The 130,648-nt window shown below is 36.7% G+C and overlaps 13 protein-coding genes, 2 long non-coding RNA genes and 1 pseudogene across 25 annotated transcripts; 7 read left to right on the top strand and 9 right to left on the bottom strand.

Annotated features, from left to right (window-relative positions):
* Positions 1–1,091: 1,091 nt before the first annotated feature.
* Positions 1,092–1,761, bottom strand: LOC110712234 (annotated as a pseudogene).
* Positions 1,762–2,768: 1,007 nt separating this feature from the next.
* On the top strand, positions 2,769–4,274 carry LOC110712168 (early nodulin-like protein 3). The gene is made up of 2 exons (XM_021890610.1): positions 2,769–3,084; positions 3,731–4,274. Exons 1-2 carry the CDS (start codon positions 2,901–2,903, stop codon positions 4,099–4,101), a joined length of 555 nt encoding a protein of 184 aa, XP_021746302.1. The 5' UTR covers positions 2,769–2,900; the 3' UTR covers positions 4,102–4,274.
* Positions 4,275–11,677: 7,403 nt separating this feature from the next.
* Positions 11,678–21,844, top strand: LOC110712166 (pentatricopeptide repeat-containing protein At5g16420, mitochondrial-like). 6 transcript variants are annotated; one of them, XR_002509514.1, is made up of 4 exons: positions 19,996–20,212; positions 20,401–20,656; positions 21,145–21,306; positions 21,398–21,844. XR_002509514.1 is itself a non-coding variant. In XM_021890609.1 (3 exons), the coding sequence occupies exon 1, from the start codon at positions 12,170–12,172 to the stop codon at positions 13,802–13,804; it is 1,635 nt and encodes a 544-aa protein (XP_021746301.1). In that variant the 5' UTR covers positions 11,678–12,169; the 3' UTR covers positions 13,805–16,541; positions 21,125–21,306; positions 21,398–21,838. The 6 variants fall into 6 exon arrangements, 2 of the variants coding, with proteins under 2 accessions (XP_021746301.1, XP_021746300.1); XR_002509515.1 differs by having other exon boundaries at positions 19,996–20,159; XM_021890609.1 differs by lacking the exons at positions 19,996–20,212; positions 20,401–20,656 and adding an exon at positions 11,678–16,541 and having other exon boundaries at positions 21,125–21,306; positions 21,398–21,838.
* A 674-nt stretch (positions 21,845–22,518) lies between these two features.
* LOC110712180 (nucleoid-associated protein At4g30620, chloroplastic-like) lies at positions 22,519–30,616 on the bottom strand. Its single transcript, XM_021890631.1, has 7 exons — positions 30,417–30,616; positions 27,347–27,495; positions 23,584–23,684; positions 23,444–23,483; positions 23,121–23,192; positions 22,980–23,036; positions 22,519–22,867 (listed from the first exon to the last, which is right to left on the bottom strand). Exons 1-7 carry the CDS (start codon positions 30,520–30,522, stop codon positions 22,793–22,795), a joined length of 600 nt encoding a protein of 199 aa, XP_021746323.1. The 5' UTR covers positions 30,523–30,616; the 3' UTR covers positions 22,519–22,792.
* Positions 30,617–31,291: 675 nt separating this feature from the next.
* Positions 31,292–33,979, bottom strand: LOC110712202 (wall-associated receptor kinase 5-like). The gene is made up of 3 exons (XM_021890661.1): positions 33,041–33,979; positions 32,787–32,966; positions 31,292–32,586 (listed from the first exon to the last, which is right to left on the bottom strand). Exons 1-3 carry the CDS (start codon positions 33,960–33,962, stop codon positions 31,412–31,414), a joined length of 2,277 nt encoding a protein of 758 aa, XP_021746353.1. The 5' UTR covers positions 33,963–33,979; the 3' UTR covers positions 31,292–31,411.
* Positions 33,980–36,143: 2,164 nt separating this feature from the next.
* LOC110712153 (nuclear nucleic acid-binding protein C1D-like) lies at positions 36,144–44,930 on the bottom strand. 2 transcript variants are annotated; one of them, XR_002509511.1, is made up of 7 exons: positions 44,441–44,930; positions 44,267–44,322; positions 43,770–43,824; positions 43,533–43,613; positions 43,193–43,429; positions 36,685–36,827; positions 36,144–36,503 (listed from the first exon to the last, which is right to left on the bottom strand). XR_002509511.1 is itself a non-coding variant. In XM_021890592.1 (6 exons), exons 1-5 carry the CDS (start codon positions 44,664–44,666, stop codon positions 43,200–43,202), a joined length of 648 nt encoding a protein of 215 aa, XP_021746284.1. In that variant the 5' UTR covers positions 44,667–44,929; the 3' UTR covers positions 36,144–36,503; positions 43,193–43,199. The 2 variants fall into 2 exon arrangements, 1 of the variants encoding a protein (XP_021746284.1); XM_021890592.1 differs by lacking the exon at positions 36,685–36,827 and having other exon boundaries at positions 44,441–44,929.
* Positions 44,931–46,363: 1,433 nt separating this feature from the next.
* LOC110712163 lies at positions 46,364–49,272 on the top strand. Its single transcript, XM_021890605.1, has 4 exons — positions 46,364–47,502; positions 48,241–48,311; positions 48,603–48,789; positions 48,911–49,272. Exons 1-4 carry the CDS (start codon positions 47,407–47,409, stop codon positions 49,043–49,045), a joined length of 489 nt encoding a protein of 162 aa, XP_021746297.1. The 5' UTR covers positions 46,364–47,406; the 3' UTR covers positions 49,046–49,272.
* Positions 49,273–50,354: 1,082 nt separating this feature from the next.
* LOC110712223 lies at positions 50,355–54,078 on the bottom strand. Of its 2 annotated transcripts, XM_021890683.1 has the most exons (4): positions 53,678–54,078; positions 53,197–53,385; positions 52,865–53,073; positions 50,355–51,762 (listed from the first exon to the last, which is right to left on the bottom strand). In XM_021890683.1, the coding sequence occupies exons 1-4, from the start codon at positions 53,682–53,684 to the stop codon at positions 51,265–51,267; spliced, it is 903 nt and encodes a 300-aa protein (XP_021746375.1). In that variant the 5' UTR covers positions 53,685–54,078; the 3' UTR covers positions 50,355–51,264. The 2 variants fall into 2 exon arrangements, with proteins under 2 accessions (XP_021746375.1, XP_021746374.1); XM_021890682.1 differs by having other exon boundaries at positions 52,865–53,385.
* Positions 50,616–51,191, bottom strand: LOC110712258 (UBP1-associated proteins 1C-like). Its single transcript, XM_021890719.1, has one exon. It carries the CDS (start codon positions 51,189–51,191, stop codon positions 50,616–50,618), a length of 576 nt encoding a protein of 191 aa, XP_021746411.1.
* Positions 54,079–55,958: 1,880 nt separating the features above from the next.
* Positions 55,959–66,494, bottom strand: LOC110712265 (probable protein phosphatase 2C 60). 2 transcript variants are annotated; one of them, XM_021890727.1, is made up of 11 exons: positions 66,341–66,494; positions 65,112–65,235; positions 61,939–62,002; positions 60,583–60,691; positions 59,940–60,093; positions 58,953–59,078; positions 58,674–58,797; positions 57,354–57,430; positions 57,108–57,160; positions 56,671–56,725; positions 55,959–56,459 (listed from the first exon to the last, which is right to left on the bottom strand). In XM_021890727.1, exons 2-11 carry the CDS (start codon positions 65,226–65,228, stop codon positions 56,226–56,228), a joined length of 1,113 nt encoding a protein of 370 aa, XP_021746419.1. In that variant the 5' UTR covers positions 65,229–65,235; positions 66,341–66,494; the 3' UTR covers positions 55,959–56,225. The 2 variants fall into 2 exon arrangements, with proteins under 2 accessions (XP_021746419.1, XP_021746418.1); XM_021890726.1 differs by lacking the exon at positions 66,341–66,494 and adding an exon at positions 66,145–66,287.
* A 2,473-nt stretch (positions 66,495–68,967) lies between these two features.
* On the bottom strand, positions 68,968–78,008 carry LOC110712266. The gene is made up of 3 exons (XR_002509526.1): positions 77,851–78,008; positions 77,638–77,756; positions 68,968–70,440 (listed from the first exon to the last, which is right to left on the bottom strand). It is a non-coding gene; the product is annotated as an uncharacterized LOC110712266 (long non-coding RNA).
* Positions 78,009–90,378: 12,370 nt separating this feature from the next.
* Positions 90,379–93,855, top strand: LOC110712174 (probable phospholipid hydroperoxide glutathione peroxidase). Of its 2 annotated transcripts, none has more exons than XM_021890621.1 (6): positions 90,379–90,870; positions 91,603–91,679; positions 91,828–91,889; positions 92,279–92,397; positions 92,485–92,652; positions 93,358–93,855. In XM_021890621.1, exons 1-6 carry the CDS (start codon positions 90,601–90,603, stop codon positions 93,361–93,363), a joined length of 702 nt encoding a protein of 233 aa, XP_021746313.1. In that variant the 5' UTR covers positions 90,379–90,600; the 3' UTR covers positions 93,364–93,855. The 2 variants fall into 2 exon arrangements, with proteins under 2 accessions (XP_021746313.1, XP_021746311.1); XM_021890619.1 differs by having other exon boundaries at positions 90,382–90,870; positions 93,410–93,855.
* Positions 93,856–94,630: 775 nt separating this feature from the next.
* LOC110712241 (probable folate-biopterin transporter 6) lies at positions 94,631–98,457 on the top strand. The gene is made up of 4 exons (XM_021890702.1): positions 94,631–95,607; positions 96,757–96,861; positions 97,213–97,383; positions 97,634–98,457. Exons 1-4 carry the CDS (start codon positions 94,810–94,812, stop codon positions 98,228–98,230), a joined length of 1,671 nt encoding a protein of 556 aa, XP_021746394.1. The 5' UTR covers positions 94,631–94,809; the 3' UTR covers positions 98,231–98,457.
* Positions 98,458–102,581: 4,124 nt separating this feature from the next.
* LOC110712208 (enhancer of rudimentary homolog) lies at positions 102,582–106,149 on the top strand. The gene is made up of 4 exons (XM_021890668.1): positions 102,582–102,735; positions 104,711–104,804; positions 105,300–105,420; positions 105,818–106,149. The coding sequence occupies exons 1-4, from the start codon at positions 102,733–102,735 to the stop codon at positions 105,906–105,908; spliced, it is 309 nt and encodes a 102-aa protein (XP_021746360.1). The 5' UTR covers positions 102,582–102,732; the 3' UTR covers positions 105,909–106,149.
* A 988-nt stretch (positions 106,150–107,137) lies between these two features.
* On the bottom strand, positions 107,138–112,984 carry LOC110712203 (probable folate-biopterin transporter 2). Its single transcript, XM_021890662.1, has 6 exons — positions 112,334–112,984; positions 111,644–112,207; positions 109,092–109,351; positions 108,885–108,980; positions 108,633–108,803; positions 107,138–108,079 (listed from the first exon to the last, which is right to left on the bottom strand). The coding sequence occupies exons 2-6, from the start codon at positions 112,017–112,019 to the stop codon at positions 107,483–107,485; spliced, it is 1,500 nt and encodes a 499-aa protein (XP_021746354.1). The 5' UTR covers positions 112,020–112,207; positions 112,334–112,984; the 3' UTR covers positions 107,138–107,482.
* Positions 112,985–119,462: 6,478 nt separating this feature from the next.
* Positions 119,463–122,772, top strand: LOC110712229. Of its 2 annotated transcripts, XR_002509523.1 has the most exons (4): positions 119,463–119,688; positions 120,663–120,743; positions 120,831–120,896; positions 121,039–122,772. It is a non-coding gene; the product is annotated as an uncharacterized LOC110712229 (long non-coding RNA). The 2 variants fall into 2 exon arrangements; XR_002509522.1 differs by having other exon boundaries at positions 119,463–120,743.
* Positions 122,773–130,648: the final 7,876 nt, after the last annotated feature.

Here is a 130,648-nt window from a genome sequence, read left to right on the forward strand (position 1 = left end):
ATCTCATAATTCAATTTTAAATTATTATATCTTTATTTTTAAAATGTTTATAATTTTTTTTTTTAAATAAGTGAAGTCAATGTCCCATTGCCTACTCCGCCCCTAAATAAAGATATTATTATATATGTGCTAAATTGCAATATGTCTAATACCCCTAGTAGCTTAGTGAGTGATCATTATAGTCACAAAATTGAAGACTTTTCTTATTTTCATGTCATTGTTGTGTTTAAAATGTTTATATCTCCCATTTACTGCCAACCTATCCCCCCTCAAGACTTTGCAGTAGTAGCATTTCAGTGGCCCATGGCCTTGTGCAAAAATCAGTCATTTAGTGGTTCAACTTTAAGTGTAAGTATAACTTATAATATCTAATGTAGTATGGCCAACATATGAATTTCTTACACACTTAAATAATTTTGTGCGATTATTTTTAAAGCTATTTATAATCAATTTAACAATAATAAACAAAAACATCTACGTAAATGAAAAAAGAGTGTGTGCAGCGACACCGTGGTCAATCCACTCAAGCTGATTCCCATAATTAACTGCTATGAAGAGATTTCAATGTTGCTCTGGAACCAGTGTGGTAGGGTGTGGACGATGGAGGGATAGACATAAAGTGAAGGCCCTACCTAGTATTATCATAGGTAAACTGGTTTAAGCCCAATGTGTATAATATATGTTTGACTCTTTATTAATGTATAGTATCACTTTTCTTCTTTCAAGAAAATGTATCACATGCGCGGATTATAGTTTTTTGGGTCACAAATTCCAAACTTAGCCATCATTCATCTACTACTTCATCAAAAAAATGAGTTTGTTTATTTTCTATCATCGTAAACTTGTAATTATATGATGTATTTTTGCCTATCTATATATACTCTTGATCTGATTATATTACATGATAAGACTCTCATGGCATGTTTGGTGACAAACAATAGAATAACAATAATGTTGAATTGCGTTATTTGATTAGGTTTACTAAATATGGTGAGTAAAACTTCCCCAAAGTTCAACCAAACAAGTCATAACACTAATATGAAATTAGATTTCATTGGCATTACAAATTTTCAACATTTAACCAAATCAAACAAAGAGAAGTTGATAATATTAATGTGTTTTAGACTTGAGAAATCCAAGTAACTAACACTCATACAAAAAACTTATTTTACCAAAATTATCAATACATGCATGCTAACATGAAAAAGAACTCCATCCACACATAACCAAATAAAAAAACTAACTCATCAATAACTCTATCTCTTAGATCGATTCTCGGTGTTTTCGGGCACAGCCGTGTTAGTAGCAACCTTAGCAACATCCAAGGCATCAACCTTAGCCTTTTTCTTAGAGTACAATACACTATACCCTATAATAGCCGTTATAGCAAAACCAGCTATACCCATAGTAGCGTAACTGAAAGGCAACCGACGTCGTTGGTGTAACACCTCCCCAGGACCTCGGCCGTGTCCGGGGGTCGTTGCGACCCCTCGACACCCGCGGCCTTGACTTGCTCGCTCGTCATCTTATGGGTGTCAGCGGTTTTCCTCCAAGATTGATCACCACCCTTGTCGGTTGGATCTATCTTTACATCACCTCTATCAACTTCTGGTCCTCCCCAAGACATGATAATAATTTAAACCGTTTTTTTTTTTCTAGTGTTTAATTTTTTGTTTCTCAAATAAAACATCAAAGTTGTTATATGGTGTATATTTAGTGAAATATAATTATATTATTTGTTGAATTGTTAAGGAAAGGTTAGTTTTACGTGGCTAGGAGCAAATGTAAAAATGGAGGTGATGAAACGTGGGTTGCATGCAGGAAATGTTGCCGCGTTGTTGTTGTAGCGTTTTTGTTGTGGACGTCTGTCTCTTTTTTCTATTTTTGATGTTTGGGAATTTTGAAACAATAGTAAATTATACATCCTAAAATTAAAAATAAAAATAGAAAAAGTAAATTATACGAGCAACATATAATAGTAAGGGAAATTATGTTTTTGGACTTACGAATGGCCCAAGACTAAAAGTTATGGGCCAATCCATGGCTGTGATCTCCCCGGTATTAAATCGGGTTTGCGGTTTGTGTTTGGATCAATTATTGATGGGTCGGGTCACATTTTATTTGGGTAATATAAAATCATTGTGTTCTTTTGAATTGAACCGGATTAGTTTGGATTACATTGAATTTATATTCAAACTGATTTTGATTCAAGGTATGTTTAGTTTAGGTGATTTCAAATTCGAGTTGAGTTTGCGTAGGTAGTTTCTTTGGATTAGTATTAAATTTAGCTCAAGCAAATGTCTAGTTTGGGCCTTTTTTTTTTTTTTAAACAAAGTGTGCCGATTTCTAACCTTATTGCTACGTGCATGTTAAGCTTGAATTGAGTAAGATTTAAGTACATATAAATTCAGATCGGATATGCATGATATCTTTATACTTTGCACCTAACTAAAATCTAATTAATTAGATTAATCGAGTCAATTGTAATTCTGGAATGTTAAATACAACCATTAATGAAAAATCTAAAACATTCATTCACCATTAACCCGTTTTACTTTGTATCACATGAAAAACTTTCGACCGTTCCACCTTTTTAAACCGTTACATCAACGGACAAAAAACAGAGCCCTTAACATTTCACCTGAATTTCAGTCAAACATGGACCCCACTTTAACTCTAACATCATCAAATCCCCTTTTTCTCAACGGCTAATTTTCCACCACTTTTCCCTATAAATACCTCCATTTCTTCTTCTTCCTCTCTTCATCACTCAAGCATCTCTTTCTCTTAGCTCTCTAATTTTCTCTCTTTCTTCTTTAATTCCAAAATTTTTCTGAAATCTTCTTCTAGAAATCTAAAAATTTCATTTTTTTGAATTTATTAAGCATAAAAAATCATCAATGGCTTCTAGAATCTTCTTCTCTGTTTCTTTGGTATTGACAATTGCACTCTTTTCCAGTTTTGCTGAAGCAAAAGACCATCTTGTTGGTGGTACTTCAGATGCATGGAAAGTTCCTTCTTCTCAATCTGATTCACTCAACAAATGGGCTGAAAAGCAGAGATTCCAAATTGGTGATAATCTTGGTAAGTTTTAACATTAATTTTTCTAATTTCCATTCTTTTATTTATTCTGTTATACATTAATTTCATCTGTTTTATTCTTAAAATTTGTAATAAATCGTAATTTTTTCCCATTTAAGTTACAATTCAATTAAAATTTTGTAACTTTTTCAGTTTTGATTCAGAATTCCACCTGGGTTTACTCATAATAAATTTTAATTGAATAAAAATTGTAACTTTTTCCTCATATTAGCTCGAATTCTCATCTGGGTCTGTTCAGATTTAATTAACTTCTGAAAAAAATCAAAACTTTTTTCACAATTTTAGACAATATCTTATCAGACTTTATTTGATTGTGAACCACATTTTAACTCAAAATCTTTTCAGATATTATTCGGGCGTGAGAAAAATCAAATTTCTTCTACATAATAGCTCAAAATCTCATCTGATTCACATTTTAGCTCAAAATCTTTCAGATATTATTTATGTGGTAAAAAAAATGTCAAAATCTTTTTCACATTTTAGCTCAAAATCTCACCAGGGTCATATCAGATATTACTTATTGATGAAAAAAAATCAAATCTTTTACAATAATTAATAGCTCAAAATAATCTCACCTGATTTATTTATTGTTCTAACCCTGAAATTTCATGATTTTGGTTGACAACAGTATGGAAGTATGACAACAAACAAGACTCAGTGTTACAAGTGACAAGAGAAGCATACTTAAGCTGCAACACCAGCAGTCCAGTAGCAGAATACAAGGATGGTCAAACCAAGGTTGAACTAAAGAAACCAGGACCATACTACTTCATCAGTGGAACTCAGGCTAACTGTGAGAAGGGTGAGAAGGTCATTGTGGTTGTTATGTCTGCCCGAAGCAGGCGGTCCGGTGCCGCTTCACCGGCTTTTGCCCCTTCTCCTTCTCCGAACTCGGAAGCCGAGACTCCTGCTGTTGCTCCCACTAGTGGTGCTTCTGGGGCTAAGGGTAGTGCTGTGATGGTTGTTGTTGGGGTTTTGGCTGGGTTTCTTATGATGTGATTTTCTAGTTTATTAAACAATGTTATTACATCTAGGTGAAGAATTTTATTAACATAAGGCAAAATCTTTGGATTTTCCTTTTCTTTTTAGTTTCTTTTTTGATTGATTATCATGTAGTGGTATGTGTTCTCTTGAAGTTATTATATCAATTAATTTATTCTTTATTTGTTTTATGATGGTCTCACTCTTTAGTTTGCCTCTTTTCTCTCTGTAACGCAAATGAAACTGAAAACATGTAAAAAATACTGACAATAAATGTTTTTAAAATTAAGTTATGTTTTTAAAATTAAGTTTTACTGCAAATCAAAGACCCAAATACAGATTACATCTGGCAAAAATCCCTTTTTTTGGGGTTAAACAAATCTGGAATGTTAATCAAAATTGATCTAGGTGACATTCCTTGAGGAAGTTCGGCTTTTAAACTCAACTCTGAACCAATGTCACGCTTTTAATGAGGCTTTTAATGAGGGTTAAACAACTCTGAACCAACTCAACTCAACTCTGAAACAATTGCCAGCAATCTGTTGTAACAAAAATGAGGCTTTTAATGAACTTTCAGCATGTTCTTTGTGTAAATGTATGACATTTAACACGTTTTTGGCCATTTCCATCCAATGTAGTGTCTTTTAACAGTAGTAGTGGGATTGATATGAACAAATTTCCGTGTCTGAGAGTACAGAAAATCAGGAGATACAATGGATCACGAAAACATGGGAAAACATATAATGCCATAAGCAGATTAAGGTAATGGTTGAAGAGTAGATCAAATGTGAAAGAGAACCAATTTAAGTGTTGCCAGCACTCAGTATAAGCAGGACAGACATGTTCTATCTGCAGAAGGCACAACCGTGCAAGTATAAATTGGAAATAAAACTAGAACATAGTATTTCTAGGTGGCAGTAGTAAGCAGGACAGAAATCTAATAGCAATATAAATGAGGGCCAATGAACCTTAATATGGGGCACAGACTCCGCAGAGTATGCACGACAACCCGACTTATAGAAGAAATAAGCCTTCAAGCTAGCTATTACTCCCTTTGTCCCTTATTTTTTGCCCCATTTGACTTTTCACGGTTTCCAATATGCATCTTTAAACGTATATATCTCTATTTCTATACGCGTAAAAATTATTAATATTTGATATTAATAAACTATACAATGATACTATTCTAACAAGATCATACATTAATATATTATCACGTATAGATTAACGAAAATTCATGGTCAAAGTATTAAAAATTTGACCCATATTTTTACAATGGGACAAAAAATGAGGGACGGAGGGAGTATGCACGACAACCTGACTTATAGAAGAAATAAGCCTTCAAGCTAGCTATTAATAATCACTTGAAAGCAAACTTATTAATAAGTAGCTCTAACTGAAGGACTTTGCATCTTGGCTCAAGCTATATAGAAGGTTTATTATTTTGTAAACAAAATTTTTCCTCAAAAAAACAAAAAAAAAAAAACAAATTTTTCGTTCGATTTTTATACACCAGTGAATGCAGAAGGTAGCAGAAATGCAGAATACGTTGTCGTTTCACCTATTTATACATCACAAGCATGATAACATAAAGGAATATGCATCAGCAATGATATGATGCTACTTCATCAAATCAATAAAGATGAATAATGAAATTAATGTAGCATGTAGCACCATGCACGAATTGAGTCCCGCCACCATACACAAAATATGTTAACTTAAAGGACTTTCATCTCAAATTCCAGCTGCTATTCCCTGATACTTTGATGCAGCTACTGTCTATGCACTCCATTGTAATCAACTAAAATGTCAATTTTTGTTATCAGCAACAGAAATGCTTATAAGAGAATATTGTTTAGGTGCTCAATGATAGCTGTATTGTTTGGCATCAAAGTAGTAGGACTCTTAAGGATCGAAGATTCATAAATGTCATACTAAGGCATTAATTTGGACGTTTTTTCAAAGTGAGCCAATTTTGGCAAATATTAACCAAAATGGTTGCGTGGCAAAAGTATTTACCAAACTAAGCTTCCAGGCTAAAACGCTGTCTCGGTCAGCGTTTTATGCCTGGGTTTTTTTTTTAAAAAAAATCAACCTAAAAACGCTGTCTGGGACAGCGTCTTTGTTGTTGACCTTTTTTTTTAAAATTTTTGTAATTGCCTTTTATTTATAAAAATGTTTTTAAAAAACAAAAACAGTTATACCAAAGACGCTGTCCCAGACAGCGCTTTATGTACAAACTTCCTTGTACCTAAAACGCTGTCTCAGACAGCGTCTTATTTTCAACCTAAAACGCTGTTTTGGGACAGCGTTTCTCTGCTGGTGTGCAAAACAGCAGCAGAATCAGCCTTTTGCCACTGATCTGCCACTTTCTTCTGCCCCCACCCACCACCCCCTGCCATGATTCTTGCCACCACAATCCACCAACAACCCCCACCATCGACCACCATCTGCCACCACTTTTGACCTCCAACAACACTTCAACCAGCTCCACCACCAACCCCAACCATTCAACAACCGTCGATAACCACCCACCACAACCAACAACACTAAAACCACCATGAACAACCACATTAACCACCACGGGCCATCCTTTCTTCCCCATTTTCGACTATGGATTCCAAATGTCTGTTGTTTAATGTACATTAGCCCTGAAGGATCTATTTTGACTGACATAAATCCGATTTGGATAAATAAGCAAACAAAACTTCAAAACACAAACAGATTCATTCAACCAGCATGTCTTATATTGATAATGTAATCGTTATATACAGCATTCCAGGAAAAAGGACAAAATAATGATACAATACGTTCACTACTCATCAATTTGGTGTAACCCTTCCCTAGCCTCACTGTCGTCCCTTCGTCTTGGACGACGCCGAGTGTAATGGTGAATGGTGGTGAATGGGTTCCGGCGCGGGGGGGGGGGGGAGAGTGAGCTGGCTGGACGATGCGTCCTCCTGGGTTCTGAAGGGTGCAGAACTGTGGAAGATGTACTCCTCTGCCTCTGTGTGCGACGTAGGATCACCTCCACTGCTACTCTGGCCGGGGTCGAACCGCGAATGGATGGAGTGACCATCATCACCGTCCCGCTGTTGGATGAGATGACCGTGACCATGTCTGCGTAAGGAAGTCGCGGACATATCTCGCATTCGCTGGACCTGGGCTCTGGTGGGTCCGTCTGTAAGGGCGAGGGACAGTGCATCATACATCGCCACCATATCCGCCGCCTGTAGTAATCATCGATCAGTTAAGTACATGATATTTAAAAAAGTTAAAAAATGAGGATGATAAGTATAGTAAAAGAAACTCACATATCCGCTAATGACGTCATGTGCCGGGTGGTAATGGGTGGACGGTGGTGTGTAGTTGGGGTTGATGAAACAGCGTGTGATAAGCCTGTACCACACCATGTATGGATCGTCATGATCCATAACGCCCTGCATGGGATAACCCTGAACGACATGACCCAACCGCTGCTCCCATAGCTGAAGATACTGCCAATGCTCCAGTGCCCAGTTTGTCTCCGTCTTTCCCCAGTGAGTCGATCAAGGGCGTCTCGGTAGTATGGGAGACCCGTCGCCGCATGTGCCTGTGTGAGTCTGGGGACCATCCACCTGGGGCAACAAATTTGGTAAGTATGTTTACAAAATGAAATCGTATATGGGAAAAAAAATGACAATTGTTACAAACCTGCAACCGTAAGCCTCATCAGCTGCAGGGCGAGGCGGAGCGATGTACGGCTCATACTGGTCATCCTGGTCCTGCTGCCCCGGACGATGTACAGCAGGCCTACCTGGTCTTCCTACGTGGATGTGCTCTCAAGCCCATAGCTTCAATAGCAAAACACAAAACTATGTTAAATATGACATTACTCATTGCATAATTCGCTTGTGATAATATACGTAGTATACCTGAAGCACAAACAGAGGTCCTCCAATCTCGAGCGCACCACTCCGTGAGGCTCTGCAAAGTTGGCGATACAACACCGCCAAAGAGGCACTACCCCAGCTGTATCCACGGATATGCTCCCAGTCGTGGTCTAACAGCTGTAGGTAAATAAGCTGCAAGTGGCTCCCACTCTTGTTGCCGAACAACACGCCGGATATGAGGAAGAACAAGTACGCTCGAGCGTATCTCTGTACTGTGGCATCATCGGCGTCCGCAGGCAAGCCCTGGAAAGTATCTCGTAACCAGACCGTCCTCAAGGCGGAGCCCCTAACATCGTTGGGACCCGGCTGCACCCCGAGAACCCGCACAACCAATCCAACGGGATCGACTAGAAATGATCCCGTCACCGCAGTCCCCTGTACTGGAAGGTGCGTCAGTATTGCCACGTCCCGCAATGTCACAGTCGCCTCCCCAACTGGTAGGTGGAAGGAGTGCGTCTCCTGCCTCCATTTCTCCACTAACGCCGTGACAAGGTGTCGGTCGATCTCCCTGAATCCCAAGCGATGTACACCGCCAAAGCCAACGTACGTCACGTACTCAAGGCAGCGATCATGGACAACCCAGGGGGTCCTGTAGTGCCTGCACTGTAGTGGCTTCGCTACGTCACCCTGAAAACACAGGAGCATTTATAAGTAACAAAAGATAGTACATCAAAGAATCCAAAAACGTTAAAGATGAATCATTACCGTCAGGTTCCATACGTCGACGCTCCGATAGGTGTCCAGTAGTGTCAGGACAGAAGGGTCAACAGGTCCGGGTGTCCTATCCCGTACGTCCATGATATCTGTTCATTGAAAACGTTACCCACCAAACACTAACACAATATATTGAATACTAATTTCGATTGAAAGGCATAAACAGGAAATCTCGAACATCCAACGTACAAAATAAAATTCATCGAATTGAACACAATAACACATAATGTAGAAAATTATAACTGTTTCATCAAAATAACACCACTACATACTACTATATCAAATAACACATATACACTTAGCTTTGTGTTTCCATACGACACATGTTCCCGGGTTCGACCTTTGGAGTGCTTGCATGAAGTGGGGAAGTCTGCCATATGAACTCTCCCAATCCCCAAATATCTCAGCTATAGCTTTCTCCTTGGCATACCACGCTCGTCGATACGGGACATCGAAATGAAATTGCTTCGAGATCAGTTCTTGTATGAATTCCACTTTCAACGAAGGATCTTTCCGCACAAAGGACTTCACATACTCGGCTATTACGGACGAATCCAAGTGTGGGTGATCATTAGATAGTACTTCACTGATACATGTCTCCCGATGCGGGCCTTTGTACGTGACTATGGTAAAACCACGTGAGTGCTCACTCGATTTGGTACCCCGTAGCATCCAACCACATTTCTTCTTGCATCGCAGATGTAGGACACCATCATTCGAGGTCACTGTGGTGTAGAATTGATTCCTCTGAATAGAATACATCTTCACCATTTCTTGAAGCAGGTTCTTGCTCTCAAAATACATTCCCTTCTCAAATTCTCCCCCGGGAACAAAAGAGGTGTGGCTACCCGATTCGGCCCAATACTGATCAACTTCATAGTTCTCGGGTACCTCACTGAACCAAGGTATGGGAGTTCTAACCAACGGCTGACCATCTTCCACCTGTGTAGGTTCATCATCCCCCTCTCCGTTCTCGTCCTCATCATCCATTTCCGCATACACATCATACACCGACAATTCATTATTCACAACATCATCAAAATGATTTGGCTCTTCTCGAAACGGTGAACCATCATCACCTTGCATAGGAGAGTAGCTATGCAATTGCATTGGCGAAGATGCCACGGTGTTCGATGACGACGGAGCAGGCTGGCCGAACACTGTCACGCGTCCCCCCGCATGTACTGGTGAAGCTATATGAGAACTAAAAGGCAAGTGAAATTGGTCGTCCTGCATCATTCGAGTGAAAGAACCCATCCCATATGCATTCGATGGAATGTGGTTTGCGGGCTCTTGGAAGGACGCGGTGTTGTAATCAGAGACATATGTAGCTTGCTGTTCTGCCCGAGTACTTTGTTGGGTACATATAGGCACTGTTTCTACATATATCTCATTGGGAAAACCCTTCATTCCTACCATGCTCCTCAGCTCCTCAAACCTTTCAAATGTCTGTTCGTAGAGACAGGTAACACTTGCACCCCATGACCAGTATCACACCTCATTTTAAGGTTCAGTTCAACAGTCATAGGGTTTGAACCAATACAACTGTGAACCTCATTCATCAGATCAGTCACAGTCATGTTCGGTTCAAGTGTCATAAGGTCCATATTCCCTCCACTGTACTCCACATTTGATCCATTACACAAAATTTCACCTCCCCATCGACATAACAACGCTACATTTTGTCCATCCATATTCTACATAACAACCAAAACACATTTTACGTAAAGCCGTTAAATCATCCCTAAATCACCACAATCAAACAAAATTTTTTTACATACTCTACAAATTAACTACTAAGAACCCCTAAATCACCATTATTACACAACAATGTAGGTAATTACAATTGTTCAAAACCTAATAATTATCAACCATTGTCAACAATTTTCAACAAAACCAACAACAACAATTCAACATTATCCAAACTATTATCAACACTAACAATATCAACACTACCATTATCAACACTAACAATTCAACAATTACCAACACTAATAATTCAACAATACCAACACTAACAATTCAACATTTTTAACACTAACAACTCAACCTCATCAACATTTTAACCCAATTCCAAAAAAATTAGAAATCACCAACATAAACCCTAGAATTTAAAACACAAAGAAAGTTGAATGAATACCTATTTCAGGGTGAGGGGAGTGTATAGTGGGCTACACGGAGGGCGACGGTGGAGGTGACGGCGGGCGACGGTGGAGGTGGCGGCGCCGGCGGCGGTCTACACGGAGGAGCACAAGTATGAGAGAGAGGGGGATTAAGTTAGAGTTTGGGAAAGAAGGGGTTTGAGAATGAAGGAGGAGGAAATGAAATGAAATACGCTGTTGGAGGGAAAAAAAAAAACGACAGAAACGCTGTCTCAGACAGCGTTTCATTAATAACCTTAAACGCTGTCTAAGACAGCGTTTATAGTTCCAGAGTTAAACGCTGTCTGGGACAACGTCTTTGGTATAACTGTTTTTGTTTTTTAAAAACATTTTTATAAATAAAAGGCAATTACAAAAATTTTAAAAAAAAGGTCAACAACAAAGACGCTGTCCCAGACAGCGTTTTTAGGTTGATTTTTTTTTAAAAAAAAACCCAGACATAAAACGCTGACCGAGACAGCGTTTTAGCCTGGAAGTTTAGTTTGGTAAATACTTTTGCCACGCAACCATTTTGGTTAATATTTGCCAAAATTGGCTCACTTTGGAAAAACGTCCCATTAATTTCATAACAAAAACTGAAAAACTTAAGAAATGTACATATTTTTGGTCTGAAATGTACAACCTTATTGGTCTAGCCAAACTTTTTTCCAATCCAAGTTACTTTAGGTTGGACTACCTACCACATACTTGATCGATATTAATCTCACGTATATTAAAAGAACATATAGTCAAAAACATAATACGAAGTAGTAACAATGTTATAAATCAAGGGCCATGATACCATGAGATTATATAGCTAAAAATCTAACATATAACACATCAAACCAAATTAAAACTCAAAATATGAATCAAGGGTCATAAGATTTAGCTAAGAATGACAAAAAGTATAAGTATAACACGATTGAAGAAATCAAAGGAAAAAAAAAATTAGTTAATGCTCGGTCTCTCTTTGTTTTTTTATTTTTTATTTTTTTTTATTTTTAAGTAGATAAGATGAATGGTTCTATTAGACCGGAACCTCTTACAAGTCAACCTGATCAAGTTTACTCTGTCTCCTTTCATATGTCTCTTTAAGATGTATGACTAACACAGCCGATGAGAGCGCTAATCCATAAGACCAAGCCGTTGATCTTGATTCGTGAGAGGGTAAATCGATGGACCTCGAGGTCAAGTATCACCTCAAACAATAACCCCCTACCACCTTCCTCAAAGAGAAATATAACCACCAAAACACCCCATTTCATTTCCTTTCCCTTAAACCCTTGACAAACCATAGTCATGAACTCTCTCCAGCAACACCTCTCCGCCCACAACGCCGCCTTCCTCCGTCGCACACTCTCCTCCATCTCCACCGCACCTTCCGCTCCCTCTCCCTCTCCTCCGCCATCAACCTACACCCTCCCAACCTCCTACAAAGTAACCCCACCAATCAAACCATGGCCTAAACACCTCTCTCACAAACGCCTCATCTCCATTCTCACTCGCCAACAAAACCTCGATCTTGCCCTTCAAATCTTCCACTTCGCCGGCAAATTCCACCCCAATTTTTCCCACAACTACGACACTTACTTAACCATCATCACCCGCCTCGCTCGTGCCCGCCAATTCCGTCATTGTGAATCCCTTTTGACCGAATTGCAAAACTCCCACCTTAAATGCGGCGAAATTGTGTTCGTTACTGTTATTCGGAACTACGGGTTCGCGGGTAGTCCTAAGGATGCTGTTCGGACTTTTCTGAGGATACCCGATTTCGGGGTTCATAGGTCAGTTCGTAGTTTGAATTGTTTGTTGAATGTATTGGTACAGAATAAGAAATTTGATTGGGTTTATCTGATGTTTAAGAGTTGTAGGTCTAAATTTGATGTTATTCCCAATATTTTTACTTGTAATATTCTTGTTAAGGCGCTTTGTAAGAAGGGTGATGTTGAAGGTGCTGTTAAGTTGTTGGATGATATGCCGGGTATGGGAATGATGCCGAATGTGGTTACTTATACTACCCTTTTGAGTGGTTATGTTGGAAAGAGGGATTTGGTGGGTGCTAAGAAGGTTTTTCAGATGATTTTGGATAGAGGGTGGGTGCCCGATGTTACGACTTATACGGTTTTGATGGATGGGTATTGTAGGGATGGGAGGTTGAGAGACGCGGTTAAGGTTATGGATGATATGGAGGAGAATGGGGTTGCGCCGAATGAGATCACTTATGGGGTTTTGATTGTGGCGTATTGTAAGGAGAAGAAATGTGGGGAGGCGTTAAATTTGCTTGGTGATATGTTGGAGAAGAGGTATGTGCCAAGTTCGGCGTTGTGTTGTAAGGTGATTGATGTTTTGTGTGTGGAAGGGAAGGTGGATGATGCGTGTGCGTTGTGGAGGAAGCTTTTGAAGAAGAATGTTACTCCTGATAATGTTATATCGAGTACGCTTATTCATTGGCTGTGTAAGGAGGGGAAGATTCAGGAGGCTAAGAAGTTGTTCAATGAGTTTGAAAGGAGTTCAGTTCCTAGTGTGTTGACTTATAATATGCTGATTTCAGGGTTGTGTGAGGCAGGGGAGTTGTGTGATGCTGGAAGGTTGTGGGATGATATGCTGGAAAAGGGGTGTACTCCGAATTCATTTACTTACAACATGTTGATTAAAGGGTTTTGTAAAATTGGAAATCCTAGAGAGGGGTTGAGAGTTTTGGATGAGATGTTTGAAAAAGGATGTTTGCCTAATGAATCAACTTATAGAATATTGATTGAGGAGCTTTCTGGTTCAAATTTGGACACTGAAATTATGAAGTTGTTGTCCAGTGTTTCTAAAAGGGGAGGGAAAATTGATGCTAGTTCATGGGAAGTCATTCTCACCAATGCTCTTGCTAATGTGGATACCGGGGAAGTTCTTGATAGAATTTTACCGCAGGATGCTTTGCCATGATTTTTCATGCCGGGTCTCTGTATAACAACATGTCCATTTGTAGCCACTGTATTTCAAAACTGAGTCTTTGAAGTTCGGTAAAGAGCTCTCCTTAACTAGCTCGTACCTTTTGAAGAAAGATCAATTCCAAATTCTACTAGCGGCTTGGTTATTGAGTATAACTATTTTTATGTAATATAGTATCAGGGTAATATATCTTGTTTGGATCTTTGCTGGGTTGCCCAATAATATGCAAACTTGCAAAGGCTTTCATGGGTGATAATTAATGTGGATCATGACATCTATTTTTGTTAACATTCTTTAATCTTAGCAAATTATGCGTTGGGATTTTACTCGAAGTGTTGATGGGCTTTCTAAAATGGGTGATTATTTCAGAAGTGGGCCTAGATATTGCATTTAGTCGTTACATAAGGGTCTTGGTTTGTTCTGGTGATATCTTTTTTGAGCATTGTGCCATTGGAATACATACATTACTGCAGATAGATTTGATTTTCCTAATTTTTTTCTTATGGAATAGGGAAAGTATTGGTTCAAGGTTTACATTGACTTCATTGGTTAGTAGTTAGTTGAGCTCTATATGGTTTCTCTACTCAGGATTACATATTACTTACTGCATACAATGAAAGTTGGTTTTTAGTCTGGCTAAGGATGTGGCAGTAGGAAGGTATACGTGAATTGGTGGGAGGAAGTCATCAAACTATTGTTCAACCATCATCATTGCTGTGGTTGTTTCAGCTTACTTAAAAGGGACCTATATCACAGTTTCATTCTTATCTCTGCAAGGACTTTCAGTATGTCTGTAGGATTTGACAAAGGGTGTCAAGCTGAAGTGTGTAAATTTGATTCCAAGAAATTGCAGAATAACTCAGGTGATTTGCCTGAGAATGGCCTTCAGGGAAGTGCAGACCAGGCTAGTGGGAAAGATGTGAGTGACTAGAAGACATTTCAGGAGTTTAAGGAAGTTGGTGAACTGGATAAAGAAGAGAAGATACAGAATGCCAGCTCTGATGATTATGAGAGGATTTCTTTTGCTTAGATAAATGTTGAGTCCAGAAAGGATGAAGTTGCCAAACATATAGAAGAAAATTTAATGTCAAGCACTGAAGAATATGAAGCAACTGATCCGACAAAAATATTGAAACTATTGAAATGCAAAACAGATTAAGTTGGAGAGATATCTAGGTAGGGAGGATTCTGATGGCACAAAGGAGAAATAGATGAAATAAGGGTGAAAGCAACAGTAGAAGCCTGGTGTAAACTAGTGTTTGTCCAGATGAAAGTAAAGAAGCTAGGAAAAGAACAACAGAAATACGGTTCCATGACCAACTCAACCAAGCAGAGTTACTGAATGAAATTTCCACACAAACCGAGGCTTGGTCGACTCAAGCAGGAGTGTCAGAGGAACTGAAAGTTTCCGAGTACTCGTTGATCAAGGAATAAAAGGGATACAGATGGAAACTCTGTAAGGTCACTGCTAGTCTGGAGTATATTCCTTGCCTGTCTTGTTCCTCTGTCCAAGGGGTATAAAAATGTAGTAAAATGGTCTAAAAGCATAGGGTATGCCAAGTGCTTGGTGGAAAATATGAAAAATGGAGGATAATTTATTGATCAATTTAGTTGTTGTACTGGTTCTTACAGATTGATATTGCTTTGTGCAGACATGGTTTGCCAATTTATCCCATACTAAGTTTGTTGAACTCGAAGGATATCAGAAATGGGTAAAGGTTTATGGCCATTACATTACATCTGGTGGGAACCAGTTTTAAGCTTGTTGCTATGTGTTACATTGCTTTACTGCATTACTTACCTTACCTAGTTACCTATTCATATTTCATGACGAGCTAGCATTATTGCTTAGAAGGTCTTTTTTTATTGCATTACTTACCTCTTCTAGTAATCTATTCCTATTTCATGCCGAGCTAGCATTATTGCTGAATATGAATCTTAGTGAAGCATCACTTGTTATTTCTTGAAATTATATGAAATCACGAATGATTCTTTTGTTTGAGGTTTTTTGACTTATACATTCTGCTATATACTTCATTCTATAAATAATGCACCATGTAGAGTTTTACACTTCCCAATGAACAATTTTGCCCCCAAGATCTTTTATTCTCATTACATAAAAATTATAAGAAGTTAATATTTTGAAAGTATAAATCGAGACAAATCCAACAAGTTGCCACAAGACTATATCTTTCTTTATGTATGAATTATTATAGATGGCCAAAGGAGAGTGAATAGTGTAGAAGTCCAAATGGTGAAGTATTAAAGGAATGGAAGGAAGTTTTGTGTTTTGTTCTCCTTGCAGGTTGAGTTTATGTTGCTTTATCCCTTGGTGAGTTTCTGTTACACCTCCTGATTACTTGGATAAAGTAGAACTTTTTTTTTGTTTTTTCCACTGCTTGTAGCCTATTGGTACTTTGTTACTGTGATTTTGTTACTCAAATATACAACTGGTCTGTCTTAGTAATTGTGTGTCTTCATTATCTGTAACTTAGTGGACCTGTTTCTAGCTTAATATCTGGAATCCAGACTGTTCTTGACATTGTTAAATAAGATATGCTTAATCTACAGACCGCTCCTGATTTTGCTACTTTTTTGAAAGAGAAGCATTCACGTCACTTGCTTCTAAGGATAAGCATGAAGCACAGGTTCGATTTGCTTTTTAAAGAGGTATACCTGCTGTATTTTGCTGAAAGAGAAACACTCAATAGGGTCCCTTGGAATGTTGAAGGTATTTTTTACATCTTGAATTCAACTTTTGCCTTGTGTTATTAAAATGCTTCTAAAGTTGAAATATATTTAAGGTGGTAAACTGTTTTTTGGAACTGTATTGTATCTGTGACCTGGATGCTATTTTGTATGGTCTGCCAGTCCATTTTTGCATTAAGATCCTGAGGATGTGAGCATTTGGAAAGATGCATTATTTCATGGTCCAACATATTTCACTAGTTATTCAGGAATCTGGTAGTAATCATTGAGTAATAGACTTATAGACCTATGCTTGCAGCTATGTGCAAGCTGACAAAGTCTTATTTCAGGAATTGGTAACCGCTGCTTAGCCATTGATAATGTTTATCAGCTTTCACTATATTTCCATTTTTCTGCTGTTTAGTACAAATGAAGGAGTAGGAACAGGGAATGTTTATAAATTTCTACATTGATTTATATGATTATACTGCAAAGAAAACTACATTCTGTGGATTAGGAGTGTTCAAGCAATAGCTTCAACATTATGATTGAAGGAGCCCTCCCCTATACTATGTTTAAGGCAACTTTAAGATTTTTTGCAATATATGGATGCATCTTGCTCTGTTTTAAATCTATTAATGTGAAGGGGAAGCATATAATTTGCAATTCAGGAAAAAAAAATTAAAATTGGAAGTACATTTAAATGACGTAGCCAAAATTTAAGATAGTTTCACCAGTATAAGATTCAGTAGAACTTTAGCTAATCTTGTTTTGTTCAATCTATACCCAATTTTCACAAGAAAGTATCAAGAAAAACAGCATAAACCAACCCAGAACAGATCCAGTCATTTGTTTACTCTAACCAAATGTGAGTGGCTGAGATACATTTTTTGGGGGAAATTAAAGTCCGTTATGATGATATTTTTTAACAGAAGTAGTAAAATGATTGTCACAAAAAGTACAAGTAAATGAAATCAGGGAAGGGAGTAATATGCTAGAGATCAGAAAGTTTAGGGAAGATATGGGAGTCTGTAATAGAGAAGAACAGAAGAAAGAAGATAGAAAAGAAAGAAGATAGAAATATTTGTATTAAGGAGTTGTATCAAATATCCTTCATTCGAGAGGAAGGTGCTCTCCAAAACAAGCCAAGGCTTTGTGTATAATTTTCTGCATATCCAACTTCATTCCATGCACTCCTACTTATACTGATCATCAGACCATTACATTCATTCCCCCTTACTACCAGAAAATATTCTCTAAAACAAAAAGACTAACAGAACCCTCATAACAGAACATTATTTATTTTAAGCAAAAAAGTAAAATAACAGCTCAGCTCCTTCTTTTCTGAATCTTCTAACCGTTTCCAGCTTGCTTCTTGCGTCTGGCATAAGTAACCACAATTGGAGGCCCATTCCTTGCAATACCTCCCACCCAAAGTTTCACCTTGTCCTCAAGGTGGAAGCTAGGAAACCTGCTGTCAACTTCCTCAAAAAGCTCCCAAGTGGCTTCAAATTCCTGCAAACCCTTCCAATGAATCAAGACTTCCATGGCAGCCTGGAAGTTCCTCACACCAAGCACTGCTTCTGGTTCCACCTCCAACACCAGATCAGCAGTGAGCTGAGCAGGGAGGCTGGTTGGGCGTTGCCCAGCACCCACAGCCTTCTTCAAGTGAGATGTGGAACACTGGATGGATCTTAGACCCTGGTGGCAGCTGTAGTTTATAAGCCACCTTGCCAATCCGCTGAACCACAGGGTAAGGTCCATAGAAACGAGGGGCCAACTTGGTGTTTGACCGTCTCACCAGAGACTTTTGCCTATAGGGCTGCAGCCTGAGATACACCAAGTCACCCACCTGAACTCGCCCTCACGCCTTCCCCTATTCTCATATTGCTGCATATACACCTGTGCTTGCACCAAATGAAACTTTAATTCATCCAGAACATCATCCCTTTCCTGCAACTGTTCATCCACTGAAGATACAGCAGTAGTGCCTGCTGAAAATCGCAACAAGTGAGTAGGATCCCGTCCATACACTGCCTTGAAAGGAGTGTAATTTGTGGCAGTATGAAAAGAGGTGTTGTACCAGTATTCAGCCCATGGCAGCCAACGAGCCCAAGTATGGGGTATCCCACTCACAAAGCATCTTAAATACGACTCCACTCCCTTATTGACGACCTCTGTCTGGCCATCAGTCTGGGGATGGTAGGCGGTACTTCTCATCAACTGAGTTCCCTGAAGTTTAAATAATTCAGTCCAAAAAATACTCAGAAAAACCTTATCACTATCAGACACAATCGACCCTGGTATCCCATGCAACTTCACCACCTCACTAACAAAACTATTGGCCACACTCTGAGCAGTGTAAGGATGTTTGAGGGGAATAAAATGCCCATACTTTGTGAGTCTGTCCACGACCACAAGAATGGTATCCCAACCCAAGGATTTCGGTAAGCCCTCAATGAAGTCCATTGAGATGTCCTCCCAAACTTGCTCCGGAATTAGCAAAGGCTAATCGCATTGTTTTTGGGCTTGTTAAACCCATGACCGAGCTCAGGGATTTCATCTGGTTGTTGTGGAGGTAAGCTGACGCCCTCTGGAAGCGTCTCCACCACAGAAAGTTCTCCAGTATCATCTCCAGCCTCATCATCTTCCAGGAGTAGCACACTCAGGCCGCGGCGTTGACAACGGTGGTTTAGGGACCACTTGTCATCGCAACGAAAGCACAACCCCTGTTCCCGTTTAAGTTGGATTTCTTTCTCCGTCAACCGCCTTATCTCGCCGGTATTTTGTGGTTGGGAATTGTGTTTCGGTTTTGAGAGGAAGGGTAGGGGGAAGCTTGAGGATTCGGGTTTGTGTTTAGGTTCGTGGTTGAGTTAGGAATGTTTGGGCTGGTACGAAGATTTGGGTAAGGGGGACGCCAAGAGGGAAGATTCCCCACGGATTTGGGCCTTGGGCTGACTCTGAACTTCTCTTCTATCCTCATGGACAGATCCATGGCCTGGTAGGGTAAACGAGTCAAGGATCCGGACCTCAATCCGAATATCCTCTTTTAAGCCATTAAGATACTGACCTTTTGCAATTTCTTCGGGAACTCCCTCAATCGGAGCAAGGAGTTCAATGAATCGCCTCTGATAATCAGCCACCGTATCGGTCTGCCGGTGAGCCAGCCATTGCTCGTGTAATGTGCCGGTGGCGGTGGTTCTGAAACGCCGAAGAAGGAGCTTCTTCAAGGCTTCCCACGAAGTTAATGGGTGACGCCTATGCTCCCATTGAAACCACAATAGGGCGTCTCCATCAAGCGCGACAATGGCCGCCTTGAGCTGGTCCTCTTCACCTAAACGGTAAAAATGGAAAAACCGTTCAGCTCTGAGAATCCAACCATCCGGGTTTGTGACATCAAACAAAGGAAGATCCAGCTTCCTCAACTTCCAGTTTGATTGTCCGCCGTGAAAGCCGCCATCTCCACCGTCCAAGCGAGGTTGTGAAGAGAAGGGGTTTTCCCACTGCAGTGGTGACCCATTTTCCAAGGAGGGGTGAAGCTCCGATCGAATTTTCTCCTGACCGGCGACAATCTGGGTGTTGATGTCGGTTTTGAGGGCTGCCAACGCGGTGGTGATCTCCTGAGCCACCTGCGACGGAAGCCCAGCTATCTCCTGCTCCAGTAAGTCCAATCGCTAGCCGTGATTCAGGCGAGCCATCTCCTTTTCCGGCGTGGTTCGTCACCGCTCTGATACCAATTTGCTATAAAATGATTGTCACAATAAGTACAAGTAAATGAAATCAGGGAAGGGAGTAATATATGTTATAAAATTTTCCTTCGATCTTTGTAGTCCCTTGGGTGTTGACAACTTAATATTATAGTTTCATACTATGAATCTCAATTCAGGAACTTTGCATTTCAGGCAAGTATATACAAAGTACAAACTGCCTACAGATCCATCAGATATGGGTATCAGCTTGCAGTTTAGTGGCCATCAAAGCTTGAAAACCCTCCTTACTGCTCAAAGGATTATTTCTGGAAGTAAATGAAATCATGTCAAAGCTGATCCTAAAGATTTCATCAATGACTGCAAGCACTGGAAACATGTGCCAAATCTAACTACCAGAAATAAGTGTAGCCAAATCTTATTTTGATGGACGTGAGAGCTATATTGGAGGGTGAGCTTTTATTCACTTTTTTATAAATAAGTATAGGATTGGCTGGTGCCATAACTCGTGGATTATAATGGCTAGTCTTTTATATGATGCTTAATAGCAGTCTCTCCTTTCTGCTGGCCAACCCAATGTAAAGGATTACAAATGGGGCTATGACTATTGATTAGAGATAGAACTTAGATAAAGCAGGTGGGACAAGAGAGAAGTCTGTCGTGGTCGTAATTTTAGAATAGAAGTAGGAACTACTAGACCATAGAGTATTGAATTAGCATAGGAAGTATACTTTAATTAATTAGTTTTTTTTTTTTTTATTTATAATTATTATTATGTGTGGGTGTTTGTCTCTCTATTTATGTCCTTTCCTCCCTTCTCCAGCATACAGTGTGCCACTGGGTTATGGGATTAACCTTCTGACCTGCAACATTTTAGTGATGATAAGTAGAAAGTTACAATCTTAATGATTCTCTTCAGAATTGCACTTTTCATTTCAGATTTGCTGCAGCCTTGAAGGAACTGAAATTGTGGGTGATGAATGTAGCCCTTATTACTTCAATAGATATACTGCCGATTATATCTGAACGACACCATGTCAACTTATCCAGGATCTTAGGATCGTTTTCATTCCTGATCATTTTCTGTGATCTCGATAAAAGGTTTGTGAAGTCATCTGTAGTAGTATTTATCACAGTTAATAGAAATGCTACCCCATCTGGTATGATTTGTAACTGTAAACTATTCTGTCAGGTGTTAGTTTGTGGCAGAATCTGACAGAATTAACTCTGGTAGTGAACGACGATGCTGAAACCATACTTGAGGTAGAGAGCATGGCCAAATCCAGAAGACCCGGTCACCCGGATCACCTCATCAAAAGATAGTGAAGGATTGCTTTGTGTTCAGAAGACAAGATGGCATTTCTCTGCTGTTGAAACTATCACAACAGCTATAGCTTAGCTTTGAGCCTTTGATGCACGGTTTGTCATGGCTCGAAAATATATGCTGTTCTAGAATAGGTCCATGTTCATATATTGATTTAGAAGCATTGATTCGAATAATGTATCGACATTAGCGTTATTCCAATGTATCTAAAGATTCTGCTCCCCTCTCGGCATAGAGGGGGTACAGTAACAGAAGTATTTTTCCAGAAACAGGTCTTTGCATTTTAATGAATTATGTTTGTTTTTATTAGAGCCATTATAATCCAAAAGCAAAACACAGTGAAACTTTTACTCCTTAGATGACGAACAATAGCACTGGTCATCAAAAGGTGTAGTATTTCTGTTAGCCAAAGATCCAATCCAATCATTCCCATAAAGTCTATTTCATAGACTCACAGTTGATGCACTTGACGGTTTCAACTAGAAACCTATCAATTCCTCACTTTGCCTACTTCTCTGCAACCCCTAATTCCTCCCTCATCTTCATTCAATATTGATTTTCTAGCTTTTACGAATACGTCTATTACCTTTCACACTACCGCTCAGATCCCTCTCATGCCAACATCATTGCCACTCCTCTCGAGCTGTTGCGCAGACTTGAATTTTGATAGCATGTAATCAATTTTGACCATAATAGTTCTAAATCTGAAACTTAAATGGCTATAATCAGCCATTAGTGATCTACATTTAATTCTATACAAAGGTATGCTGTGTTTTGGTTTATCTTTAAGTTAATATTGATTCCATGGTATGGGTTTGATTGAAAGTTGAAACCCACCACACCCCGAGGTATGAAAATCAATGCCTTGCGGGGTTTGAAAGATTAGGCCCTAAGGTTTGGGTTCGGTTGCTTCCAATTTCCAAATACATACCGATTCCAAAAAAATATTGAACCAAACACCCCCATAATTAGCTTCATTACACATTCCATACCAATCATAACTCAAAACTATGTGACTGCTTTGAGGATTAAGATATTCTGAAGACCAGTAGTAATTAGGACTAATAGCTGAAAATGGTCAAATAAAATCACATATGGGCCAGATTCAATTCTTTGAGCAACTTTCAAAATTGGAATAACTCATCGCTAATTGTCTAATGTATACAAGGAGGTTACATAACTAATGCAAAAGATTTGAATCCTCTGTTGGATCAACCAAAATTGACTTCAGCGATCAATCCTCGCGCATCCATGCTAGAAGCCTCACTTCAGACCGTCGCTCATGCCTGGTGGCATCCCTAAACTTTGGGCAAGATTGCTCATTTTGTCCTTCATTGCCTGACAAAAGAACATAACAACCTCAGAAATCTAGAATTAATAATTTCCCCATTATATTTCGTTTTTGCTGTTTCCTTCTTTGGTAATTGAAAGAGTAAACACGGTGACTCACCAGCACGCTTTTCTGGTGTGCATCTTTGTATGCCTCGGTAACTAAAAGCGAGAGTTTCTGCATGAATGATAAGACAGTTGTTCAGTAAGGGAATAAGTGGGCACAACTGAAAAAGAGCACCACATAATAATTAAAGCTCACTTCAGCTCCAAGTTCCATTGCAGCTTCAGTAATCTCAGTCCGAACAGGTTGTTGATTACCAGAAAGGGTTACCTAATAAAAAAATTAAAAAAAAAAAAAAATCAGATATGAAGATATAGCCAAAATGCCAAATGTACAGAATCCAGAGAAGAAATACAAACATTTGTGGTGAAAATTACACAGATTGATAACATTAAAGAATGTAGCACACCCAAAGGCCATAGCTAATTCATATAAAGAGGTATCAAGTTATATTTTTCTTTTAATATATTTATTTTCCTGTGGAGAGAGTGGGATGGTAAATATTATGGGAAACAGCATACCTTTATGAGTTCATCTTCACAGTAACCATCAAATTCTGCTCTGCAAGACCCAAAAAAATAACAAAAGAAACACTTATGCCATTAATCAATACATTAAAATTAATATTCTGCTCAAAAAATTGTAAGAAATTAGCACATACGCTGCTAACTCTTTTTGCACTTTAACTGCTTCAACTTGGACAACCATTTGAGCCTTTTTGACTGTCTCGTACAGGTTTTGCATGTTGCCAAGTATTCCAGCCTACATTAGATCAAAAAGGTAAGTTTAGTAGTAACTCAATAATAGATAGATTGAGGGCATGTACACGCTACATCTCTATCAAAATGTCCCTACTTAAAAAAGGTTAGTTACATACTGTCCACAAAAGCATTGTGTTGAATAATATAGAAAAGAAAAAAGGATATACGTATTGCATGAAATTCTTTTCAGCCTTTTTTTTAGATCCAAGTCCACTGTTGGGCCCAAAGCCTGGTGAAAAGCTGTTTATAGTAAGAGCAGATAATGGCTCTTCCAATTCCAGGTTATTCGTATCCTTTTCGAATCCTTAATTAGATCTAGGTCCTGATTAATTTAATAATGCAATCTTCTTAGTGTATTTTGGAAACTTTCTTATTGGAACTATACCTCAGTCCCAGGATAAAGATCAACCATTCTGTGATCTTATATCATTCTTTTTAAATCTCTTTGATGTTTGGGGATGATGTCTTAGATTATGTTTTCCATGCTTGATGTGCCCTGAAACCTGATGGAGTTCTTCCATGCGTTGGCTGTGTAGCTATTAAAAGAAGGGAATCCTTGTATAAGTTAGGCAATGTTAGTCAAGCATATGATATATACACTAAGGCCCAGGGTTACCTAATAGTCTAATACGTAGTACGCTACAATACGGGGAACGAGTACGAATTTGCAATGCGCTAGGTGGGAGTATGGTAATATGTTTGAGGTTTTTTTGGAGTCATAATATGATATGAACAATACACCCTAATAAATATTAAGGTTTTTTATTTTTAAAAAAGGGGGGATTTGGTATGAAAACCTGAAATTGGAGTTCGTAACATGACGGGTATTAGGTAACTGTGCAAAAGAAACAAACTAAAGCACGAAGGCAAAAGAAGGAACCCCCTCCTCCCAAGCCTCTATGGCGTTTGTTGGAATAATGGAGACAAATAAACAAACCCCGCCTTGTTGATCTATTCTTACTCTCTGCCACCCCTTCTCATTAGGGGTGGTTATTGGGCGGGCCAGTGCGGGTCGGTGTGGGTCATTAGTGGGGCGGGTTGGTTGCGGGTCATGATAAATATTTAGTGGGTCAGAATCGGTTCACGTCAGGGTCGAGGTAAAAGTGAAACGGGCCATCAACGGGCCTTTACCCACATACTTTCACACAGGCATTCATTTACAAATCTCAGGCCACCACCACAAATCCTCACGCCACCACACAAATCGCAGCAACACCACCACAAACCGAACCCACCCACCACCTACTTCCTCACCACCGAACCCCCCCACCACCGAACCCCCTCACCACCGAACCCACCCACTCACCACTCACCTTGAAACACAACAAAATAACACCTAAACCGCCTGAATTAGCACCTGAAAATTCGCCGGAAACCTGCACATCCACTGCCTGAAAAAGGCCCCAGAAATTCGCCGGAAAGGCCGCCTGCAACCTCCACCAAATCGTACCTCCAAATAGAACCTCCACCAAATCGCACCTCCCAATCTAACCTCCACCAATCGCACCTCCAAAACGAACCTCTATCGAATCGCACCTCCACCAAAGCTTGAACCGACCTCCATTTAGCAGAGATGTTGTCGTTGAGGAGAGAATATTTATCACGAAAATACAGATTTTATAGAAGAATGAAAACCAAATGCCATGCCTTCTCAGTGTAATTGTAGTTTCTGCAAATTGCGAGGTCTGAGCTTGAGTTTGAGCTAGAGTTTTGAGTTTTCATGGCGGATTGAGGAGGGATTTGGAATGAGGAAGTTGAAGTAAATAGGGTTTAGGAAGGAATTGAGTTGAAGATTAAGGATTTGCAGGATCCATGGAGTAGAGAGAAAAAGAAAGGGGAAAATTGGAGGTTCTGTTTTTTTTTTTTTTTTTTAAATTTGGGTTTTTTCTTTTTGGCCCTTTAATTTTTCTTTGATATTAATTGGCTGTCAATAAAAGCCCATTATTGACCCTATCCACTAAAATATTAAAGGGTCAAGACCCTTTAAATTTTGGCCCGACCTATCAATGGGCAGCCCTATCCATTAACCACCCCTACTTCTCATTAATTTCTATCTCTTTGCATTGAGATATCACAACACGAGGAATACGCTAATTTGGGAGTATTAAAACACGAAAGTATTGAGTATTGGAACGTAGTAAGTATCAATATGGAATTCGCTGAGCGAAGGGAGTATTAGGTAACCCCGCTAAGGCCAACCAAAATTTCTGCATTGAGGCAATCATTGGAATTTTAGTGGGTATGTTTGAGCAAACATCTGAAGTCTGATCTATAATCCTATGGCTAGAACAAAACAAAGAAAAGCCCTTCAGAAAAGCTACATCACATTCACAATTGGGAAGTGGAAGTTAAGTGGAAGCACTTGAAAATATATAATTCAAGGTAAAAGGTTGACTCCTATGGCACAGAGTTAAGTAGGGAGTCATCTGTTGTTGAGGGTCTGAGAAGTGAGGTGATCAAGGACATGGATGATATTGAATTTGCATATATACCCTCTAAATCTGGAAACAAAAGAGAAGACTTGCTAACTATCACTTAGTACCTGATGCTAATTGGTAATGGGAATATGGGATAGAGCCATAGAGGACAATATGCTAAACAATGGTCAGAAATGTATCTCACAAGAATAAAGCAAGAAAACCAACATACGACTTGTGTAGAGCTCCCTGATAAGGATAAGAATGAGAATCCAAGTACAGAGGAAAAGAAATACTTTATTAACTCTATCAACAAGAAAAAGTGAACCTCCACTTTGAGAATCCCAACCAGTAATATTGACTGGTTGAATGAAGGGAAGGAAGCTTTATACTCATACACCACAGTGACAGTTCCTACATCAAAGCTGCAAACAATTGGATTGCTAGAAGTCCCTCAAAAGCTAGTTTGAAAAGAACAACTCACCTTCAAGGCTCCAATGGATAATCTCATTCAAAAAATACTCCTCTATACAGTTGTTGGAGGGTTACTGTACTCATAGATGTACCAGACCTCAAGATGTAAAGTAAATAGCCATGATGATGCCGACCATATGTTCATGAGAAAGCAGTCTCTTGTGGCACTGGATATGGATAATGTATTTGGCCACCAACATCCAATACCCATTCATTTGCAAAATTCAAATTTACATCTCACAACAGAAGCAAGGTAAGCCTAATCGTACTGGCAAGCAAGCAGAAAGCTCAAGAACAATCCGTAACTTACAATCACGGAAAATAAGAGGTTTCAACACTCAGCTATCTAGCATTTCAAAATTATGTTGCTTCTGTGTAGGTGGCAAGCACGAGTTGGAAGCATCCCCAGCAAAGAAGATTGCTAGATTCAATCAAAGTCCTTGTCAATCAGGTGAGCAGTATGGGTGTATAATATTAGATTCAAGTCTTCTAACTTTGTACTCACTGGGTGACAAGCACCCAAAAAAAAAAAAAAAATCATGTCTACTATTTACACCCTAATTTGGCCAAAATAAAATCATGCCAAAGGCAGGGGGACTATAGATACAAGATGAGCTCACAAATTGTCCATGAAATCATTGAAACGCGTACAATACTAATACCTACAGGGAGGCTCTGATTTTTCCATGCAAATATATATGACAACTGCGACAAAGGATGAAGATATTCTGATACAAGAGCATATAGAAATATAAGGAAAAAGAAAGCTCACTTTTGATGAAGAGTCATCGCCCTTTTCGCTATCCTTTTTACCTCCAAATAAACCATATACACGTACTGATCTTGAGCTCTTCCCAGAGTTACTGTTCGTCCATACCAAACATGGACGGCCAATAGAATTAGCCTGACTATTTAACTTGCCTGTAAAAATAGTAAATGATTAGATTACATGACAATAAGATACTGCAAATTGCATACAACATCTAAATGATGCATGGTAACATTCAAACATAACCAAATAAGAGACTAGTCTAGGAGAATTACTTTGCGGAGTGACTTCTATTTCTGTCAAAGGGAGCTTGGGGAATAAGTAAAGAAGTAGTTAAGAGGAGAAAGGCGGGTAAAGGGAGTAAAGCTCCTATACAGAGGAGTTGATATAGAACTGGGAATCAGAAAATTGTCGAGTTTATTACAGGTTTTCAGTTGCTTAATTCAAGAGTATCCAACCACTCTTAAGGCCTATAATTGAAAACACCTTTGTTCATAGTTTAATAGCATCAACATTACAATCATCTATCTATTCCCAATCAAAAGTCTTTTTTATATTAACTTTTCTTCAATTTCATCTGTTTTCCAGCTTATGTTTGCGATTTTCCACCTTCTTTTCTAAGCTTCCATCATCAAATACCCAATCTATGACACACACTTTCCCCATACTTTACAAAACCCAACTCAGGACACAACTTTGCAACCAGAGAAATGCAAACTCAAAACCCCCGACTCATTTTTTTCAACAGGATATGACATCCTTACTGAATATAACTTCAATGATGGTACTAACACTGGCCAATAATGTCACAATAGTTCAACAATGCTTTCCTCAGGCAGGCTTGAGGGTGATGTCGTGCCTTTTTTCGTTAATTACTATATTTCATGTTTATGTTCCCAATATAACACTATTATCTCTCTATCGGAGGGTTATTTTTTAAATAAATATTGGTTTATATTGACCTATATATTGGATTTAATTTCTCTCCTTGTAAGAGTTGAGAGCTACAGATTGATTTGTCAAAGGAGATTTGTGCACTGTTGGAGGAGATATCAACCACTCGTGTGCAATCAATTTAATCGGTTCATTCTATTCGAAAACTACAATTAATCAATAAACCCCGTCTTAGATAGTTGTATTAAATAATGACATGAAAAGGGTGATCAGATCTCATCCACAAATGACCATGGTTTGCTGAAGTACAATTTTATTTGATCCAATTTAATATATACTGCATTTGTTAATTATTACCTTTATTGTAGGTGTCATATGACTTCCAAATAAGAAATTAATTTTAGTTTAAAACTATGACTAGGGAAGTACTAATCAGCTTGCATCTCCAGGAGTCTTTAGAACACCAAATATCAACATTATGTATACCAGTTTAGGGTGATTGGAAAACAAACTATTCCATTGGATCACCCACTTCCTCCCTGATTCTAGTGATCTAGCTAAGGTAAATTCATGTGGCCCACGCCTTAGGTAAAGGAGTGTAGCCAAGTCAAAGTGAACTAGGCATTGATCAATGTTCTCCATACATAGACATTTGAGGTCAAATATCAGAATGACCTATTCAAACCTCACTTCATTTGTTTGAGAGAAAATCTCTCTATTTAAAAAGTCTAGTCTAGTAGATAAATAGAAGCCAAAATATTGGCATGGTCTTCCTAAAGACATTGGCGCATGTTCATCCCATTTATAGATAACATCAATTCATTACCTTTGGAATACAAAATCTAGCATAAGAAAATACTACACCTAGCATAAACACCATTTGAATTGATAGCAATGGCTTAGAATTTTCAACAAAGTTTTTAGCTGCGCAAATCTGGTTGGAGAATACGGAAGCAATAAAAATCCAATATAGGGTTAAGAAGATTAACATTATGTTATTCTTAGCTATATATACTATTCAGACCAAGTATCGAACGATAGACTGTGACTTAGAAGAGAATATAAGCCAACTATCCCATGAAATTTTTTAAACCTTCCAAAATCAACGTACTTAGATTATAAGCTAGATAAAGTCCTACCACACACACTAACTAATAGGCCATACACATAAGTTAACAATATAGACCTACAATTATCTTTATAGATTAATTTGTTCAAAGCCTATACAAGCCCCTATCTTATGCACCTAATTACTAAAGAATACAAGACAAATAAGTACTCCAAGACTTATGTCATATAGACATATTGATAGAGCACTTGTGACTTGATGTTCAATTCAGATCAAAAATATTGGAAACTATTTCATTGGAATAGCCTAGTGTGAAGCTTACTCACATCTCCACCCGAGTTCTAAGTAAGATTAACATAGTCTAAGACATCTGGGGGACAGCGAGCTAAGGAAGTATTGGGAGACAACAATGCTTAAGCTCCCAAAAACGGACCAGTTAACTAGCAGCTGAGGCATAAGCTGCGGAACTGCCATGATACTTTAATATTCAACTAGGTACGTGTACATTCCTTGTACATAACAAGGCTTAGCCAATATTACAATATAGGAAAGTAAGGAAACCATTGTTTATGCATATCTTAGCCTCTTAGGGATAATTAACAGAATTAACACTACCCCAATCTAAAAAAAGGATGGGTATCCCTCATTAATTGGTATACAGCATAGCCGAATCAAGCAATTGCCTTGCAGCAAGCTAGCTAATCAAAATTGGCCATTACATTCTTAATTAGAATTATAGCAGCTAATCAAACAACTAAAATTTAGAAGGTCTATAATCAAAAATTATGATTTCCAGTAAATGATAAATCTTTCAAGCAATAATGATTCATGCAAATTAACGATTGGAAAAATGAAGCTAAAGCTAATACTATTAACATAATTGGCTTAAAAGAACCCTAAATTAAAACGATTAAAACCCGAAATCAAAATATCATGAAGCAATTGACATAGTAAGAGATGAATTACAAATTTCAATTCGATAAAAAACAATAAAACATAACTATTAGAGACTAAAATCAAAAATAATAAACAGGAGTATTAGAAGAGAGAGAGAGAGAGAGAGAGAGAGAGAGAGAGAGAGAGAGAGAGAGAGAGAGAAAGAGAGCTTACAGAAGGAGGTACAGGAAGAAGAAGCATAGTGGGATTTGAGGGTGTCGTTGAATCTGGAATAAATTGGAAGTTTTGATGTGCTGAGTGGTGTGCTCGTGGACGCCATGGAAGGAGAGAGAGAGAATGACTGTGAGTGGAAGAGAAGATAACAAGTTATCGATGAAATGAAAAAAATACAAGTTATCACTCGTGTGCTTATGCGTTCGTTGCCTTTCTCTTATATCCGCTTTTTTTTTTTTATGGCTTGCCGGATTCGGCCAAAAATGTCACGTTAACTGAGATATTTTGTTAATTTCATTATAGAATTACTATGGAGATAAACTGGAAATTCCATCTTTTATATTTTTTATAATGTCACATTCGCTTTTATTTTAACATATTAACCTTTATTTTAATGTAGTGGCCTTTTTTTTTTTTTATTAATAAAACAATTATAGTATGTCTAATGTTGGTGGTCTACGATAAATTTGTGTGAAGAATTTGTAACATTCTTATAGCTTCGTTGGGCTTATTTTCTGTGCGGATCAAAGATGTATGCTGATTTTGTTTTCCCTGCAAAACTTATGGTTCATGAAATAATTAGGTTGTTCGTGTATATAGATGGGTGGAATGGCCTGGACAAGTACGCCGCAATACAACCTTGAATGTTAGCTAGGTACGACTGTACGAGTGTGCAACAATTTTATTTTCTACTGATTGATTATCAACCTAACTCAAATTGTAGATTGCATATGCACGAGTGTAATGCATACGGAAAGGGAAACATAATAGAGTTCAAGACATAGAAGTTGGGTTTATCTGTTGATATAGGCAATATAACTATTACGAACTTACCAAAGAGATGAAGATAAATTATATAATAGCTTTAAGGGAACACAAATTCTGAATATTAATAAAGCTTTTACACTAGTTACAAGATTAGTCAGATTATAGGATTTACAGGAGCATAAAATTTGATGAAAATCATGGTATATAGCTCTTCCAAAAATAAAATGTTATCGACTGAATAATAGAGAAGGTTCTGCAGAGCTATAAGAGCTGCTAATTTCCATAGAAGAAGTGCTAAAACTAGTAAAATCATTATAGTATAAACCTTTGGATACTGTTGCAGGCCTTTCAACAGACAGATGAATTGACAGTACTGCTTCTATCTCTAGCAAAACTTCTTTCATGGTTGGTCTTTTCTTTCCATCCAAGTTTAAACATCGCTTTGCAAGATTAGCAATTGTAAGAAACTCTCCCTTCAAACTCTTTTGTAGAATTTGAGAATCTATAATATTAAGCAAACTACATTCTTCCATATGGGAAAGAAACCATGATGTCAAACTTCGATCCTCTTCTGATGTTGCTCGTATTGCTTTTTGTCCTGTTAAAAGCTCGACAAGAACCACCCCAAAACTGTAAACATCACTTTTTTCTGTAAATTGACTAGACTGGAAGTACCCTGGATCCAAATAACCAAATGTTCCCATAACTTCAGTAGTTACATGGGTTTGATCAATCGCTATTGATTTTGAGGTCCCGAAATCTGATAATTTAGCCCTATACTTGTCATCCAAAAGTATGTTGGAAGACTTGATGTCCCTATGAAATATAGGAATAGACGATGATGAATGCAAATATGCAAGTGCTCCAGCTGAATCAGAAGCAATCTGTAAGCGCATTTTCCAAGTGATTTGGAACTCTGCATTCGGATAATGAATATGATGGCAAAGAGTTCCGTTGGGGATAAACTCATAAACTAGTAATGGAACTTCCGTCTCCAAACAACATCCCAATAACTTCACAATATTCCTGTGACTAATTAGTGATAAGATAACAACTTCATTGATGAATACCTCACGATTGCTTTCTTTCACTAGTTTTGACTTTTTTACAGCAACTATTCTTCCTTCACCAAGCATCCCTTTATAGACAGTACCATGGCCTCCTCGTCCAAGTATTCTATTTTCGTTGAAGTGGTCAGTGGCTTTCTCCAACTCCTCAATTGTGAAAAATTTAGTTCTATCTACAACTCCGTCACCAGAAGACATTTGTTGGTGCAGCAACAATCCACCATTTCTCTCAAAGTGTTTAGCTCTTTGTTTGACAACCTTCTTTTTCTTGATTAAGGACTTCACCCACCATCCACTGAGAAACAGAAGTATCGATCCCAGCGTTACACTCAGTCCTGCAGCTCATGAATATACAGCTCAGATGACACATATATTAACATTAAATCAGGTTTCAGACAGTTTATTGATTATTATACTCATGTAATAATAGAAAGAGAGTAAATAAGGCCTTGTAAAACCAACAATAATTCAAGGTGATCGTCATATATACCGACCAATTTTTTACATAAGAAAATATTAAAGGAATTATGCTTACCTACTAACAACTTGTATCGATCATGATGATTAGTGTTGAGATGAGGAATGCAAGGATCATTCAGTGTGGCTTTTCCACTGTAACCCCGTGGGCATTTGCAATTATAACCTCCACGAGTGTTGATGCAGAGTGCCGGTTTGTTGCATGGATTATTGTTTCCATCCGCACATTCATCAATATCTAAATAATGTATACATAATGTAAGAAAATGAACTCGGGAAGAAGAAACAGAACAAGAGTGGAGTGAAAAGTACCTTGGCAGTCCTGAAGGTAAGGGTTACCCTGAAATCCTGGGTTGCATTTGCAGCGGTATCCATCCCGGTATTGCTTCTCATAGCATTTGCTATTTCCCCGGCACATGTAATTCCCATCTGCTCGCGCTGTTTCACAAGTTGTATTCCCAATCGACCAATCAAAGAAAACAGGAAACTTCAAATTCTGGTAATAAGTATCATCTTGGGTAAGAATCTGTCTGATAGGGTACGGCAGTGAATCATCTTCTGCATAATCCTTAGCCAGCACAAAAGCGACACTGCATGGGTTGAAATCTTGCACCAACTGCTGGTCACTCAGACTTCTGAATGTCAAATCAACATTGTTTAGTCCATTTGGAATGGAAACCAAGCAACAACCAATGCCAGAACATGATCTAGTATCAACATCTTCGGGTGCAGCACACACAGTCATGCACCCGGAACGAAACTCTCTCCTGTTGTCCATTGTACCATTCAGCATCACAAAAGTGTCACACCCAATAGCACCAATAATGTTCTTGGTCGTCGAGAGAGGAAACCTTTTCGTACGTATCCAGGCTCGGTATTCAGCAGAAGGGGCAGTGGTATTAGACTTATCATAACAGCGATATGAAATAGGGTAATGAACCAAGAGTTCACCCTTCAAGGTAATTTCCTTAATCTCTACCTTATTCCCCAAAGCAAGGATTGGAGGGTTGGCACTATTGTTACAACTAAGGTTGAAGTATCTACCATCATCAAAGGGAGTACCATAGTGACATTTATCCCCTACACCAAATGGGTAAGGGACCGTAATGTTGCCGCATTTTTCGGGACAGTTCGGAAGCGAGGTTGCTGATGATAATGAAGCTAGTATTGGCCATAGCAGAGCAACAATAACGTTTACAAAACATTGCCATCCCTTGTTCAACATTCTTCTCATTTTTGCACCAACTTAACAATTAAGTGTTCACATTTTATAATAAGCTTGTTGGTGGAGTACTTACAGCACAATTCACAGCTGCAGCCAAGAATTATACTTCAAAAATGAGGTGTCTAAAGTGCCAATTATTGCACTCCATTGATAATTAATTCTTAAGAATCAAGTGGTCAGTTTAAACGATTTCTTATTCTATTCTACTAATTTGAATCAAAATGACATATTCAGTAATTGATTATAATCACTAACTCACTATACACACCTCCATTAAGAAAGTTAATTATGGTCAATGCAAGTCCCAATTTCCGAGGTCAATGCCTTCAAATGGAAGAGAAAAAACAGTTGTTTATGCTTTAAATACAAAAAATAAACTACTTCTCGGTTTATTCAACATACAAATTGGATATATAATTATATATAAATATATTACGAGTAAAAATAACAATATACGAAGTAGTACCTTAAAGTCTAAAACTGTGGATTTAAAGGGTCAACAGTTTGAAACAGGCCATATTAAAAAGTCACGTGTTAACAGGACTAAACTACCAACTTAGACGGGCTAGGGTGATAGTCAAGATGCAGTAGATTGAAGTCGTAGTATGTAATATGGACTATGGACTACGGAGTATAAATTATTGATTTTCACTTATTAAAACAAAATTAAAATTAGATTTACCGATCAAAACTTAATTTTAATTCTAATATTCACAAATTAAACTAATATTGTATGTATGTACTATTTTTTTATTCCTAGGTAAAGAGCACGGTGCTTAAGTATCGTGTCAAAAACACTGTATTTTGATTATGTTACGATTGTTATCCTGTTGTTATTTGTTAACAACATATTTGCCACTTGATTGCTATTGTCAAAGAAAAAAAAAAATAAATAAATAAAAAATTGCTACTTGTTATTGTGTAATAAATCAAACAATACTATATTTAGTCAGATTATAACGCAAAACAAGATGTCATTAATTAAAAAATTAAGAAAAGACCCAAGTAAGATCAGACGAAGTGGTCGTCCATTGTAGCATGTCAATGCTGATTTCAGTTCAAACCAAGCCGCAATTTGATGAAGAATTATGAGCTGGCAGTCGATTTGAAGGTTGACTTCAGCTTAATCGATTGAATTCGATTCGAATTTTTGGAGAAAATATATGATTATATCTAAGAACACAATAATTGTGATCAAAGTTGTTTAAAGCTAATGAAAGATCGTTTGATACTAACTGAAGAATAAGAAGCTTTTGATGAGTTATGAGTAGTACTATTTCAATGGGAGCAGTTAAGAATTGAGAGGAGTAAAACAAGTCAAACGATGCTAATAAAAGCGATTAAGAAAAAAAAAATAAGTCACTATATTAAAATAAAGATTATTATGTTGAAATAAAAGCGATTGTGACATTATAAAAGTTATAAGAGGTAAATTTTTTGGGATGTAAACAGAAATAACATTAAAGGTCACACAAGTTTTAATAAAGATTACTATGTTAAAAAATAAAGATACTATGTTAAAATTACGGTCACTATGTTCCAAATAACGTAAGTGATACGTGTATATAAATCTCAGGTCCACAATAATATTATTGTGGACCAGGTCCACGCAAGAATTTGTCGGAGTATATATCTCTTATCATATCAGTACACCTATCAATTGGTGGTATAACAGTGATGTGGGTTATACGGATGCAATTAATATGGGTTGATGATTGGTGTATGAGGTGATTGTTGTGGATTTGAGCAAGAGTTATATGAGATAGATACATGAGAAAGAGATTATATGAATGTCCAATAGTAGACAAACAATCAAACTTAATTAATAAACTAATATTTATTAAAAAATATTATACCTCATAAAATCAAGTCAACAGGTTAAGTTCGGGTTTGGGTCGGCTTTCACTCGCAAAGTTACGGGTTAAATCGGGTTACGGGTCAAAAAACTTTGTTCAAAACCCACAAAGACAGGGTGGGTTCAATTCGAGTTGGGTTTGCAAGTCGGGTCGAAAATTGACAAGTCTAGATACTAGACCCGATCAAGTTGAGCTCGTCCTCACCCGGCCCGATTTTGGGCGGGTTCTGGACAGTTTTTTCCAGCTCGAAATCTGGTTGGGCCCTGCGCTGCCCAATTTTTTACAAACTTTGGACGGGCTTGGGAAATTCGAATGATTACAAATCAGGCTTTGATTTTTCAGATTATTTTGCTCTACCATAGATATTCATAGAGACTAAAATAAACTCATATCGGGATTCAATTCAAAGAGAAAAAGAACTAACTTACAATTAAGCTAACATTCTCCAACAACAGACTATAACAAGCACTAACAGACGTAACAGCCTCTAAAGGAGAAAAAGCTCTTCTAGCAATACCATCACTAGTTCACTACCAACAAATATAAACAAGAGTTTTGATTACTGTATTTATGAACTTCAAAAGCTAATAACAAATAGGAAGTGAGCCTCTTGCCCATTTGAAGAGACCAGGCTGATCTATCGAACAAACTACTCATCCTCCCAAATGAAGTCGAGATTTGAGAACCTAGAGACCTGCAAGGAGCACAACAGCAGGAGTCTGTAAATACATATATAATGACTAGATTTTGCAAATAAGATTCAAGAACATCTTAAGACCAAAGAAAAGATGTGACTAGGTGGAAGGAAAAGTAGAAAGATACAACCGCATAAAGGAAATTATTTACTTTACATTAAACAAAAATCAAACGATTACCCATGTTGAAACGAGTGTGCAGAAAGATAAGGATGTACACGGTTTGACCATAGCCAATGTTCACAGATTAACTCAAAGGAGTTTCATTATTTGTGAGATATAAAGGAGTCGGGTTTAGAACAAAAATAGCTGGTCAAGCCCCCCTACAAAACACCCTGTCAAAAACTCAAATAAACTCCATAAACACTTCAGAAAAGGAATTGATTGATGAAAAGACATTTATACCATGATGTCTAATCCACAACAATAGATACAGTGGCGGAGCCAGGATTTATAATTCGGGGGGACAAATTTTGGAGGTTAAAGTTTCGGCAAAAATCTCAAGAAAAAAATTGATAACCTAAATTGTTTAATATTTATTTGAAATCACATGCCAATTATTTCTATATGGAAAAAGAGGGGTAAAAAAGTTTTATTGTATATTAAGAAAATTATCCAACAAAAATGAATAAATTTATATTTGTAAATCCTGTTATGTAATCACATAATTGATAAATACGAATTAATTACCTTATCATAAAGTCAAATAATTATCGTTAAAACAAATTGATGGTAGATATGAAGGGCCAGGGTTTGAGTTACATTCGAAAAAATAAACTCAACTTTTTCAAATCAATCATATTATTAATATGTATTTCGTTAAAACACAGTTACAAACAATTAATTAATAGTAATCTATTTATTAGAAATGTAAAAAAAAATTGAGTTTAAGCACACTTAGTTAAGCGATAATTAAAAACAAGAAGTAGGAAATAAGAAATAACATTAAAAATCCTAAAACAAGAAATAGGAAATAAAAAATCAAATTAAAAAGGTTGTTGAAAATTAGAGTATGTAATAAAAAAAACAAGAAGTAGGGGAAAAAAAAAACAAAAAAGCTGAAAAACAGTAGAGTAGGGAATCGAACCTAGGACCAAAACACAGCCTTACTAAGGACTCAACCACCAAACCATATTCAATATTGTGATATCTACTGTAAGTATATGTTATTTATAGCCTTTTACTGTATTTTCTTGATTTTTTTTTTTTTAAAAAAAAACTTTTTTTCCGAAAATGGGGGGACAACTGTCCCCCCTTGTTCTAATGTGGCTCCGCCACTGAATAGATACCAACACACAAGTTTTTTCTCCAACATACCATTACAACCTACAATTACAAGCTGACAGCCCGTCGTGCCATATCTGTATAGATCTTTCCGTATTCAAGTCCAACAATCCTCTTCTCCAGATGAATAGATGGTAGTCTAAAGGCCTCCTACTAAGAACTTCTCATGTCCCAAATTATTTGCAACTTGCATTAATACTAAATTTTTGACGACTAATATACAGAAAATAAACATTCACCGGATTACAAAAATATATCGTTACATACGTATCGAAAACTCTTTACTAGTGTTACAAATATTTCTTTAAATATTAAAGGCCAATATTTTTCAGAAATAGAAAGTACAATAGAAGCAAATAATGGCAGCATAATTAACAAGTATCCAACTAATATTGGTAAAATACATTCATGAACTGAACTTTCATCATTCCAAATATCCATTACCCATGACTTTACGAGTAAGTGTTTTGTCAGAATTGGGGGAGGCACTACGTCTATGTATCCTACATTCCGATTCATAAACAATGATTCACGCATCTAGAGGTAATTTCCAAATCAAGCAAGATAAATACACATGGAATGGAAAAATTCAGCTAACCAGCAAAAGAATTATTTCTCATACTAAGGTGGCAGTGTGGCAGAGAGTCAGCCCAGTCAGGTATCAAGACATTCTAATCAATCGAAATTGCCTAGAAGCAACAAGTGATTAATAGGCAGCTGTAGCTAAAATGGCATTTTGGCTACTAACACTGCAGCTATGGAATCAGCAATTCATCGCCAAAACACGACTTGTAAATGAAGGTATCCTTCCTCAGCATAAGTCATACAAGATCAATTAGTTTCCTACTACTCAGCCAATGCAAAACGGTTACCCGGATTTCAGACTCTTTGTGTGCTAGATCAATATGCTCAATTAAAATAACTATGTTCTTGACAAAGGCCAAGTTCAGACCTTCAAGGTACAAATAACAAAGGTTATCTCCATTAAATTGGCTACTTAATAAAAAATATGTAATAGTCCACACATGCCCTTTTATCCTGTGAAACTCTACAAAGAAAATTATGAGATGAAGTAACAAGGGGATATTATAAAGCATTATTGTTATTTGGTAAGTTTCAAAACAAATGGATAAATCAAGTCTCACCAACAAATGAAAAGAAATTGTAAGATTTGAATTACTTAAGTACATTTAAAGGATACATTAACTCAATAACAATAGCCAACCTAGTTACAAATAGGGGTGTACAAAAAAACCCCGACCCGAAAACCCACAAACTACCCAACGGGTAATCAGTGAATATTTTCAATTTTACGGGTTGGGTACCCACTTAAAAAACTTGAATTCTGGGCCAGAAGTTGAGTATCTCGGGTACCCGTTAGTTACCCATTTTATTTTTATTAATATTTTTTTTCCTGGAAATACTCATAAGGGTTTACTCTTATTTCTTTACTCTCTCTCTCCTCTGCCACACAAAGTCATCTTCTCTTCATCTCACTCTCAAAATCTCACTGCACCTCTCATGGCAAACCCACTTATAACTCCTTAAAATTACAAACCCACTAATAAACTTCATTTAAAATATTCAGATCTTAATCATTTTATGAAAGGTGGGCTGGAACATTCAAATCATCATCATTATCCCATGGTCCATGGAAGCTTTTTTTGACATAAACTTCATTTCTGTCATTTGTTTACAACAAAACTAATTTTGGTGAGTTCTTATGAAAGCTGGGCTGCTTCTATGTATACCAACCAAAATCTTTCTACAAAAATTCATAAGGTGTTCCACTCGTGATCCCACAACACCACCATACCAAGAAGCATCAGATCTGACGCCAATGATGATGGGAACACCTTTATATAGCCACCTCACTTCATCCTCTGCTGCCTATTTATCACTCCATCTCTTTGTAATCGCTCTACTTGCATAGACTTTTGCTTTCTGACCTACCTGACCTTTCCTACTATTTGTCTCACCTACTTGGAAATTTCACAAGCCACCTCTTAGCTACACTTTCTATCAGCAAGGCACATGCTAAGCTATTGTCATTGTTGGTAACATGGTATAAGCAGAACCCTTTCTCTTAAAAATAAATAAAGAATTAGAGATGTTTAAATAACAATTTAGCTGAACAAGCTGCAGGAAGCAGGAGCTGCCATTAGAATATCCATCCAAATCTCCAAAGCTTGTTAGATTACCTAATTCCACCATCAGCATCAATGGGATGAACATTCCCACATAACTTCTCTTCCCCTAACCACAGGTGTCTCCTTGCACCAACAAGTAAACTTTCACTTTTTACACATACCTACCGACTATGTCAATATTTTCATTGACAGTGAGATTGGATAGCAATAAATGGAGTTCCTGTCAAAAAAAAAAAAAAAAAAAAAAAAAAAAAAAAAAAAAAAAAAAAAAAGAAGCAATAATGGAGAAGGCAATTGAGAAAAAGAAGAGGGAGGAGAGGAGATTCTTTCAAAATCTTTGGATTAATTTACTTCATTAACGAAGGAACAAAAATGGATCCCTCCTACCCAAAATAGCAGCCAAACAAAAGAAATTTGATCCCTTAATCTCTTTTCCTTTCCTTCACTTCAAATTCTCTCATCAAAAAAATCCTAAGCCAACCCAAAACGTTCTTTATACTACTCTCAACTAATAAAGGATAAAAATCCATGAATCATTATCACTCAAACATTAATAATGGCATGATAATTGCTTGTTACTGTTGGTAGACTACTTAGGATAACCAATCCCATCGCCCACTCCCACTCCGAAACTAGAAAGGCACATAGTGTGTTTTATTTAATTTTTGATTATTTTAATTATAAAAATGAATTCTAATAATATACTTCAAACTATTTCAACTATTTGCATCAATCCAACCATGTTTTTTTCAAAGTATATACGCCAAAGAAATTTTCCTAAAGAGAATGTACTTTATATGGAAGCCGCATACAAATGGGATGTTACTCTCGATTTAGAAAGGAACCCTATCCCAAACACACACACCTCGGGTGCATAAAGCTATGCACTTTGAGAAAGAAATTACGTTATAGCCACCATAAATTCTTTGTATCGAAACAGGAACAGTGAAGTACTAAAGTGTGTTAACTAAGAAAAAGTGAAGGTGAGGCAATTTGACACCTAGCAACCATCATTTTCCTCATTTTGAAAACAAAAACAATGGCAATATGGCATAAATTTAAGCAAATACATATATACACAAGGAAGCTTCACTTTCACTGGTAAACAGGAAGACATCAAACACCAATCCCAAAGAGAACAGAAAGAGAAGTAAAAAGACAAGGTGCAATTAGGTATAGAAATATAAAACATACATACTTAATTACTCATTTCGTCCCCAAATATACCTCTTTGGGATGTCTAATATTAATTGCATCAGTCCTTTTCAGTAAGCGTATTTTGTCTACTTTACTCAAAAGTTGGGCTTGGACCACCCATTTCTTGCCCTCAAAAGTTCCGCTTATTCAAACCTCCACATTATTTCCCTAAGTTGCGATAATAGAAGACAGTCTGGGAACTATCTTCTCTAACTCAAGTAGCCCTTGTCATAAAAGGGAATTGTGAGTGTGCGTGTTGTTTTTTCTTTTTTTTTTGATGGTGGAGGGGGGGTAAAAACTTGTACAAGTTGAATAGTCTCTCTTGGAAAAAAAGTTCTAAAATGAGTACCATGTATATATGAAATAGGCTTACTCTGAAAGTTTTTATACCATTCAGATATCCAGATATGAGTAGTAATGAAAATGGAAAAAAAATAAACACTACCTCTGTTTCAACAAATTTGCAACATTAACATTAATGGATACTACTAATTATTTGCAACAAATGTTTTCTTTCCTTTTTTACTTTTCATTTTTTCTACCTCTCTCATTACATGCAACATTAATTTTATCTCTCCGTTTACCACCCATAAACAAATTTTACCTAGATGTTGGTGAATGTCAAATCATTGCAAATAAATTGTAACACAGGTAAATAAATAAAAAGATGACGCGTGCTCCAAAAGTTACTAAAATAATACAGTCTACAATCTTCTTCTCCCAAAACATCCCATGATAACTTAAATATACTTCACCCCACACCTGGCAAAGGGGATTTATCGTCGTTGGATTCTTGTCTCTCAAGTCTCAAGCATCCAGCCCATACGTAACCCACATCTGATTTTTTTTTACTCTAAATTGTAGGGATTCATTAAATGAGGCAGTAATAGTTATCCACATGTCAGGTAGCATTTTGCCAAACAAGCAATACACTTTCCTAAGTAGTATCCTTTTGGGGGCTCGACAAGTTAGTACTCTGAACCTCAATCTGGATTCTAGAAGTAAAACCAACCCTACACAATCACAATTTATCATTTTGGAGTGCTTAAGACATTGCAGTATACAAATATAGGATAATAGATTCATTTATATCTTATGATGACAACTTCACATCTCACATTCTGCAAATATCAATTAAACTATCACTCTATCAATCTATAAAAATATATGTTCACACCTCACCTAGATGAACACAGCTTGCAAGTCACAACACAAACATAGATTCACAGATCAACAAAGTTGCCAATAAACTTGTAATTTCTTTCTGAAAGAAAAAATGAAATTCAAAAAGAAAAGATGGAGTATGAAAAGTTGAACAAGCTTCTAAACAACCTATCCTTGAGTAGAAAGTTAGAAAGGAAGCACCAAAAAAGCCATATAAACCCAGTAATTTTGAGGTAGTATGATTAGTAATACTATCAAATGTATCAATATGTTTTTTTACGTTCAGTTCTTTCTTTGATTTACCTTCCCAGAAAGAAAAGAAAAAAAAAACTGTAGATTTCTAAAAGAACCTTTCATAATTAACTGTTAAGGAAAAACTAAGTTCTTTTGTTTAACCTAGCGATATGAAATTAAGTTTTCATAAACTATCATGGAATTATTGACTTAGTTTCCAGTTATTCTCCTTACAAGTTTAACAAAGTGGTTCATAAACAATACAAATCACCAAATTCACTGTCAATCTCAGTTTAGATCTGTAGCGATCCACAATTCATCTTGATCAACCCAATTTTGAATCCACTCTCATATGAACATTTTTTGGCAACCTTGGGTAAGAAGCTGAAGGAAACAGTCACCGAAAGTACCACAGAGTTCACATTATAAACAGAACTCAATGCCTCCACCAAATAAAAGGAAAATTGCGAAGTATCTTACAAGGTGATCAGCTTATCACTCATAATTTTTCAAGACTCACCAACTAGCTAATTTCAAATTTCTTGCAAGCAATATGTACATGCAGACTATAAACACTAAAATAAATCATCACAAAATCGAAAAGAAACAAGTAATTAAAAGATGATATGTCTACCATGTAAGGCAGAGAGCCACTTTACCAGTAATTTAATCCTCATCTATCTCTACAGGTTGCACAGGGGCCAGAGGCCCCTGCACACCTCCATTAGTTTCACCAAGAAGTTCACGGGCAGCTTTCTGCAGAAATTCCTCTGCAGCCTCTCGCACAGATTTCATGTCACTTATCGGAGTTTTCCTCTTCTTCTGAATATTCCTCTCTGAGTACTTCATTCTGCCTTCCTCACCCTTACTGATGGCCCTCATTCTTTTTCTCTGCTCTACAAAATCAAAGAAGACCATATAATCAATTTTCAATCAAATTTCGTATGAAATGTTAAAGAAAAAATCATTATCTATGAAGCTACTAGACAGGTCACCTACCAGCGGTAAGATCAGGCAAAGAGTGTTCAATAAAGCGTGTTGCTGCTTGGGTGTTCACTGTAGTGCTAGGTCGCAAGGGTGCTTCAATATACGAAGAAAACAAGATAGCATTATTAATCATTAAGTGTAACTACATAAGGTATCGACAAAACAATAAGAAACGTTACGGATATCCAGCATTGACTTTCCAACATAAAACCAATGCTGCCAACCAACACTTAAAGCAGCAGTCAATACCTCTACTTTTATCCACAAAGCGCTCAAGTTTTTCTTGATACCGGCTCAACCTATCCTAAATAAGTAACCAAAACAAAGAATCAAAAAGTGTAAAAGCTGAATAGCTAAGAACAGATAACTACAGATTTTGCACATCTACCAGAGTAGTATATTCATGAATCATGATTTGCAATGTTATTTCGACAACATCACTGAGACAGGACAAAGGCATCAAATTTGAAGGGAGCAAAAGCAATCAACCAACAAGAATTCATCAATTTAAATACTAATAAATGCTTTATATTCTATACAGAATACATCATACAAAGCACAAAAAACTTATTAACACAAGAAAACTGATAGTACACAGCAAACTTATTCATCCAAATCATCCCAAAAATATATACTTGTATATCCTTATACTGATGTACATACCAATATCATCAAATGCGCAAATTCAGCATTGATTCACAACCAATAAAAATAGAATAAAAATAGTAAAATAAAGGAATGCTTACAAGTTCTCCTTTAATTGGGTGGTGATCAGGGTAAACCCCACTGCACCTCAACTTCACTGTATTAAAAGAAAAAAAAACATGGAAAAAAAAAGGGAACACAATCAAAATGGTCAATTATAAATAAAAACAAGAAGAAATTAACCAAAAATGGGAAATTTGAGGAATTTTCATTACCAGAAAGAAGAACAGAAGTAAGTTTGGCAAGCAAAAGAAGGGATTGAGCTCGCTCCAATGGTGGTAATTGAGAAAGGACTTCAGGGTCAGAAGTAAGCGAGAGAAACTCATCAAAATTTGACTGAAGTTCATCAATGTTAGCCAATGTTGTTCTTACTCCTTCCATTACTTTTTCTGGGATTATATTGCTGCTACTGCTGCTAATTTTATTATCTTCAGCCTCCATTGTTGATTTTTGATAAGAAAAATTCTAGGGTTTGAAGAAAAGGGAAGAGGTTTTATCGATTAAAGGTTAAAGATTGGATTTTTCTGTGAAAATTTGATGTTTTTTGCACATAATTTTGAGCCGTTTTTAGGGGTTTTCAAGGGTTAAAATGGTTTTAATGGCGGCATGAATTTATAATAAAGTCGAAAGATTAATTTCAGGCATAATATTACATCATGTATTCATATTGTACCTCAGCTTTCTTACCTGAATTTGTAAAGGAATGTCTTTGCCAATGAAGGCAATTTCTATTTAAGTAGTATTTATTTTCCTAAAAAAAAATTATTAGGCAAGGAGAAAAACTCTAACTTATCTTCAACTCCTACGGTGTGTTTGGTCTAGTATTTGCGGGTTAAACACTTTAAAAATGAGGGAGGGAGGGTAAGTAATTCTTACTCTCAAAGTTTTCCTAATAAGAATTGAACTCCCAACCTTAAAGCTGGTAAGTACAATCTTTCTCACTAGATTAAACTTAGCTTGATATGGAGGCAATTTCTATTATAAACTCGAGTTTAGTGAATGTACAAGATATGTGAAAGTGATTAAGTGGCACATGTGTCACATTACTTGATTGTATCACCCGATCATATAGGTTTGATGCTCAGGTGGTGAAATAGTCAAGTGTTTTGATTTGATTTAACCGTCAACACTATGAATTTAAGGTTGAAGTTGTTAGCAACAAATGCAACACATATTAAAATACCCTTTGCTAGTTAAGCATACTTGTTGTGGCGGTTTGATATAAATTTCATTTAATTTGGAAGTTTAAGGTAACTTGAATTGCTAACAATGATTAATGTCAATTGTAACAAGAAGTTTTTTTTAGGGTGATATAGTTTACAAGAGAGCATAGTTTGCTTAACTTATACTTTGTAATTTCTTAATATCTTTTTTTTTTTTTATTTCATCATGTATGGACTCGAGACTATGGTGGCAGAGTGTATACATCGGTTAAAGTTGAACATATAATTGTAAGGGCATGGTCAACCTATTGGGTAGGGGTGACCATGCCCTTTTGGTGAAGTTGTTATTGAACTTGAGATTTTCGAACATGGTGTTGACAATGGTGGAAATCGGGGGAAAGAGGAGGAAGCTTCAATGAAAGATGGAGGAAGGAGATGGATTCATTTTTTGGGTGGGTGTGTACAAACACCATTGTAATACTTTGTCCTATGTGTTCGAATATATAGGTTATTAACATGGATTTTAATTTACTACCCTTTTTTTTTTTTTTTAAGCATAATTTACTACCCTTTTAATAACATGAGAATGTCCTTTTTAACTCTAGATATGTTTTATTAGTCAATTATGAAGATAACTTGTATTTTATCAAAAAAAAAAAAAAAAAAAAAACAAATTCTTACGAGTAATTTAACATGAATTTATGATCAAACATGTTATTTGGAAACCTAAAAAAACCAAACAGAAAACAAAAGGAAAAAAAAAGGATAATGAGTGCACAACGCAAAATTCACACCATGAATGCACGATGCACCATTTTCCTTGGTTGATTAGTTCATTCACAAAATGGACCCCACAACCAAAAATGTCATAAAAGGGCATTTTAGTAAAGTACAACCAAATGTAGTTGCCTTGATAAAATAACATTACCAGCACCAGGCCACCATACCAAATCTCACATCACAAAGAATACAAGTGTACAACATTCATTCAAAGCTTTGCCCCTATTTTTTTATGGCCCCTTTCAAACCAGGAAGATAACAAGTCATATGCATTTTTGGCAACCATCCATAAAAATACAACTTTTCCCCATTTTATCTTCTACCTTTATTTTTCCTTTATTTTTTTAATTTTTGTAATTTCAAGTCCTCTATATTATACTACTTTACAAAATTAGGAAAAAAAAATGAGAAAATTAAAAGAAGAAAATGTTGGAAGCAGGGGAAAAAGAAAAAAAAGGAAAGAAAGAAGGGATTTTTATGGAAAGGGGTGGAAAAATCATGGCTTTCTTCTAATGTCCTCCAAACAAAGATAGAAAGAAAGAAAGCATTATTTTGTATTCTCTCTCCTCTCTCTTTCAAAGATGAAAACTTTAATGCCAGAAATACCCTTTGTTTCAGGGATTTTTTCCATCAAAGTTTCCATGTTCATCACAAACCACCAACTCTCATTTCCAATTCCAAAATTCCTTGTTTTGTGAGGATGATGAGGTGAGAGGTGAGGTGGGGAGTGGGGTGGGGGCCCTTTTTGGGGTTTTCACATCTCTTGCCATTCAATGTTTCCACAGAAAGTGAAGAAACTTCAGCCTTCTTGCCTGCCTTATTACTATCCCTTTTCACGCTAACTCTTTCTCTTTCTCTCTCATCTAATACCCTCCTTTCTCTTCTATTCTTTCCTTTTCTCTCTCATTAAATCTTATCTCTCTCCTCTCTGTCTTTTTCTTCAATTTTATAGGGTTTGTTCTGATTTGGGTTTCTTGATTTTTGGGGGTTTCTGTTGATTTGGGTTGGTGGGTATTTGATTCTGTAATTCTGATTAGGGTTTGTTAATTTTTGGGTATTTTTGTTGATTTCTGTGGATTTGGGTTGATGGGTATTTGATTTTTGAGCAAAAGGGTTTGTTCTGTTTTTCTGATCAGGGTTTCTTATTTTGGAATTTTTGTTGATTTGGGTGGATGGGTATTTGATTTTGAGCAAAAGGGTCAAAAGGGCTTTTTTTTTAGTTTTTATTTTTTGTTTTCATGGATTCTCGTCGATCAAGTTCATCTGGTGATCAGGAGGCTATAATCAGGGTAAAGCATCAGTCTTTGTTGCAAGATTACTTGGTCTTGCAAAAGGTTTGTCCTTATTTCTGTATTATGTTTTAATTTTGCTTGGATTATATGATTTTCTTGATTTTTTTTTCTTTCTGACTTTGTGGAGTTTATAATAGTATGATTATGTGGGCAATTTTGATTTGTGTGGAAACTTTCAAGTTAATTGCAGTCGGATTGATTTAAATTGATTTGATCACAGTTGAAATTTGTTGGGTTTGATGTAATATAAGCTGATCACAGTTGGATTTTGTTGGGTACTACACTATGTATGATACAATTTGAGTAAATTACTGTCGAATTTTACGGGGGTGTGATTTAATTTGGGTTGATCATAGTTGAGTTTTCAAGATTTAGATTTAATTTGAATTAATTTATGTTGAATTATCTGGGGTTTGATTTAAGCTAGTGGATTGCAGTTGAATTATATATGGTTTGATTCAATTTGAGTTTAACTCGGTTTTTTTATGCTTATACTACGGAGGATGATAATAATTGTCGAAAGTTGGAAGGTGATGTGTTGATTTTGCTTTGATGATTATATCGATTATTGTATTTGGGTTTTTATGCTTAGTAAATTGTGAAATTTTGTGTGGATTTCATATCAGCAAGAATCTAGTTTCGTCAAGGAAAGTGCTGATTTATTAGTGTTGGAATAAAGTGTGGGGATTTCTATAATAATCTTTGAGATATTTCAAAGATTTTCTTCATTTTGTTTGGTTAGATTAATCAACTAACTAGTTCATTGTTTTCTTTGTATAGGAATTTGTAACAAAGAAGCGAAAGCTGAAGGAAACAAAGGAAAAGAAAGAGACCCTTTTGGATGAAGTCAGGTAATTTTGTGTTAAACAAGTGCTTGTTTGGCAATCACGTTTTCTTTTTAGAAATATGTGTGAATGGTGGATTAGCAATCCTAGTAATGGTTCTCACGAATGAGCTATTATACTTTCTTCGATGATGGTATTGTGATTATGCAGTGGCTGATATATGGGTAGTCGAGTAGGGCTTAAACATGCTGATGTCAGAACTAATATATGATTTTGCACTTGTTACTTTTCCATAGACTTCCCTTACTATTAAGGTTCCCAAACTAACAATTACTATTAAATTTCATTTGAATTCAGATTCCTGAGGCGGAGACGCAACCTCCTGTTGAAGATGCAATCACAAAATCCAGAACAACAGCAAGATTTCGCTCACTCCCAAAAAACACATGCTAATAACGAAGTAGGAACAAGTGGAAGACATGCTAGTACTAGTGATCCAGCTTTGCCAAATTCACATCTTGCAATAGGTTCTATATGGAATTCGGTAAGTTCCTTGGATTTTTTTGATGATCTCTCTGTAATCGACATATTGGTCTATTGGATATGCAGCAGGATGTTTTGGGGCACAACATGATGCCTGATTTGTGCTTTCTATTGTAATGCAGGGTACCCTTGCTAAAGAGGAGGTGGGTTTTCCATCAGTGAAAGTGGGGAAGAAGCCTAAGGACTTGTTTCCTAATGGCAAAAGAGCCGATAAAAGGAAAATTTCTTGGCAAGACCCATTAGCTTTGAAGGTTTAAGCTTATCACCATCGCTGAGAATACAATTTGTGCAGAGGACCTTATTTGACCTTGTATTAGTGAACCATTCTTTTCTTCTACCAGTAGTTTGTTTTCTAAGAATACATGTAGAGTAAAATATGCGCCTCCCTGGAAATGTTAATTCCTTGGCACCTTATGTATTGAAACTTATAGTATATAAAAGGAAGTTGATATGATAATTGGTTGCCAGATTGTATTACTATGTAGTTTGTTTGTCATAATCACTTCTTTCGTGTTTTTCTACACCTTCCAGGCTATGGTGACTACTTACACTGTAGTTTTTGGCACAGCATTCTAACAGATTAACAGATCTTACAGTGTTTTTTTCTTCATTTATTCTGTTTTGGTATTCTACAATGTCGAGCTGCATATTCGCTTGCATAATGGTATACTGATGGTTGCATAAGCAAATGTGATAGTAGGTGATCTACTCTTCACAGCATGATTTCCGATCTTACACGTATACCACACAATCACAGTGGGAATTTGGAAATGTTTTATGGTCATTGACACTAGTAATCTCAAGTTTCACCTGTCTAGCTTTAGGTTGCAGTGGTTATGAGAAAATTTGCCCAAATTGTCTACTCAAGTTATTATGGCATTGTTACTGTGAAGCTTCACATTAGTAGGATCTTGCGATTTTTCCCAAATTGTCTAGTTATTATGGTCATTGTTAATGTGAAGCATCACATTAGTAGGATCATATGATATTATGTACTTGCACGGTTGCACCAATCTCGCAGGCAAAGTGCCTAAGTACAACGATCCCCTTTTCCCTTTCCACAACGCCCCTGATTTTTCATCCCTTACAGAACATACAGTATGAATGAATATGAAAGCAGCATCCTTTTAATGACAACATCCTGAAGCTATTCTTGAATGTTCTTTCTAAAATTTACCTCAGGTCGCGCAGAATCTTTGTACTAGTCAAGTGCTATGTTAGGCTATGTATGCACACCCAAATATTGACAGTGTCAGAGGCTTGTTTTTGCATAGGTCGGTACCTGATATACTAAATTGCCATTAAAAGGGGTATTTAGAGATCAAGTGCTGAATGTTGAATGTAATGCTCAATTGTTTCAGATTCTGATGTTCCTAGATTGTTGAGTAATGTATGCACACCTGAATATTGACAGCGTCAGAGGTAACCTGTGTTATTAAATGGGTCTGTCTAGGCTATCAAGATCTTAGTAGAAAATTGAGCGAACTAGATAAGCAAGTGCTTTCACTTAAACCTGTATGAATTACTAGGCTAGTAATTATAAGTGGGAACTGGTAACTCAACAAATAGCAAGAAGACTATTATATTCCAAAACAACTGCATTTCTCTGTGATTCCTTCTTATTGACAACTACGGAGTAGTTAGAAGTGCCAATTGCCGTGAAATGGAAGCATATTTCCGTGGCCAAAGGTAGAAACCTTTGCTAAATTCTAAATAAAACAGAAAAAAGATAAGAGCAAATATACTGAGAAATTTCTAACTACCTTAAATTAGCTTTTTGCTCTGTTTAGTTCACCACTGTCAGATCAATTTTTGTTCCCATATTGCTCAACATTCTACTGCTGCATCTTGGGAACCTTGCCCACCTTCTGATGCTTCTTTCGGCACATTTGACACAACTATGAGACCACCGCCAATCTCTCGTAGTAATTTCATGTGTTTACTACTCTTTCTGTGATTAGCCATTGTTGCTTCATCGTAAGTTCCTTCATTGCACATCTTGCAGTGCCATAACTTCACAGGTTTCCCATTCATCTCCTGACTATGACCACTTTTTTTCAATTCTTCTGTCTCTGCTTCATCCCTATCTAATCCAATCTTCACAGTGTTCAGTGTGTTGACTTTTTCTTGCTCACTTGCTTGGCTTTTGCCTGGCTTCGTACTTGCATTAGTTATTTCTTGTTCATTATTGAGGCCCTCCTCGCTCTCCAAGCTCTTTTCTCTGACAACTGAATCAGAATCCCCATTACCATCCTCTTGATGAGCCAACCCTGCCTTAGCCTTGTGTTTTTTTCCTTGAAGATGATCATTCAAGTTTTTCTCTGATGCAGCCGATACTTGGCATAATGAACAGTACCATTTGTGTATGTTTTCATTCTTTCCCTTTGCTGGTTCAGCACGCATTCCTTGACTAACTCCAAGCCTAGCCTCCTTTGCTTTGTGCTTCTTTCCTTGGAGATGACTATGTAGGAGTATCTCAGAAGTAGCAGATATTTGACACAAAGAGCACTCCCATTTTGTGGTAACTTGGCTCTTCTCTTCCTCCATCGGCTGCACATTGCTTTTTTTCTTCCTCCATTGGCTGCACATTGCTTTTTTCTTCATCCATTGGTTGTTCTTGATTTTGCTCTTCCTCCACAGGAAGCACATGGTTTTTCACTTCCTCCTCAGACTGCGCCAAGCTTTCTGCTGCTTGCTTCATAGGCTGCTTTGAATTCTCAACGGAATTATTTTCCGTGCTATTAATGCTGGCTGTGTCGCCAGATTTAGTCGCAGCTTCCTTTGCTTTGTGCTTCTTCCCATGTAAATGCAGATTCAACCCTCCTGCTGATGTAGCAGAAACTCCACACAAGGAGCAATTCCATTTCTTCTTCTGCAAGTCCTTACTTGCAACAGAAGCAGTCTCTTCGTCACTTACAGGTACTGATGTTTCAGCTTTCCTTTTTATGCCAGAGATGCCTGAACTAGGCATAGCCTGCAGAATGATGATAAAGAACACATAATTGTCAAATGTCAATGAATTAAACAAAATGTAAATTGCCAAATCAAGGAAACCGATGGGAACATGGGGCTATGAGGAGGGAATCAAGACCAATCAATTAGCTATAGTCGTAGGTAACCAACAACACGAATAAGATATTGCTAAACGGCAATCTATTCGCTCACCAGGCAGTCAGCCATAATGGAACATTAAGGACTGAAAGTAGGAGAAGTCCAGAGACTGATTAAACATATTAATAAACAAGAATGGCAACAAAAGTTGAGATCTTGAGCCATCCTGCTGCATAAGCATACGAGTTTCGGGCTCGTAAACAATGAAGCACTTAATCATTATGAAACACCACCAAATATATCATTGCCAATAAAGATCATCTAAAAGACTGTAGCTCCAGAAAATCAGTGAAATATCTTAAAAGCAAAAGCTTGTATGTATGTGTGTTAACTTCCAATAAAATAGACCACTAAATCAACATTAGCAGTTGCACATAAATGTAATTTAATAAGCTTTCTTAATGCTCATATTAAGAAATACTTCGTAAGAACTAAAAGTCCTAACACAGCTTATGATCAAACCAAGCCAACTCAACATGCGAGGAATTTTGTTCAGTCTCCGGATAGAATCATTTTATCCAAAATCAAGCAATCTTTTTAAATAAAAATTCCCTATATGGTTTAAGAAATCTCATTAACACTTCCCTCCCTCCCTCCCTCACACACACACACACTTAAACAAAACATAAAATTGCCATTGAGTATGGTAATTCATCTCGGAGATAGATTTATCGTTTCTTGTCAAAGTCATCAACATGCATGATGCATACTCTACTTGCAACCCCCACCCCCTTCGAAAGTTCAGAGCTACAACATTACGGCAATTCAACCCTCATAGTACTTAGCCAGAAAGAATCACATTACCACATCATATAGAAGCCAACAACAATAAACAACGCAGCAAAAACAAAGAGTACAATTGATTTCCAACAACATTCCAATGCCTCAAACAATCATACAAAACACAACCTCGATTTCGAGCTACAAACAAATCAAAACTAGTCACAATGGTAACAAAATTTCACCTGACCCAACACTTGCTGTTCATTCCCACCAAAATCAGCCATAGAATTTCCTGCAAACTGAGCACCAACCAAACTCGGGTGACGTTCAACAGGCCATTTCCGCAAAGCAACATGATCATCATTTAACACATTACTCTTAATTTGCAATGAATCATCATCAATTCCACCAACCAAATTCATTTTCTGCCCAATTTCATCAACAGAATTCCCTACATTAAGCAAATTATTATGCAAATAAGACGATCCGCCTCGAAAACCCGAAAACCCTGATGAATAATTCATTAACATATAAGGATCAACACAATTAGAATCCCTATAAAAACGCCTCATACCCATGATTTCTTCCTCCATCATAAGCTCCATTCTAACCTCGGCTTCGAGTTTTCGACGCCCAATGATCTCAGCAGCAATGATCTCTTCCCTAATCTTCTTCTTCTCCTTATCTATCTCTAGCTCTACTGCATCCATTAACAATGAATTCTTCCCGCCACTATCTTCTTCATTCTTCACTGGAATTTCCCCTAAAAAAACACATTATTTATAAGAATATTATAAAAAAAGAAGCTTAAAATAGAAATATTTTAACAGTGGTTTAGCAAAATGTCCAGAAAAAGCTTAAACTATTAAGATAAATTTATTTTTTGGGCAAATTTCTGTTTAATCTTGGGGTTTAGCAAATTTCTGGGATTTCAATTTTTTATTTTAATGGGGTTAGCAAATTATCAAGAACAGATTGAAAAATTTAAATTTTGGGAATCTGGGTTTTTAGGGGTTTAACAAATTCAATTCAAAAATTGAATTACAAAAACTAACCTTGCATGGGCAAATTATGATCAAACAAGAATGTGAGAGATGATGAAATTGAATTGGGTTTTTTCTCCTTGAGATATTGAATTTTTATGAATTATAATTTGGGGGAAATAACAGAGGAATTTATTAAGGAAAGAGAAACAGAGTGAATGGATGAACTGACTACTGAGGGAGTGAAGAGTTTAATTGAGAATTAATTGCACACAATTAAATAAAAAATAAAAATAAAAATAAAAATAAAGAATCGAATAAAATTTTATTTTTTGGAAGGAAAGAATCGAATAAAAAAATTACAACATCCCAAAAAAAAATTAAAAACACTTTTTGTAGGCACCAAAAACTATGTCACTTTTATCAGTTGCCTTTTGTAGTTTTGTTGTTCGCAATGCATGTATAATGTTGTGGATCCCACACTCCCAAATTGTGTATTTTTTAATGCAAAGTACAAAGTACTTTGACTGTTTGTCTTGATAACTCTATTTTGCAATTTTATGTTTTGACTTTTATTCAGTTAATTTACTTGATTAAACTAGTTTAGCTTGAACTCAACTGAATAATTCTGATCAAAATGTAATGAAAAGGAACTGATCATTTTATTTATTTTAATGCAAAAAGGAAATGATCATTATATTTGCCCTATTTCATGCTAGTTTGAATTGAATACACTAGTGATGTATTACATATTTTTATAGAAAAGAATGCTCTGTATGTTATAAGCCATAAATTGGAATTTTAATAATTAGGTGTTGTTTATTTTACCTTATTTTTACTTATATGATATTCTAATATTAATTTATTTTTTCTAATCTGATCAGATTGTTTGATCTGACTAAATTTGACATATGTATGCTCATTTATAAGGAAAAAAAAATACTCTCTAAGTAAAAATAAGGTGAGCTAAACCTAGCTTTAGCAGATCTCGTGGAGCAATTTATTTATTATGTGAAATAAGGAGTTAAATTTTATAATATTAAGTGGAGTCCATTGAGCAATTTAATATTAATGGATCATTTCTCACTAATTGTTCAAATTCATCTAAAACGAATAAAAAGGGATTAATTTGAAATGAATGGAATATCTAGTTGTTGAATCCATATGTTTTTATAGCATCAACTCTATGAATTATACTTCGTATTATTTAAGGATAACCAAATGTATCAATAGGGAAATCATTACATAGTAAAATATTATGCATTGTCAAACATCAAAGTCAAATTGTTGCAATTATTTTTTTTAAAAATGGAAATATTAGTGAGAATGTACGGTCAAAGTTAATCAAGTTTTATGGAAGAAAAACAAATGGAACAAAGGGGTTATTAATCTAGAATTCTAGATAATTGGGCATCTAAACTTCATTATAGTTGTACTACAACACAAATTTTGAAAAGTTTATCTCAAAAGAGAAAAATTTGATCGCTCATTTTCCACCATAGGATGAGGATTTGATTCTTATTGGGTGAGGCGGATTAAGATGAGGATTCGATTCCAACTTATTGATTCTTTTGCAAGTATATATTTATGATTTACTCAATTCCAGAAAAGGTACACTAAAAAATTTGAGTGATAATTCAGCATGTTAGAATGAGAATCCTTGGGGTTATAGGGTGACACAGTCCATAGAATAAACTTCATGCTTCGGATAGGAAAAAATGGTGTAGAAGTTTGATCTTTAGTAGTCTAGCTGGCTATCGCTAGACTCACGACACAAAGAACTATCAAAGGTTTGACTACGGCCTTGTTTGGGAGTTAGCTTTTAGAGGTAAGCTGATTGAATTAGCTGATTTGACTAGCTAATTGTGATAGCTGATTTGACTAACTGATTATATTAGCTGTTTGTGTAAAACTGTTTGGTAAGTAGCGGTTAGCTGTTTCAGAGATTAAATAACCAAAAAGCTATAAGCTCTTCCAAAAAGCTCCTAATATGAGCTTTTTGAATCCAAACCTCTAACTACCAAACAACCCAAATTTAGCTTTTCGAGTTGATCAAACCTCTCTTTCCTCTCAAACCTCTCTTCTTCCCTCAAACCTCTTAACTCCCAACACCCCCTACGTCTAAGTCTAGAATTTCATGGTGTTTCTTCTTCGTACTCTATAACCCACGCCACACTCTAGCTATTCATTTCACCTTAGGTACCCCGTGTAGATCATCAATGCCATAACATGGGTATGAATGCTTGACATTTTTATTCATGGAAGTCTTCCTAATTAGTCAAGTCTACCACTTTGGACACTTTGACAGGTTATTACCATATTTATATCATTAAAAAACAGCAGAAAAAAGAGATAGGAGAGAATAACCACAACAAGAAGACATTATGTAGTAATCAGCGTCAATAAATAGTCTGCATATTTTCCTAATCCTGGAAAGAACATGATTTAACACCAAAAATCTGTACATCCTATTAAGCTCCAGTTTTTCGTTATATGCACCATAGAACAGAAGTATATTACCAGCAGTTGAGTCATATCTTCATGTTGAGTCAGCTTCATTTACAACAACCTGAAAAATTAACAGTGAACAATTTCTGCAAGTTATATGTGATGTATCAAATTAGCTCGATCCAGTCTGTTCTGGTTCTTGTTTGGAATTATCAGCTTCAGTCACAGGCTGGCTTGGCTCAGATGGTGATGGCTCCTCATTTGTAGATGCAGGGGCATGTGGTTGTATGGGTTTCTTGAACTGAACTAGGATCATCGTCATGTTGTCACAGCCTTCTCCGCCAGCAGTTGAAGGGGCCAAACACCTGTCCATCACTCTCTCACAAATTGCAGATAGTTTATTTTCCTGCACCGTTCCAACATTGTCATAATAAGTTACAAAGATCTCCCGCATCTATCATTCCAGAAATTCTAATTAGGGTTGGAGTAAAAGGAGTCACTGCTTGAAGAGTAGTTATGGAATTTAAAGTATCATGTAAGATGCAACCAAACTTGAATTTTGGAAGATACAACATTTTGAATTTATAAACAATTGTGCCAAACAGTTATTAACTTACCGTGCTCAATTGTTCATGTACAAAATCAACAAGCTGCTGGCTTGACATGCAGTCCCTTTGAACAACCAACAGAGTAATCAGTCTTCATATAGTAAGAGTTGTAAGGGAGGGGAAAATAAGATTAAGAGTTTTTTAATCAAAAAATAAAGCAACAATGCACCAAGTGAAAGCTAGCACATTATCTGTTGCATATTTGTCAATTAACCAACATCGATATCAAGCATAAATTTATATCCATCAGACAGGGACTTAATGAGGATGTATAAAAGAGAAGTTGCTTAAGATGTGGTTATATCCAAACCAAACACGAACTAGTTACATCCTTACAGCATATAATTGCAGGAAGAGTAAGTGGCTATCTAAGTTGCAGGGTGGCATGAAAGGATTAACTTGTACACCACAGCTCATAAAAATTAAGGGAAGGCTTAAATGCTTACCATATGCCATCACAAGCTAGCACCATAAAATCATCATCATCACAAAGTTCAACCTAAAAGGACAAGGAACAGAAACAAGGGATTATCAGAGCTCAGGTGGTTGGAACTTGTAACTATAAAGGAGAACACGGCAATACAAAACAAAAATGATGGCAGACATAACTTAGTTGTATTCGAGAAACTAACCAGACGAAGACATAGCAATTACAATTTACAAATATAAACGTACTGCAGAGATATACTAACCACATTAATGTCAGGATTTGCTGTTACAATTTGCTTTTCAACGGGAAGAAATTTATTTTGCTTGAACTCCATGTCACCTGTCCAAGTGAACCAACTTATAAAATTAACGAAAATTCATATCTGATATAATATATATTTTATCCAAGTATTTCAATCACTCTCTACAGGTGTAATTGTGATCTAGCAAGCTTAACTTAAGCTTTAGGTTAGGTCAACTGCAACTGCAATTTGAACACACTAAGTAACTAGAATCAAGCTCGACCTAAGTGACACTGAACTCTAAAGTACACAAGAGGGTAACTAAACAAACTGTTCGGTGACAGAGTTGATTACTTGTTATGAAGTAGTTAAATAGCATTATGCTCTCTTAGGATACAAAAATTTCATTTAATATTCTGGAATTTGGTAAATCTATCGTTTGGATGTTCAAATAATTTCAAATCTGGAATAATTATTAGATGCTCTTAAACAGCATTTAGATTAAGGATTTGAAACGAACATTGATTAAAAGTTGGTAATTGTTAGCCCACATCCGAACCCACCCTTCTCTGTATTTGTCTCTCTTAGTTATTTGTATTACTGAAGCTGATGAATGTTCTCATCTCCTTTCTCTACATATTCCTTCGTATATATCATCTCCTTCAACCTCCAACAAAGTAGAACACCCACGAGAAGCAGAGTATGGCGTCAACTGTCATATATTAGCACTTGCAATTTATTTATTCCAGAAATATAAATTCTAGTCTTTCCCAAACAGCAAATTTGAATTAAAAATTGAATTTCCAGAATTCAGACCATAATTTCAAATGAAATACTTGTATCCAAACACTACCTTAAATTCTATGTTTGTCATGTAACAAACTCAACAATATTTGGGGTTTGTTGTTTAGTTGACCTAGGAAGTTGTAAACTACTTTATGCAATTCTAATTTGAAAATAATCTCCATCAAAATTTAAAATTTTCAACTTTTACAGAAAGGAAACCAACAAACCACACCATCAATCACAACCCCTCACCCCCCCCCCCTCCCCCGCGGGGAAAAAGCGGGAAACGCATGAATCATGCTGAAGCCATTCAGTTCAACAAAAATAATATATACACACACAAGTCAAATTTGAGATCAGGCGGGTTCAAACACCACTTAACAGTATTGCTAGTAGCAGAAACATAAAGAAGGATAGGAAACTTATAAGACTCTGGAGTACCATATCATTAATAATCTGATATCAGTACAAGGGAATTGACAAGTTATCCCCCAAAAAAATCGGGCAGAAAAAATTCCAACATCTAAAAAATAAAAAACGCATGAGCTTAAGTACCTATAGCTCTTGCAAGGTTCAGACTGCCATTGACCCGTCCTGCATGGATAAACCCGCCAGCTCTCATTATTCTTTCCTTCTCGGCATCCAGTTCAGGTTTGTGATCTCTAGACAAATTATAAGCCTGTGAATGGTATAGGATGGCTAAATCAAGAAACCAAGAAAATTATACGTGATTTGTTATAAATCAAGTAGTTACAGAATATCAAATTGTCATGTGCTGATGTACTTCTTGGATTCCAGTTTGTTTGCTCAAGAAGTGGGAATATCAAAATATACCTGACCCTTTCTGGAGATTACACAACGGGAATCACCAGCATTGGCCACAAGAAGTTGATTTTCCCTAATTACAGCCACGCAAGCAGTGCTTCCAGAAGTAGGACCAGAAAATTCTGAATGAGGCCCCTGGTTGACATACCAACTAAGTCAAAGCAAGAATAAAAATATAGTAGCATATCAATCTGTAGAATAAGGATATCTTTTGATAGATAAAAAAAATAAAAAAAATCAAATGTTGCAATAGCACAGTAAACACTCTTGCATCCTATGATCACAGATTATAGTCCTTAGACTAGATTTAGCACACATCTGGGACGTTGCTTCATTACATTGCCAAGCACTGGACATTTATCCTTTGTAGAATTTATCTATTTTTTATTTTAATTTTTTATTTCTTTTTTTTTTTTTTTTTTTTGGGGGGGGGGGGTTGTTCTATGACCTTACAAGGGACAAGTTATTGAACATTAATTTTCAGTTAAGAACCACAAGATTGCAACTAGGACAAAGTATGACTGCATGAGACAAATGAGTCATCATTTTAGCAACAGTAAAAGCGATAAATGGAGCACAAAGAAAATACACTAAAAAAAGGATGGACGAATTGATGCACTAAAACATCAATTAAAATCAACAAAGAAGATGTCAAATAGATCAAATCAATTGTTTAAAACCCATTGATTTAAAAAGGAAAAACACACGAGACAAAACTTGTATTGCTTCAAGCCTGAGAAGATCATATTATGATAATTAAAATTCATCAGAAACGAACAAAGGCTGAAAATCCAATCTATAATTCTCCCAAATCTACAAGTTGTTCACTAAATAAGATAACAGTGGCTCAAAACAGGAATATGTTCAAGAGCTCAAGATACTAAAAAAAAAAAAAAGAATAGAAGCAGAAACAAAATCATATATACACACTAGCAAAATGTTTCATAATATTATACTTGTAAACTACTATTTTTGTTAAGTAATACAAGTACCCACATCTTCATGGGCCCAATCATCATCATGCCCATTGCCATCAGCAGCTCTTGGAGACCATATTAGCCCCTCTATCATTCCAGTGAATTTGTTTATTTTATCACCCAGAACAGCTAACTCCCTCCACCCTCTTTGTCCACGCATCATTTCATCCATTCTGATTATCAAAGCACCAACAGAGCAAGTAAAGCAGATGAATTAGGCAAGTAAATAGTGAAAAGGTATCTGAGTCACATAGATTGAGTCATATAAACTACATATGCTTTAAGAAGGTTTTCTTCCTCTTCATCTTGTGTGCTAAAACCTTTAGCCTATCCCAATCAATATGTCCACATTATTAATCTAGATGTTTCTAATAGTGCATATATGAGAATATAAGTGAGCAGTAATGCAGGATATAAGATGGAGCACTAAGCAATGTTGACCAATTGTCAAACAATAATACCATGTTGGCATGTAAATGCAGTTTACTTTTGTTATGACTTCTCAAATGACCTAAAGGCATTGACCAGAGGCATCAAATTGTATGGTACACAAGCATATATGTGAGGCTTTCTCAAAATTTCAAAAAGAACCTTGATCCACCAAAAACAAAGGAATATAGATAATATTAAAGTCCATAATCCCAAAGTAAATATATAATCACCTAAAGAAAGATTTTTGCAGAGCTGTTGACAGGTCTCCAGCAGAATATGCTTCACTCTTAAGCACTTGTTGATGAAGGAACTTCGCACAGAACTTGGCAACTACCTTACCTACAGATATAGAAGATTTGCATGAGAATTGAAATCAATAAATGACGACAAATTCACCAAACAACATCAACCTAAAAAAAGCAGCGTCAAAATAATAACTTCAACTATGACATACATGATAAGCCAAAAGGTAATGGATAATATCAATCAATGAATCTGCAGTCATGTAATTTCTGAGACATGGGAGAGAAGTGGTGAAAAGATTTGAATATTAGAATTTTTAGCAACTGAAAGTCTGGAATATCCATCTACAGGGTCGCCAAGTACATCAAGCCAGTAATTAGTTAAGCAGCTTTCCAACAAATTGGTGCGCTACGATCAAGCCCCAGAGAATAGAGAAGTGAGGATATAACATCAAAAACTGACTTGCATGGTAATAATTTTTGAAGACACTGATCAGTGTACTACAATAATCAGTTTAGAAATGTATTGAAACAATTTTAAACATTTGAAGAGCTTTTCTTTTCGTCTTTGTGTGATAGGCTAATGTATAATCAATACTTCCTCCGTTTTATTTACTTGACCAACATTCCTAAAATGGAAATGTCATATTACTTGACCCATGCTATATTGGTAAGCTTCTGGTAGTTAGATTCATTAAATTACCCTTAGAAAGTGCATGTGGAGACAACAATTCATGTGCTTTCAAAGAATAATAAGGTAAACCATGTGCACAAACTACATTGTCTCTCTCCTCTCCTTAAATATTGAGCCAAGAGCTATGGGTCAAGTAAATAAAAAGAGTAAATATTTCAGATCATCACCGCGTTTTAATAATTCATCACAAACAACATTTTCCTGTAAGGAAAGAATGATTGAATGCAAAAGGCTAGCAGGATCAGACCAAATGGGCTTGCTGAAAATAAGAAAGGATTATCGTCTTATCATACCATGCAAACTAATAACAGGTTAATCTACATCAAACACAAATCATTGATCACAGATTGTATAAGCATACAATTTGCAAATAAATCCTCCATAAAGATTCATGATAACATAAGTAACAAGATGATTTCATAAAATGAATCTTCTACGTAACCTATTAAAACAAACACACCCACAGTTCCAACCACACATATTAACTCTTATGGAATGTCAACAATCAACATATACAATTAAGTGTTAACTGTCAACAATCGACACAGTCTTAACTCTAATGGCAATGAAGTCGAGGTTGATATAAACCACATATATAATACGAACATGTGCGACTCCTGAAAGAAATAGAATAAGCTTCCACTACTTACCTCCGTGACCATCATAAACGCCAAAGAATGAAGTCGAATCATCCAGATCGGGAAAGGCAGCATGCTAGAAAAACAGATTGCGAATTCAGTCAAAAACTATTTAGAAGCAATATCCCAGGATGAAAAAGAAGTTCAATTGGAAGTGATTTAGAGAGATCCAGAAACAAGCCATGTATCAGAGATCTTATATACACTCAAGTTTTAACAAGGAAGTAGCCACTTTCCCCTCATGATAAGAAAAACTCACACCATGAATATTTAGTGGGCTAAATCTTGAAAGAGTGGAGTGGGATGGCATAACCAGAGATTGTAATTTTTTGACATGTTAGGCGAGGTAGCAAAATTATGAACATCACTAAAAAGTAACAATATGGACACAAAGATCAGATAGAACCGTAAGGATATGTATCTACAAATAGACTAATTGACATATCCTGTTTCGCAGCATGAGTAAAAGGAATTTAGCTATTTAGGAAAATTTCACAGCTCATTCTACTAGAAATCAGTCCTTCATTGAAGGAAGAAAACCTTCATCAATCCCAAAACAATTGTTGTCCATTCTTTTTAAATCATCTCATTTAAATGTCCACTAATCCTCTTTGGCAATAAATGCATATTGACCCAATCACCTCTCTCTACCCATCTATCTCATCATGTTGTTAATTTAATCACCCAAATCAATACAGCTTTGCAAAAAGTTGAAATAGGCAAGTTACTATGTGATGGAAGAAAAACTTGTGTCCATAATCTATTATGGAAACCATTATCCTATCAAACTTAAAAAAACTCAAATACCTTAATGTCATCATTCTAGCAGTACTTGCAGCTAAGACATTTCAATCAATCAATCAATCAAAGCCTTAATCCCATAAGTGGGGTCGGCTAACATGAACCAAATTTGATTATTCCGTGGGCTAATGCAAATTTGATTATCCCACAAGACATTATTTCCCAAATAGAAATGAGAAGAGTCAACCATTACCTGGGCTAATGCAAACTTGCACAGTGCAGAAACCAGTCAGAAATCAGTAAGACTAGGATGTTAAGGATCCCCTCGCCCCTACCCCCCCCCCCCATACACACACAAACAGAGAGAGAGAGAGAGAGGGGGGGGGGGGGGCTGGGGAAAGGACAGTTTTAATGTCAATCAGTTTAGCACATTTGTATCACAGACAAGCATGATTGAACAGAGTCATGATCAGATTGGTGACTAAAGGGTTTCTGGGATTACACAAGAACAAGTACCATAGCAAAACTGGAACCAGACTATAGTTTAAGCAATCCCATTCTTTTAAAAGGTTACATTATACTAGATCAGGCTTAAATTAATTTAGAATTTCTCCCTTGCTAATGGCTGGGTTAGGGTGATATTAACTTGCACCTCCTCCATTAATGAGGATAAAGAAGAGGCCAGCTGCAAAATAACAGCTCAGGTATAGCAACCATATAATTCACCGTCTTGCAATCAACTAGCAACAATGGCTGACCCGATAATAAATGAGGAGCATCCTAGATTAACCCCAATTTTGGGTCAAGTAGACTTGAGGCCAGCGGTTTGTCGTAGTGTTGGACCAGTCAATAACAATATTGAACAAGCTATTCATGGTATGAAATTGAGTAGTAGGGATTTTCTTCTGAATTTGGGAGGAAGGGTTCAGACAATACTGCAGGTCTTAGTGTCAAGTGCTGCAGTACATCAGAACTTAAATGTCAGCAATCAGGACAGGATCAGTAGGAGGCTGAAAAGTAGAGGGATTGAATACTACAAAAAAAAAAACTTCCTAGATATCCTTGGTCCAATCTATTTGGGGATTCATACCTGCATCAAAGGAAGTTACCCATGGTTTTGTGGCACTTGTGATGTAATACGTGAAGAAATTTGCACAATTAAGAGGAGCTCGGTTAGATGGTTGAAAAACGGAATGCTTCCATTGTTCTGTTTGTTCTAGGTAGGGATCCTACGGTTGCTGCTTTTAATCATTCCATTCATAGCTTCTAATTGGAACTTTTTCTGCTAAACAAGAGGTATTCCTTTATGTTGAAGGTTATTTTGTTGTTCACTTTCAATCTACGGATGACAAAATGCAGTGATTTACTGAATACAGCATAACTTCTTCTCAATACCCATACTTGTTAAACCATGGATGGCTAGGTTATGAGAAAATGGTGATTTCAGTATGGATATAGCTGCCTAACTTGCCTCACCACTATTTCAGTGCTGATAAAAGACTAGAATAAGTAGTTTACTAGTGCTAGTGTTCCATTATATGCTACTGAGAACACATCTAAGCAAATAAGGCGGTATTTTACTCGATTGTTGGCAAAAATGGATGTTAATTTTTTAGCTTCTAGCATTTGGATTAAAGATCCTTATAGTGGCCTGCAGGAACAGCAAGGTATTACAGGAAGCCAACCAATTTTAAAGCTTATTCATTGGTTGGTCATGACTTTGATACTTGGATGCTTCCTCAGCCAGCATACTATACCCAGAACTAATGTGGTTCCAAAAAAATAAACACAGCCAATTAGTTGAAAGAAGTATGTATCATTGTTTGTGAATTCTACCACTTCACCAAATCAATCTATCCCTCCCACAAGGGCCACAACCTCTATCCTGCAGCAGGGTGGAAGTTTCCAGACTAAGGAAAGCAGCCTTTTATCTATGTGAAAAATCCTTCTCAAATTTCTTTATGAGAATGAAAAAGTTACTGATAGTGAATTATATTAGGAAACGGGTAATAGCCTGCAAGGCCATGATGAACAGGTAATCCCTGGCAACAATACTCTCATAAATAATATATGTGTTCTTCGAATGTAAGAGGATTACTTGATCCTCAATAGTAACTTAGTAAGTGGAAGTTAAACATTCTCAGTCAAAAATTATATACTCCCATATGTTAAATGTATTTTAGAAGCCATAGTGAAACCTCATAGGAAGGATAAAACCAATAAGAAATTTGGTGTGTTAGGTGTTTCATCATATGCTAACAGCAATCATTAAAATAAAGTACATTTGAGATATAAGGATATTGCAAATAGTGTCCATTCATCACATAGACTCATGCATTTAGTACTTCAATAAGCTATATGAAACCTCTTTATAACAGATACTTTGTATAACTTAACACTAAATTGCTCATCACAAAACAGATTTATAAAGATAAGCTACTCACAGCATCTTCCATGGTCGTGCGCCAACCTTGCATGGAAGACAATCCAAATTTAACCTTGCTGTTTTCACCATCCTCAGAGAATTTCTCAGTCTTAGGTGTGCTAAGGTAGACACCCATCTTTTAGCTGAAACCAAACAAATAAACTCTTAAACTTCAAACACAAAAAATTTCTAAAACCAACTACAGTATCGTCTAGTTCTCAGTACTCAGTATAAAGTATCACATGTGGCAAAGTAAAGGAATATTAAAATCAAAAACAAAAGGCCAAACTCTGGATAAGAGCTCCAAGAATTACATGAAATTATCCCAAGCAAAAGCATTTAGGTTAAAATTACATCAAGAAACACAATAATTAGACCAATTGCCAAACATCTACGTCAAGAAATACAATCATGCACTGAACTCGACTAATTGCCAAATATGTACATAAGAAACACAATAATTGGAGGACCAATTGCCAAATATCTACATCGAGAAACACAAACATGTACCGAACTCGACCAAATGCCAATACCTCAAGAAGCTCAATTTTCTTCTAACTGCCAACTATAAACATCAAGAAACAAAAGTATGCACGGAACTCAACCAATTGCCAAATTTCTACAGCAACTAACACAATTATTCTCTTTTTCAAGTAGAATTACTCGGCACAATAAGGAAGCAACAATAACAATCTCAAACAAGAATGAGCAACAAAACAAATCGACCCATAACACAATTCAGCAAAACTGGATCCACTACAGAAAACCCAGATCAAATTACACAATAAAATCACTGATCTAAGCATAAACAACCTCCATTAGAGCAAATTACAACTGGGTATATCCAAACATTGCAGAATTAAAGAAACCCAGCTAATTAAACTTAAGACTAACAGAATTATGGAAACCCCAATTGATTATACTTTAAAATTACAGAATTATGCAGACCCCAGTTGATTAAAGTTCGAAAAATAGACAAAAAGTCAAAAAATTATTATAAAAATATTAAAATTGGAAATTGGAAAATGAAACTAGGGTATATTACTACTTACTTGACTACTAGAAATGTTGATCAAGTCCAGAAATTAGGAGAGAGAAAGTGAAAAGTTTAGTGTATATAGATTTATAGGACAAGTACCATTTTTATATAATCTTGTATCTACCTATTAATCTATCATTATTATACCCTCGAAAAAGACAGATTAAACAATAAATAACATAAAAAAAAAAATTAAGAAAAAGATTTACAGTTTATCTTCTGAGAAAAGAGGAATTAATAAAATAATTGGTGGATATTTGATGTGATGAAAAGGATTGAGAGTGAAATGGGCCAATCCAGAAAACGAAGAGGATATGGCTGCTGGTTTTGCTTTTGTTTATGGTTTTATACGAAATTTTCTAGGACTACTATCTTTTTCGAGGATATTCTTTTCTTTCTTTTTTTTTTTTTTTTTTACCAAGGTTTTTTGTTGTGAATAATTCCAATAATCGTAGAAAATAATCACAATTACGATTGTTGAATGATACAAAGTATTATACAAACGATTATGGTCGATGAGGTTGGGTTGAGTTTGTGTTTAGAGCAATAATTGAATGATATAGCATATTACACTTACATTGATGGCCGGTTAATAGATCCGAGTGCGTGTTTAGATTGCTACGAGTAGTAATTAGATGGAGAATAATTACTGAATAATACAAAGTATTACACATATAGTACGCTAATATAAGAGCTTGTTTTAGGCTATTAAAGTTTATGGATGGATTGTATCAATGACGTGGAATAATGTTTTATGGATAGTATCAATGAGTTGGCTTATTAGAACAAATCTTGTCAACATCAATATTTCATATTGCGCTCCCTAACAAACAAAAAATATCCTAGAAAAAAAAAAGATTTTTTTAATTAGATTTTTCTTCAAATGTATTTCATAATACTTGTAAATATTCACAATTGTCCTACAAAAAAAAATCCAAAAAGAGAGCCCCAATTTATATATCAAATAAAAGTGATGTGAGACAAAAGGAAGAGGTGGCATTGCTGGCACATGAAACTTAAAAAAAAAAAAAAAGTGGTGAACTGTATACCCTGTAGTCAGAACTAGAATGTTTCTTTCAAGGATCATGCTAAGAAAGAGCCTTTGTGCAAAAAGTAGGCCTTAAAAAATAAAGGCAAATCATCATCAGATCTTAATCACCTGAATTATCCACAACAAATTACTCTAGAAAGTCATCAATCCAATATTCATTCTACTGTGTGAATGATTCATTCAATTTAGGAGTAACTATTTCGATTTAGCTTCGCCAACACCCTAACCTTAGGAATAAACACCGACTACTATATAGAGACGGAAGAAGTATTTCACTTGATTAGAAAATTGGGTGACCAACAAATGAAAAAATTCCAAAAGAATAACACTATCAAAGGGACAATCTGTAAGACTCCCATATAAACTCAAGTCTAACTTTAGTCCCCTGCCAACAACCTATACGTTTTTCCGTTGGGCTCAATGACGCCACAAACCAGCAGTTTTGACACCCCCTTCATTGTCCGTCTTTTCCCTCCACCTAGTCGTTTCTTCCCATTTACCGAAAGGTGCATACAAGTTATCATCATAATCTCCCTCACTAAGCCCTCGTTCTCTATCCATAATCAGTCTTGCAACTTTCTTGCCTACTTCGATATCTTGATGAATAACACAGGCACTCAGCAATGCGCCTAAGATCCTGTCTCCTGGCTCAAACGGGGCATTGATTCCACAAGTTCCAATGCTTGGTTAAGCAAGTTGGCGCGGCCCAAGAGATCAACCATGCAACCATAGTGTTCCAGTTTAGAGGAAATACCGAAGTCTTTATTGTGCACCAATCCTAAATGACTACACGCACTAAGTATAGCAATGAAGGTTATGTCATCAGGATTCAAGATGTCACATTTCACCACATTGAAGAGTTTTAGTGCTTCAGAAACATGGCCATTAAGAGCAAGTCCTGAAATTGCGTTCTAGCAGAAGATGTCCTTTACTAGAGACTTACACAGCACCTCTAAAGTGCGATTAATGGTCCCACATTTGGCATGCATGTCAACCTATGAAGTAGTAACTTCGGGAGACATGAGATTGATGCTCCAACTCCAGGTTCAAGGGAACTCAGATGAGCACATGCAGCTAAAACACCAGTTACAGTTAACCGGTCAGGTTTAAAATTTTGAGCCTTCATTTCATCAGAGTCCGATAGCATCAGTGTAAAGTACATTATGTAAGTATCCACTTAGCATGGCCATGTAACGATGGTTTTGCTCAGTGCCTTCTCGAATAATATCTGTGCTTCCTCCATACACCCGGCTAGCTTGCATGCCAAAATCATAAAATTCCACAAGGCTACATCTCTTTCAGGGGCTAATTTAAAAAAGCTCTGAGCCAACTCCAATTATCCGGCTTTTGCATACCCTGATATCATGATATTAAATGAAGTAAGCTTAGTTCCAGGCAATATCTTCTTTTAAAGGCATTTTCTCAAATACCTTGTATGCACCCTGAATATCCTTGAAACTTTATAAGTAGTATGCATGTTCAAGAGAGAGATCTGCACACACAGGTAATTGTAGTAGCCACATTTTATTTTTTGCCCATGAAGTCATGAAGAGCATAACCCAGGTCAGCCAGGGAACGTCAACTTGCCGCCTTGAGTAGTAAGGGGAACATGAAGTTATCAGGATACATTCCGCTTTCTCTCATACGAAGAAACGTTGAGAAAGCCAAATCAACATCCCCCTCCTGCATTTGTTTCTTGATTGCTTTATTCCAACTTATCAGGTGGCACAGAGAGCTAAGAACCCCATCTACAAAGTTCAAAAATTAAATTTGTGACCAGAAAAAATCTAATGATTCAGCAAATCAGCAAGCAAAACAAAATGACAAAGGAGACTGAACTGTACACTCAAGACGAAACAGTAAAGTCGTTGTCGTACTTGTTGAAGATAATAAAGCAGAAGGGCAACAAATTCAGACATATAATTTATGAAAGATGCTATTTTTATTTATTCCTTTCACAATAAGACAGATATAGAAAGATGTACAAAACTCATCAGCTTATCTCTAGGAAAAAGGGCAACCCGATATATTGATTCTGGATACAGAATTGAAGCGAATTAGTATGCCACAAATGAAGTGTTAGATCCTCGATACATTGCAGCAGCAAGCAGGCAAGGTGCAGAAATTTAGCTGCTAGATAAGGCAGTTTAACTAAACTTGCTAAGCCAATAAGAGTTTCAAATGCCCAATTATCAGACTTGTAAGAAAAATAAAAAGAGCTATATACATATCATTGCTGTAGTAAAGCCACCCATGGTTTTTATGAAAATTGCAACAAAAATATTTGACTTTTCATTGAGAAAGGGTTGAAGAGTGCAATGCCATTCATCATGAAGCCTATAAATGACAGCGTAAAGTCCACCCATTTTAGTTCTTCTTAACAGCTATCAAAGATGTTTCTTCATCTTTAAGGTAGGCAAGTAAAAATCACAAGGAAAGATAGCTCCAAAACATACTACAATACAATTAGTCATGTTTACGCACTGTAAATGTGATTACTCCAACAAGAAAAACATATGCTGCTTATCATATTTAAACTACTGGCCTTGGAACTAGAATCCCCCACACAAAAAATGGCTAGAACTTGTATAAATTCAATAGTGCTGCTGATGACGAGGACTCTTAGCAATTGAGGAGACACTGTCTACAATTTCATGACCATATTTAGGTTGACGGAGGGGGGTCTACAAATTGCGACTGTATGTAGGCAATACAAGGGCATCCTAAACTCAAAAAATGGCTAGAACTTGTATAAATTCAATAGTGCTGCTGATGACGAGGACTCTTAGCAATTGAGGAGACACTGTCTACAATTTCATGACCATATTTAGGTTGACGGAGGGGGGTCTACAAATTGCGACTGTATGTAGGCAATACAAGGGCATCCTAAACTCAAAAAATGCCCATCTCAATACCCACAAGTTATTGACAGTCCATTTTATTGGCAGAAGCATGTACTCAGTACCCAGCCGTGAGATGGACAACAGTGTCAGTTTGTTTCAAGATAAAAGTACCCACCCATTCAGACATTCAAAGTCTTGGATTACAACACAAGGCCTTTAGACAATTGTAGTTGCTTAAAATACCTGGCAAGTGTAACAACTCGTAATGTCTCAGATAGCATGCACTACAGCATATAATATCAACCATCTCTTAACATTATGACTGCACAATCACTGACTGCCCATGGGAGAGATTGGAGATGAATACTTTTTTACAGCTCTCAAGGCTATGGCCAGCATCTCTATTTCCTGGATCCTGCGAAAATGTCCCATGAACAAATTAGAATGTAGCTTAAACAATATGCAGGGAATAGTCTCTATACAAGAAGTAGATATATATACTCTGAATGAAAAGTTAAACACAGTCTACTATTAGCTACTTTCCATTTTTAGTGTGAAAACATGCAAGCCTTTGGTGCTCTAAACTATGCCAAATGCCCATACTCAAGTTCAGATTTTTAACTTAAACTCAGTCTGAAATCGATACCATAAATTTGCTCCAGAGAGATTGTCCATTTCGTAAACTTTTATCACAGCTTATAAAGTAGACAGTCTTTCAGGGAAAAAGGGAGTGGCCTACATGTACGTAGGCCCCATATATCCCTCAAAACAACGCCAGTAGCCCACTTTAAAAACCCACATATTACTCTGTGTAAACAGGTACTCAACAAAGAGACAGCTATCACCCTTGGGAAAGGGAAAAAAGATAAGTGATTTAATTCAACAAAATAATGATATCATGTGCACCAACTAGTCATCGATACATAGTGAATATAAACCAAAAATAACAGTTCTCGTAATCTTGTTTATGAATGTTGCTACAATTTAAATACCAAGCAAGTCAACGACATGCACATGCTAAACTATATAGTATCTAAAACAAAAACAGAGTAAGCACCATCATTAACTTTATGCACCAGCACCACTCCTTTGTCATATGATTCAATTAAAAATATAAACAAACAAACAACCTATTTCTTTGCACTCACACAAATCATTGCAGAAATCACCAAATAAAATATCTAATGCTTTTTGTACCACTGAATAATTCGACAATATAGAAGTTTCTAGTTATCCTTTTTCTATATATCCATGTTTGTATATTCTACATGGGCATCTTGTTAACATACTACACAAAAACCAAACAATTCAATATTTATCCAATTTCTTAAGGAAAGTATGACATTGCAACCCGCTGTACATAAACAACAGAAATACACATCTCTAATATAACCTTCCCATCAAAGAAAAAACAATTGCGAGACATTTCATGCAGATCTATGCAACCTTTCCCATCACAATATCAAGACTATTGTTAAAACAAATCAGTTACATCAACCATAAGAGCATTAAATCCTCCCAACAAGCAGGTATGTGTATGTTGGTTATTATTGAGGATTGCCACACTAGTGCAATACCCATTATTATCCAACATCATTGGTGTTCATCCATGTTTACAGCAAAAGCACATTATTTAAGTGATCCACCAAGAATTAGGACAACATTAACTTTATTTCTAACCTTCAAATCCATTCTAGGCTGCAGTTCGCTAATTCTTATTTAGAATATGATGTTATAGATGTATGTCACACTCGAGTTCACATTTATAATAAACCCATCTGAGATAGAAACTGACAATGATACCCTTGTTCCAAGAAGATTGTTTAAATTTGTAAATTAATCATCACAGATAGTAAACATATGGGCTCTCCAAATAATGCTTAGCCCACTTAAACATCCACATAAAACTTTTTTGGCCAGTTACTCCAATTAACAGATACTCAAACAAAGAAACAATAGCACCCTTGTGTTCAGGATAACAGGAATAAACCATTAACCTAGTTCTAAATCAATAATGAGATCTATCACCAACTATTACCAATTCATCGTGACCACACAGGCACACACCATGAATGGTATATTGGTATATAGTTCTACCCTGTGAGCTACTACATGAATTCTATTAAAACCTTACAGTTATGCAAGTCAATAATGCATACATGTAAAATAATATATAATCCAATGAAATGAACCAAAATAAGCGCTACGTGTGCACAAAGTCACTTACAAAATTGCCATTATTATCTAGTTCGTATAATATTCATAGGTAGTGTGTATGTAGGCCTTGCACGAGCTTTCTACTCAAGGAGCCCACTCTAATACCCAGGCATTACGTTATGCCAATATGTGGCAAGAGCACAAGTACACTACCATGAGATGAGATTAACTGGATGCTCAGTTAAAAAAGCCAACTCCACCCAATATGGAGTAAGTCATAAATCCAACTTTTGTTGATGTATCAAACTTAAGGGCATGTAGTCATGAATAAGCTATTTCTATATAGTAAATGGGTGTTACTTGTAGGAAGAACACATTCTACATCCTATAACCACATGGGAATGATAGAACCCCCCATGGACAAACTAATTGATTAAGATTTATTCTGATATGTGATTCAAAGATCACCAAGAGAAACAAGCAAAAACTATACAATCGTCCAATTACAACACCAAGAACCTATTGCGATAATAACACATTATAAGCTCCCACATTTCGTTCGATGTCTCTCAAACTTCAATACAAGGACCTTATGCACCACCCCTTTGCATCAATTAACTCAATTACTAAGATATACAAACTATGGCAACTGCAGATTCATCACCAAGTAATTAATTAAAGGCTTTAAATTAGCATGAATAAAAAGATTGACATGAAAATATAATAGCAGTTTCGAATCATCCCTCGTTCATGTTTGTAGGTTCCTTTGAGGGCTAATGAGTGACATTTATGTCACTCTTAGGGGTAGTGTTTAGGTCTCTTTCCTCCTATTTTCTTAGGTTTTTCTACCTCATTTCTCCTCTTATGGCTTCTTTATGTGTTGATGAAAAGTATGTTTATTTGCGCTTGTTATGATAATTTTTATGCATTATTTTATCATCCCCTTGCTCTCGTGATTTTTGATATCTTTTGTAGGTTCCATGGCTGCCCTAAGCACGGTGGGAGGCCCCTTGGCCAAGCTTGGAGGCATGGACAAAGGCAAGAGGAGCAAAAGGGAAGGAGAGGAAGCAAGAAGAGGAAGTGCAAGAGGAGGTGTGGCCGAACCTCTGAAAGGTTCGGTCGAACCAAGGTGTGGTCAAACTTTTCAAAAGTTTGACCAAACTTCCAAGGTGCAAAGGAGGCAGTTTCAAACCAGTTTTCAGCGATTTTGCAGGAGGGGTCGAACCTCAAAAATTCGACCAAACAAGGAGCAGGGAGGTTCGGACGAACCTACCCAGAGTTCGACCGAACCTACCCAGATGTCCGACCGAATCTACCCAGAGTTCGGTTGGACCTTTTCCCGATCTCAGCCGACTTTATACGGACTATTTAAGTTCCTTTTTAGAACGTTTTTGGAGAGAGGAAATTAGCTTAATTTTTCGGTTTTTATTAGCTTTAATTTAGAGAGAAAGCAGTAGAATATTTTTCAGAAAACTTCCTCTTAGTTAGCACCTTAGATCATTTAATTAGTTGATGATTTAGTTTGGAAACTCTCAAATCTAATCATTGTAGAAGAAAACTTCAAGGTTCATTCTCAGATTTTCAGCATTTATTCAACATTTGAAGCTTCAATAGTAACTTCTTTCACTTGTCACTACTTATTTTCTGATTTTATTTTGTTATTGCAAGTCACTTGAATCTCTCTTAGTCTTGATAAATTGTTGTTGCTTGTTAGTTTTATCCATAGTGAATCATTTTTCCCCAATTTTAGAATTACTTAGAACACCAACTTGGAACTTTGCATGTTACTCACAATGAATTGTGAGTAGTCCCCCTTGCTAGGGGTTGGGTGAAGCTCAACCTAATGGTTAATTAAGTAAACTTGGGAGAAGTATTGATGTTTGGTTTGTGATTAAATTGATTGTATGAGATTGCTTGTTAGTTCTTCATGATAGGATTAGCTACCCTTGAATTTGGAGCTTGATGGCATGTTATGCTTAGTTTGACATAGAAATGTAGATTAATTATGTCATTACTTATTGCAATTTGATTATGTATCTCCTATTGCTAAACTAATGAGGGATCTAAGTTTAGGAGTGTGAGTTGTTTTCTAAATTGCATGAGGTTGGTCTTACATATAGTCCTTGCTATCTCTTGTCTCTTTTACCCCCAATATGCTTAATTGTCATGGTTGAGTGGATCCCATGCCCTAGTGCTTTTAATCACTTGATTTAGAACAATAGTTTGTTTGTCTACTTGACGAACCCCCAATCAACACAAGTCTTCGAACTAGCTTGCGTATTAAGATCTTTAGCGATTATATCCCGTTCCTTGTGGACCAAACTCTTACTTATCATTGTGCTTGGTTTGTGAGATGTTTGCTTATAAATGTGTTTGAATGAGTGTGGAATGTGCGACTGTTCTAACACCCATCAAGGGCATCTTGTGTACCACACAAGAAGTCCTCACAAAATCCGACATGTCAATATTTGTCCATTATTACACGAGTGTGCGACATTGCACTTCGCCGTACCATGGACAACAAATCTACATTCTACACAACTTGGCAACAACAATGGATATCATGCAACTAAAAATTAGCCAGTTAAGATTTTTGTTCAAAACTTTAAATCGAAGAATCCATAAGAGCTTCAAATCTCACCCAATCAGCGAATGTGTATATGTTGGTCATTATTGAGGATTGCCACACTAGTGCAATACCCATTACTACCCAACAACTTTGGTGTTCGTCCATATTTACAGCAAAAACACATTTTTTAAGTGATCCACCAAGAATTAGGACTAAAATAACCTTATACAAACTTTCAAATCCATTCTAAGGTGCAATTAACTACTGCTTATATTATATATAATGGCACATAATTATATCAAACTTGAGTTCACGATTATAATTAACCCAGTCCGAAACAAAAGCTGTCAATATCGCTCTTGCTCCAAGAAGATTGTCCATCCATCACATATGTTTTCAGGGAATATACATGTATGTATGCATGCTCCATATGATCTCTCCAAATAATGCACTAGCCCTATTAAACATAACATAAAACTATATAGCTAGTTACTCGAACAAAGAAACAACTACCATCCTAGTGACCAGGTTAAGAGGACAAACCATTAATCTAGTTCAAAAACAATAACGAGTTTCTGTCATCAACTAGTCATCAATTCATTGTGACCTCACACCACGAATGATAATTCTCCTCCCTTGTAAACTATTAGATGAATCTGTTAAAAGCTAAAAGTCGTACAAGTCAAATGCGTACACATAAAATCATATAATCCAATAAAATGACCCAAAATAAGAACTATATGTGCATAATTTAATTCGCAAATTCACTTTTAGCTAGCATGTAAATAGGCCACGGATGAGGTTTCTACTTAAGGATCCTGATCAAAACCCACGCATTACTCTATGCTTTGTTGTAATAGGCATTACACTACCATCAAAAGATACAAAGCTTGGAAGCTCAATAAACAACCACTTATCCCTACCATAAAAGGGAGCCATAAATCAATCCAATTTATGCTGATAAGTTAGCAAGCAATCAATCTATATCAACCACCTAAAAGAACATGTTGTAGTCATGAATTATCAAACTTCCTCTTCCTAATGGTTAGTACATACTTTACATAGTACAGGGGATCTATTTGTAAAAAAATCACATTATATGTCCCATAACCACACAAACACATTCCCCCCACCCCCAAAGGATAAAAGAATCAATTTAGAATTTTCATGATAGCTGATTCATTAGTCATCCAAGCAAAATAAACAAAGTACAGTCATTGCAATCACATCACCAAGAACCTAATGCTGAAATAGCACATTATAAGCTCCACATTTCCTTTAATGTCTCAAACTCTAATGCAAGAACCTTATGCACCAACTCTTTACTTCACTGAACTCAATTACAAAAACAAACAACTATAATTGCAGAAACATCACCAACTATTAGTTAAATGTTTTTAACACCAATAAAAAACATGCCATGAGAATAAAGTTCTAGTCATACTTTCATATGTTCTTAGGTCCATAAAGGCATCCTGAGTATACTACACAGGAAGCCCACATAAAAACCAACATTTCAATGTTTGTCCATTACTACACGAGTGTGCGACATTGCAGCCCGCCGTCCCATGGACAACAAATCTATACACCTTTAACAAAATCTTTTCATCAAAGCAACAACAACAACGGATATCATGTAACTCAAAACTAAAATGTATGCAACCATGTCTATCACAAAATCAAGATTAGTGATCAAGACTTTCAATCAAACACATCACAAGAGCTACAATTCTTACCCAGCGGGCAAATGTATGTATGTTGGTACAAATTGAGGATTGCCACACTACTGCAATATCCATTACTACCCAACAACTTCAGTGTTTGCCCATATTTACAGCAGATGCACATTATTTAAGTGACCCACCAAGAATTAGGGCAATAATTACCAATTACTACCTCAGTTACATATGTGCAACTTTTGAATTTTTTATATCTCACAAATAATACCCTAAAGTTGCACATAATATGTAATGGAGGTAGTATTATGATATACACTTGAACCATTCTAGCTTCCACTTAGCAGAACTTGTAAAAACCAGGAATAATGGAAAACCCACATCAAATCTGGTGTTTCTAAACATATTTGATACATCCAAATACATAACAAATTCTAAACATAACCCCATTCAACAAATCTGAGTACAAATTGAACAAACTGCAATTCCCATACAAAAAACTGAAACCCCACATCAAATCTGGCAATTTATAACATGATTTCGTACGCTACATAATCAAATAATGAAAAGAGAAATGAAACAACCTAGTATAACTTCAACATTGAATTTTTTTATTTAATTTTTTTTTTATATTTTTATTTTTATTTTTTTGATATTGGGTGACAGAAATATTAGTCAAAAAAAAAGGGTGGGAGAATACCAAATGCAGATTCAGAACTAAACCATAGAAAGAAAGCCTTCATTGGAAAAAAGATTAAGGGTTTCTTTCAATGTGGATGGTTCAAGACCTCCATTTCCTGGGATTCTCCAATTTTTCCAAATCAATGCAAAACATGCAAAATCCAGGGATCCAACTAGATTCAGGACTCCCAAAAATTATACTTCATTACTTTGAGTTATTAAATAATGCAATTGTTATGCATGTTATGTCATTGATTAAAAAAATCAAACTTGACCCGGCTCGTTTAACAAGCCTGATAATATAGGGTTGTTACATAATGCTAATTTCTAGCTAAACCAATAAGACCATTTTCCATAAAATAATCCATTCTTATTCTAATTTAATATAAAAATTACAGTGAAATATTTATCTTGACTCTTGAGCATAGAAAATACCTTAATCATCAAAACCCAACAAAATTATCAACCAAAAATTGGATATTCAAATAAATAAGAAAGTAAAAAAAAATAATAATAAACACTGACTAACCTCTACACAAAGAGGTGGAGGAAGAAAGAGGTTTCTGGGGATTCCAGAAACCCTAATTTCCCAAATTGGGCTAATTTTGCTATCATTTGTGGATAGAGATTGCCGAAACGTTACAAACGCTGCAATTTAAAGACTATTAGAGAGAGAATCAGTGATACTCTGTGTAAAGAAGAAGAGAGAGAAAAGGTTGAAGGTGATTAAGTAGGAGCTAACCTCGTAGTTTGCCGCCATTTTTTGTTGCACATTTCAAATTGTTTGCTGGAAAAGCTCACAAGAAGCAGCAAAAGTAGTGAAAGTTGTGAGCTTTCAATTTTTTTTACTATGGGCTAATTGTCAAGAGCCCATTCTTGGGTTCAAATTCCAATCCCACTAAAAACCTCCAAATAGATACCAATATGAATACAAAATCATCCTCCTAATTTTCTTAATTTTGGACAATTTTAGTGGGTTTTATTAGTTAAATTGGAAAATAAGTATGTTTTAAAATGAAAACACAAAATTGATTACGTATGTGAAATTGTAGCATGAGGTACATGAGTCTTCTCAATGTTTGTTTTTTGAGGTACATGAGTCTTCTCAATGTTTGTTTTTTTAGGTACATGAGTCTTCTCAATGTTTGTTTTATTATGTTAAAATTTTCATTGATCTGAGAGTGGGGGGATAGCTTGGGTGATTAGAGTTCCCCTCTCGGTTCAAGATGATAAGGTGATATTGTGATCGATTCTCATCACTCGCTCATGTGGCTCTCAAAACAACAACACAACCATGGAATAGCACTAGTGTCCCTGGACAACATACTACAATATGCTTTTACTAGCACTTTCATTTAGTTTTACTACAAGATTTGGCATATATACACGGCCGGTGATGAGGCTGTGCAACCAGCACCACCGCACAAGGCCCCCAAATTAGAAGGACCCCCCAAATCCAATTTACAATATATAACGTCGGCTGCATAAAAAAATAAATAAATAAATAAATAAAAAATCATAAGTTTTGTTGTAGCGTAGTGGTATAGAGGCAAGTCACAGCTATGAGTATTACCCACCTAGAGAAGTGGGGTTTGAATCTCCTGGGAGTCATTTTTTTTTAGTCCTTAAACAGAGCTTAGTTCTAGGTCCTTTTTTGGTATTTAGTTCTAACTTCAAGTCCTTAGTAATTCTTTATGTTCCAAGTGCTTAGCACCTCACTAAAGCTTAATGCCTTAGTTCCAATCGAGGGAGCACAGGTTTCTCACATTGATAAATTTGTTTTGTTTATCAAATAGCATTTATGTAATAAGTTTCCACTGTTTATCGTCATCCCCCATTAAAGATGCTTGAGAGTATGTTTCTTTCTCCATTAAAGCTGAGGAAGATGAAAGAACGACTTCATTCATTCGTGAAAATAAAATTGATACTATAAATGACCTTACCATTCTTAGATTCTGCCAAAGCTTATACCAAATAAACAAAGAATAAATGTGCTGCTATGGTAGACTAGTTGCCCATCTTCCATGGTTGTCTGGTTGGTGCTATGGGAGAACAATTGTGCTACTATGGCATTTGAAAGGAACTACTTATGGCAGCTATGGGTAAAATTAAAGGAGGAGAAAGAAAATGTTCATTCTTAGGAGTTAACGCCTTCAAACATCGTCCCGTTTCAACGTCCAGGTCGACCTGTTTCAAATACACAAGCAACAACCCAGGTTCAGTGAAAACGTCACTAATGCCCATAACTTTTCAGATGAAAGTACCATAAAGCCCCTTGACTTGTTTATCATAGTGATAAACTTGAATTTGCTCGTTCTAATCATTGCTGATTTTTTTTTTTTTAAAAAAAAAAAAAAAAAAAAAAAAAACTGATTCAAGTCTTGATATATTTTGTCTTTCATGGTTTAACTATATCTCCCATCAAATTAAAATTCATCCTCCTTATTGATTAGGGGATTTTTATCCACCAATCACCGTCTGACAAGTGGACCAACCAGGTTCCGCCACGTGTCCTTCACGTAGGCCAATAGGAGCCTGCCACGTGTCAATCACATATACGTCCTCTACGGACCAATTGAGACACGCCACGTGTCCACCCATGCCAAATGGGAAAACCGGCCAACAAGGCCCAATCCTGTTTAGAGGCCCAGTCAGCCCTAGGTTTACCCTAAACCTAGAGAGTGGCACGCTTCCCGAGGTTATAAATACCCCTCTTAATCCTCATTAAGAGAGGGGGGACTCGAAAACAACACACGGATTACACATTAAACACTCTCACCTAGATAGACTAAATCACTTTAATTTCCGCATTTATTACTCCTTAATCAGGTACTAACTTGACCGTTGGAGGCGGAGCTCCTACCACAAGGAGTCTTCGTTGTTTTGCAGGTACAGGCGTCCGGTTCCAGTCTCGGTGTTGTAACTCTCCCGCAGGACACCAGAAAACCCCGAAACATTTTGGCACCGTCTGTGGGGAGAGTACTTCTGAGATGGCATCCACGTTTGTACCGACTTTTGAAGAGAGGCGTCCCCTAGACGACCCTCAAATCCAGTCGGACCATGATACTGACAATGAACTTGAAGTTTGAGAGCATCTGTGTTCGGGCAAGGGCGGTAGCACATTCAACATATGAATGAAACACAGCTGCTGGCTAACACACACGTAGGGCCGTAGGACAGATCTAAAACAAATGATTAGGGGATTTTTATCCACCAATCACCGTCTGACAAGTGGACCAACCAGGTTCCGCCACGTGTCCTTCACGTAGGCCAATAGGAGCCTGCCACGTGTCAATCACATATACGTCCTCTACGGACCAATTGAGACACGCCACGTGTCCACCCATGCCAAATGGGAAAACCGGCCAACAAGGCCCAATCCTGTTTAGAGGCCCGGTCAGCCCTAGGTTTACCCTAAACCTAGAGAGTGGCACGCTTCCCGAGGTTATAAATACCCCTCTTAATCCTCATTAAGAGAGGGGGGACTCGAAAACAACACACGGATTACACATTAAACACTCTCACCTAGAGAGACTAAATCACTTTAATTTCCGCATTTATTACTCCTTAATCAGGTACTAACTTGACCGTTGGAGGCGGAGCTCCTACCACAAGGAGTCTTCGTTGTTTTGCAGGTACAGGCGTCCGGTTCCAGTCTCGGTGTTGTAACTCTCCCGCAGGACACCAGAAAACCCCGAAACATTTTGGCGCCGTCTGTGGGGAATACCCAGTCGTATCATGAGAGTCAGTCGGTATCATGAGAGTCAGTCAGGCGGCACCTCCCGTCAGTCAGGCTTTCATAGCGACCAGGCGGTACCAAACTTACCGTTTGTACCACAGCAACAGTATTTTATGCAGCCACCTCCGTTTGGTGGACACGCAGCTAAAAATGTCCAACCTTTGGACTGGCAGCTACGGTTGCTTAGACTTGGTGAACAGCCGTCGGCCTTCTCCAAGGAAATCACTGAAGCCGCTCAGCCGGCCAAAGTGAAAAATGTGTTAGTAGGCGCCTATGATGGCACTACTAACCCAGAAGATCATCTGATGGCATTCTCCAACCTAATGTACCTTCAAGGGTTGGATGATCCCACTTGGTGCAAGTGTTTTCCAGCGACTCTCAAAGGAATTGCACAGCAATGGTTCGGCAACCTGCCGACTGGTTGTGTAAACAACTTCAGGACGCTTGCTTACTTGTTCACCTCCAACTTCGCCATGAACATTCCTGCGAAGAAGACGACCCTTGATTTGGGAACAATTCAGCAGGGTGAGAAGGAGGGGTTTCGATCCTACATCAGGCGGTTTAACCTGATGAGAATACAGATTCAAGGGTTACCGGATGAGGTAGCTTATACTGACTTTTTCAGGGGTCTCAAAGACGGGTCGACCTTCAAATTTGATCTGGTTCGAAAGAGGGTGGCGACTCTTCAGGAGGCCTTGATTGAAGCAGAAACCTATATACAGGCAACTGATCTTTGTAGTGCAGTGAAACAGTCGGACGGGAAAAAGTTCGACAAAAAAGAAGGACGACAGATACAGTCGTCAAACAAGGAAAAGAAGAGAAAAGAGGTCTGGGCGGCTGATTCCTCTAAACAGCCGGCCCAGAAGAAGAAAAAAGAATTCAAACCATACTCCCCAAAGTATGCGTTTAGCAAGGATAGCCAAACTATCCTAAACGAAATCAAGGGACGGATCTCTATTGAGAAGCTGGTCCCCATGAAGGGTTCTGCAAGCAACCGGAACCAAGATAAATTCTGTGATTATCATGAAGATGTTGGTCATCACACCAACGAATGCATCAGTCTCATGCGGTATCTAGACCGCCTGGCTGAGCAAGGTGATCTTGACTCTTTTGTCAAGAAATCCACAGGGAGCACTTCCTCGAAAAAACAGTCGGCCAAAAAGAATCAACAGGCCGACAGCTCTGATACAGATGATGCAGTCGTCTACACTATTGCAGGCGGCTTCGCAGGAGGAGGTCCCACTATTAGGGGCAACAAAGACAATATCAGGCGGCTAGATGTAAATTCTGTTCACCCAGAACGACCCTCCAAAAATTCATTTCCTGAGATTGTCATTACTGAAGAAGATCTAGGAGGGGTTAGGGGGCCGCATGACGACCCTATCGTCATTGAATGTAAAGTGGCCAATCAAAGAGTTGGTCGAATCCTCATAGATACCGGAAGCTCCTCAGATCTTATCAGTAGCAAATGTCTGTCAAAATTGAAGTACAAAACTGATTGTATACATCCGGCCTCCCACCCTTTAGTAGGGTTTGGAGGAGGAGTCGTCCACCCTGTAGGACGAGTAGATCTACCCATCCGCCTGGGTGAAAAAGGGGAAGGACGACACATGGTAGTCCGGTTCCTGGTGGTAGAAGAACTCTCGGCCTACAACATGATTCTGGGACGACCAACCCTAAATAATTCCAAGGCTGTAATAATCCCATCTCTTATGTTGCTCAAGTTTGAGAGGGACAATGGAACAGTCGGCTCCCTAAGGGGAGATCAGAGGATGGCACGAGAATGCTATCTCTCGGATGTCAAGCCCACTGTTATGGCCGCTGGGTCCAGTGGAGGAAAGATTGACAATGTCAAGGATAATGCGCTTGTTCAAGAAGCAGGCGGCAAAAAAAGAAAGGCATCCCAGATGGGGGCCGCAAGAAAAGATAAAAAATAGTAATCATTGGCAGAGGAGCGGTCGGATGAATTCCGCCCTCAGCCGGCTGGTGAGCATACGGACCTAATCTTAGATGTCTCGCGTCCTGACAGAACAGTCAAAGTTGGGACGACTGCTCTAGGGGTCCTAGGTGATGACTTTCACAATCTGTTGAAAGAATACAAGGACATCTTTGCATTCGAAGTCCATGAAATGCCAGGCATTAGTCCTGAGCTGGCGGTACATAAACTGGCTGTGGATCCAAAAAAGAAGCCGGTAAGGCAGAAGAAGCGGAACCATGGCGAAGAAAGAAGTCAGGCGGCAGCCGTCGAAGTTAAAAAATTACTTGATGCAGGATTCATTCGGCAATGTTACTTCCCAGACTGGGTTGCAAATGTTGTGCTTGTTAAAAAGCCGAATGGTACCTGGCGAATGTGTGTAGACTACACAGACTTGAATAACGCGTGCCCAAAAGACAGTTACCCTCTGCCTAAAATTGACAACCTGGTCGACTCAACAGCCGGCCATGCTTTGATGAGTTTTATGGACGCCTACTCTGGTTTCCATCAAATACCTTTATGGAAGAAGGATCAGGAGAAGACGGCCTTCGTCACTGATCAAGGGTTATACTGTTACACGGTCATGCCGTTTGGTCTTAAGAATGCCCCGGCCACCTTCCAACGAATGATAAACACTGTGTTCTTTGATCAGATTGGGAGAAATGTCGAGGCATATATTGATGATATGATTGTCAAGTCTAAACTTCAGACAGATCATCTGTCGGACCTCCGAGAAACTTTCGCCACACTCAGGCGGCACCATGTCATGCTCAATCCCAAGAAATGTGTCTTTGGAGTTGAGTCTGGGAAATTTCTCGGATTTCTCATTAATCAGAGAGGAATAGAGGCGAACCCTGAGAAGGTGCAGGCGGTCATTGACATGCAGTCGCCCCGTACCGTCCGAGAGGTTCAGAAGTTAACAGGTTGTCTGGCGGCCTTGGGAAGATTTCTAAGTCGATCAGGCGACAAATGCCTATACTTTTTCCAGGCAATTAAGAAAAAGGCAAGGTTTGAATGGGGGCTGGATGCTGAGGTGGCCTTCCAAAAATTGAAAGTTCATTTGCATTCCTTGCCGAGGCTAGTCAGCCCTTTGCCCAAAGAAGTACTTTACATGTATCTGGCCGTCTCTGATCATGCGTTAAGCGCTGTTCTTCTTGCTGAAAGAGACGGTTGTCAGCTCCCGGTCTACTTTGTCAGCCATGTGCTGAAAAATGCCGAGTTGAGGTATCCCTTAGTGGAGAAGTTTGGCCTTGCACTCTTCATGGCTGTTAAAAAATTAAAGCCCTACTTTTTGGCGCATGCAGTCGTCGTGTATACAGATCAACCGATCAAGCGGCCACTGACCACCATGGAGTCGTCAGGCCGAATGATCAAATGGGCCATAGAAATACAGAGCCTCGAAGTTACCTTCGAGCCTAGAAAAGGAGTGAAGGGGCAAGCCTTTGCTGACTTTATTGTTGAGATGACTCGTCCCCCTGACTCTCAAGTTCCAGACCAAGTCTGGAAGGTATATGTGGATGGAAGATCTACTTCAAATGGTTGTGGAGCAGGCGTCATATGTCAGTCGCCAGAGGGCGACAGGTACGAGTATGCTTTACGCTTCAGTTTTCAGGCTTCAAACAATGAGGCAGAATATGAAGCTTTACTAGCCGGAATCCGCATGTGCAAGGCGGCAGGGGCAAGAAAAATAGACGCCTGTTCCGATTCACAATTAATAGTGAGTCAGTACAATGGCGAATACGAAGCGACCCATACGGCCATGATCAAGTATTTACAGGCGGTCCGTCAAGCAGTCGGCTCCCTTGAGGATTTCCATCTGGTCCAAGTGCCGAGATCAGAGAATAACCAAGCGGATGCACTTTTAAAATTAGCATCATCCGCCTCCTGTGATACTCCTCGAACCGTTTTTTGGGAAGTAGTGGAGAAGAGAAGCATTGAGGGAGACCCTATTGGAATCTTAGACAGAAGCCCAACCTGGATGGATCCAATCAGGGCTACGTGAAGGACACGTGGCGGAACCTGGTTGGTCCACTTGTCAGACGGTGATTGGTGGATAAAAATCCCCTAATCATTTGCCCCTTTCTTACTTGTGTTTTTTTTTACAAATGACAGGACCGCCTGCCTAAAGGTAATCCAGTCATAGACTGCCTACAAGTCTAAGTAAGAAAACCCTTTCTTGGTTAATTTTACTAATAACAGGACCGCCTGCCTAAAGGTAATCCAGTCTTTTAAACGGGACCAATACCGATTGAATAAATGGCCGACTGATCGCCCAGCTTGGAAACAGACAACCAGTCGTCAAGGGGCATAGGCGGACCATCCGTACCTATCTACAATCGGCCATGCAAAACAGTCGATATAGTGTACAATTCAATATCAAATATTCAACACTTAGACAAATTTCAAGCAAAATAAAATTGCATTAAAGAAGATTAAAATATTCAGAACCCCGGCCCCCTGGCCGGGTAAATACAAGCAAACGGCACGCAGGCCGTGAAAGAAGACATAAAAGCTCAAGAAGGGGGCAAGTCTTCAACATTAGCAGCGTCCGCCTGGTCAGCATATCTCTTGTTAGACTCGGCCTCAGCTGCATCCTTCTTCGATGCCTTGCCCCCAAGTGGCACAAGCGCCACTATCGGCTGCTCATCCCCATCCAAGGCCTCCTCCAACGCCTCGTCCTCAGCAGCCGCCAGGATCTCTTGATTATATGTTTTAGAACACTGGCGGTACGTTTTTTCCCACGAGGCAAAGTCGGCACTGGGGAAGAGGCGGCTCCAGGTCATGCGCTGGATCTGGGAAGAGTCTTCCATCATCTCTCGGACGAGCTCTCTCTTCTCTTGCTCAGCCTTCTCCGAGAGCTCTTTAGTTAGACTCTTCTCCTGGGTCACCAGGCGTTCCTTTACGTTAGCCAAGGATTTCTCCATGGCTTCGTATGAGAGCATCTTTTGGCGGAGAGGTTTAAGCTCGACCTTGAGATTGGAGACGGTCGCCTCCAGCTCGCTGTTCCTCTTCTGGGCCGCCTCTAACTGAGCCCGGATAGCGGCGGCAGCCTGCGCCTGATAATAAAGAATATCAATTGTCAGAACTTCATTTTGGGCAATTTGAAACATTGCCTTATCACAGTCAGAGGCGGCCATAGCTTTTGCAGCCTTTACCTCTTTGTTTCTCCGATCAAGCGGCTTGCGAAGGCCGTTCACTCGGAGCAGGGCCTAAGTAAAGAGAAAACATGCGTCAGTTTCCAAACAAAAAGATAACAGGCGTCCTGGAATTCAAATACTCAAAAAATGCTAAGTATACCTCAGCAAGGACCCCTGCAATCCCATCAAGGTCAAGGGTGCCGACACCCCTGACCGCCTCCCTTTCAGATGGAGGAACTGCTTTGATCATGGACTTGGCTACCTCTACCAAGTCAGGCTCCTGAGGGCCGGCTGCATCAAGCGTAAAAAAGCAAGTTAGACCTAGTCAAGAAGGAAGCAAGTGTAAAAGTTTTTACAAGTAATTGTCCATACTTCTAGGCGGCCCCGCCGGAGTTTTAGAAGAAGTGGCCGGCTGCTTCTCAGCCGCCACTGTTTTCCTGGAAGACCCAGGAGAGCTTGCAACAGTCGTCCTCCGGGCCTTGGGGTCCGGCTGTTGCGAGGAAGAAGCTCTTGGAGTGCCCGACTGAAAAAAAAAAAAGAGTTAGTATATGCATAAGACAACTCCTAAAAGAGGAAGAGTTTCGAAGCCCACCAAGGGTGCCCCCTTGTTGGGGGAGTCGGTACAAGACTGTTGCATGAGAGAGGCCCGCAACATGGCCGTCGCAGTCTTGGATGCTGTTATTTTACTCATGGCGTCAGCTGCAAAAAATAAACAGCAAAGTTAGTAAAAATCCCAAGTAAACAAGGCGTGAAAAAACAGAGTATTTGTCAGGCCGGCTACCTCTAGAGCACCGACTGCTGAGGCCACAGGCGGCCAAAAAGTACTCGTCATAGAGCCACTTGAAGCTCGGGACGCAGTTTAGGGGTACTTGCTCTCGTACCCCTGAAGTAGAGTTCACCCTAGTCTCTACTTTGAAGAGTCCTTTGTCTAGGATCTCTTTTTTAGCCTTTGGGGGAACAGGCGGCATGCTGCGGCCGCCTGCGAGAAGAGGCGGATCCCTATTCCACTTGTTAAAGCGTTTGTTCAGCTCCGTGTCTGAACCCTCGATGATAAGGAAGGTGTTCCGCCAATCCTTCCATTTGTTCGCCTTACCTCTCGTCATGAGGTAGCCCCTATGGCTTGTTAATTGATACCAGCCGGTACCGCCCGACTTAGGGGTCCGGCTGAGATAGTTCATGTGGGCGAAAGCCTCAAAGCTTGGCTCCACCCCGTACATTTCGCACCCGGCCACATAGCCGAGTACGTTTACCCAAGAGTTGGGGGCTAACTGCCATAACCCCAAATCATACCCATCTAAAATCCGCTGAACAGCCGGATGTAATGGGAAGCGCAGTCCAGCTTTGATGGCCGCCACATAGCAGCCAAAGCAGCCGTCATCATAGCTGGTACCAGCCGGCCACACGACAGTGTCTTCTGGATCCGGCACGAACAGTAAAAATCCGGGGCCCATTCTGTGGTTAGCTATAAAGCTCTCCACTTTGTCTTGCATGGCTGCGATCCGGCCCCGGGGTACCGTGCAGTAGTAGGGGGTGTTTTCCTCTCTGTAAGAGGCGGACGGCTCCGCCCAATTGCCCCCCTTCTCAACTGCATGAGAAAGCCTCGCCTCTTGTAGGCGGCTGTTTCTTTCTTCTGAGCCTGGAGAAGCGTGGCCAGAAGAGCTGGACTCGGACTCGTCCTCTGACGAGTCCGAAGAGGACGACTCCTCCCCTCTCCCAGAGGGGCCCGCCTCCTCTCCCTTAGAAGGAGCAGGAGAAAAGTTAGACATATCAACGGTGAAATGGGAAGGGACCACCTTGACCCCTCCCTCAGAACTGTCGGCTTGGCAGCCGCCTTGTTTCACTTCTACATCTGGCGCCTGGTCAGATGTTTCACTAATGGGCACCCTTTGGGAGGAGCCGTCCGAGTTTGAGATCCTAACAGTCTTTTTTGTTCTGGCCATCACGTTCTGCATAGACACAGATACAGTCGGACTTTGTATAAAGGGCAAAGATGGGTCCAGAAAAGGGCAGGCGGCACTCCTAGTCCTAGATTCAGCCGTCCCCGGTGACCGGCTGATCACTAACTTAGGTCGTGTCGTGTGCTTCCATGGTGCCATTTCAAAAAATAATAATAAGAAAAAAATTAAGAATAAGAGAACCGACGGTTACCTGAACGAGTGACGACTGATGAAATTCTGAAATCCTTTGCAAACGGCTTGTCAGAGCAGGCGGTAGGCAACAAAAGTCCAAAGTGTCAGAGCAAGTTCAGGGGTCCGAATGTTCTCTCGCAAAGTTCTCAAATGTGAAAATGACCGAAGTCAGCACTTCCTTATATAGGCAAAGTGAGAAGGCGAAGGGTCGCTTCCAAATTCAAAATTTGGGCGGGAAAACCTCTCGGCCATTTGCAAGGTGACACCTGTAGCAGGCCGTCGCCTGTCACCATGCGACACCTGTCACAGGTGACACGTGACCAGTCACGTGCCACCTGTGAGGGGCAAATGATTAGGGGATTTTTATCCAGGTGGATATCCCGCCTTACTACTAGGCGATGTCCCCAAGGATATCGTCTAGCATCCGTGAAACTCTCAGGTTGGAATAAGACTAGGAGAAGAAGTAATGCAAAGAGATAGAAAAACTACCTGATTAATTCAATCCTGCCCGGCCGGCCGGAGTCCAATCACCGTCTGACAAGTGGACCAACCAGGTTCCGCCACGTGTCCTTCACGTAGGCCAATAGGAGCCTGCCACGTGTCAATCACAGATACGTCCTCTACGGACCAATTGAGACACGCCACGTGTCCACCCATGCCAAATGGGAAAACCGGCCAACAAGGCCCAATCCTGTTTAGAGGCCCGGTCAGCCCAGGTTTACCCTAAACCTAGAGAGTGGCACGCTTCCCGAGGTTATAAATACCCCTCTTAATCCTCATTAAGAGAGGGGGGACTCGAAAACAACACACGGATTACACATTAAACACTCTCACCTAGAGAGACTAAATCACTTTAATTTCCGCATTTATTACTCCTTAATCAGGTACTAACTTGACCGTTGGAGGCGGAGCTCCTACCACAAGGAGTCTTCGTTGTTTTGCAGGTACAGGCGTCCGGTTCCAGTCTCGGTGTTGTAACTCTCCCGCAGGACACCAGAAAACCCCGAAACACTTATACTAGTCGTTATGTGTATAAAAATTCACCATTATGTAAAACATTTCAAAGTTTATATCACATACTGTATAATCATTTATACTACGTATTAGCTTCCTCCTACAAAATTAAATCTTGATGTATTATTTTATACTGATCTGTATTTTGTTAGCTTCTTATTTATTTTCCCACAAGTGAAAATTGTATTTTACCTTAAAAGGATTTACCTGAAAAAAAAATAGAATTTCTCTCTATCTTATTGTTAATTAAAAAAAAATTCAAAAATTTGAGTTCTTTATTTATTTATTTTTTTATCTTTTTTTTAATATCAAATTATATATCATACATGCATTTTATTTCTTACTGATATGTTGGGGCCTATTTTTTAAAATTAGCATAGGGCCCCCAAAGTATATAAAACGGCTCTGCATATATATATGTCAAAAATACACTATTTTACCTCGTAAAAATATAGGATTGCTTATAAGAAAAAAAATGTCACTTACATAGTTGCATTATTTTAGTTTGTACTACGTATATATTTCCAATGGATAATTATGACTTGTCTTACCTTTTTATTATTAAATTTTCATCCTTAATAATCAGAGATGTTAATGGTGCGGGTGGTATCAAAGGGTGATCCCTCTTTTTCTATCTCCGATTCTTCACCTAAAATTTTCATCTCATCCTCTCCTCATTAGTCATCACACACAAGCCAACGTGGATACTAAAGTCATTTCATCCTCCGCTCCATCAAGTACAAAACCAATTATTGCAATCTCGCCTCACCATGGACACCATCCACTTAGATATCCATCCTCCATCACACATTACGGGGCGTTTGGAATGTGGGAATGGGAGTTTGGGGATTAAAAAGTGGGAATGAGATTGAGAATTAATTGTTGGGAATTCATGAAAATATACCAATACCTTATTTGGATAGTGAGTTGGAATATATACGGAATAAATAACAATTTTACAAATTTACCCTTACTAATATTTCCTTTCATTGTTTTCATTAATGGCAAATATGTCATTTTTAACTTATTACCATTCCCATCCATTTATTACCTACCCTCCTTATGTGATAAAATGGTGGAAATTCTCCCCTAAATATTTCTATTCCCAAACTTATTTTTATTCTCATTCCCATCATACAAACAAAACTTCTTTGTTGAATTGGGATTAAAACTCTCAATCCCACCCTCAATTCCGAAATACCAAACACCCCCTTAGTTCTCTACTACTAATGCCCCCTATTCTCCAAGTAAAGTACACATCACCTAATTAAGTTGGTTGAAGAGAGATAGTAAACGTTGATTGAGCATTCACCACAAGATAATTAGAATTTGATTCCAAAAAATTATTATGTTGAAGTAAGCATTCATCACCACGTGTGCTCTTCAACTGCCGTTACAAATCTACAATCTCCTCCCCAAATTCACACACTACTAAACCCTTAAAGCTCAAATTACAACAATTAAGCTGCAAAATTTTAACTTAACAAGCTCCAATTCAATGGCTTTCTCTTCAATTTTCACTTCCCCTTTGCCCTCATTATCCATTTCTAATGCAAGAATTCGACCTAATTTTTCCCCTTTTATGGCTCTTCACTCAATTTCCAGCAAAATCGGATTTGGGTCCTTAAATTCATCGTTTTTCCAAGATGGATTTTCTCTAAAATCATTCAATTTTAATGGGGTTTCTGTAAAATCGCAGAATTCTATTTCTGCTGGAGTTTATGCTAGAGCTGCTACTGAACAAACCATCCATGATTTTACTGTGAAGGTATTTGCTTCCCTTTGATATTGCCCAAAATGCGGATAAAATTGTTGCTTTTCAGTAATTATAATCATCTTCAAGATCTTACCTTTTGTTCTGTAATTTGGTATTACTCACTTTTAATATGTCGAACCTTGTTGCTGAAATTTAAGGTCAGAATTAGAGAACTAGACAATTAGTGGAATGTATGCTTCTTTCTTGATTGTGGGATTAGGTTTTAGGCTTTTACCAAATTGGGTATGACTGAAAACTGTAGAGGTTAATGGAGCTGGTTTTGATTGATTGATTGGATTTATAGGGGAAGCTGCCCCTACTATGGAGGCAAGCTTTAGCTTGACGGCTGGGTCGATTACCGGTTGGTTGTCGATTTGTTGAGCCGGTAGTCATTGTATCTTGCATAAATGAACTAGTGGCTCACTTTTCAATTTTACTGTAGTTGAATTGCTTGAAATAACTTTATTTGGATAACCTTGATTTGAAATTTGAGCATGAATGATTTTAGATTGTAATGACTCTTATGAAGCATGTTGTAAGTGGCTTCTTAATGTGAGAGATTATGCATACCCTTACCCAAGCATTGCTTAATGAATAATCCATAATCCTGGATTTTACTTTTGGGAGGAGGTATTGGTGCCTAGAAACAGAAAATGGTTTTACATTAGTTCAATTGTGAGCATATCGATTATTGAGGAGAAACATCTTATAATGGCGGAATTGATTGTAATGTATGTGATGCAGGATATTGATGGAAATGATGTAGCTCTTAGCAAATTCAAGGGGAAGGTTCTCCTATGTGTCAATGTTGCTTCAAAGTGGTACATATTTCATCTCCCTTTTAACATTTTTACTCCGAACAACTTTTCAAAAGACGTGGTTTATCTACTATGCAATTTATTGGTTTGATACCTTAGCATGCAACATGGATCTTTGTATAACACAATGACAAGAATATTTTGCTTTCAGTGGTTTGACATCATCAAACTATTCAGAACTCTCACACCTGTATGAGAAGTACAAGACTCAGGGTAAGTTGGCTATTTGGTACATATGTTCAGTTAGTTTCTATTTCTGACCTTTGGGGAGCTCTGGTCTGTTGTTAGAGATAAATTAGTGAATTTTACTATAGTTATTGCAGACCTTTGTATCATAAAATTATCTGAGTATTCTTTCACTACTATAGCTATTTATCAATGCAATATTATGTTGTGTGTACCTGTAGCATAGCCATCGCAGAGTAAAATATTCATTAGCCTCTTTAGTACTTTGGTTTTCTTTGGTTATGCTTCTGAAAACAAGCTAGTGTTGCATGTTTTTACTCTACTGAAGTGCTGAAACAAAATAACAAATGTTCTTAATTGATCTCAATAATCTGAACTTTTACAGACTGATAGATGCAATAATTGTTTATTTACAGGCTTTGAGATTCTAGCATTCCCGTGTAATCAATTTGGAGGCCAAGAACCTGGCTCAAATCCCGAGATTAAAAATTTTGCATGTACAAGGTTCAAAGCTGAATTCCCCATTTTTGACAAGGTTTGTTAGTGAACTCAACAGCTCATAATCACCAGAGATCCATAATCGACCAGTTACTGAAACCGTGACTGCTACTGACTGTAACAGGTGGATGTGAATGGTCCTAACACAGCGCCAGTTTACCAGTTCCTCAAGTCAAGTGCTGGTGGGTTTTTTGGTGATTTGGTCAAGTGGAATTTCGAGAAGTTTTTGGTGGACAAGAATGGCAAGGTTGTAGAGCGATACCCACCTACAACATCCCCTATCCAAATCGAGGTATGGTCCTGAATTTTTTCATTTAGTTTCTGTTTTATTGTGCTTCAATATTAGATGATGTTGCTGCTTTAAGAGGCTGTTGAGTTTTTTCCCTTTATCCTCTTTGTATGCATGTCATATTTTTTTTTTTTTTTGTCTATACTTAGTCAAACTGGTTCATTACTGCCTTTAATCTACTATTATATTTCATACAATGTATATGTTGTACATAATGGTCATTTCTATCATCTGTTTGCACTATGAGTCTATGACGTATTGGATGGATGGTATTTGAAATCATGTAAGCTGAACTCAGGCATTGATGTTGCCTTGTAAAATATGTTCGTGGCAGGTGTTTGTTAGAAAATTTTCTTTGGAAGAAGAGCTAGTTAATTACCAATATGGTAGACTTTACTAGTGAATCAACTGTTTGGGACTTACTATATGTCAACCAACTATAAATCGTGAAAGTAGATTAATCTCTTCTCTTTCCTACTATGCTAGTAGCAGCAGCAAATTGTAAGAGTTGTTTGGCTCTGAAAACTAAACATCCATTGATATGGCAATTAGTAGCAACTTTTATGTGTGATTTGAGTACTTAACTACAAATACAGAGATATTAATGTCCTAATTCTCCATATTTTAAATCTGGTAATCATAATTGGCTTAATTGCTAAGTTACTTAAGATTATATTGATGCATAATGCTTTCTAGTCAAATGTGCAGAGATGATATGTTTTTCATGTGCTAAAGGGAATAAATTGCTTTGAACTTACAGAAGGACATTCAGAAGCTGCTGGCTGCATAGATCTTCATTACTTGTATGCACCTATAAGAGAAGATAAGTGCGGTATTGTTTCATCACTGCAGGATACATCATATGTTGTTGTTTTTTTTCTTTTTTTCTTTTTTTTTCTTTACACTGTTTCTCTTTGAGGAAATGATTGTATGAAAATGAAATGCAATCCTGATACTTAACTGCTTTATCATGTTTGTGGATTAGCCATAGTTAGCTCACAATAAGGGCATGGAATTACTATCCTATGACGTTGTAAATAGTTTTTCTTTCTCCTACATGTCAATATGAGAGAAATCGAACCACTCCAAACGAAAACCAAATTTATATGCAGAGGAGAGACTCATGTAGTCATTTAGTGTCTTATTTATACCTGATGTACACATCTTTTGTGATACAATAAACGTCATTTTCTTTCTTCTTTGTCACGTAATGATAATGTTCTTGCCCCGGAATTTCATGTAAATCAAGTGTTGTATATTGGGAAAGTGATTGATAAATTGATAGACATAGAGAATGACCTTTCTAGCTAAATGATTGCTTACATTTTTATGTACAAGGGACAACAATTTATAATTGATAGCTTGCTCGATACATGGCCCTTTTTTATAACTTGTGAAAAAAAGTTGTTATTTCCAACTTTAATAAAACATCCTAGATATTCTTTGTTCAAAGTAAAATGCGCCCCTTATCAGCTATACAAGAACTCAAGAAGTACTAATTCTTACCTAGTGACATCTTGTATTAAGAATATCTTCTCAAGTAAAACAAGACACTTCGTAATATCTTGAGCAGCATGAAGAGAATGACATGATCATATGGTGTAGATACCTCATTCATCTTCGTATTATTTGACAACTTAGACAACAGTTTTTGTTATTTCTGAATCAAATTGCAATTTTGAAATGTTCTAGAGCAGGCTTGAGACCATAATCCCGGCCTGAGTAGTACTGAGGGTTTTCCGGTGATTGGTCTATAGATTGGGGAGTTTCCGGTTACAGCAATTCCTGAATTGAGTGTTGGATTCTTAATTCTTGGCCCGAAGGAATATGGCACTGAAGTCGGCCAACCTTCTTTGACTGCACCCTGTGTAATTTATGGTTAGAACTTTGCCATCCTAATTTATGGTCTATTAAGGGGAGTAGAAATGAAAATATGGTTAGAACTTTGCCATCCGTTCAAAGATGTCATGATGCAAAGCTTATTACGGAGTGTTTATTTACAGAGTATTTAATATTATTATATTTCCTCTGTTTTTAAAAGTTTTTTGCATTATGACTGCGTATGTTTAACAATGCATTACTTCAACCATTACGTTTCTACAAAGAATACATTACCAATATTTTGAGTACCAACCTTTGAGTACGCTAAACTTAACTCTCATGCTACTTAGTCATACGACACAAAGTCATAAAGTAGCACAAAAATTAAATCTCCTCAAATTTAGGAACTTTCAAAGTCAACACCTTTCTCTTTCTTCCCTCCTTCCCTGTCTCCCATCTCTGTTTCCCATCTCAGGAGCTCCCCTGGCCATGAGCTCCAATGAAACAGAGGAGCTCATCACTCCACACCCGCCTTCGCCATCACCACTGCCATCGAAACCCAAACACCACCCTCGAAACCCAACCTCTCTTCTTCTTCAACCCTTTCAATGGCTCAAAATGCTCTCTACCACTCTCCACCCCACTTTCATCCTAGGCATCATTCTTGTCTACGGCCTCAACCTCGGCTTCTCCGACTCCTACTTCCGTGTTGTAACAGATTACTATTGGAAAGACGTACAAAAAATCAACCCTTCATCAGCTCAGTTCTACATTGGTTTCTACTTCATCCCTTGGATCTTAAGACCTCTCTGGGGGCTCCTTACTGATGTACTCCCTATAATGGGATATCGTCGTAGGCCGTATTTTGTTATTGCTGGTGTTGTTGGTGTTTCATCCGCGGTTCTTGTGACCATTGCAACGAAGTTGCCTGCTAGCTTGGCACTCCTTTGTTTCATTGGAGTTCATGGTGGTATGGCGATGGCAACCGCGACAATCGATGCTTGTACTGCTAAGAATAGTATAGAAGTGAAGGAATTAGCAGCTGATTTGCAGAGTCTTTGTGGATTTTGCCATTCTTTGGGAGCTTTGTTGGGGTATTCTACTAGTGGGTTTCTTGTTCATAAACTTGGAGCTCAGGTTTGTTTTCTTCATTCTTGTTTGATTAATTGCTGTTCAATTTTATTTTTATTTTTATTTTCGAATTTGCTCTCGTTTCGATAGTTGGTGGTGATTTTAAGGTTATATAAAATAAACGAGCAATTTTTTATCATACGATTCATACCGTCCATGTAAGGTTGGAATAAATTAATATTTTTGGTTTTAACCGACAATAATTTATACTTCGTATTATTAATGCCAATAATAATGATATTAAATAATTAATCGTATTAGTGCGAAGACAAAAACTAGGTCTCAATCTAATTTTACATAAATAAATGGTATGATCAGACTAATTATTGAAGCAAAATGACAAGGAAACTAATTCTTTTTTAACATCTGAAAGTTAAGAGTAGGAGTAGAATGAGGTAATACATAGAAAAAAAAACAACCACTCGGTATTTTGTTTATGTTGAACATTTCTAAGAAAAAAAGGTTATGTTTAGTTGTCACTTTGTGAATGTTATGTAGAGTTCCTAGAATGTAATAAGGCCGCAAAATCACATCTTAAGGCGAGATTAACATAGTTACTTCATGCAAAATAATTTGATTTAATTTCTGCGCTAAATGCAACTAATACAAGTGTGAGTATTATGTTTCCGATTCCACATTTTGAATGAGATAAGCTGAACAATTTTTACTTTATAACCTAAGTTACCGGGTTAATTATTCTATTATCAATTGGTTTTAGGATGGATCATTATGAGTTCATGACGAACTTTGTTAATATAATTTGTGTACTCTTACATATGTACTTTCAATTCAAAACTATAAATTATGATACTTCCTTTGTTTCTAAATAAGTGATGCGCCCATTCAAAAAAAAAAAAGTGATGCGCTCACTGTATAACAAATCATAGAGGATTGACTCAATTTTCACGTTAATTTGATGTTCAGTGCTGTAGTGCATGATCCTAACCATTGTCCTCAAACAGACAAACAACTGTAATTTTAGTTATCACAATCTACTCTAATACTTTGAACATTATGTTTACTGTTTGCCAAGAGCATTACATTATTGATACGTACTATACTTTCGCTTGCATTAAAATGAGTGAATACTCCTTAATTTTTTGGTTGATTGTGTTCATTATTAATTAATTTGCTCTGCAAATTCTCATTTTGTAGGGATCACTCGGGATTCTTACTATTGCACCAACAGCATTCCTACTTTTGGGATTCCTTATTTATGAGTTAAGATTTGCCAACTCAACCAGTCAAGGTTCTAAGAAGGTAAGTCCCGTCGTAAATTCGTATGTACATAGAGGATTTGTCCTTTTTTTTTAGGTTGGCAAGGAGAAGGATCCTACCAGGCTACAATAAACCTTTCATAGAGTCATAGGTTCACCCAGTCTAGGTTAACAGACTAGGTCTTTTGGGAGTGGGCAAGAAGGATAAATGGATCCCCACCACAAAGAGCCTCTAGCGAGGTTTGATCTCACAACCTTAGCTCGTGATTGTGAGGTGCAAACTTTTGCACTAGATTTAATTTGGTATATGTAAAGTATTAGCATTCATACAATAATCATTGTAACTTTGGTCCATGTTTTTGGGTGAATAATTGCATGATCATGTGTAATGCAGGTTGTAGAGAGGATAGGAGGCGCAATGGAGGATATGTATAGAACAATAAAGTTCCCTCAAGTGTGGAAGCCATCACTCTTCATGTTTCTATCTTTGGCCCTAAGTTATAGCACTCATGAAGGTCATTTTTATTGGTATACTGATCCTGTAGCTGGTCCCGGATTTTCCAAGGTTTTCAATTTCTCTATCCTTTTATATTTTTTTACATGCGCTTTATATGTGCACATATAATGTTTATCTCGGCGAGATTAAGTAAAATGACCTTAAATATAAAATGATGACTTCTCACCTGAATATGACCTATAAATCGAATTACCTTTGTCTAATCAATGATGTGATGCTTTTTACAAACCTAAATTTACATGGGCCATTGTGACAAATAGTCCATCTTTAGCTTGACACTATTTTTTATTGATTGTAGGAATTCGTAGGAATGATGTATGCAATCGGAGCTGTAGGCTCAATGATTGGTGTATTCATCTACCACAAATTCTTGAAAGACTTCTCACTTAGAGATCTCCTCTTCTATGCCCAACTCCTATACGTCGCATCTGGAATGTTGGATCTTATGTTCATTCTTAGATGGAATTTACCTCTTGGAATCCCTGATCCAGTCTTCATTATAGTGGAGGAAACTATCTATCACGTAATAGGTCGCATTCGATGGATGCCAATGGTAGTTTTGAGCACAAGGCTTTGCCCTTTAGGCATTGAGGGTACATTTTTTGCACTCCTAATGTGCATTGATAGTGTAGGCTCACTTTCTTCTAAAATGTTGGGAGGCATGGTGCTTCATTATTTGGATATTTCAAGAACTAATTTTAGTAATTTGTGGCTGGCAATTCTAGTAAGAAATTGCTTGAGATTTGGTACAATTGCTTTGATTTTTCTGGTACCAAATGCAACCCAACATGATGTTTTAGTTCCTTCAAACATTACTTCAAATAGGAATACAAGTACTAGGGTACAAGAAGCAACTTTGGAACTTGTACCTCTTAGTGAAAAATTAGACATTTGATTTACCAAAAATTTTGTTTTGTCCTATAGCTTAGGAGCGAGTAGATATTATGTACAAACTCTATTTTTTTTTTTTTGAAGTATGACACGTGTCGAATATGGAATTGTCCTTTTTTTTTTTAATTATAGGCGAATACATCACTGCATTATTTGGCGCCGTTCACTTCATTTTATTTTTGCTGAACTTAAATTATTTTTACTGAACTGAAATTAATTGTACTAAAGTGAAATTATTTTTGTTGAACTGAAATTAATTTTATTGAACTGAAATTAATTTTATTGAACTGAAATTAATTTTGCTGAACTGATATTATTTTTGCTGATTTTCTATTATATTTCTTCTTTATAGTTACTGAATTTTACTGAACTGAACTTATTATTACTGAACTGAAATTATTTTTACTGAACTGAACTTATTTTTACTGAATAGAAATTATTTTTACTGAACTGAACTTATTTTTTCTGAACTGAAATTATTTTTACTGAACTGAAATTATTTTTACTTAATATTTTTTTTTAAGGTGAAGTGAACAGGGTTTAGTTTTTATTGTTAAATATCAAATTCGGGATTGCCCATTTTATTATTATTATTATTAACATTAACAGACAAAGTCGTCCCGCCTACAAAAAAAATTAGTGGAAAGGCGAGATATAATCTGGGCCCCCACTCCTCTAGCTATAGCAAATCCTATCCTAGTGAAGATATGATCAGCAGCACGTACCGCAATGTCTTGATTGGGATTCGCTTCAGCAATGCCACCGCCTCCTTCTCTAATTCCCCAAGTGAAAGAAAGAGAAAGGAAAGAAGCCATACCAATTGTCCGGCAACTGGATTCGTAATTGACCCGCTTTCGATGAGCCGCATCAGCCACAGCCCGTCCAGGAACAAAGTCAGATAACCTAGACTGTGTCAAAGGAGAAGATCCTGTCAAGTCAACACAAACATCGCGACCGCGATCCCAGAAATATAGTAACACATCTGCATGTCTGAGGGCACCGTCGTTCCCACCAGACAACCCAATGTCAACCTCCTTTCGAGCTGAAATCCCAAATAGATAACAAACATCAACAAGGGTATCCCAAACAACATTATGCCGATGTTTAATACCCACCATACCAGCACACGACACCGCGTGATCACCGAAAATATCCCTAGTGAAAACCCTTGAACAAGCAGAGCACGACGTTGAGACAGAGAACAATGGAACACCCAAGCGGTAGCACAACACACATTGGTATTATTATCAATAATGATGTGGTTCAAGGATGCTATTATGGTTTATTGAAGTTATTGGAGATTTCTTAGAATTTTCGATGGTAAATTTTTGTTGAATGTTGATTTAATCTTTCTTGAAATAACATAGCTAATTGAGTCACTTTCTTTGAGTTTTTTTATTTAAACTTTTGCCTTAAAAGTATTTAATTAGAATTTGTTATATACATCCGGGTGTATTGTACACCCGGAGTTATTTGCTCATTTAATCAACAAATGAACAAATAATATTTTTACTCATTTATTGATTAAATGAGCAAATGACCCCAGGTGTACAGTACACCCGGATGTACATAATAGATTAATAGGCTCTCAAAAGTATTTGCCTTCAACTTTATGGGTTGTTTTACTTGTTTATTTTGATTACTCCATATTATTTGAGACTTTATGATGTAAAATCTATCAAATTTTAGTCTTGCAGATTAGTCATCTTGCATTCTCGCCCGAATTTCATATATTCCGCAATTGGCTAAGATTTAGGAGACGTGTGAATATTTTATTATCAAGCAAAAAATACGGGAAAATTCCTGGAAAAACGTTTGATTACTGGAATCCGGGTTGACATCAATGTTAGTTGGGATTTATTTAGATAAAATTCTGAATTTTACATTTAGTTTTATCTTGAGATGTACTCATGTACATACTATTTCCATAAAAGTATAAAACTACAAATTACAATAAGATTATTCCAATAAGATATTATGGAGTATAGCAAGCTATATACGACCCATTATCGTTCCCATCTTCAATCCTATTCTATACAAATTTCTTGTTTTCATGCGCTGAACTAATACTTATATACATTCTATTTGGATACTTGATTGCGCCTTGGAAACTGATTTTTCTTTACTCACATTATTATGCAGTTTTGTCCATTTAATTTCTAATTTTATCAAATTGTAGTGTCAGGGTTTTAAATCACTTGGCACATTATGATAAAATTTTGTTTCATACCTATGTTCCATAAAGATAAGGAAATTGATCGGTAAAATAGACACATTCTAGTTTTGAAAACATTCCACTGAACATGTGAAGTTTTTTTTGTATACCATTACAAAAAGAATGATTGAAGATTTGAAGGTGTCAAATATCTACAAAAGTATAATACAAAGAATCATTTAATATATTTAGTTTTCCCTACATTAATTACAAAGATTGAGAATTTGAGATGTATACTGTATATACACTTTGACTCTTTACAACATCGATCAATATGCATACTCCATATTGTCACTACCTATATCATCCTCCACATTGCTGTCTGTATCATGGATTCTGAAAGATGAGTTTGATTTTGATTCAGCTGTTAATGTTACCAATCTAACATAATGATCCAATGATCATGGCAACATTCATGTTAGTTAAAGCATCTAAGACACAAAAGGAATGATACAACGGGTGCTGAGTGTGAGTAGTAATGTCATCAAGCTAAGGTTGAAAATTGAGTATACAAGTTAATGAAATATTTGTATGATTATTGTTCAACAAAATTTAAAGTATCAACAAATGAACTATATATATTGTCATTGACCATGAATTCTTTTTCTTAATATTCGATAAATCATCCGATATTCATGAAAGAAAGGAAAAATGATTTTGTTTTCTTACTACTTTGTATTGTTGTCGATTGACAATGTCATAAACTTGGTGTTTCATTTCAACTTTGAACACAATTATCTAAAAACAAACAAAGTAGACAAGTAGTTCACAAACATTACTATTATATTAATCTTCCCTTGAAAAAAAAGTGCATCATTTTTCATTTTCGACTGTTTTTAAGTGCATTACTTCCTTTTTTTCGACTATAATGTTATTTATTTTTATTATTATTATTATTTTTTTATATAAAGTATATCTCTCCTCACAATCTCACATAGTCCTCTTTATATTATTTATTATATCCTCTCACATCTCTTAGTTTTTCATAAATTATCACCCATTATTACTTTTATGTAATTTTAATTCCCCAATAATTTCCAGTTGCATATAAAGTAATATTTAAATGGATGCACTTATAAAAAGCGGAGAAAGGCCCTGTTCTTTTGAGCTTCGGGTAGAGGTGATCATTGGGCGGACCGGGCCGAAACTAAAAAATTATGCCCACTTCTCGGGCCGGATTTTTTGAGCCCAAACCTCCCCAAAATGGTTGGGTCGTGCGGGCTTTTCGGGTCTGGCCTAGAAAAATCAACTAAATATGCATAAAAACGCATTCCTAAACCCGCCCAAATAAAAAATTCAGGCCGGGCCAGCGGTCCGGGCTAACTTTGATCACCTTTAGCTTTGGGACAGAACAGATTTCAGCAGAGCAAAGTATAACAAATTTCAGCAGATCAGGGCATATTAGATTTCAACAGGGCAGGGCAGAACAACTCAAAAGAATAGGGCCAAAGTATTGAATATGAAGAAGTCCCAGTTTAACATTATGATAAACAAAAATCGTTTATTTAGTAACATTTCTATAAATAACAACAGAAATCTCAATTAGCATAACATTTTCATAAATAGAATTAACATGTCCCACATATAAAAAAAAGTTGTTGATTTGCTTATGATAATAATACTGTAATACTGTATATATATATTTTTTTTAAAAAAAAATTAATTTTTTTTTATCATGCTGATAAACTTGTATTTTCCCTGATATGGATAATTAAATACTTGTGTGGACCTGGTTCATAATAATATAATTGTGGATCTGAGATTTATATACACACAGAACTAACGTTATTTGGAACATAGTGACCGTAATTTTAACATAGTATTCTTATTTTTTTAACATAGTAACCTTTATTAAAACTTGTTTGACTTTTAATGTTATTTCTGTTTACATCCCAAAAAATTAACCTATTATAACTTTTATAATGTCACAATGGCTTTTATTTCAACATAAAAACCTTTATTTTAATGTAGTGACTTTTTTTTATTAATAAAATAATCATAGTATCTCTAATGTTAGTGGTCTACAATAAATTTATGTTAACCAGTTCCATTTAAGAATTTGTAAATAACGAATTAAGATTGGAGAAGTTTCTTGTAATTTTCTTTTTTTAGGAGTTAATATTGTTTTTTTTTTTTTTTTTTTTTTTGAGGGAAAGAAGTTAATATTGTTGTTGTCATCTTATTTGCGGAATTTTGATTTGACAGGAGTCGCCGTAGACCGTGGGCACACTGCGAGTTTTCCTCTCACCTTTATTCTCTGCAACTTCTTCGAGCCACCCTCATTCTTCAACATGGTAGTGTCTCTCTCTTTGTCTCTCTTGCATCTTGCTTCACTTCTTAATTTGATTTTTGTTAGAAATGATTTATAGAGCTAGGGTTTCACCATGAATTTGAGGTTTAGTGTTGTTGTTGCTTCAAAATTTGATAGGATAACACGAAATTGAAGTTTTTGGGGATTATTGTTTGATGATTTTTTAGTCAAATTATTTGCTGACGTAGTGGAATTGCATGTAGTTGAAGTGACAATAAAGATTTTTTGAAACTGTTTGATTTTTGCAATTAATTTGGGAATTAGGGTTTTCACATATAATCAGTTTTGGACTACTTTACTTTGGCTGCTTACAGTGTAATGTGATTAAGCTGCTGTGTATGTAATTGATAATATGCTTATTTGTGATGTTGGCGGTAAAATTGAGTTGGTGGCGATAATTGAGCAATACTTTGGACTTCTGTAGTTTGCTTTCTTCTAGTGTTGTTTGAGCAAATTTAATTTTAGTTGCTGTTTATACATGTAATGATTGATGTGCTGCTATATGAAGTTGGTGGCGAAAATTCAGTTGGGTGTTGGGTGTGTGTGTGTGAGGTTTAATTTGGATTATCTCTACCATTCCTTTTAGTTGATTTAAGTCATTTGAGTTGTTATGTAAAACTTAGGTTGATATGTTAGTCAAGTGATTCTTTGCAATCAAAGAATAGAAAAGAATAATGGTTTACGTTCTTTTATTGCTTTGCTAATTGAGGCGTTGGTGTATAGAATTTAGCTCCACCTAGTAGAATTGTTGTTACTTGGAGTGTAATTGTAAGTATTTTTATTAAACGATTTTTTTTTTGATAAAGCTTGTTGAAATGGGTAACACTTGTATTAGACCTTTATTTGATTGACAGGTTTCTAATATAAAAAATAACTGCTTTGAATCCAAATGGAGAATTTCTTATTGAAATTTCCATTTCTAATTTTTCCTTTGATGAGATTTTGAAGTGAGTGTTTGCTTCTAATTGATTTCTACTAAAGCTAATTATTGGCTGGCTATACTTGTGTAATATTTTATTGTTTACATGTGTGAATGATGCTTTCTTGCCATAGACCTATTCATCTTAGATGCAATCTTAAAAATAAAAAAAAAAAAAAAAAAAATCTGGGATGCAATGTATGAACTTGTGTTTAGTCCAGCTATTTGATGCTTGTGTGCTCTTAAGCATGAGCTGACCTCATACTTATGTATTACAACAAACTCTTTTAGTCGATGAAATTGCTCGCTATCTAAGACATGTGCTTATGCTTTTTTAATCCACCAAGAAAAGAGAATCAACAAATGTCTGGAATACAGTATGATCTTGGGTTTGTGTTTTTTAGTGTTTCTAGGTCCTTATAAGAACTATATACTTATGACTCTGGTACTTCTATTGGAATTCCAAGTCCTCAATCATTCGAGTGATAAATTTACTTTTCAGCTTTCTTTTCGAATGGTTAGAGTGATCCAAAGTTGTTTGCAAAACCTAGGCAATGCCTTGTTGAAATTTAAAATTGTAGTGCAATTGTCCAATCAGTCTTGTTTTTTTGGCTCATATGTATATTGTAACCCATACTTTACTTATATATTCTAAAACCTGTTTTAACTGCCCCTTAGCTGGAAATGTTTATCCTAATTGCTAGATTATCTAGAAACAAGTGACTGACTCTACATGATCGACTTCTGGTGCTCCAGCACATAACCATGATTGTCATGAACCTAGATGATTCTTTAATTTTTTTTTTTTGTTGAACTTTCAATATGCTCATACTGAAAGTAAAGTGTGTAGGCATCTTCTGCAAGTCGATCGCAATGTGATATGGATTCATTGATTTCTAATCTATGGAGCCAATTCATCTTACATTTGCTGATTTAAATTGAATATATAGTTGATATTGATTCTTTAGCTCCCTACTTTTGAGCCTTGTCATTTCCTGACCCTTTGGGATGCTTACTGGAGCCATATTCATTTCTGCAGGACAATAGGCATACAATTATCCTAATGCAGACATCACAGAACAGATCAACTCGAACATTTATGGATTATGAGTCAATAAGTCAAGCAATGGATGGTAGGTTTTCAATTTTTGTTGCTTTTACAAAATTACAAAGTTTAGTATAGAAGTTTGGACCTTTTTTGTATGAGCTGTTTGATTATTGGTGGAGGAAGCTTTAGTAATTTCATGAGGATAAAACTTATGGTAAAGAATCATGCCTGAAAGATCTACAACTCTGTGCTGATCCATATCAACAAGCAGCAGAGGTCAACCTTATCATAATCTATTTAAACGTAGACTTGTGGAGTCTTTGCCGGACAAGCCACCTAAATAAAATTTAAAATTAAGTAGTAAAAGAATATGTTATTTTCGGTTATTTGTTAGTAATTGTTTGCTGCTACACTATAGCACTGATTATAAGTATATGATACTTTTTTTTCCCAACAACTGTAGTATCTTAATATACCTGTTGAGTGATTAGTCTGTAGCCCTGATTTTACTTATTTTTTTCTTTATTTATTTATTTATTTATCGTATTTGCTTATGCAGTCTTGCATGCTTTACGTGCAGGTATCTGTGCATTGTATGAAAGGAAGCTGAAGGAGATAAATCCAGCCCTCAGAAACATCAGTTATGACATTGGTGATTTATACAATTTCATCGATGGGCTTGCTGATTTGAGTGCATTGGTGTAGGTCCCTCCTAAAAATTGTTGATTAGCATTAGCTAATTATTACGATTTTCATCTTCTTTGATTTTCATGTTCCTATATGGTTGAAGGTTTTTGCCTGGCCTATCATATAGGGATATAGCTGGAATTTATCTTGCTCCTTATTTCCTTTAGACATGGAAAAGTAGAGGAACCACTTATCTAAGTCTGAAATCATTAAGATTTTGATACTCATTTCAAACATGAGTAATTTTGTTGTTAATTTGATTATCTGATTTTGCAAAATTTGTAGCATAATTTCATGTTAAGTGTTTGTTGCCCTAGTTTTCCTGGATTACTTCTGTTCTGTTCATGATTTTAATTCTCTCCTGGTTGCTTGATTGGTCTGATTATTGCTGTCTTTGTTTTGTTTCTGTAGTTATGAGCATTCCATTCAAGGTTACTTGCCGTATGATAGGCTGTGGATCAAGCAGAAGACACTCCAACGACTCAAAAAATTGGCACGATGAGTCAAGAAATGAACTGCAATTGATTTCTGGTGACTGAATCACTCTGCAGATTATATTTGCAGTAGAAGCCAATTTATCTGTAAGAACAGTGTTTATACAAAGTTCAGAAAGTAATCAAAGTATGTAATGTGAAATGTACTTATTAATCTTAGGATGTTGAATTAGATATGAAACTACAGTTAAGATGGCATAAGATCTAGTGATTTTTATAAATCCACCTGGCCGACTGTTTTTGATGTCATTTTTGGTATTAGCCTGTGATTGAATGAACCAAAAATATAATGAAAATCTAAAATCCTCCTATATGACTATATGTCTTGAAACTTGTGATTGCGATAACAAGATATACTACTCCACTTGGATTTTACATTGATTAGATAACAATTTAATTCAATATTTGGACATACCTCAACAAGATAATTTCAAAATCACATACAACTTACACTCTTCACAACTATGAGATCTTGGCCGAGTAACAAAGACCGAGAGCCTGCTATATACAATAGGCTATAGGTTCAAATCCTCCTCCCCTGTTTGTAATTTTTAATGCCCTTGTGGCTTGCACCAAAAGTACGCTCTTCAGTCTTCACTGAATTGGTTTTTTTGAGGAAAAGGAGAGAAGGCAATATTATTGCAAATTGAGTCCACCAAATTGTTCACTGACTTATTTGAGCGATTTCCATGGATAATGTGAGAAGAGAACAAAATTCCATAAATATGCTATATTTTAATAAAAATTTCCGATGTACCGTCCACGTCAACAAGTGTAATTATTAATTTTTTTTTTATTGCCAAATTTAAAACAAAACAGCTAATTGAATTAGCGGTTTCAAGTTTTTTTTTTTTTTTTTTTTTAAAAAAAAAAATCAAGTTTACAAAAGATGACGTGGACGGTACGCTGGGAATTTTATTAAAATGTAGCGTATTTATGGAATTTTATTCACTTCTAACATTATCTATGAAAATCGCTCGACTTATTTTTTGGAAACATTAACTTAATTGCCTTAATTATTTCCTGGCTATATTATTGCCTTCAGTTTCTTCCCATACACCAAAAACATGGATAACCTGAACATTAAAAGCTATAAACATGGATAACCTGCTAGTTATTGTTCGACCTAAAGCACAGATTCATCACAGAAGAATACAGTTCATTAGATGTCTCAATAAGTCCAAGAAATCTCATAATCATCCTCAAAAATCCACACAGAAGTGAGGTCGTGAACTGATTTATGAAAATGCTCGCTTGTATATCATTTTCTTTTTCACTAATCTTTACTCATGATACAAAAATCTGTTTGCAATCAATAAGTAACTCTTTCCGAAATTTCAATTACAATAGATTTCTTTCATTGCGAAAGAATTTGTAGAATGATTTCATAGGTATAAAAGAATCAAAATGCCGGTAACTAGTATTGCTAGAGAAGGAATACTAGAACCTATTTCACTCCAGCAATGGCACCGAAGATGAAATATAGAGTCCTGCTGCTCTGAAGCTAAGTTCCCTAAAACCAATACACGTATCTATCTAGACAGATTATCCCCTAAATCTCAACATAAAGGACTGCAAAATGTCATCTTCTATCAACACTGGTCATGAGAGATACTAGCTCAATTTTGCTATCATCCGGAGTTTCTGCAGATTCTGTACTTGAGGCTTTAGATGGAAGAATAGAAGAGGTAGGATCAGTCCTCGGTACTAAAAATATGACCAAGAGTGGAGAGATTCTAGCTATGTTACGGATCAAAATGGCAACCCAAAGATTGTCAAAACCTGTTCTTGTGATATTCAGAGAATGAAGTAAGATACCTCCGAACCATGACGAAGAGAACGTACCAATGTTACCAATTGACATGATTAGAGCAAAGAAGGTGCCTTCTATTCCTGAAGGGCAAAGCTTTGAACTGAGAACAAGAAGCGGCATCCATTTGAGCCTCCCAAGAAACTGGAATGCGCATTCATCGAGCACTGCAAAGATATGATCTGGTATGCCAAGTTTCAAGTTCAATCGTAAAACCAACATCAAATCAAGCATCCCTGAAAGACCTAATAAAAGCTGACTCCAGAAACATAGATCCCGAAATTGGTGATCTTTCAAAGCGTACTGGTATAATAGTGATCCCAGTATGGCACCAGCTGCACCAATGGAGAGAATATAGCCAACAAATTCCTGCAAAATTTGGGAGAAGGAAAGAAATATAATACTAAGCCTCTGTTCTTACCTTAACATAAAAATTGGAATTAAGTTTAGACAAGTTCACGTATCCAGAATATTGATATAAGGGCTACCGAGCTCAGTTTACAACTTCAATTAAATACCAATAGATCATATAAGGGGAATTCAGGTGAAAAGATTGAAGGCTAAAACTAAGGTATATATATAAAATAATAATAAAAAAAAAAAGTAACCAAAATCGCAAGGGATATTCTGCAAGAATAAAAAACAGCCACATCCAGTACTCACTTGAATGATGCCTAAGGTTCTTAACAGCAATATATCATTAGAGTAGGCATTTTATATAAAAATCAAAAGATATCTCTTTTTCTAATTTGTAAAGTCTACAGAGGTTGTACTAAAGACCTGAATTTAAATTATATTTTCATCAAATTACCCTTTAAACCGTACCCATTCATGAATATATATTGTGTATATGACCAAAAGCACAAGCAAGTGATTACCATATAGCCATATTCATAATCAATAATTAAATATTCCATCATACCTGAGAAAAATTCGGGCCTGCATCTGAATCAGTATACCAATAAAACATTCCATCATAGATATTGAGACTCATAGCATTGCTGAGGTACAGATATAGACATGGCCGCCACACATCTGGCAATTTCAGTGTGTCTGTCATGGCTTTGGTTGCATCAAGGAACTTCTGGCCAACCTGATTCAAAAAGAGATTACTACAATGTTTGCACTAATATGATACAAAAGCCTATTGGAGAAAGACGGAAAAGTGAGCTACCTGTTTGTAAGAGAAGTTCACCGTCTGAGGCTCTTGAAGTGTGATTCCCACCAGACATATAAGTGCTGCTGGGATTGCCAGCAATCCAAAGACCCCCTTTTGTTCAAATAGGGAAAATCTCACATGAAATCATGTATCAATCATGAAAGCATTTTGTTTTTTTCTATGTATGCAAAGAAAATATATCATTGAAGTAAGGAAATCCACCTGTGGGCCAATGAAGTGAACCAAGAGACCACTGAGAAAGAATCCCAGGAGTGATCCAATGGAAGAGCTCAAGGAACATAAACTTTGCATGTCTGGAGCAAGATGTTGATGCTTATTAGAGTTCTGTGCTACACATGCATCAACAGTTACATCTGCTATTGCTGCCCCTGTACTCCCTATTGTTAAAGACAGCACTGCGAAGAAGATATGCATCTGCTGGTGCAAAGATAAGTACAACATGGGCACTATACCAAGGATACCTGAAGCCAACACAGAAAAACCGGTTAAAGCATGCAGTGGAACATGTGATCACACACATACACTTGCATGTTGAGATTTGGGTGAAAAAGGGTGTTACGTACTTCCGTTGCAAGATATATTTAAGGAAGTCCCCTTTAGCTTAGTATATACCGTTCCAACAATAAGTGACTACTCGAAATCTAATCTGCTGGCACTAGCTAACCAGGCAACTTTGTATTGAATCAAAGAATCTGTAGTCATTTATTGCTCTTCATTGTTCTGAACTTCTAATTATATTATTTCATGCATCTAATATGCAACTTTTAGTCATTTGATGGGATGAAGTGTGATGTATGAAGAAAACTTTCTGCTAGTCTTCTCAAGATAAGATAGGTGCAGGACAACAGTAATTTACGGACTTGAAAGCATGAACAATAAAAATTAGGAGAAATATTTAAAATCAATCCCTGAGATTTTTGCAGCCATAAAATCATGTTTGATAGATAATCCAAAATTCCAGAAGAGACAAAGGAAACAAAGGTGGTTCTATTAGTTTTTCTTGGATTTGAAGAAAGGGGTAAATGCCCCTTTTCTCCCCAACCCCTGAATTTGAAAAGGCTGAAACTCTCTAAAGGAAGTCCCCTTTAGCTTAGTATATACCGTTCCAACAATAAGTGACTACTCGAAATCTAATCTGCTGGCACTAGCTAACCAGGCAACTTTGTATTGAATCAAAGAATCTGTAGTCATTTACTGCTCTTCATTGTTCTGAACTTCTAATTATATTATTTCATGCATCTAATATGCAACTTTTAGTCATTTGATGGGATGAAGTGTGATGTATGAAGAAAACTTTCTGCTAGTCTTCTCAAGATAAGATAGGTGCAGGACAACAGTAATTTACGGACTTGAAAGCATGAACAATAAAAATTAGGAGAAATATTTAAAATCAATCCCTGAGATTTTTGCAGCCATAAAATCATGTTTGATAGATAATCCAAAATTCCAGAAGAGACAAAGGAAACAAAGGTGGTTCTATTAGTTTTTCTTGGATTTGAAGAAAGGGGTAAATGCCCCTTTTCTCCCCAACCCCTGAATTTGAAAAGGCTGAAACTCTCTAAAGGTCAATTTTCAACTTTTGATTACAACAGATTACCATATGTCTCACCCGCTCAAAGAACGCTCAATGTTATATAGAAAGACCCTTAAAAGTTGTAAGCTAAGGGCCATAAGGCTACAAAAGCCTCTTTGCAATAGTGTGTGTATACGGTTACCTAATACATACATCCAATTTCTCCCCTAAACACACCCAAGGGGATTTAGCATCTATACTGGTATCTGGGTACTTGGAAACGAGAGAAGAAAGGTAAATATTTGTAGGCATTAGACATCAAACATGCATATGGATTACAGAATCCCATGATTCTCCCAAACAAACCAATAAATCCATGGTTAATGATCAGTCCTGTGACTCTGAAGGAAATCAAAGAGGTAAACCCTTGTCGTCGCAGCTACTAAAGCCGGCTAGAAGTGGAATAGTAATCTCTGAACAGATCAAAAAGCTCAATAATACTTTCAAGAAGCTTTGAGTTTCTACATAATGTATCATCCGGAGCACTTTTAGCAGTGTTTAGCATCTCTAAATGGATGATATCCTTAAAAATTAACACCCTCAAAGAATAAAAAGTCTACTACATGACAACTATCACAGTTCCACTTCAATTTAATTCTTCAGCTTTATGTTGGAGATTCCACTTTGTTGTCCATTTTACATTATAAAAATAGAAAAATTCCGCTTTGTTATCCACTTTCCTTTGTATAATATTTCACACATGCCTTCTTCAATCATCCTTAAAATCTAAGCTATTTCTTAACTAGGACCTCTCACACAAGCACGGCACCGCAAGTGGGGTGCAAGAAGTGGAATGTCTTGCTAAGCTAACGAAATTAAGAGATCAGGGAACTTTCTAACAGCTTCTAAAAGGTTGTTTTGTCCTTAGAGGAATCATCATTAATTCATTACTTTTCGGGATGTTGTTATCAAGTAAAAATAATATGGTGAAGTACTGCCTTCATAATCTACTACTCTGTCAAATATGATTTCTAACATCAAAACTTAGCTATATGCACACAGCACCTCCAGAAGAAACAACAAACAGCAAGTAATTGAACACTGAAACTTCATTACATAGTTGAAAAACCGATATTTAGTAGTCAATTTGACTATCACAATCAAAGCAGAAATATTAACCATATTCATATACACAACATATCAAGCCAAATAGCCATGCTTAAATTTGATCAGAATTTACCTGCAAATATGAAGTAAGGCCTTCTATGATACCCTAGAACAGGAACCACATCTGTCATTAGACCCCAAATGGGTTTAACCATCCAAGGAATTGCAGTAAACCCCTGATAAATCTGTGCCTCTGAAGGCTGCAATTTCTGCACATCCTTCATGTAATACTCGGTACCGACACGATTTAGGGCTCCACCCAAACCCTGACTAAATCCATACACAATCACCACCCCAAACACAAAACTCCAATGCATCTCTTTTGCAAGCATTTTGAGCCAATTCAATGGTCCCCATATATAATCCCAATACCCAAATTTGGACACATTTTTATCATCTTCTTCCTCCATTTCTTTCAACTTAGTTTCTGGGTTTTCTTCTTCAATCATGATTTTACTAACAAAATCTCAAATGTCAACACTAGTTAATCACCAACTAACTAACAGTGAAATTTTCTGAAACTAAAGATAAAAAAAAGTCAAACAAACATCTCACAAATCACAATCTGGGTGATAATTTCTTCATCACTTCAGCTCAGAAAATACACCAGCTAGCTCAAAAATCAGTGCTTTTTCATCTGGGTATTTAAAAATTGAGCATAATTAGCCAAATAAAAAAAAAAAAAAAAAAACAAACAAACAAACAAACAAAAAGGAAGCTCAAATAAATCTGAACTCAATAAATTCAAAGAAGATGAACTGACCAGTGAATAATTTGCGTCAATTTATTTATACCAACAAAAAATTTGAAATTTGGGATCTGAGCAAATGCATAATTCTTTTATTTAACTTTGAATTTATTTGACTTCAACTTTGATGCAGGTGAATATCCTCACATGGGTATTTTTTATTTTTATAAAATCATGGGTATTGCAAATGCAGTATATAATTTTATAAAGCTTTTGGTTTAGGATCATTTCATAATCAAACAAATTAAAATTAACAGCATTTAACGAAATTTAGAGTAGAAAAAGAACTTGATAGTAGTGGTTGAAGAGTCGCTTGATTTCAAGGTTTTGTGAGTTGACTAATTTAGGCCCACTTTTTTTTTTTTTTTTTTAATTACGTGCAATCTTTGAATATAAATCAACTTTGTGTGTTATTACCGTCTTAATGGCTAATCTTTTATTTTTTTATTTATTTTTTTATTTTTTAGAAAAACCAATTAGTGCTATTTATTAATTAATGGACAATTTGTTCGTAAAAACATACGAAGATACATCCGTAGGATAATGATTCTTCCACACTTGTTCAACACCAAAGCACACTAATCTAGCAAGGTAATGAGCGACCGAGTTCCCATCCTTTCTAACATGAGACCACGAGACAAAATCGAGGTCTTTACAAATAAAGAAAACATCCTCTAATATAGAATCTAAATCAGTGAAATAGGTAGCACATTATGAGAGTCCATCAACCACAATCTTGTTGTACAATTCAACAATGACCTTCTTGAAGCCGTATTGTTTCGCGAGCCTAACACCAAATGCTATAGCTTTACATTCCGCAATTTCAGGTGGCCATCTTCCTCGAGATCTACTAGAGTCCGAAATCTATTCTTTCATAATTTATTTTTATCATTTATATTCCCTACAAGTCTACGATCACGTACGAAGTACAAATTAACATAGTACAATGTAGTTACTCCCTTTATATTTTTTGAAATAAAAGTATAAAACTATTTGGCCTTTGCACTATTTACCTAATTTACTTTGATTAATGTTATTGATTCATAAAAAAAAAAAAAAAAAAAAAAAAAAAAAAAAATCTTCTGAACGTATAATTTATTACTCGTAATATTCAACTTTGTGTGTTAATGGCTAATCTAGTGTGTTAATACTAGTGTCCGAAATTTAATCTTTCTAAATTTATTTTTATCATTTATATTAACTACAAGTCTAAAATCACATGTTAATAAACATAGTACAAATGTACAATGAAGTTACTCCATATTTTTTTAAGTGAAATGTTTTAACTTTTTGCACTATTCACCTAATCCGATTTGGCTGATACTAGTGATTTATACATTAAAAAAAAAATCTTGTGGGTACTCATTAAAATTATCTCAATGTATAAATTATTAATATTCACTGTTATAATTTTTACTTATGAAAATTTTTAAATTACCATTCAAAAATGACACTTATTTCAAAATAACCGCCCGTTTAATTTTTTTATTTTATTTTATTTTACCACCCTTTAAATTAAAAAATTACTCAGATTCCCGCCCTTTCCTCACTCAAAGCTAGAAAGCTTTGTTCCTCAGTATACTTACTGGTCGGTGGTTTTTTTTACTGATTTTCCGTCCGTGGGATCCACCTCTATTTCCATTTTCCGCTGCATTAACCGCAAAACCTCTTTCCTGCTTCACTTTCTCCATTTTCCTTCTTACCTGAAACCACCATGGGAGGCCCCACCTCCATTTCCATCTTTTCGGTGGTTTTTCCTTCTCTTCTCCATTTTCCTGCTTCACTTTCTCTCTCCTCCTTCTTACCTGTAACCACCATGGGAGGTAGAGGAAGGAGCCACACTCAACGGAAACACTTCAAATCTGGAAAAATGGCTCCAAATCCGATGCCGCCGCCGCCAACGGTGAGAACAACCTTGGCGATTCTGAAAGAAAAAGCAGGGGAAATTGGGAGCCATTGAAGACGCCTAATTGTTGAAAACGCCCAATTGAATTTGTCCCAAGAACCCTAATTCCCAAATCTACCCCAATTATAGTGGAATTTGGTGAAGGAAATGTGAATTAAAGTTGGGAGAGCAGTTTTAAAGAGAAAAATCAGGGGAAAAATTAGTGAGGGTCAAGGTGGTGGTTAGTAGCCGTTAGGTGGGGTCCACAGACGGAAAACCCACCGGAATTTTGGAAAATGTATGAAATATGAGTAAATTTTTAATTTAAGGGGTGGTAAAATAAAAACATAAAAAGTGGTAATTTAAAAATTTCCCTTTTACTTATTAATAGTTAAAGATATTGTTGGCTAGCTTCTAGTTGGCTAGCTTCCAAATGCAATCATCTAACTATATGAGTCAAATGAGATGAATATCTCAGCATGAGCTTTATTTTTCCGTTAGCTAGCAATTAGTTTGGTGGTGGGCAAGAAAGAAGAGTTGGAATATTTTCATTCCCTTATATAAAAACAAACTTGTTAAATTGAGGGGTTTTTCTCTCCTTTCTCCTTCAATCCCTATCTTGATTCCTTTCCTTTGCACAAACCAAACGCCCCCTAAGTTCCATATTCATCATAGCGTGAGATTAAGTAACATTCACCTATTTCACTGGAGAAGTTAACGAGTCTCAATCTAATCTACATCAAGAACTCAAGTTGGTAAAAAATTATGGTACCTTTTAATGAACTTACATGACAGCTTTTGCACCCAAAGAACATACTGCCCAAGTAAGACCCAGAGTCCACAAATCTACATCAATTAAGCAAGGAGCAAGCATCATACTAGTATTAAGGTCACATAAACGAGTAGACTGTAACAGTATTAAGGTCATATAAACGAGTAGACTGTAACACAATGGGTTTCATTACACTAAGGAATTACGGAGTACATAGTTACCAACTTACCATTAAGTTATTTCCAAACCCCATAATTGATTAGATAGATATGAACAATAATACATGGGGGCAAAACAACATTCCGTAACTACTAGTAAAAGACTAAAGGAGGTCAGCCAATACATAATATATAACTAATTTCATCGCAACTTAATAAGAGTAACCAGCACGAGATGCCTTCAACATAGTTGTAACAGCCTTCAACTTAGTGTTGACAAACTTCAATTCCTTCTCAAGTATTTCCACTCGAAGCTGGAGAGGCATAGAGGTTTTCTTTATTTTCGGCGCAAAATGATCCTGCTTCGAGGACAATCCTACATGATCATTGCATGATTCATTGCTGGTGAGCACTCCTTGAGACACATCACAGTCCTTGAGACATTTTTGAATCCCCGTTCGATCTGCACATCAAAGTCCACAAGAATTTGAGATGAATATAAACGTCTAGACTCCAATTACATCGTTTTATGAAGACTCCAAGTACATGATAAAATCAAGACTCTAAGTTGAAGGCTTCAACAAAGTGGAACATATTCCTGTAGGGTAACCTTATCATTCATGTTGACCAAATTTATGTAAGATTGATATTAGAGTGGAATCAAGTATAGGGCGTAATGACTGATAGCTTTATATATAAGCCGGGTCTTTTGTAACTGATTCGACTTTATCGATTTCTGGGGGTGCAACAAGCCACAACTAAAAGTAGAGAAACACACTTGAAGAAATATAAGGGTATTCCAAGCATAAGTACAACTACAAGTCTATATTATTAGGAACAGAGACCATAGCAAGAGTTGATCTCATCATCATCCCAGTAGAAACCCGTAGTCACCGCGGCGACACGGATGATTGGAGGTGAACATCTTCTAATAACATATCATGATATCATTACCGATGATATCAAAGACCCTGTCAAGGGTAGTAGTAATTATTTTGAGGAGAGAAAGAGAGGGTGTAGAATTTATCAACGTAAATGCTTAATCCTCATTCATGACTTTCAAACCATATATAAAGCTAACCCTCACATGATAGGATTAGGAAACTATCAAAAGATATCAATAAGTACCAAAAAGATGCTAACAAATATATCATAAGCTTTCCGAAAATATATCCTCAATAGAGGGTCTGTTGCCTTTTCAGTAAAAAGATTCGGTAGGAGTAAAACAATGACGTGGGATGCAAGGCAAAATGGCAAATTATACGGACTATGGAGTACTCCGTTTTCAGTTTTCACGGTGTTCAATATACGTCTTAAAATATACTCTTACTCCGTATATATCTACAATTATATACTCATAAAATTATAAAAAAGTTTAATTAAACGTTGTAATAAATCTAACAACATTTCACGTAAATATATTATTTCTTACAAATACTTCATATATATTAGTGAGGATTTGTGAAAAACATAATATAGGGAAAACAAATAAGAATAGAGGGACCCCTCCCCCTTGCTCTACTTCCCCTCTCGCCTCACCCTATCTCTTTCTCATCGCTTGAAACGTTGCAATCACCCCGCTCCGACACGCTCCGGCAGGGAAGGGGGTAGCCATGGGGGAGGGGGGGCTGGTTCAGGCGGGATCGGGGAAGGGGATGGCTGATTTTTTTTATTATTATTAAAAAAAGGACCAATTAGAAGGAGACACGTGGCAAGTCAATTTAGAAAACCGGTCAAGTGACTGTTTTGAGCAGATGTGTATCAAAGGTGGAATTATTCTTTTCTTAATTTTTCCTTTTTTAAAATAATAAATAAATACATTCCAATTATAATAATTTTGTGGTTCCATATAAATATATATATTTTGGTAAGGAGAAGGAACTTATTGAACCAATACCTCTCAAATGTTAGTCAGCCCAGCTACACAGGTCATCGCTTGAGTGCAGAGTTATAGGTAATGGAATACCCTATTCCATGTGGATGATATGAAAGTGAAAATTTTATAAACAGTACTACATTTAGAATACGTATTGTATTAATATACTTTCTCTGTTATTTTTTTAGATGCATCATTTTTAAAATCACGGACTCCTAGGCGATTTTTGAAAATGAGAAAGATAGTAGAGACAAACAAAAAAGAGGACACATGTAATATGAGAGATAGAGAGAATTTATTAACTAAAAAAGAAAGTGATGGATATAAATTGAAACTTTCATATATAGAAAATGATGCATGTAAAAAGAAACGGAAGAAGTATAAGGGATTAAATTTGATATATGAATAAAACCTATAAAAGTTCTATGATACAAGTATAATATAATAAGCTAAGAGGAGAGTTATTAAACATGATATCACCAATTGAGGTGCGCTTATTATTTTATATTAAGGTTCAAACGATTTTATTACTTATATATCACCCTTCTAGTCACATATTACAAAATTTGTAAACTCCTTATCATCTACTCATATCCAATTTTAAGAAATGTTGAGAATCCTTCAAAAACATGTTGAGAAAAAAAACAGATGAGGGGATGAGATAAATTTTTTTTTTTAAAAAAAAAAAAAAAAAAAAAATTGAATGTAAATGTGAGAAAGGGAGATAAATGGATTTATTAATATAATGGATAATAAGTGTTAATTATGACTTGAAATCTAATACAATGGCGAAGGGTCAACTTCAAACGCACATATCTCTCAATCCAGAAGTGATCTTGAGGTTATTCAAGTTTAAGATTATAGCTTGTTTCAAGATCTTTTCAAGGATAGGTCATTCTCAATTCTAATAAGAAACGAGAAAGTTATAGCCGTTTTACGAAAGAATGTCGAAACTGGAATTTCTTGACGCGCACCCAGCAGCACGCCCATGCCTAAATCCAGCACGCCCGTGCTTCTTCGAGGATTAGCCAAGCGTGTTTTGTTTGTAACTTCATTGAGAGATTTTGTGTGAGATTGAGAGTGTTGTATCTCCTTTGTTATCTCTCTTGTTTATCCTTCATAAAAGCTAATAAGAATATACTATTCCTTATCTTGTGGACGTAGGTCTTGTTAACCGAACCACGTATATCTGTGTGTTCATCTCATCTATTTTTCTACTTTATTTCTCAAATTTACGTTTTATATATTGTTGTCTATGTTCCACGCTTATTAAATACATAACCTAATTCAATCGATCCTTGTCTATTTCCTAACAATAAGACTTTCTTTTTTTTGTTTTTTTTTTTTTTTAAAAAAAAAAAAGTATTTCCTGTATTTCTTGTTTACTGTTTTGGGTAGTTGTTATTTTATTTTTATTTCTTTGAACCGTGGAGATTGGAGAGAAAGATGGATGAGGTTATACACATACACATGAGGGGGGTTTTTGCAGGTATTTCTGTCAAGTGAAAATTTGTAACCATGAAAAGGGTGTTCACTTGCAAATCAAATATTTAAGTCTCACATGCAAGTGGAGCAGGAATCGAATTTGTTAATTGTTATATGCACCCGTGTGCACCACACACCCAAGGTTAGTTTTTACTCTCATTTGATAATTAAATGAAAAACAATCATCAAAATGAGAACCAAATAATCATGGGTGTAAGATGCACCCGGGTGTATATATAATTAACCATCTCTCTGAGGAGGAAGATTTGAAGGGGTGGAAGTGCGGGTGTTAAGCTTAAGCACGCTAAGAGTCTTTTTATTAGTGATTAAGTATTTTTGGTGATTTATGAACATCTTGTTTGTATGCTGTTATTGTGGTGTTTCATTTTGCTGAATTATGAACATCTTATATTTGCATGCTGTTATTCTACTCGTTCACGCAAACCTTAACTGGTTTGATGCATGCTTCATGGTCTATTAGACCTTTCAGTGGCGCTCTAATATCCATTCAAATGTTTCATGTTACAAATACTATGTAGGAAATGATTGGACGCAACTTTGATTGGTACTAATTTAGATACTACATCTGAGACAAAGAGTTCTTGACCTTAAGTTGTAGTTTCTAACTCTGAGTTGCTTTGTTAACTGCTCAATGATTTGAATGTATATACTTCTGCATCTAAAAGCTCGGTGCAACCTTTTAACATTGAAATGTCCACTTCACTGGACAACATATAACAAAATAAAACAAGTGAAGAGCTATAGTGTGAATGTTGAATTGTCCACTTCACTCGACATGCAGCCACTAAGTCGGCCACGTAATGTCGTGCTAAGCTATAAGTAAATGAATTTAAGGCGAAAAGGATGGAATTAAACTCTAACTAGTGTGTGATTCGGGCTAATAAATATTATTTAAGCTATATAATATAAACTATATGATGATTAAAATAAAAGTGAATAATAATAACTATGAAACTAAACAAGGGCTCTCAAATTGATGTTTAATCCAAAGTATTTAGTTTATTATAATTGAATATGAAACATAATTAAAATATAGCAAAGATGGTAACAACATCAATTGATTTCTTGTTGGTATTGGGTCTGCTTCTCCTTTTACGGTTCTGGGTTTTATGTGTTTTGATTTGTGTTTAGATCTACTATGGTTTCTCCAAATTCCAATTTCACCATTTCAAGGTAAGCTCTAACCCTAATTTTTTATTCTTAATAAAATCATAATTGTGGCCATTGTGTTGTTCGAGTATGGTGGGCTAATTTTGGGTGGTTTTCGAGTGGGTTTGAGGGGCTAATTTTGGGTAGGTTTCGAGTGGATATGGGGGGAGGGGGGGGCTAATTTCAGGTTTGTTTCGAGTGGGTGTGGGGGTTGAATTATTGCGGTGGTGGAATTTCATGCATGTGTTATTGGATTGATTTTTAATGGATTTACTTGTGAATTTGTTCTATGTTTGAGTGATTTTTGCGAATTGAGGTTAATTGGAAGAAATTAAGGGTTTCCTGATTTCTCGAGGCTGTTTGTGGAATTTTGGGGGAATTAGAGATGGATAGGGTTGCGGTGGTGGTTTCGTGGGTGATGTGTTTCTTGGATTATTGTATGTTCTTGCTGCGGTATGGTGTTACGGTGTTTTTTTGCTGTAATTTTTTGTTGCTGTGTTTGGTGCTGTGTCTTCTGGTGCCTCTGATGTGTGCTCGGTGATGCTGCTGCGTGTTGCTTGTTTTGCTGCGTTTTTGTTGCAGCATCGTTTCTTCTTTCTGTGGTGTATCTGTGGCCCGCTACTTGTGTATGTGTGGGCGGTAAAATTGCTATTCGATACTCCGCTTTCTTCTGTTATTTATTTCAGAGTTGAGGATGGGTGATGAATGTATTATATTTTATGTAAGGCTAGATTGTTTCTTGTCTTTGAATGTGGCTTATGCGTTGTTATGCATGGTCCAAGTTGGAAACTTAATGACTTGGTGATTTCTGTGTTATGCATTGTTATGCATGGTCCAAGTCCCTTCTGTCATAGATTCATAGGTGGCATTGCCTTATTATTTTGATGCTGCCTTGTGCTATTTTGTGTTGAAAACAAGTCATTAATGTTCATACTGTTACTTGTATTTTTATTAAAAAGGTCTAACATAGTTAACACAAGTCATTTCTTTGGTTGCAGCTGTGTGATGGGTCCATTGTCGCATTCAAAGTTCTTCACAATGTGAATTGCAATCATGGATTTATATACGTGACCTCATAGGTTATATCCTCACATTTGGCACATTAGTTGGTAATCCTAACTTTTGTGGCACTTGACTGATATTACTTTTTCACTTCTATGTGATAGGGTTTGCTTAAAATTTGCCAGCTGCCATCTGGACTAAGTTACGACAATTACTGGCCCATGCAGAAAGTAACAGTTATCCTCTTTTTTTTTTTTTTTTTTTTTTTTTTTTTTTTTTTTTTTTTTTTTTACAACTCAGAAGTTTGTATGTTATAATGCATAAAATTATTTATTATATCTATGAGCTAGCTTGATTTTTTTTTTTTGTTAGATTCCATTGAAGGGCACTCCCCATCAAGTCACCTACTTTGCTGATAAGAATTTATACCCACTTATTGTTTCGTTTCCTGTGAGTTCCTGTAACCTTTGTTCTTTCATGAGTATTAAAGCTTTTGCTTGTTAGAAATTTGTTGGTTGAAGAGTCGGTAGCTTAAATGTTCCATATTGTAACTTTGTTGATTAAGCATCAATTTATTGATAATCCTTGGTTCATTCCCCTCATTTGTGTATGTTGCACTTATTTTTGCTTTCAGTATTGGCGAGTCTGTTAGTCAGTGCCTTGCATAGCACATGCTTTAATCCAGCAGATAAACCATAAATCGATAACTTCTAGCTGTAAGTGAGCGGGAACATCTTGATAGGTTAAATCAAAACAGTCCCTTCTGTCATAGATTCATATATAGGTGGCATTGCCTTAGTATTTTGATGCTGCCTTGTGCTATTTTGTGTTGAAAACAAGTCTGGCATTGTACTAATATGCTTCTTTCCTTCCTATTTTCTACTGCTTTCTTCTCAATGTACTTTGATAGGTGAATTATAATCTGAAAGGTGCTTCTAATATATGTCATGCAACATGATTCTATGCTGCAAAATTCGTTTTACTGTCACTGTCTATGATTCTAATACATCTATGTGGAGAAGCTCAAGTACTGTGACTGTCTGGGTAATGACAAGGTAATTCGTTTTTCTGCTTGATTTTATGTTCAGTGATTGATAATTGTAATAGTGATAGATTATAAAATGGTGAGCATACCATGGCATTATCACCTTATCAAGTTGTCTGTTCCGAAGACATCTCCTTCAAATTTGGTATTCATAGTGTCTGAACTTGTTGCATCTGTGTCTTTCTAGAGGAAGTGGTAATAGTGATAGATTATAAATTGGTGCAGCCTAAATGGTATGACAGGCTTTTGGTTCTCGCTGTGTAGGGAGTTTTCTTCAACTGTTATGTTGTACTCTATTTGCTTTCCCCTAAGCTGGCTCACAGAGTGGTTGGTTACTTGGAAGAAGAGGCAATACATTCATACACAGAGTATCTGAAGGACATAGACAGTGGTGCGATTGAAAATGTGCACGCTCCTGCTACTGCCATTGACTACTGGAGGCTGCCAAAGAATGCTATTTTGAAGGATGTTATAACTGTAATCCGTGCTGACGAAGCTCACCATCGTGATGTCAACCATTTTGCTTCTTTGAGTACCGAAATTATTACTTGTTTTACTGATCCATGGGCCTGCTAATGAACTGTCTTCCTGTCTTTTATCAGATAATTTTGCATTTAGACATCTGCCTTCTGTCACCTGATCAGCTATGGCAGTATTCTGTTATCAACTTACCATATAACTCTTTAATTGGTGTTGAACTGATGAAGTATATGTTTTCGCCATGCAGGATGTGCACTTTCAGGGCAGGCAACTGAAGAAGCACCGACTCCTGTTGGTTATCATTAGAGCAATACATAAGTCTGCATATTGCCACGTATATGAGCTCCTAAAGGATACAGGCGCGTAAATCCTTGCAAAGCTTCTTAAATACAGAGTGATTGCTTATTAGAAATCATAATTAGATTAACACCCTTTACAAGTCTCATTTTTATATTTTTTGGTCCGGTTGATCTGTTTAGTTGTGTTTGTGCGATGCATTTGTTACTCCTGTGGGTTTGTAATAAGTATAGGCGTGCGCAATTCTTGAGTTTATATACATACATATGAAAAGAGGATCAAAATTGTAATTTTTACGGCCTTTTTTTAATGAAAATATGTAACTTTATATATATATTTGTGTTTGTATATCACTTTAAGTGAAAAAAATGCAAAAAAACAATTTTTTATTTTTTTTATTTTTTTTGGGGCATTTTTGGCACCGGTTTTGAAACAGAACCGGTGCTAAAAGTTTTATTTTTTATTTTTTGGGCCATTATTCGCACCGATTCACAGCAAGAACCGGTGCGAAAAACCCCCATTTAGCACCGGTTTTGAACCGGTGCGAAAACTTCTGGTTTTTGGCATCCCTCAAATCTGGACAGGTGCTAAATGGGGGTTTTGAACCGGTGCTAATTTACATTTTTCGCCTAGTGTAAGTATGCTGGAATTTATTTAAGTCATAAAAATTAGGTCTTTTTGAAAGGATTTGAAGTACCCACTTACAGAAAAGGTTTTATGGCTTTTATGTCATGTCATTAAATTGGATTAATTAGTAAGGTTTAAAGAGTATTATAGTTGCTAGAAATTTGTGAGAATAGTGGATTAATTATAGTTATGTATTCTTATTTGTAGGAAGTTTCGAGCTAGGTGATTTCTAGCGAGTGTGGCCGAGTTTAGGCATTATTCAAGGTACGTATGTGCACAAGAATATTGTGTATGCGTAGCATCATGCTAGGATTTGTAAAGTATGATTTAAGTGATGAATTAGTAGCATGTTTGGTTGATTATATGCTTGGAATTGATGTTGGTTGAGCATGAATTGCTATGCAAGCATGTGAATATGTTATTTGAGGCATGATACTAGTTGTGTATGTATGAATCATGGAAGTATGTTTATTTTCAAGTATCATCAAGAAGACATGTATTTAATAAGCAAGACTTATATATGAATTAAAGAGCTAAAGTTAGAATTATTGAGCATTATTCATGAATTTATTTCTCACCCATTTATTATTGGTGTTGAGTCCTTCACTTCTATCCTCTTCTTAATTCTTGTACCTGTTCAACCTCCCATTGTCTCTTCCATTTCATCTCAAAGCATTATCCATGAGATCTTGTAAATATTCAGATCGCGTTTGATGATAAAATGATCAAATCTTCAATTTGACATACAAACACTAGAGGCAATCAACTACGTACCATCATGAACGATGCATGAAACAGGGTGAGGGTGGGTAACAAACTAACAACCCATAAAAGAAAAATAAACTTTTGACTTTTTAAAGAAAATAACTAAGAGGTAGAAGAGTAGAGTTCTAACTACTAAGATTATCACAAAATTAATATCACTTGATGCAGCAGGTTGACCTTCGTTTGCCTACAGAGAAGCAAAGGTATTCAAGCTTCAACACAGAATAATGTCTCAAATCAGTATATCACTGTATCTCAAGAAGCCAACTTTTGGTAAATAGCAGTTAGCTTAACACTTTAGCAGTTACCCAAGCAAACAAACAAGACGTAGGAACAGCATTGCCACAGTAACTGGAACATCATAACAAGTCAAGTCAGGCGAAATATATTCCAAAGTCAACATACATATACAGTAGTTAAGCTAATCATTCCAGAAACCAAAATCATAATAAGACAACAGCAGGCAGCGGTCTTCCCTGGGATTAGAAGGGGTAATAGGTACAGACACCATTGTAATACCCCGTATTTTTAAAGTATTTTATTAATTATTTGTTTATTTATAAAATATATTTTGGGCCAGACTTATTTCAACTATTGAATATAGATAAAAACAAGTTTTAAAACTTTGAGGGTCAAAGAATTTATAATAGTTGACTCTAAAGGGTTGTATACTTGTATGTAAAATAATTACATACACTATTTAAAGATAGCTCATGTCCATTTAATTAGCCCAACAATGTTATTTATATATTTGGGCCTCATACCTGGCCTTGTCACTCAAGTTTATCATTTTTTTTAAGCCCAAAATTTACCCTAATCTATTCTACACTATAAATACTCCATGTATTCCCAAAATTTGCCACACAAAAAGTCAAATGGTCAAAGTAGACTATTTTCTCTTTCTTTTTCTTTTTTCTTTCTTTCTCCTTTTCCTTCTTTCTTTTACCTTTCCTTTCTTTTTTTTTCACTTATGCGTGAGTTTTACGCAGCTCACTTGCTGCAGCCCCCATGGTGGCAGAGGCGGATCTACATAGTAACAAGGGGACCCCTAGAAATAGGTATAAATTATTTTAATTTGCATAGAGTATATATTAACTCTTTGTTGCAGTGGTAAAAGACCTTTTGGCTAAACTTTTAGTTGTAAGGGTTCGAACCCCTCCTCCAACATTTTAAGTTTTAACCCATCCTTTATCTTTGCTCCAAATCACTTTTTCCCTTGGATTATATTTCTTTCATAAAAAAAAGCATTACTAAGATTTAAGAAATTTAAATTTCTTTATTACCTTTTTTTTTTTTTTTTTTTTTTTTTGAAACAAAAATTTCTTCATTACTCTTATGGACAGTTTGATTGGAGGTATTCATCAAATGGAATAGGAATCAATTGTCTTGATTCCCTTTGTTGTTGTTTGTTTGGCATTTTTTCCCATTCCCTTTACCTTCTCCATTACCCCAAATCCTTCCAACTTTATTCCCCACCCCCCCCCCGGGTTTTTCCATTCCCTTTCCTTAGCCACCACAACACCACCATATCCAAACCAGCCACCACCATCCTACCCTATCCCCACCACCCAGCCACCATCGCCGCACCTCCACCGTCCCTTGCTGGAGCTCCCCCGCCCATTGCCGGAGCTCCCCCGTCTCTCGCTGGAGATCCCCTCCCCCAAAAAACTCCCCCACTCCCGTAAAAACCCTAAAAACTCAACCCCTTCCTCGTAAAAAAGTCGGCCGACCTTCCTCCCACCCTCGAAACCCTAGCTGCTAGGGTGGTTTGTCGGCAAGAGGAGTATCAGTTTCAGGCGAGGGATGGGATGGGTTACGGGTTTCAGCCAAAGGGGTTGGAGATGGGTTACGGGTTTCAGGTGGGATAGGGGATGCGAGTTTCCGGCGATGGTCGAAGTGGAGAAAGAGTCGGGCCGGGGTAGGGGCTAGGGGTCGGTTTAGAGTCGCCGGCGATTGGGAAGTTGTGCCGTGCGCCGGTTGCGAAGGGGAAGGAAAAAAAGGTGGTTGACCGGTGAAAGTGGTGGTGTTATTGGCTGGTTGATGGAATGGTGGTATGGTGGTTGGAGAAGGTAGATAATAGGTCTTGTGTGATGGTGGAAGTGGTAGCTTGTTTCCCTTAGTTATTCAAAACAAACAACATAGCAAAATTGGGGGTTTTTCCATTCCATTCCGATTCTTTCCCTTTGTTCATTCCATTCTGATTACCCCGTGCGAACCAAACGACCCCTTAATAAATAATGATTCTTTTTCTTCGTTTTTACAAATTATTTTAATGAGTATGGAATATTTTGTTAACTTAATGATAAACTAGATATAGTTCAAAACTACTAGTTTTACTCCATAATTAAAAAAAATAAAATAAAAAAAAATTGTACACAAAATACTCCATACTACAGTAGTACTTTGCAGTTTTTTTTTTTTTTTTTGAATTAGTTCCCAATCAAATGTATGAATATCCAAAAACCAATTGTTAATTAATACAACAATGTACTAACACAAGCCGTTATTATGTTAACCATTTTTTGCGAATATTTCTGATATGACCACCTAAAGCAAAGTCCAGTTTTTCAATTATTCAATATTTTTTCGGATTTAAATTGCTTAAACAATTACATTCTACCCCTGATTGGAAATTCTAGATCCGCCACTGCACGCTGATGCCATGTCACCCCACCGCCACTGCTTTCGGCCACGACTGACCACCGCCGCTGTCGCCGGCGAGCCCAACCAGCCACGCATCACCTCTCCTTCTCTCCTCTCTCCTCTTTTATTTAAACTGTTATTTATATTGATCATATTCATGGGTTTTTTTTTTTTATTTTATTGTTTAAAACATGTTTAATTAGTATCAAAAATCATATTTTTTTTTAGTAATATAAGTATAATTTCAGATTTTAGTAGGGGGTTAATTTTCAGATTTTCAAAGATTATAAAGTTAGGGTTTTGAAATTATTAAAGATATGATTTTTAGGATTATTACACAAATTGATTTGGGACTTTTGAGTACTCAGTGTTTCTAATTGAAAAATGAGTATAAAAGTATATTTGATGAAGTTTTAAGGGGTTTTTGAGTAGTTTATATTGCTGAAAATTTGCCCTAAATATTACTTTTGATTATTTTATAAAAAGGGTGTAATTATCCATTAAAGAGAGGTTTGATTAAGGATTTTAAAATAATTTTCTGATTGTTTTGAGTGATTTAAAGTGAGTTTAAGTTGTTGGAAATTGTGTATACAAGGGTAATAATGTAGTTATTGTCCCTCTATGTAGGAGACTTTGTTCGGGAAGTGTTCTAGAGTGTATGACTATTTTGGTAGCGTTTCAAGGTACGTACGTGTACTCGGAATTTAATAGGCATGTAGAATCATGCTAGGATTTATTTTGATTAATTCCAAACTAATATTATGCTAGGAATTGGTTGGAATTGTTGGATTGAATTGATTTTGTGGAATTGAATTTGATTTGATGTTTTGGTTTATGAGGCATGATTATTTGAAATGAATTATTATTGGAATTGGTGGTGTTTGAATATTGAATATGGACTACACTTTTATCATTGGCATAATTAAGAGCATGTTTAATCATATAAATGTTTAATTGAGTTTGGAACATTGAAAGGGAATATTATTATGGTTCATATAATTTTTATTGATGATTTAAGCATGGGGAATTGAGCTATTTAAGTGTCTAAGTACACAAGGATTAAATTATATTCCGATGCCTATGTTCACTTAAGGTGTTTTATATACCGAGGGATAGAATTTGTGGTGCTTTATGCGCTTAAGGTGTTTCTACACCGAGATAGTTTAAAAAGGGTTCAACATTAAATTAAATGTGGTCACTAAGTATTCAAGAATTAAATTGAAATGTTTGATTGCTTGAATGATTCATGTTGGTTGATTATTATATTGGTTATGAGACATCACCAAGTCCAAAATATGTAAATAACGTAAAGTGAAAGAGGTTACGCACCAAAACTCTTGGAACGTATATACCTTGAGTATGAACATATGAGGGGAGTTATGAGGTTTTATATATAACCATAACTTTTAGTGGGAGTACAGGACATTGTACTTTCCTTTTTATATGCGTAGGAATTCCGCCACTTACTAGTGGTTCTTTTTATACTGACACGGTTATCTCCCGTATTAGTACCCTTTTAATGGGGTAGGTTTAGGGGGAAACCTGTTCGATGCGTAATCAAAATAAATAAATGGTCTTGTGTTTATGGCTATTGGTTGTGTGTTGAACTCAAGGCGAAAGGTAAGTTAAATGGTGCTAGGTTGTGTTTATGTTAATGTGTTTTCTTTTACGCTTATGTACTCAGCATTGCTGATTGTTGTGTTTGTGTGTGTGTTTGGCTTTGTCTTTATCTCCCTACGACGACCCATTTCTTATGGTGAGTAGTAGGGGCAGATTAAAGAGAACCTTTTCAGGTGATGCAGCATATTCATGTTGGGGTTTGAGCGAAGAGCGAATCTTATTCTACTTCTATTTCGAATATGTGTTTATTATTGATTATTGGATTATTATTATTGTTTGACGAGACTAAAACATTGGTTTTAAATATTCGTTTGGTTTTGAAAGAGCCTACAATGGTTCCAAGTTGTAGGTTTGTCTTGGTTTGACTTTGGTTTGAATTTACTCTCTTTGGTTTGACTTTTGAACTTGGTTTGTTTTGATGAAAATAGTTTTCCGTTGTGTGTCTTTGATAAATGCCTTAGTCGTGCCAAGGGCCGCCATGTGCCAAAAATCGGGCCAGCACGGTGGGCACGTGTCGTGCCGTGCCTATTTTCTAGCTGGTTGGCTTGTACACAACACGACCCATGGCATGCCGAGCGACCAGCGTGTCGCGCCGTGCCGCCCGCAGGCTGGCACGTCCCATGCCCAGCTTTAATTGTTGACCATAAATTTTGAATTTAGAACAACTTACAAGTTTAGGCTTTAATATCTACGACTAGGAATTTTGTAAAGCTAACCGTTAAGGTTACGTTTACTTCACCTTAAGAATTTAATATCTAGTTTAAATATGTTCAATTTAGTAAAAATAAATAATTTAAAAAATATATATATAATAGAGAATCAGTAAAATCAATTTTAGTTTAGTATAAATAATTTCAATTCAACAAAAATAAGGTGAATGAAACAAGATCTTATATGACGTACGGAGTAGGTGATTAATACTTGTACAATACATTCCGTATAATTTTTATCAATTCTAGCAAAATAATACAAGTAGAGTACTAAATACGAGTAGATGTTTTGGGAATTAAAAGGTGATACTCCGTACTAGTTATTAGTGCATTGAGTTGTTCTATAACTTCTACTTATGAAATACTTTGTATGTAGTTATGTACTTTGTGATAATCATTTATTTATTGGAAAAATTGCTTTAAATAATACGACCTTTAGCCCGTCCGTTAAAAACAAGTCCACCTTTTGATTATCCCAGAATAATACCACCTTTAGGGGGTGTCCGCTTTAAACAGGTTATTTTACCTACAACCTGAGTAACCGTTTTTTTTTTTCTTTTTAATAAATTCATTTAACAATCTAATTAATCTTAATAACATCTTTAATTATGATTTTATTAATAATTAAAAAAAAAAAACAAAAAAAAAATCAGGCCCTCCTCCTTCCCCCTGACCTCCTCCTGCCCCTGCCACCCATCACCCTCCTCCCTTACCACCGCTCCCCCACCACTCAACACACCACGCAACGCAGCAGCAAGCTCCGGCCAGCAGAGCCTAACCGCAACCACCAACGGCCGTCGCAGCACCACCAATTAGCAACAAGTTCTTCGGAGCCTAGCAATTCACCCACAAAACCCCCAAATTGATTTGAAAACCCCCCTTTCCAAAACCCAGCCCCGAAACCGCCCTAACCGAAACTAGGGGATGGTGATTTCGGTGGTGAAGGTGGAGGAGATGCGGCGCTGCTGGTTGCGAGGGAGAGTCGGGGTTTGTGAGTGTTGTCGCTGTTGTGGTTAGTAGGTCTGGTGTTGAGGGTTTGTGGTGGTTGGTGTTTTGGGTGGTGGCGAGGGTTTCGCGGTGTTTAGGGAGTTTAAGGGTGGCACTGGGGTGCGAATTGCTGCGATTTGTGGGGCTGTGTGGGTGGCGACTTGTTGGTGGTGGAGAGTTGCGATGTTTGGTGATTTCGGAGGTGCAACTGGTTGGTGGTGGAGAGTTGCGTGGTGGTTTTGGTGTTGTTCATGCCGCTGCTGTTATTGTTGTAGTTGTGGAAATGGTCGTGGTGGGTTTTTGGCCTGGCTGCGACCACCACCTTCTGGATGGCGGCGTCGTGGACTCGTGCGTCAGCCGGAAATGTTCTGGCTGGCGTTGTGGGCTGCTGCTGCGGTGGCTGACCACCGAACTCCCTTCCCCCTTCCCACAAAATAATAATAATAATAATAATAATAATAATAATAATAATAATAATAATAATAATAATAATAATAATAATAATCAATATTATTACCTATTAAAAAATAAAATATTAAATAAAAAAAGCAAATTAATTTTTTTTAACCCAATTAAACAATTGACACGTAGCCCATATACCTATTAATCAAGTCAACAACAGGTCATGACTTGTCTAAAGCGGACACCACCAAAAGGTGGTATTATTCTGGGATAATCAAAAGGTGGACTTGTTTTTAGCGGACGGGCTAAAGGTCGTATTATTTGAAGCAATTTTTCCTTATTTATTTAGTGATGTGTAAATTCATTAATAAAGATTGAGAATAAAATTTGGCTAGCTAAATTTTGA

This window comes from Chenopodium quinoa, unplaced genomic scaffold (genome assembly GCF_001683475.1).
Source record: "Chenopodium quinoa cultivar QQ74 unplaced genomic scaffold, ASM168347v1, whole genome shotgun sequence".
Lineage (NCBI taxonomy): Eukaryota > Viridiplantae > Streptophyta > Magnoliopsida > Caryophyllales > Amaranthaceae > Chenopodium > Chenopodium quinoa.

Bases quoted from the DNA above. Each gene is read 5' to 3' on its own strand.
- LOC110712180 (XM_021890631.1), bottom strand. From the start codon at position 30,522: ATGGCGTCCACGAGCACACCACTCAGCACATCAAAACTTCCAATTTAT. The intron at 23,685-27,346 runs GTGAGCTTTCTT...GATCTAATGTAG, and splicing joins GCGATGACTCTTCATCAAAA to GCTGGAATACTTGGCAACAT. The intron at 23,484-23,583 runs GTATGTGCTAAT...TGGGTCTTGCAG, and splicing joins GTGCAAAAAGAGTTAGCAGC to AGCAGAATTTGATGGTTACT.
- LOC110712174 (XM_021890619.1), top strand. From the start codon at position 90,601: ATGGCTTTCTCTTCAATTTTCACTTCCCCTTTGCCCTCATTATCCATT. The intron at 91,680-91,827 runs GTACATATTTCA...TTTTGCTTTCAG, and splicing joins GTCAATGTTGCTTCAAAGTG to TGGTTTGACATCATCAAACT. The intron at 92,398-92,484 runs GTTTGTTAGTGA...TGACTGTAACAG, and splicing joins AATTCCCCATTTTTGACAAG to GTGGATGTGAATGGTCCTAA.
- LOC110712166 (XM_021890609.1), top strand. From the start codon at position 12,170: ATGAACTCTCTCCAGCAACACCTCTCCGCCCACAACGCCGCCTTCCTC.
- LOC110712258 (XM_021890719.1), bottom strand. From the start codon at position 51,191: ATGCGTGCTGAACCAGCAAAGGGAAAGAATGAAAACATACACAAATGG.
- LOC110712241 (XM_021890702.1), top strand. From the start codon at position 94,810: ATGCTACTTAGTCATACGACACAAAGTCATAAAGTAGCACAAAAATTA. The intron at 95,608-96,756 runs GTTTGTTTTCTT...CTCATTTTGTAG, and splicing joins TTCATAAACTTGGAGCTCAG to GGATCACTCGGGATTCTTAC. The intron at 96,862-97,212 runs GTAAGTCCCGTC...TGTGTAATGCAG, and splicing joins CCAGTCAAGGTTCTAAGAAG to GTTGTAGAGAGGATAGGAGG.
- LOC110712208 (XM_021890668.1), top strand. The intron at 104,805-105,299 runs GTAGGTTTTCAA...CTTTACGTGCAG, and splicing joins AATAAGTCAAGCAATGGATG to GTATCTGTGCATTGTATGAA. The intron at 105,421-105,817 runs GTAGGTCCCTCC...TTGTTTCTGTAG, and splicing joins GCTGATTTGAGTGCATTGGT to TTATGAGCATTCCATTCAAG.
- LOC110712265 (XM_021890727.1), bottom strand. From the start codon at position 65,228: ATGGGTGTCTACCTTAGCACACCTAAGACTGAGAAATTCTCTGAGGAT. The intron at 57,161-57,353 runs GTTAGTATATCT...TTGTCCTTTTAG, and splicing joins CAAATCCTGACATTAATGTG to GTTGAACTTTGTGATGATGA. The intron at 56,726-57,107 runs GTAAGCATTTAA...GGTTGTTCAAAG, and splicing joins CTAGCTTGTGATGGCATATG to GGACTGCATGTCAAGCCAGC.
- LOC110712168 (XM_021890610.1), top strand. From the start codon at position 2,901: ATGGCTTCTAGAATCTTCTTCTCTGTTTCTTTGGTATTGACAATTGCA. The intron at 3,085-3,730 runs GTAAGTTTTAAC...GGTTGACAACAG, and splicing joins CCAAATTGGTGATAATCTTG to TATGGAAGTATGACAACAAA.
- LOC110712223 (XM_021890682.1), bottom strand. The intron at 51,763-52,864 runs GTGAAATTTTGT...ATCATTCTGCAG, and splicing joins AACAGCAAGTGTTGGGTCAG to GCTATGCCTAGTTCAGGCAT.
- LOC110712203 (XM_021890662.1), bottom strand. From the start codon at position 112,019: ATGATTGAAGAAGAAAACCCAGAAACTAAGTTGAAAGAAATGGAGGAA. The intron at 109,352-111,643 runs GTAAATTCTGAT...TGTTGGCTTCAG, and splicing joins GCCTTACTTCATATTTGCAG to GTATCCTTGGTATAGTGCCC. The intron at 108,804-108,884 runs GTAGCTCACTTT...TTTTTGAATCAG, and splicing joins TGAACTTCTCTTACAAACAG to GTTGGCCAGAAGTTCCTTGA.
- LOC110712163 (XM_021890605.1), top strand. From the start codon at position 47,407: ATGGATTCTCGTCGATCAAGTTCATCTGGTGATCAGGAGGCTATAATC. The intron at 47,503-48,240 runs GTTTGTCCTTAT...TTCTTTGTATAG, and splicing joins ATTACTTGGTCTTGCAAAAG to GAATTTGTAACAAAGAAGCG. The intron at 48,312-48,602 runs GTAATTTTGTGT...ATTTGAATTCAG, and splicing joins ACCCTTTTGGATGAAGTCAG to ATTCCTGAGGCGGAGACGCA.
- LOC110712153 (XM_021890592.1), bottom strand. From the start codon at position 44,666: ATGGAGGCTGAAGATAATAAAATTAGCAGCAGTAGCAGCAATATAATC. The intron at 44,323-44,440 runs GTAATGAAAATT...CTTTTAATACAG, and splicing joins TACTTCTGTTCTTCTTTCTG to TGAAGTTGAGGTGCAGTGGG. The intron at 43,825-44,266 runs GTAAGCATTCCT...TTACTTATTTAG, and splicing joins ACCCAATTAAAGGAGAACTT to GATAGGTTGAGCCGGTATCA.
- LOC110712202 (XM_021890661.1), bottom strand. From the start codon at position 33,962: ATGAGAAGAATGTTGAACAAGGGATGGCAATGTTTTGTAAACGTTATT. The intron at 32,967-33,040 runs GTACTTTTCACT...TACATTATTTAG, and splicing joins TTACCTTCAGGACTGCCAAG to ATATTGATGAATGTGCGGAT. The intron at 32,587-32,786 runs GTAAGCATAATT...CATGAGCTGCAG, and splicing joins TCGATACAAGTTGTTAGTAG to GACTGAGTGTAACGCTGGGA.